At 42.6% G+C, this 144,179-nt stretch overlaps 4 protein-coding genes and 1 long non-coding RNA gene across 12 annotated transcripts in view; 2 read left to right on the forward strand and 3 right to left on the reverse strand.

Moving 5' to 3' along the window:
• The first annotated feature begins 9,601 nt into the window (after positions 1-9,601).
• Positions 9,602-45,917, forward strand: timm23a (translocase of inner mitochondrial membrane 23 homolog a (yeast)). Of its 2 annotated transcripts, none has more exons than XM_060854338.1 (8): positions 9,602-9,820; positions 11,173-11,231; positions 19,578-19,671; positions 20,732-20,816; positions 29,671-29,729; positions 31,062-31,172; positions 44,611-44,728; positions 45,742-45,917. In XM_060854338.1, exons 1-7 carry the CDS (start codon positions 9,715-9,717, stop codon positions 44,724-44,726), a joined length of 630 nt encoding a protein of 209 aa, XP_060710321.1. In that variant the 5' UTR covers positions 9,602-9,714; the 3' UTR covers positions 44,727-44,728; positions 45,742-45,917. The 2 variants fall into 2 exon arrangements, with proteins under 2 accessions (XP_060710321.1, XP_060710320.1); XM_060854337.1 differs by having other exon boundaries at positions 44,611-44,700.
• A 549-nt stretch (positions 45,918-46,466) lies between these two features.
• On the reverse strand, positions 46,467-83,600 carry ncoa4 (nuclear receptor coactivator 4). 6 transcript variants are annotated; one of them, XM_060854334.1, is made up of 12 exons: positions 83,527-83,600; positions 62,554-62,714; positions 62,254-62,394; positions 60,677-60,765; positions 59,515-59,623; positions 58,856-58,933; positions 58,331-58,441; positions 53,316-54,476; positions 51,824-51,904; positions 49,962-50,048; positions 49,462-49,548; positions 46,467-48,401 (listed from the first exon to the last, which is right to left on the reverse strand). In XM_060854334.1, the coding sequence occupies exons 2-11, from the start codon at positions 62,701-62,703 to the stop codon at positions 49,495-49,497; spliced, it is 2,061 nt and encodes a 686-aa protein (XP_060710317.1). In that variant the 5' UTR covers positions 62,704-62,714; positions 83,527-83,600; the 3' UTR covers positions 46,467-48,401; positions 49,462-49,494. The 6 variants fall into 6 exon arrangements, with proteins under 6 accessions (XP_060710317.1, XP_060710316.1, XP_060710319.1 ...); XM_060854333.1 differs by having other exon boundaries at positions 62,554-62,711; positions 83,527-83,583; XM_060854336.1 differs by lacking the exon at positions 83,527-83,600 and adding an exon at positions 70,248-70,376 and having other exon boundaries at positions 62,554-62,711.
• A 14,804-nt stretch (positions 83,601-98,404) lies between these two features.
• Positions 98,405-108,446, reverse strand: LOC132835056 (placenta-specific protein 9-like). Its single transcript, XM_060854317.1, has 4 exons — positions 108,263-108,446; positions 102,065-102,144; positions 101,280-101,397; positions 98,405-98,514 (listed from the first exon to the last, which is right to left on the reverse strand). Exons 1-4 carry the CDS (start codon positions 108,318-108,320, stop codon positions 98,504-98,506), a joined length of 267 nt encoding a protein of 88 aa, XP_060710300.1. The 5' UTR covers positions 108,321-108,446; the 3' UTR covers positions 98,405-98,503.
• The window catches only part of LOC132835055 (L-threonine ammonia-lyase), a 77,238-nt gene continuing 32,830 nt past the window's right edge, over positions 99,772-144,179 (forward strand). Inside the window, exons 1-4 of one of the 2 annotated variants that reach the window (XM_060854316.1) lie at positions 99,772-99,887; positions 104,012-104,160; positions 131,593-131,938; positions 134,973-135,089. In XM_060854316.1, coding sequence (XP_060710299.1) covers positions 104,096-104,160; positions 131,593-131,938; positions 134,973-135,089 — 528 coding nt within the window. In that variant the 5' untranslated portion in view covers positions 99,772-99,887; positions 104,012-104,095. Of the gene's footprint in view, positions 99,888-104,011; positions 104,161-122,366; positions 122,553-131,592; positions 131,939-134,972; positions 135,090-144,179 lie in introns of those variants that run through there. The other variant, XM_060854315.1, reaches the window with a different exon arrangement.
• Positions 120,009-144,179, reverse strand: part of LOC132835057 (uncharacterized) — a 48,381-nt gene continuing 24,210 nt past the window's right edge. The window contains exon 3 of the long non-coding RNA XR_009647273.1: positions 120,009-120,118. This is a non-coding gene — a long non-coding RNA (uncharacterized LOC132835057). The remainder of the gene's footprint in view (positions 120,119-144,179) is intronic.

Genomic DNA, 144,179 nt, shown 5'->3' on the forward strand with positions numbered 1-144,179 from the left:
GTCCTGGTAAATCTTTTCTGAATCCTCTTCGAAACCTCCACACCTTTCCTGTAAGGTAAGAATCGAACACAATTTTCTAAGGCCGAACCAAAGTCTTATAAAGCTGCCACATGACATCCTGACTCCTGTACTCAGTTCCCTGACCAATGAAGACAAGCATGCCACATGTCCTCTTTACCACCCTATCTGCTTGCGTGGCCACTTTCAGGGAGGTATGGACTTGAACCTCAAGATCCTTCTGTACGTTAATGCTGTTCAGGGTCCTGCTATTGACTGTATAAATTTCCTTAACATTTCATCTCCCAAAGTGCAGCACTTTACACTTATCTGGTTAAAATTCCATCTGCCATTCCATCGCCCAATTCAACAACTGATCTATATCCCGCTGTATCCTTTGACAACTTTCTACAACTCCACTGATCTTTGTATGGTGTGCAAACTTGCTAACCTACCCATCTATATTTTCATCCAAGCATTTATATATATAACAAACAGCAGAATCCCTGTACAGATCCTTGTGGAACACTGCTAGTCAGGGACCTCCAGCCTGAAAAACACCCTTCCACCACCATCCTCTGCCTTCTTTAGGCAAGCCAATTCTGAATGCACATGGCAAAGTCACCATGGATCCAATGCATCTTAATCTTCTGGATTAGCTTACCATGAGGGACCTTGTCGAAAGCCTTACTGAAATCCATGTAGACAACATCCCACTGCTTTGTCTTCATCGATTACCTCTGTCACCTCCTCCAAAAACTAAATCAAGTTAGTAAAACATGACCTGCCCCTCACAAAGTCATGCTGAATGTCCTTAATTAGGCCATGCTTTTCCAAACACTTGTAAATCCCAAACCTAAGATTTCTCTCCTTTAGCTTCCCAACCACCGATGTGAGATTCACCAGAGTTTCCGGGATTATCCCTATTTCCCATCTTGATCAGAGAAAAAAAACATTAGTTACTCACCAGTCCTCTGGGACTTCTCCAGTGGCTAGCAAAAAACACAAAGATCTTGGTCAAAGCCCCAGCAATCTCCTCTATTGTCTCTTGGTAACTGGGGTAGATACTATTGGGCCCGGGGGACTTATTCACCCTAATACTCTTCAAGAGATCCAACATTACTTTTTTCTTGATCTCAAAACACTCTAGCATTTTAATATTCTCCACACAAATCTCACTATACTCCATATCCTTCTCCTGGGTGAATATCAATTCAAAGTACTCATTTAGGATCTCGCCCATATCCTCTGACTCCAAGTACAAGTTCCCTCCTTTATTCTTGAATGGTCCTACTTTATCAAAACATTTGGTTTGAAACACAGCATTTTGGATGAAGACTCTAGGAGGTTGTCTGACCTGAGCTGAAAATGCTAATGTCCAGACAAAAGTACAGGGTTTCAGTCTAGATAATGGAAAAAATTGGCATAGGATTTGCAGTTTGCAATGAATCCTCACTGCTCAATGCAGTGCTATCTTACATGACTGCTATGGTCAGCCGTGCTACACATTCTCATCACTGGCTGCATAAATTATCAAGGAACATCGATGAATGTGGTGGCAAATGGAAGGAGCAACAGGAATAAAGAGTACTGGACTAATGGTAAGATTCTTGGTAGTGTAGATGAGCAGAGAGATCTTGCCGTCCATGTACATAGATCCCTCAAAGTTGCCACCCAGATTGATCGGGTTCTTAAGAAGTCATACAGTGTGTTAACTTTTATTGGAAGAGGGATTGAGTTTCGGAGCCACGAGGTCATACTGCAGCTGAACAAAGCTCTGGTGCGGCTGCACTTGGAGTACTGCATACAGCTCTGGTCACCACATTGTAGGAAGAATGTGGAAGCTTTGGAAAGGTTTCAGATGAGAGTTACTAGGATGTAGGAGGGAAGGTCTTATGAGGAAAGGGTGAGGGACTTGAAGCTGTTTTTGTTAGAAGAAGGTTGGGAGGTGACTTAATTGAGCTGAAAATGTGTTACTGGTTAAAGCACAGCAGGTCAGGCAGCATCCAAGGAACAGGAAATTCGACATTTCGGGCCAGAGCCCTTCATCAGGAATCTGAGGTGACTTAATTACTACTAGGTGACTTAATTGAGACATATAAGATAATCAGAGGGTTAGATCAGGTGGACAATGACAGCCTTTTTCCGCGATGGTGATGGCTAGCATGAGGGGACATAGCTTTAAATTGAGGGGTAATAGATATAGGACAGATGTCAGAGGTAGTTTCTTTACTCAGAGAATAGTGGGGTGTGGAATGCACTGCCTGCAACAGTAATAGACTTGTCAGCTTTAAGGGCATTTAAATGGTCATTGGATAGGCATATGGATGAAAATGGAATAGTGTAGGATGGATAGGCTTCAGATTGGTTTCACAGGTCGGTGCAACATCGAGGGCCGATGACATCAAGCATTTAGATTAGACTTACAGTGTGGAAACAGGCCCTTCGGCCCAACAAGTCCACACCGACCCGCCGAAGCGCAACCCACCCATACCCCTACATTTACCTCTTACCTAACACTACGGGCAATTTAGCTTGGTCAATTCACCTGACCCGCACATCTTTGTGACTGTGGGAGGAAACCGGAGCACCCGGAGGAAACCCACGCAGACCCGGGGAGAACGTGCAAACTCCACACAGTCAGTTGCCTGAGTCGGGAATTGAACCCGGGTCTGCAGGCGCTGTGAGGCAGCAGTGCTAACCACTGTGCCACCGTGCCGCCCATTTGAGTGTTGCGTCAAGGTGCCTTGGCAAAGCTGGTGTCAGTGGGATTCCAAAATCCTCCGGTGTCAGCAATAGTGTCCGGAGGTCTAATGTCCACAGGCAGTGTTCACACACAGAGAAAGAGAGATGTACTATGTCTAGAAATAGAGGGAACAATGCTTAGGGCAGTGCCCAGACACAGAGAGAATAATGTCCAGAAAGGGAAAGAGAAATATATGTTCAGAAAGAGATACACAATGTCTATAGACATTATCCAGAGAGATGCTAAATGAGGATAGAGGGAGGATACAATGTACAGAGGCTGTGTCCTTTGGGAAAAGAGTACACTGTCCAAAAACAGAGTCCTGTTATGAAGTTGAAGGTATGTACTAAACCTTTAAGAGAGAGTGAATGCAGATACCTGTCATGTGAGTGTACAGGAAAATTGCAAATATGTAACATTTGGCTGTGAAGTAAATACCTAACTTTTGGTTGCTATGTTTTCACAACAGTTCGAATTTAACCAATCAGTTTAAATTATACTCCAGGATACTAAAACCCACTCGAATTTGAATTTTACCATTTTGACAACATCGAACCAATGAAACAATCTGCTGTTTTGAATATAAAAGAAGCAAATACTTTGATATTCAGAGAGAGCACCAACTGCCGTTGAGAGACTGCCCCAAAAAACACTATCAGTGAAATGTACCTTTTGCAACAGAAGATTGAAGATGACCCAGGGGGCTCTACAAACAGAGGAAGACAGACATTGGAGATGACAGCTGCTGTCTGGTTTTGAAAATTAAGACAATGTAATTTTTAATAGGGGCTTTTATTAGATCAGTGCATTACTATAGAGTGTGAGGTAAATGGCAAACATTTAAGAGAAAGGAGGTGTGGAGTTGTATATGGTTGTTGTTCAATGTTCACTTTTAGAGTTAAAGGATAAAATTGATATTTTTTCTTTAAATAGTGGAATTTGGGTAGTTCTCTGTCACGCATTTTTTAACAGATTACAAGGTGAGGTGAACTTTTCTGTGTGTTTGGTTTAATTAGCAGAAGGCTGCCAGAGGAAGTGGTGGAGGCTGGTACAATTACAACATTTATAAGGCATTTGGATGGGTATATGAAGAGGAAGGGTTTGGAGGGATATGAGTGCTGGCAGGTGGGACTAGATTGGGTTGGGATAGCTGGTCGGCATGGACAGGTTGGACTAAAGGAAAACATGCTGTACATTTCTATGATTCGAAGGATTCGAAATGTTGTAAAAGTCCAGAGAGATATATAAGGTTGAGAGGTACTGTTTAAAGACAGAATGCAGAGAGAGACATGCAATGCCCGAGTGCAAAGAATAGAATATCCTTTATTGTCATGCATATTCCAGGAGTAAAGTGAAAACTTTTTACAATGGCTGCCTTTAATGGCACTATCCTAGATGTATACAAATGTTGGATGGAGTGTCCCAAGGTGGAAGATGAGGTGTTGTCCCTTCAGGCATCAGGTGGCTAGAATTTGGTGGTGGAGGAGGTCCAGGACTTGCATGTCCTTCACGGAGTGAGAGGGCAAGTTTGAAGTGTTCAGCCACAGGGTGGTGAGGTTGATTGGTGCATGCATCTTGAGATGTTATCTGAAACATCACCTCATCTTCTGTCTTGGGACCCTCCAACCATATGGGATCAATGTCGATTTCACCAGTTTCCTGATCTCCCCTTCCTGCTAGATCCTCAATTATCCTATATCCAACCCCCCAGCTCTGTAGCAGCCTCTTGAACTGTTCAACTTGACCAATTTCCTTCTCAGCTATCCGCTCCACCCTCCACACTGACCTATCACCTTCATCTACCTATTGCAATCCCAGCTACTTTCCCCTAGCTCCATCTATCTCCCATTTATCTCTCAGCCCCCTTAGGCCTCCGCCCTCATTCCTGATGAAGAGTGCATGCTTGAAATGTTGACTCTCATGCTTTTCCAGCACTACATTTTTTGACTCTGATTTCCAGTCCTTTCTCCTAGATACAATGATCAGACAGTGTCTGGAGACACAGAACACTGTCCAGAGACAACGACAGGCACAATGTCTGGAGATTGTGGACAGCGCCTGGAGAAAATGGACAATGTCTGGATGCAGCAGGTGTTTGGAGACAGTGGATAGGAACAATGTCTAGAGACAGTTGATTGAAGACACTGGGCAAAAATAATAGTTATTGTCTGGCTACAGTGGACAGAAACAATGGCCAGTGTCGGCAAACAGTGGTCAGTGGTCTGGAGACAATGACAAAGGCTGTGGGCAGTGTCTGGAAACAGTGAGCAGAAATAGTACTCAGAGACAGTGGGTAGACACATTGTGTGGTGTCCGGAGCCAGTGGGCAGAGTGCCCAGAGACAATGGGCAGGGGCATTGGGCAGTGTCCGGAGACACAGGGCAGTGTCTGGAGAGTGGCCAGAGGCATTGGGCAGTGTCCGGAGACACTGGGCAGGGGCATTGGGTGGTGTCCGGAGACACTGGGCAGGGGCATTGGGCAGTGTCCGGAGACACTGGGCAGGGGCATTGAGCGATGTCCGGAGACAGTGGGCAGGGGCATTGGGCAGTGACCGGAGACACTGGGCAGGGGCATTGGGCGGTGTCCGGAGACACTGGGCAGGGGCATTGGGTGGTGTCCGGAGACACTGGGCAGAGGCATTGGGCGGTGTCCGGATACACTGGGCGGTGTCCGGAGAGAGTGGACAGGAGCATTGGGCGGTGTCTGGACACACTGGGCAGGGGCAGTGCGCAGTGTCCAGAGACACTGGGCAGGGGCATTGGGCGATGTCTGGACACACTGGGCAGGGGCATTGGGCGATGTCCGGAGACACTCGGCAGGGGCATTGGGCGGTGTCCGGAGACACTGGGCAGGGACATTGGGCGGTGTCCGGAGAGACTGGGCAGGGGCATTGGGCACTGTCCGGAGAGACTGGGCAGGGGCATTGGGCGGTGACCGGAGACACTGGGCAGGGGCATTGGGCAGTGTCCGGAGACACTGGGCAGGGGCATTGGGCAGTGTCCGGAGACACTGGGCAGGGACATTGGGCGATGTCTGGCGACACTGGGCAGGGGCATTGGGCGATATCCCGAGACACTGGGCAGGGGCATTGGGCGGTGACCGGAGACACTGGGCAGAGGCATTGGCGGTGTCTGGAGACACTGGGCAGAGGCTTTGGGCGGTGTCCGGATACACTGGGCGGTGTCCGGAGACAGTGGGCAGAGGCATTGGGCGATGTCCGGAGACACTGGGCAGGGTCATTGGGTGATGGACCGGAGACACTGGGCAGGGGCATTGGGCGGTGTCCGGATACACTGGGCGGTGTCCGGAGACAGTGGGCAGAGGCATTGGGCGATGTCCAGAGACACTGGGCAGGGGCATTGGGCGGTGTCCGGAGACAGTGGACAGGAGCATTGGGCGGTGTCCGGACACACTGGGCAGGGGCATTGGGCGATGTCCGGAGACAGTCAGCAGGGGCATTGGGCAATGTCCGGAGACACTGGGCACGGGCATTGGGCGGTGTACGGAGAAACTGGGCAGGGGCATTGGGCGGTGTCCGGAGACACTGGGCAGAGGCATTGGGCGATGTCCGGTGACAGTGGGCAGAGGCATTGGGCGATGTCTGGAGACACTGGGCAGGGGCATTGGGCGGTGTACGGAGACACTGGGCAGGGGCATTGGGCGATGTCCGGTGACAGTGGGCAGAGGCATTGGGCGATGTCTGGAGACACTGGGCAGGGGCATTGAGCAGTGTCCGGAGACACTGGGCAGGAGCATTGGGCGATGTCCGGAGACACTGGGCAAGGGCATTGAACGGTGTCCGGAGACACTGGGCAAGGACATTGGGCGGTGTCCGGAGACACTGGGCAGGGACATTGGGCAATGTCCGGAGACACTGGGCAGAGGCATTGGGCGGTGTCCGGAGACACTGGGCAGGGGCATTGGGCGATGTCCGGAGACACTGGGCAGGGACACTGGGCAGGGGCATTGGGTGGTGTACGGAGACACTGGGCAGGGGCATTGAGCGGTGTCCGGAGACACTGGGCAGGGGCATTGGGCGATGTCCGGAGACACTGGGCAGGGGCATTGGGCGATGTCCGGAGACGCTGGGCAGGGGCAGTGGGCGGTGTCCGGAGACACTGGGCAGGGGCAGTGGGCGATGTCCGGAGACACTGGGCAGAGGCATTGGTCGGTGTCCGGAGACACTGGGCAGGGGCATTGGGCGATGTCCGGAGACACTGGGCAGGGACATTGGGCGGTGTCCGGAGACACTGGGCAGGGGCATTGGGCGGTGTACGGAGACACTGGGCAGGGGCATTGAGCGGTGTCCGGAGACACTGGGCAGGGGCATTAAGCAGTGTCCAGAGACACTGGGCAGGAGCATTGGGCGATGTCCGGAGACACTGGGCAGGCGCATTGGGCAATGTCCGGAGACGCTGGGCAGGGGCAGTGGGCGGTGTCCGGAGACACTGGGCAGAGGCATTGGACGGTGTCCGGAGACACTGGGCAGGGGCATTGGGCGATATCCCGAGACACTGGGCAGGGGCATTGGGCAGTGTCCGGAGACACTGGGCAGGGGCATTGAGCAGTGTCCGGAGACACTGGGCAGGAGCATTGGGCAATGTCCGGAGACACTGGGCAGGGGCATTGAACGGTGTCCGGAGACACTGGGCAAGGACATTGGGCGTTGTCCGGAGACACTGGGCAGGGACATTGGGCAATGTCCGGAGACACTGGGCAGGGGCATTGGGCGATGTCCGGAGACACTGGGCGGTGTCCGGAGACACTGGGCAGGGGCATTGGGCAGTGTATAGAGACACTGGGCAGGTGCATTGAGCGGTGTCCGGATACACTGGGCAGAGGCATTGGGCGGTGTCTGGAGACACTGGGCAGGGGCATTCGGCGGTGTCCGGAGACACTGGTCAGGGGCATTCGGCGGTGTCCGGATACACTGGGCGGTGTCCGGAGACACTGGGCAGGGGCATTGGGCAGTGTACGGAGACACTGGGCAGGGGCATTGAGCGGTGTCCGGATACACTGGGCAGAGGCATTGGGCGGTGTCTGGAGACACTGGTAAGGGGCATTCGGCGGTGTCCGGATACACTGGGCAGGGGCATTGGGCGGTGTCCGGAGACAGTGGGCAGGGGCATTGGGTGATGTCCGGAGACACTGGGCAGGGGCATTATGCGGTGTCCGGAGACACTGGGCAGGGGCATTGGGCGGTGTCCGGAGACACAGGGCAGGGGCATTGGGCAGTGTCCGGAGACACTGGGCAGGGGCATTGGGTGATGTCCGGCAACACTGGGCAGGGGCATTGGGCGGTGTCTGCAGACAGTAGGCAGGAGCATTGGGCAGTGTCCGGAGACAGTGGGCGGTGTCCGGAGACAGTGGGCAGGGGCATTGGGCGGTGTCCTGAGACACTGGGCAGGGGCATTGGGCAGTGTCCGGAGACACTGGGCAGGGGCATTGGGTGATGTCCGGCAACACTGGGCAGGGGCAATGGGCGGTGTCCGGAGACACTGGGCAGGGGCATTGGACGGTGTCTGGAGACAGTAGGCAGGAGCATTGGGCAGTGTCGGGAGACAGTAGGCGGTGTCCGGAGACACTGGGCAGGGGCATTGGGCGGTGTCCGGAGACACTGGGCAGGGACATTGGGCGGTGTCCTGAGACACTGGGCAGGGGCATTGGGCAGTGTCTGGAGACAGTAGGCAGGAGCATTGGGCAGTGTCGGGAGACAGTGGGCGGTGTCCGGATACACTGGGCAGTGTCCGGAGACAGTGGACAGGAGCATTGGGCGGTGTCCGGACACACTGGGCAGGGGCATTGGGCGGTGTCCGGATACACTGGGCAGGGGCATTGGGCGGTGTCCGGATACACTGGGCAGGGTCATTGGGTGATGTCCGGAGACACTGGGCAGGGGCATTGGGCGGTGTCCGGAGACACTGGGCAGAGGCATTGGGCGATGTCCGGAGGCACTGGGCAGGGGCATTATGCAGTGTCCGGAGACACTGGGCAGGGGCATTGGGCAGTGTCCGGAGACACTGGGCAGGGGCATTGGGTGATGTCCAGAGACACTGGGCAGGGGCATTAGGCGGTGTCCAGAGACACTGGGCAGGGGCATTGGGTGATGTCCGGAGACACTGGGCAGGGGCATTATGCGGTGTCCGGAGACACAGGGCAGGGGCATTGGGCAGTGTCCGGAGACACTGGGCACGGCATCGGGCGGTGTCCGGAGACAGTGGGCAGAGGCATTGGGCGATGTCCGGAGACACTGGGCAGGGTCATTGGGTGATGTCCAGAGACACTGGGCAGGGGCATTGGGCGGTGTCCGGAGACACTGGGCAGGGGCATTGGGCGGTGTCCGGAGACACTGGGCAGGGGCATTGGGCGGTGTCTGGAGACAGTAGGCAGGAGCATTGGGCAGTGTCCGGAGACACTGGGCAGGGGCATTGGGCGATGTCTGGAGACACTGGGCAGGGGCATTGGGCAGTGTCCGGAGACACTGGGCAGGGGCATTGGGCGATGTCCGGAGACACTGGGCAGGGGCATTGGGCGGTGTCCGGAGACACTGGGCAGGGGCATTGGGCGATGTCCGGATACACTGGGCGGTGTCCGGAGAGAGTGACCGTCTTCATTCCGCTGGTTGAGAATTTTGTCCTTGCCCGGAATCTGCTGCAGCAATGAGTTTGTGCTTGTCCAGCATGTTTAAAATGTCGGATAATATTCCCTGACACCGAAGGAGAATGAGCAGGAACGATAAACTGTCACTTCTCGCTGCGGGCCCGCTCAAGAACCACGTGCCCCATGTCCTCACCATCATGGCGCCTGCGACGCGACTATCACGTGATGGAGGGGGTGGATCGTAAAGTGAGGCGGCCGCGCTGCTGTAAAGTGTCGCGAGGTCGCTATGGTTTCCCGTGGTCGGTGAGTGTGCAATCGGCCGCGGTGACGGACGGATCCTTTTCAACCCGATCGTCTTCAGAAGGACGGCAATGGACAACTCGGGAACCGGAGGAGGTTTACGGGCCGGGTTCGGCCTTTTTGGCGCCGGCTCCTCGGTGCCAGATTACTCCCAGCCCGACCTTTCCCGTGTCCCCTGTGAGTAAGAGAGCGAAGCCTGCGGCACTAGGCCGCAACTCCCCAGCGCCTCATTACACTAACTCCGTCCGGATGTTCTTAACTTGTACAGCCGGCCGCTTTATATAGTTTTCTCAGGACTTAAAATAGATTGTCATGGGGAACAAATTTGGATTTGATAAAGTGCCACGCGAGGATTTAGTGACCACACTCGGGTCCTTATTCATGTTCAGATTGTCCTGCTTCCCACCCTTTCTCTTTTTGTCAAATATAACTTTGGCCGAGGCAAGATAAAATCTGCGTGAAATGCCATGCTTCCTACAAATAACCATCCTAATTGCACTGTGAGTGAAGTGGACCCCAGCTCTACCTGATGTCTCCAAGACCATCTTTTGGGGCATCAGCGGCTGATGGTCCCCTTTTAAATGATCGGTGGAATAGCGTTGCTCCCCCCTGTCCGGGCATCCAGCGGGAGATGTCAACACGCAGGCTTCACAACTTGAATTATCCGGTGTCCGGATACTTGCTGTTGGCTAGTCAACATCAATCTTTCGGATATTTTCTAATCAACTCGTATACCCCAATCAATCGTTTTCCGGTCACCTTGAATTTTGAAGAAGAGTTGTATTGGATTGGAAATGTTAACTGTGTTCCTGAATCCATAGATGTTGCCAGACCTGCAATTGCTACTTTAATTTTAGATCTCCAACAGTATTTTTTGCTTCATCCATGTTGAATGCCTCCATACCTTGAACCCCTGATATGGTAGGAGAAAGCAAGGACTGCAGATGCTGGAGATCAGAGCTGAAAAATGTATTGATGGAAAAGCGCAGTAGGTCAGGCAGCATCAAAAGAGCAGGAGAATCGACGTTTCGGGCATAAGCCCTTTGGCTTATGCCGGAAACGTCGATTCTCCTGCTCCTTTGCTGCCTGACCTGCTGCGCTTTTCCAGCAACGCATTTTTCAACCCCTATTGTGGTCCCAAATTAACTTTACACCTCCTTTACTAACCTTTTACACCTGTAGAATGGTTTTGGATTCCCCTTTACCTTTATGTAAGTCTCCTCTTGTTCTGTTACCATCTTCAATGAGAGAATCTAGACAATCCCTTCGATATTCAGTTGCAACATTCCTGAGTCATTGACCAGAAATTTAGCTGAACATGCCATGTAAATGTTCTAAACGGTGACACTACTGAGCCCATTGGTACCTAACTTCCCTTTTAGGTAAGCAGCTGTTGTGACAATCTGATTTAAGATGGGGAGCTGGAAATTGGTGTGAAAGAAAGAAACTAATGGTGCAAGGTGGTACTATAAGATAGAAAAAAGATAAAGGGCATTATTGGAGCTAACCTTCATCTTTGCTGTTTTCAGTAACTGGAATGAGCCCTTTGTCTCCGTATCTGAACCTTGATCCTCGATATTTGATCCAAGTAAGTAGAAAATGTTTTCCTTTTTAAGTATTTTGGGCTCCAATATACCTGTTTGAAAATCTTTCATGGGTGAAATGAAAGACTTTCTGATGTTTGTAATGTGGTGTGAAAAATCAGTTGTCATTCTATGCACTGTGACCTAAAATGGTTTGCAAGTCTGTGCTTCACTGTAGCAGTTGGTACTAACTTTCACTGTGTGTTTTTAGACTTGCATGTTGTGTCTATGCTTTGTCTTGTATTAGAATGTTGTATGTCCATGCTTTGCTATGTGGAGTTGTGCTGATACTTTATCAAAGTTTGCCCTCTTAGCATGAAGATGAAGTGACTTTCTCCAGTATATTAAGCCTGTATGTTCGGGTGATTCAGTAAGTTAGTGCAGGTAGGTTTAAAATAGGGTTCTACCAAACCAACTGTCAAAGCCCAGGTAATCCTATTCTGTTTCAGTTACAATTTCTTCTCTGAATGTGTGGTAGTTTGGAAAATAATTGTTCTGATTGCTGTTCCATATGAAGTTCTAATATAAATATCAAAATCTGTCGATGTTGGCATCTTGAAGTGTGCATGGATTTATATGTGGAGTGGCATTTAAACTTCACCCAAATTCTTTGAATAATTATCTATGTGATTCATGAAAGCATAAGATTGAACAATCCTAATTTGTGCATCTAGGACCTGATTTGAATGCATCAGTGTCTCTGGGTTTTGATATGAAGTGGTTTATGGAGCACCAGTGATCTGATTACTTGTCAGTCGCAAATTGTTCATCACTTTATGTTCAAAGAAGTTCTGTACTGCATTTCACTGTATTTTGCTGTATTATTCACAATTAATTAAGTTCAATTCAATTCTCTGGCGATGACTGAATATTGTTAAGGCTGGAAGGTTGAGTAAAGGATTCTGGAGTAGAGTGGTGCTGGAAAAGCACAGCAGTTCAGGCAGCATCTGAGGAGCAGTAAAATCGATGTTTCGGGCAAAAGCCCTTCAGAAATATAGGCAGAGTGCTTGAAGGGTGGAGAGATAAATGAGGGGGGTGGGGAGAAATTAGCATAGAGTACAATAGGTGAGTGGGGGGTGGGAATGAAGGTGATAGGTCAGAGAGGAGGGTGGAGTGGATAGGTGGAAAAGAAGATAGGTAGGACAGGTCATGGGGACAGTGCTGAGCTGGAAGTTTGGAACTGGGGTGAGGTGGGGGAAGGGGAAATGAGGAAACTGTTGAAGTCCACATTGATGCCCTAGGGTTGAAGTGTTCTGAGGCGGAAGATGAGGTGTTCTTCCTCCAGGCGTCGGGTGGTGAGGGAGCGGCGGTGAAGCTGGCCCAAGACCTCCATGTCCTCGGCTGAGTGGGAGGGGGAGTTGAAATGTTGGGCCACGGGGCAGTGTGGTTGATTGGTGCGGGTGCCCCAGAGATGTTCCCTAAAGCGCTGTGCTAGGAGGCATCCAGTCTCCCCATTGTAGGGGAGACCGCATTGGGAGCAACAGATACAATCGATGATATTGGTGGATGTGCAAATAAAACTTTGGATGTGGAAGGCTCCTTTTAGGTGATGGAAGTGAGGGAGGAGGTGTGGGCGCAGGGTTTTCAATTGCTGCAGTGGCAGTGGAAGGTGCCAGGACAGGAGGGTGGGTTGTTGGGGGGCATGGACCTGACCAGGTAGTCACGAAGGGAACGGTTTTTGCAGAAGGTAGAAAGAGGTGGGGAGGGAAATATATCCCTGGTGTTGGGGTTCGTTTGGAGGTGGCAGATGATTTGGTTTATGCGAAGGTTGGAGGGTGAGCACCAGGGGCGTTCTGTCCTTGTTACGGTTGGAGGGGTGGGGTCTGAGGGCGGAGGTGTGGGATGTGGATGAGATGCATTGGAGGGCATCTTTAAGGAAATTGCGGTCTCTAAAGAAGGAGGCCATCCGGTGTGTTCTGAGGTGGAACTTGTCCTCTGGAGCAGATACGGCGGAGGTGGAGGATATGGGAATACGGGATAGCATTTTTGCAGGAAGTAGGGTGGGAAGAGGTGTAATCCAGGTAGCTTTTTTTTCAGTCCACTCCAAGGCCCTAATTATTTTGTACTCCATTAAATCTCCCTCCACGTCCTCTTCTAAGAAAAATGACCTTAGTCTATCCAGTCTTTAAAATCCCAAAACAATCTTATAAGTATGTAAGTTAGCTCACCTGAGTTTGAGGGTTGAAGCGAGCTAACTTACTTATCAAACTGAGCTACAAATCTTCTCTAAGATTGCTAACATTCTTATAAATCTCCCATGTACACTGTAAAGAGCTAATTTGTCCTTCCCATAATGTGGTGACCAAACCTTACACACAACTCCAGCTGTGTCCTAACCAGTGTTGTATATTTTTCCAGCATTACATTCCTGCCCTCCTCCTTGCATTCAGTACCTTGCTTATTGAAGGAAAGCATCCTATATGCTTTCTTTACCATCTTATCTATCCTTATCTACCCATGCTGTCATCTTCAGGAACCTCTACACATATACTCCATGGACTCGAACTTTCTGTAACCCTCTCAGTAGCCTGCTGTTTATTGTGTATTTTCATGTTTTGTTGGCTCTTTACAAATGCATAATCTCGCACTTCTCAGATTGAATTCCGTTTACTGTTTTTCTGCTCACTCAGTCAAGCCATTGATACCTTTCTGCAGTCAACCGGCATCCTCTTCGCTATCAACTACCCAACCAATTTTTATGACCTCTGCAAGTTTCCAATCACGCCTCTGACATATAAGTCTAAGGGACCCGAATGGAGCCCGGTGTAATACCGCTGGAAACTGCTTTCTAATCGCAAAGATGTCCATTGACTATTGCCTTTTGTTTCTAGTCACTGAGCCAATTTTGGATCTAACTCACCACATTCCCTGCCTACAATATGTTGCTAAGTGCTTTACTGAAGTCTATATAGACAACATCCACAACACTTTTTATCAATCAAGTTATTCCTCAAATTCAATTTAAGTTAGAAAGAGTAAATTTTCCCATAAATATACTATGCTGACTAACTTTGATTTAATCCATGCCTCTCGAAGTAACAGCTAATCCCATTTCTCAATATTAATTGCAGTAATTCGCCCATCACTGCAGTCAGAGTGACAGGCCCAAAGTTATTTGGTTTGGGCCTGTTACCCTTTTTTGAATAATGGAATAACTTTCACAGATCTGCCATCCTGTAGTACCTCACCTGTATTTGGTGAGACTGTTATTTCAGCCCTGACTTCCTTTAACAACCTAGCTTCCAATATACCTGGTTGAGGTGACTTATTCGATTTCAAAGCAGTCAGTCCCTCTAATACTTCTCTTATTACACTTCTTTAATCTAATTGTTCATGTTCCTCCTTTTTTTGTAGCATGAATGGAATTGAATTAGCTTTATTGTTATGTACTCAAGGAAGGACAGTGAAAAGTTTATACGTCTCCACTTACAATGGCACATTAGGTGCAAAGATACCTTGATACAGTTTCTTCAGTTACAAGATCTTGGAAAATAGAGCAATCAACTGCATCAGCATTGTAGAAGTAAAAACCCAAACCAGCAGTCTTCCAACCCAAACCATGCTGGCACCCAGACTCCTGTCCACACCAGGCCTTGACTACAAATGTGCTGGCATCACCTTGAGCATGAGGCTGGGAGATTGTTCCGGTTATGGCATCAAGTCAGTCCTAGAGACCACATGTCATGCCGGGAGACTGCTATGTCAGGGTGGGAGACACTCCTCATCCTGTCTGTGTTGAGGCCAGGAGTTGAACCAAAAAGAAAGAAAAACACAGTGGGACAGAGAGAAGATAAAGAATAACGGGTGGAGCAGATTAGATGAGGCTGAAGTGTCCTTCTCTGCCTCCATCTTGGATAGTGTCCGGATAGGAATATTTGCATCATCCCTCCCCCCTGAAGATAAGGGCAAAGTACTCATTTAGAATGTTTCCATATCTTCTGCACCCACACACAAGTTAGATATGTGCATCTCGGGCCCAATTCTTTTGCTAATCATCCTCTTGCTCTTAATGTGCTGATAAAACATCTTTGGATTTTCCTTAGTTTTTCTTGCTAAGCAACTTTCCCCTTTCACTCAAACAGGCCTTCTGGACTCTAGGTCTATGAAAGTGTTACTCTTTAGACATTGTCACGAGTTCTATTTTTCTGCTTTACCTTACTGTGCTTCTGGATAATCAGGGAACTATAGATTTGACATTAATTACCACCTTTTCTTTCAACACTGCCTGTAGCATCTTGCTTTTGAATGTGTCTCTCTTTGGTTTACCACTGACTTTGTTTGAAAAAGCTATAACTAGTCTATTTTTGCTAGATCATCTGTCAGCTTTATAAAGCATTTCTTTCCCCCAATTTTGAACTTTGTCATGTTCTATCTTAGATTTAGCATTACTGAAAAGGTCAATTTGTATAATGATCACTGTCTTCAAAATGATTGCCCACTGCTTCTTCATCCACCTGCCCAGCTTTATTTCCTCAAAAAAAATCTACAATTCCACATTCTCTTTTCGGCTTGTTTGTTAACTAACAAGTTATCTGGAACGCAATTAAAGAATTTTGTACCTTTCATAGTCTATCCTTTTGATATTATTGTAATTAAAGTTCCTAATTTATTGCCTTTTTTGTACTTCTAATTCTGCTATTTGAGGGTCTGTATAGTTGTGCCTCTTTTAAAAGTGTATTCTATATCATCACAGCTGTGATTATTTTACCCAATAATGCTACACAGCCAACTAATTTATCCCATTGTTATCCTGCCTGAAAACAGTTGCTATTGAGTTGCTATTGTCTCCTTTCGGCCACGTTTCTGATTGTAGCAATGATATTATACACTCCGTTTGACTTTATTCAGTGTATTCCTTACTAGAACATGAATATCTTTTTAATACAGCTAATTTCTTTGTGCAGACCTTTCTTGATGTATGTTTCCTCTACCTTTTTAGAGTCAATTGTTAAGTTTCTGTCTCCTGTTCCCTGCTCTGAATTTGACCTCTAGTTCTCATGGAGAGAGTGAGAACTGCGGATGCTAGAGATCAGAGCTGAAAAATGTGTTGCTGGAAAAGCGCAGCAGGTCAGGCAGCATCCAAGGAGCAGGAGAATCGACGTTCTGGGCATAATTCCTGAAGAAGGACTTATGCCTGAAACGTCGATTCTCCTGCTCCTTGGATGCTGCCTGACCTGCGCTTTTCCAACAACACATTTTTCAGCTCTAGTTCTCATACCTTTGCAAATTTAGTTTTAAGCCCTGTATAACAGCTCCAGCAAATCTCCCTGCAAGATACTTATTCCAGTTCTGTAAAACAAAGAACTATGGATGTTGGAGATCTAAAACAAAAATGTAAATTGCTGGAGAAATTCAGCAGACCTGAGAGAGAACAGTTAATGTTTTGAGTCCAGTGACCCTTCAGATCTGAAGGATTGACACTGGACTCCATGTTAACTCTTTTTTCTTCACAGGTGGTGCCAGACCTGCTGAGTTTCTCCAGTAATTTCTATTATTTCATCCTGGTCCAGCACGGTGACTCAGTGATTAGTACTGCTGCCTCATAACACCAGAGACCTGGGTTTGTTTCCAGCCTTGGGTGACTCTGCAAGCTCCCTCTCTGTCTGCATGGGTTTCTGCCAGGTATTTCGGTTTCCTCCCACAGTGCAAAGGTATGAAGGTTAAGTAGTCCAGTGGCTACTGCTTTAGAGGTCCAGCCTTTCATCTCCTACCTAGTTCCCAAAAGTATGATTTTGTGATCTTATCCCCATTCCTACCTAAGTCGTTATTATTAACATGGACCATGACATCTGGCTGATCATCATCCTCCAGAAGCATGTCCTGCAGCTGCTCTGTAACATGGGAGGGTAAAAGGAATGCTAATGGTAGGGAAAGAGAAATAGAGAACTGAAGCATAGATGTAAATGACAGAAAAGTAGTTAACTCTGCTGAATTTGCAGAAGTGATACTGACTGTCCTGAAGGCTGTGAAGTGCCACAGCAGAAAAATGGTTTTACTCCTTAGCCTTGGAGAATTGCAGCAGGGCAGAAATGTTAGCATGAGAGCAAGAGATGGTGCAAGCAACTGGAGATCAGGGTCGTTCTTATTGAGTGGAGGGCAAAGCAGAACAAGGTAGAGGAGACTGTGTGTATTGTGATACAGTCGGCTGTGTTGAAAGAAATCCTGGAAGGGATGTCTGGAGTTTGGTGAGGAGGAAGATGGTAAAAGGACAGATGAATGAGGGTGATGGTTGAAGAAGTGTTAGGAGTAATGGATGAGTGAGCCTGGATGTGGTGTCATGAATAGTCCCTGCAGAATGCAGATGGAGGGAAGTTGTTTGTGCATTCTACTGGAGGTGATGGGAATGACAGAGAAAGATCCTTTTTAATGGAGAATCTGATGGAGTAGAAAGTGAGCACAAGGGGAGCCCTATTGTTTCTCTAAATAGGGTGGGGGGAAAAGAGCAAGGGCAGAGTACAGGAAATGGGTTGGACACAGCTGAGGGTGCTATCACTCATGGTCAGGGTTGTGGCTAGAGGAGGGAGTCCTCAGTTGAAAAGGAAGTTGCACTGGAAGTATCTCTATGGAATCATCAGAAGAGATATGACAGAAAAAAACTGGTTGAGTGGAGTATTTACAGGAAGCAAGGTGTGAGGGGGCATAATTCAGGAAACTGCAGGAGGTAGTGAGTTTCCAATGGAGACTGGAGGCACTCTATCCCTCACAAATGGAAATGCCGTCGAGGAAGGGAAGAATCCGAGAGACCAGTTGTGGTGAGGGAAGGTTGGAAATTAGAAACAAAATTTGAGTTTTCTTTTTCAATTCTGGACAAGAGCAATAAGCAGCACAATAGTTCAACAATGTCACAGAGAGAGTTGAGAGAGGCCCTAATTAGGACCGGAGCAAGGAATATTTCACATTACCTACAAAGAGACAGGCATACCTGGGACCCATGTGGGTATCCATAGTCGTATCCTTTACTTGAATAAAGTAAGGCAAGTTAAGAGAGAAATTGTTCACAGTTGAGACTGTCAGCCAAGAGATGAAAGGTGGTGACAGGGGGGACTGTTTAGGCCACATGACATGAATGAATAAAAGAAAATACCAGCTTGCTAAAGCTTGACTCCAAAGCAGGAGGTGAAGGACTGTGCCATCTGGTTCAGAAAATCCTGAGCTGCCCTTGTGTGTAGGAAGCTACACCAACATGTAAATCAGTTTATAAATCAATATTTTGATATCTGTAGGGGAAGATTGTGGACTATTCTGAGAAAGGTGCAACAGGAAATCCAGAGTTTACCAGGCAGTGACTGAGGAAGTTAAGTTATAAGGGCATATTATAAAAGTTAGGTACAGAATGGCAAGATGTGACATTATCTTTAATGTTTTCAAGAAGTTCAAAGGGCAAAAAATTCTGTCTGACAAGTGGGTCAAAAGTGTGGAGGTCATAAATTCTAAACTCCTTGTCTCTCTAGATTTTGTTCTAGATTTTTATTTCCACACTCCGTTGTTGAGATCTGGAATGCTTTACCTGGAAAGGTGGTTGTAGTTAATGCAGTCAATGTAGTCAAAAAGGAATTAATCATTACGAGAAAAAGAGATGAATTTGAACCAGAGTAGGCTGAAACAATAGGTCTGCCATGGCAGTCCCTGTTTGTTTATTTTGGGAAGAAGGTAATAGCAGGCTGGAGGGAGATCACTACAGTAGATGAGGTCAGTGACAGCCCTGGAACCATGTTCAGTGGTAAGGTAATGGTCCAGAGGGACATAGGAGAGGCTGATAGTTGGTGCTGAGAGTACGGGTCAGCACCCTCAACAAGAGATACCTAGACTGTGTACAAAAATATGATCTCCTCAGTACTGTATATTGTAAAGCCCTGGTTTACTTAACACCACTTCTTTATATTTAATCTTGCTCTGTGTAACAGCACTCCATTACCTTAAGTTGCTTTGACATCTGTTGCAGTTGATTTCAAGCCTCACCATGCTTTTCTTCAAAGTTTGTATCTTATTTTTATCACAAACTATGTGTAGTACTTATCTTTACCAGTATTCAGTCTCCTTTCCTATGTATCTGCATGTGGTAAGAACCAATATAAATCATTTCTTAAATGCATTTTCATACCTTTGTCTCTAATTGCCCTATTTTTGTATTGTCGGCCGAAATATTCAGTGAGCTTTCAATATCTTAAAGGCATAAAGAAGTTCTGGTATATTACAAGAGGAGCTGGAAAAAAAACGAGCTAAAGCCTGACATTTTTAATAGTTGTTATTCTGTAAGGTTTTGAGAATGGGGATTGTTTTTAATCCCGGATTTTAAAATTAATTCTGTTGTAAGATCCAAATTGTCACCTTTGCCTTGTTCTCTTTTTCAGGACACAGAGGAGTTTATATTACCAACAGGAGCTAATAAGACTCGAGGAAGATTTGAGCTGGCTTTTTTTACGATTGGTGGTTGCTGTATGACTGGTATGCCTGGCAATTTTGTTAGATCAGTCATAGCTACTGAATAAGCCACAATTTAAGAGCTCTCATATACTTAGTAACCAATACAGGGATGAATCCTGCCTGTAGGTTGTGATTAAATTAGATGAGTAACTTGGACGATGCAAACATGAGAGCTAGTTTTTAAAGATTCATGTTGAATTGGAGTGAAGACTTTTTGTATCAAATTTAGCATACATTGAGCATTTCATAGGAAAGTGTTGAGAACTTCAGCCTGCAGCAACCATGCATTATCCTCACCAGTGTATGGAATCTGCTGACTTTACCTTGTGTGTTGTCTCACCTAATCTTTATTATCTTGCTAGGGAAAAAAAGGCTGCTCCGTGGTAACGTGTGCAGATGCATATTTTACTACCACGCCTGCCTAAGTGGCATTTTGGCAGGAAAAGAAAGTCAGAGGAGTCCATGCAGTTATAGGTGGAAGCTAGGAAGTGACCTGCACTGTTAAGAACAAATCTAATTTCTTTCAAAAAAAGAAAGAAAATTCTAAAGTTCTGAATAACCATAAATTTGCTTAATCTTAGACTGGCTTCAGTGAGAGTAATGCGGAAAATGTGTTGCTGGAAAAGCGCAGCAGGTCAGGCAGCATCCAAGGAACAGGAAATTCGATGTTTCGGACATAAGCCCTTCATGATGAAGGGCTTTTGTCCGAAACGTCGAATTTCCTGTTCCTTGGATGCTGCCTGACCTGCTGCGCTTTTCCAGCAACACATTTTCAGCTCTGATCTTCAGCGTCTGCAGACCTCACTTTCTCCTCAGTGAGAGTAATGCCTTATTTCAGAATAGTTTCCGAAATGTTACTTTTTTGTAGGCTCACAAACAGAGCCCTTATGTAATTGGATGTTTAGTGATCCAGTCAAAGGTTCTCTTCACTGATTCTGATCATGTTTTAACTGACTGGGGAATACAGAATGTTTGCAGCTATGGTGATGTCACATCTCGCAGTAGCTCACTTTGGGCTTAGGTAATTTGATTTGCATTTGATGGAAGTCTGGTAGTTTAAAGCTTTTCTTTGTTTCATTAGGTGCTGCTATTGGTGCAGTAAACGGCCTGCGTCTAGGATTGAAAGAGACTCGAGATATGACTTGGTCAAAACCCAGGAATGTTCAGTGAGTATCCATTCCATTCATGACAGACAGCCTGCCGTCTTGTGATTTGTAATGGACAGTGAAGGCTGCAAGGCTGCAAGGCTGCATTTGTGGGAATAATTGATTTTGAAGATCAATGTAAAGCTGACTTTGGACGGGCTGAAGTTGTGATATGTAGCAGAGATTTGAAACCATCTTGTCTCTATCATGCTGAATGAAACTTTTGACAATCCTCACTACATTCAGAAATTGTTCTCCATGTCCTCAGGTCAGTTGCCTCCCTTTGTCTAATAGTTGGGATGATTTGAATACTTTGTGTACCTGCTTTCCCAACCTGTTTAATAACTTGGGCCATGCAACTTCGTTGACACAAGAAAAAAGCAATCCGCCTGATCTGAAATTAAAGTGGTGTCTGATTTGAAAAGTGCCATTTTGATGTCTAGTCTGATGTCTTTCAAGTGCTGAAGAGAGTGCTGGTTTTGAGATTTCTGGTAGCAGCTATAGAGTAAAGGATCCCCTTTGCAGCCTGTGGAGGAAAAAGCCTTGTATACTCAATTTTTCTCTTGGAAATTTAGACTACTTTTGGCAAAACAATTTCAGTTGTTGGGATGAAAGGGGTGGCGTGGCTGTTAAATTGCCTTCAGCCACAAGATGGTGATATAGATTTGATCAGCAAATGTGGACTCTATTGTAACAAGCTTTGTGCAGATGAAAAGTGTGTAAATTAAAAACTACTTGTGTTGACTGCAAAAACACATTCTATAAGCTGTGTGCAGTCATTTTGTTAATCTGAATGCTGCAGAGCAAAATTTTTGTTTATCTGGCTTTTGCTCACATAGCATGTTTCTCTTGATAAACATGACCATATGCGCACATTCCTCCTCCTCCTCCTCCTCCTCCTCCTCCTCTTTTCTGCCTCCACCTAGTAACTTTGCAAACTTAAATTGCACGAATAGTATTATGCTTAAAAAGACAGGGATCACATATCAACATTTTTTAAAAAACTTTGTATTCATGTTTTATTTGTAAATGTCTCAAATACAGCAGAGCTGTTGAATTACTTTGTTAATGTAATAACGACTTCATCCATAGCAAAATCCCTCAAACAACGAGGTAGTGGATGTTTAATATTTGTTAAAGGAGGAATGGTGGTTGGGGCAAAGGAAGGAGAATATTGTCTCTTCAAGAGTTGTATGTTGGCCATTGCTGAATATCTTTAACTGAAAGACACCAACTTCAGCGCAAAACCGTCATTAACGAATAGAATCACTGTAATGTGAGTGATGCAAATTAAGTTGAATCCACTTTTTTGACTCTGAGGCCCGAGTGTGGACTTGCAATAGATTTTATAATATTTAACAAATGGGTTCATAGTGGCTGGCTAGAATGGAATACTTTGCATCTGTCTTTACTGAGGGAGTAGATGTTACCCAGGACAGGGTGATAAAAAAGGTATTTTGCACACTGTCCTTCATCAGTCAGAGCATTGAGCACAAGAGTTGGCACATGTTACAGTTGTGCCAAACATTGGCAACGCCACATTTTAGAGTACTGCGTACAATTCTGGTCGCCCCGCTATAGGTGCGAGATTATTAAACTGGAAGGAGTGCAAAGAACAAAAACAAGGATGTTACCGAGACTGGAAGGTTTTGAGTTATAAGGAAAGACTGAATAGGCTTTGTAGTCATTGCAAGTCAACACTCGGGTCTCAGAGTCAAAACGTGGGTTCACCTCAATTTGTATCACTCACGTTACAGTGATTCTATTTGTTAATGACTGTTTTGCGCTGAAGTTGGTGTCTTTCAGTTAAAGATATTCAGCAATGGCCAACATACAACTCTTGAAGAGACAATATTCTCCTTCCTTTGCCCCAACCACCATTCCTCCTTCTTATCCCTGGAGTATAGGAGGCTGAGGGGTAATCTTATAAAGGTTTCTAAAATCACAAGGGGCATAGTTGAGGTGAATAGCCAAGATTGTTTTTCCCCAGGATAGGGGTCTAAAACTAGTGGGTTTAGGTTTAAGGTAAGAGGGGAAAGGCTTTGAGACCTGAAGGGCAATGTTTTCACACAGAAGCATTGTAATGGGATGAGTTGCCACAGGACATGGTAGAGGTGGGTACAATCAATGTTTAAAAGACATTTGGACAGGTGCGTGGATATGAAAATTTTTAAAGGAATATGAGACCGGTGCAGCAAATAGGAGTAGTTCAGTTTAGAAAATCTGGTCAGCATGGACATATTGGGCCAAAGGGCCTGTTTCTGTGTAGTGTGACTCTGACTCTAAGTCAGGAATGTGATGGGATGCTCCCCACTTGCCTGGATGGGTGCAGCTCCAACAACACTCAAGAAAAAAACTTGACACCATCCAGGAGAAAGCAGCTCACTTGATTGTAGTGAATCTACAAACATTCTGGTTTGCCACTGCCACTGATGCTCAGTACACATTGATGCTACAATCTACAAACACATTACAGAAGTTCACCAAAGATCCTTAGAAATAACCTTCCAAGCCCATGACCACTTCCGTCTAGGAGGACAAGGGCAGCAGATACATGGGAGATCATTAATTTCAAGTTCCCCTCCAAACCACTCACCATCCTGACTTGGAAATATATTGCTGTTCTTGACTGTTGCAGGGTCAAAAATCCTGGAATTCCCTCCCCAAGGGCTTAATGGGTCAACTTACAGCATGTGGACTGCAGCAGTTCGAGAAGGCAGCTCACCGCAACTTCTCAAGGGCACCTAGGGATGAGCAATAAATGCTGGCCAGCCAGTGACAACCACATCCCACGAATGAATTTGAAAAAGCAAGCAATGCAGCAAACGATTACTAGGAACTCCCGGCGGCTTCAACTGGTGCAATGGACAGACCCATGACTGAGAAGATGTAATGTGGAGAAGTGTGAAGTGCTGTGTTTTGCAAGAGAAAATGAAAAGAGGCAAAATAAACTAAATAGTATAATTTTAAATGGGGCTACAGGACCAATTGGTAAGACTGTTTAAAAATGCACTTTGCTCACAACAGGATCCTGGACTATATAAATTGAAGCACTAAGGCCACAAAGCAAAGGGTTTCAATCTCCAGTAAAGTATTTTGCCTAATTCTCATCACCACGATTTAGGGAACATTGTTTAAGGCAAAGAGAAGCTCCTCAGAATGGTACTGGAAATAAGCAGCCTGGCAGTATTGAACTTTCCTTTTTAAAGCAAAGTAGATTAATGCGAGAGTTAAAATTGTGCTCAAAGTTGAGAGTTTTGATATAGTAAATGGGAGAAAGTGTCTCCAGACAGAAGTCTCATTATATAAGATGGATGCACAATCTTGTTTGAAAATATGCATTTTTACTTGGAGAGTTATAATCTAGAATTTGCTGAAAGGCAGTTGAATGCAAATTGTGGTTATGCACTTGAAAAGGAGACTATTGAAGAGTAGGAGAGTGGAACTAATTGGTTAGCAGTTTCAAAGAGCTGGCTCAGACACAATGGACCCTCTGTGTGTTCTATTATTCTGTGATTCACTGGAGAACAAAGAATGGATGTGCTGCACTACCTAAATCCTGTCACTAACGGCCTAAGAAACTGGGACTGTACTGTACTGATGTGGATCTAGCATATCAATCTGAATAATTTGTACTTTCAGACTCTGACCTGGTGAGTTTCTAAAAAGCCTGTTAACAGTCTCTAAGGGCGTTTCTTTCCCAATAGCCATGAAATGTTAATAAGCTGCCAAGTAACTAGATCACAGATGATACACCCTAAAACTTCACTTTGAACAGCAGCCCTTTGTGAATTTTTAATACTTTGACATATTTCATGCTTAATTTGACATGGATTTGAGATTTGCCAGTTATAAATCAGTTGTTTTTATATATGTAATATATACATCCTGCAAATGCACTATTCTAAACTGCAGGAAGTGAGGACTGCAGATGCTGGAGATTAGAGTGGTGCTGGAAAAGTACAGCAGGTCAGGTAGCATCTGAGGAGCAGAAAAATCAACGTTTTGGGCAGGAACCCTTCATCAGCCATTCCTTATGAAGGGCTCCTACCTGAAACATCGATTTTCCTGCTCCTCGGATGCTGCCTGACCTGCTGTGCTTTTCCAGTACCAGTCTAATCTATTCTAAACTGCACCTAGTACAGCTCCTGGCTGTCCACAATTTTTTTTTTTGATGACAATAGGGTGTAATTGCAATGTTGAGGTACCAGTGGGTTGATTCACTGCCAACACACTTCCTGCCTAATCAGCAGGGCTAAAAGGCACTACTTCAAACAGCCAGAAAAAAAAACAGGAATGTTGCCTGGTTGTAAAATCCACCAAGAGAAAGTGAGGACTGCAGATGCTGGAGATCAGAGCCGAAAGGTGTGGTGCAGGAAAAGCACTGCGAGTCGGGCAGCATCCAAGGACCGAGTGAGTCGATGTTTTGAGCATGAGCTGTTCCAAATGAAGAATTCCTGCTCGAAATGTTGACTTTCCTACCCCTTGTTTGCTGCCTGACTGGCTGTGCTTTTCCAGCATCACACTTTTTGACACTGCTTGTAAAATCCACCCCCTTACTCCTCCAACCCCAACACCACGACACTCGAAGCAGTTGCATGAAAGTTGACCTTTGCATTCCTATTCTGAAGAATTGTTCAGGAGCAGCTGCACAATCTCCTTCCTGACTGGAGCTGTGCAGACTTGAGTGGCATCACTCATTTATTTATCTCTTTTTTTAACATGATTATGGTACCAATATGCTATACATGTATCAAAATGCCTCTTGGACCACCACTGGGAAATTGCTCCTACAGCCAAAACTTCAACCTCACTATGGAACTCTAGATTCTTTCCTTATTCTTCATTTTCTTCATCACTGAGGCCATAATTTGTTCCCAGTTGCCCTTGTGTGGAATGGCATGTTCAGCCAGGCAGAACTAGTTGACAGCCAGGTCTTTATGGTCAGATCAAATAAAAGATTTGGGGAACAGGAGTAGGCTATTTGGCTCCTCAAGCCCAGGCCTTGACCCCACTTTCTTGCCTCTCCACTAATATCATTTATCATTCCAGTTAGTCAAGAACATATTTAGTTCTGCCTTAAAATTATTCAGTGACCCCGCTCCTTTACACTCACTCACTCTCTCTCTCTCTCTCTCTCTCTCTCTCTCTCTCTCTCTCTCTCTTCCCCCCTCTCTCTCTCTCTCTCTCTCCCCCTCTCTCTCTCTCTCTCTCTCTCCCCCCTCTCTCTCTCTCCCCCTCTACGGTAATTATTAATCAATCCAATAAGAAATGCAAGAGACCTATCTTTAAACAGAGAGTACTTGCTTCCTCATGAAGTAGTTGAGGTGAGCAGCAGAGATTTATTTAAGGGGAAGCTGCATAAATAAATGCATGTGTAAGAAATAGGATTTCTTCTGAAGAAGAGTGCTATTGGACTCAACGTTAACTCTGTTTCTCTCTCCACAGATGCTGCTTCAGATCTTGAGTTTTTCCAATACATTTTTATTTCTGATTTCCAGACTGCAATATTTAGCACTTTATGGAAGGATGTGTTATTGGAGCATGAATGAGGTGTGATAGGAGGAGATGTGACTGGAGCATAAATGCAGATCAGTTGGACCCAATGACTCTTTGTATGTTCTGTGGTCTATTTCGTGCCTTCTCTGACTCACTGCGAGCATTGTCACAGTGGATCTGCTATTAATCAATCACAGGTCTTGTAGGTAGTGCATAGTTACTGTTGCACTTCGTATAAAGTTTTCTAAAAATGTTTATTTTTCCATTTTTAAAACACCCTTTTGGCTTAGTTAGGTGGAGTATAAGTAACAGCTCTATAATTTTAATGGTGTGTGTTAAGACCATGAGTATCAAAATGTGTTTGCACTGTTTTTCTTCAAACTTGAACATTTGTCTCTTGCTCAATGAGTCCAAATGTTGGTGCTTACACTTGTGCTCAATTCCTAGAATTTGTGAAAATTAGGAAGAAGTGTAGGTTTTTTTTTCAAAGGTAATTTGATCCTGTGTCAGAGGGTTATCAGTGTTTGTGCAGCTGTTTCAATAAATGCAGTGTTGCACATCACCAGTGAATGATGTACTAATGAGTGGACCCATTGAGCCAAATCCATTACTTCTGGATTGTAACTTCCCATTTTGATATGTTTATTCTCATCCCAACACTGTTTCCCTCCCACCCAGCTGCAAGGCTCATGAGATTAAACTCCATGCACATCGTTGCGTGGCTACTCCTGATTATCAATGTACTGGGGGAAAAGAAGATTTATAATAAACATCCTAGAGTTATGTACATCCAGGGTTGTTGTTGACTTGATAAAAATATCTTGGCCAAGTCTCAACAAACCTAACTGAGTTTTTAAAAAAATCTTTGAGCATTTTCCCATTTTTAAAAAAAAACAAATCCATGCTTCAGGTTTATGGTATTGTTGTTGCACCTGGGCTCTCAGTAATCCTAAATGAGCAAATCAAATGGGCATGAAAAGTCCTTTGGGAAGTGATGGTAGATGCTGAGCAAAGTGCTTGCTCTGACAAACATAAAAAGGCAACTCCCAGTTCCTTTTGGAGTTGTTAATTCTCACTAGAAACAACCACGATGGTTTGGCTTTGGGGATTCTGGAGTGGTTACTCAGAGCAGAATTTGCATTGTTTTCCATTTGTTTACTTGCATTTAACTAACTGCCATGAAAGATTTTGTTTACTGTAACTCCTGGTGACTGTACTTTCAAAAGTTATCAAGTTTCTTGCAAAACACAGTTAATTTCATGACTTTTGTTTAGCTAAGTATGCTTGATCATTTTCAGCATTTTTAACCATTATTCTGCAATAGGCACTTGCTGTGGGATTTGCTGTCGGTGATGGTAGGCAGTGGGATGTTATGGGTCATTCGCTTTGGAGAATGCCTTTAACATCAGCTGGTTGTCTTAATATCCTGTTCCTATTGAGCTGTGACTAGAATTGTTGATTGTAATCAAGAATGCAGGAAGTCGATCCCAACTAGCTTGTTCTTTTTGTGATCAAGCTGAACCAAGCTCCCCACCATATCCTTCCATCCCCAGACTCCTATTTAGCTGCCTCCTGAACCCAGTTTTACTGTTCTCTTAAATAATGTTCCTTGAGTGGCACATAAATAGAATGAGTATATTTACAAAATGTCTCCTTGAATACACCTAATTGTTGAAATAGTTCTTCACCTCTTAACGTGCTCGGTGTGTATCTGCTTTATTAAATGCTGTACCATATCTCCCACTGACTGTACAGAAGATTACCCTGGGTCACTTTGGAGTATCCAGCTTTATCATTGGCCAAAACACAGGCCAAACCAGTGTATGCTTTCAAGGAGTTGGATACATTTCTTGGGGCTAAAGAGGTCAAAGGTATAGGGAGAAAGTGGGAACAGGATCTTAACGAATGGTGGAGCAGGCTTGAAGGGCTAAATGGCCTTCTCGAATTTTCTATTTCTTATCAGGCTAATGGTTACTGGAAGTTTTGCAATTATATAAATGGTTTGGATGTGAACATAGAGATGTATAGTTAGTAAGTTTGCAGATGACACCAAAATTGTAATAGACAGCAAAAAAGGTTTCCTCAGTACAATGGGACCCTTGATCAGATGGGCTCATAGGCTGAGGAGTGGCAGATGGAGTTTAATTTAGATAATTGTGAGGTGTTGCCTTTTGGAAAGGCAAATCAGGGCAGGACTTATACATTTAATGTTAAGGTCCTTTAATGGTAATGGTAAGGGAGTGTTGCTGAAGAAAGAGACCTTAGAGTGCAGATTCATAGCTCCTTGAAAGTGGAGTCACAGGTAGATAGAATGATGAAGAATGTGTAGTATGCTTTCTTTTATTGGTCAGAGCATTGAATATAGGAGTTGGGAGGTCATATTGTGGCTGTACAGGACATTGGTTAGGCCACTTTTAGAATATTGCGTGCAATTCTGGTCTCCCTGCTATAGGAAAGATATTGTGAAACCTAAAAGGGTTCAGAAAAGATTTACAGGGATGTTGCCAGGGTTGGAGGGTTTGAGCTATAGGGAGTAGGCTGGGGTAGTTATCCCTGGAGCATTGGAGGCTGAGGGGTGACCTTGTAGGTGTATAAAATCATGAGGGGAGTTGTTCGGGTAAATAGGCAAGGTGTTTTTCCCTGGAGTGAGGGAATCCAGAACTGGAGGGCATAGGTTTAGGGCGAGAGGGGAAATATTTAAAATGGACCTGTGGGGAAAATCTTTCATGCAGAAGTCGGTGCGTGTATGGAATGAACTGCCAGAGGAAGTGACGGAGGCTAGTACGATTGTAACATTTAAAAGACATCTGGGTATATGAATTAGAAGGGTTTAGAGGGATATGGGCCAAGTGCTGGTAAATGGGACGAGTTGGATCAAAGGGTCTGTTTCCATGCCTAATGACTTTTTTGAACAGTTTTGAAATTTGTTTCAGAAACTTTGTAATATGTGACTGGTTTATCCATTTATGGATATAGACTGTTTCTTCAATGAACTGTGCTGCCAGGCTCCAGCCCCTCATCAAGCTCTGTTATGTGGCCTTGACCTCAACTGATGCCTCATGTTCCAGTATATCCCTAGCAAATTTTCACCCCTCCCTCCCTCCCTCCCTCAATTATCCTTCCTTTTTCTCCCCACTGTATGTTCTCCCTCAGTCTGGAAGCCATATCACTTTCAAGTTCTTACTTTCTCAAATCTGTGCCACAATTCCATATTTTTAGGAGCTACTAAAGCTAATGCTGGCTACACCTCCGTTACTTCCCTAAACCGTTCCCCTCAGCTCTGCCTGCCGTGTTATGGGTGATTTATATTTTTTTTCCAACTGAACTATAAAAGTGCACTTTTAAAGCCCTCAAAATAAAATGTTATCTTTTGCAGAATCCTGAATATGGTCACAAGACAAGGAGCTCTGTGGGCCAACACACTTGGTTCCTTGGGTAAGTGATTAGCTTTTTCAGACATTGTGTCAACTATTCTGAAAAGTGCTTTGTAATTCTTAATAATTCTATACACTGGGGTGCAAGATAAACAATGGCAAGGAAATACACAAATTTCAGATACTGTGAAGTGTAGAGAAGCAAAACGTTGGAGTTTATATCCTCCGATCCCTAAAGGTAGCAGGACAAGTAGATAACATGACAGAAATAATCTATTTTCCTTTTTATTGGAATAGGATATAAGAATACAGCACTGTGTGGAATATTGGGTTAAACTCCAACTTGAGTACATTGTCATTACTTTGTAAGAACAACATGATTGCATCAAAAAGAATTTTAAGAGGATGTTACTAGGAATGGAGAATTTTGACTGAGGAAAGATTGAGTAAACTGAGATTATTTCTTTGGAGCAGTGGAGTCTGTTTCATTTGAGATGTATATAAATTCAGAACTCTTGAGGATTCAATCTCCCTTCTTGGAGAGGTCCTCAATTAGAGGCCGTAGATTTGCGCTAATTGATTGAGAAAAGTTTTCACCCAAAGAATGGTGTGAGAGCTGATTTACTGTCAATCTAATTTTATTTAAAAAAAAAGAACTGCAGGTGCTTGAAAACCAGAAATTGGAGGAAAACCTCAGCAGGCCCTGTGAAGAGAAAGTAGAGTTAACGTTTTAGGTCCAGTGAGCCTTCACAACAGTTCTGTAGAAATGTCGCTGGACCTGAGAAGTTTACTCTCCTTTTCTCTCAACAGGTGTTGCCAGACCTCCTGAGATTTTCCAGTGACTTCTGACTTTTGTATCTGACTCTGTTGGATTCAGGACTTCAGAATTAATTCTCAGAATGGGCACCACCAGCAAGGTTAATATCTGTTGCACATTGAGAATGTAGTAGGACAGTCAAGAATGAACCACAGTAAAGGAGTTTGTCATATATCGGCCAGACCAGTTCAGACCACATTTCCTTTCCTACAGGACATTGGAGAATGAGTTCTATTGCTAAGGGCAATCTGGCAGCATTATGGCCACTTCCTGATTATTTTCTCATTCTCTGTTTTTTGTTTCAAGCTGAGCTTGAATTTTCAAATTGAAATTAGACCTCAGAGACTTTAATGTTATACTGTGTCCAAGAGTTATTTCTTTGAGATAATTACCAATCCAGTGGCCAGGACTAATTACCACCAATATTACTACACTGCGATACCTGCATAAAGTGTCTGCTTCATGTTTGCATGTGTGTATGTGCATTCATGACTTTACTGTGTGCTGGACTCAAAGGTGCATTGGCATCTTCACTTGTTAATGCTGTGACGCTTATACCTGACTGTTTTGCTGCAGCTCTCTTGTACAGCACATTTGGTGTTGTCATCGAAAAGGTTCGGGGTGCAGAGGATGATCTGAACACAGTAGCAGCAGGATCCTTGACCGGCCTACTCTATAAATCCACAGGTAAACAAGCTTGGATATCAAAGGGCTCACTAATCTGGGCTCAGCTTGCTGATCGGAGTTATTTTTGGTTAGCACCCCAAATCTATGACAGAATTAGAGCTAAGCTTCTATATGTTGGAAGAAAGGCAACACTTTGCTTGTTTGGAAGACAGCTACTTCCTAAATCTGATAAATGTTGCAATATTTTTGGTTTGAAAACTAACTTTATGCTATTTTAGAATTCTTATTTGTACAAAGAAATAATAAAATATTCTTAGCGAGTTTTGAGAAGACTTCTATGTCAGGTTGAGGTTCTAGATGTAGGTTTGATTGCTGAGCTGGAAGGTTTGTTTTCAGACGTTTCACCACCATACTTGGTAACATCTTCAGTGAGCCTCTGGATGAAGCACTAGTGGTGTAGCCTACACTTCCTATTTATATATTTGGGTTTCCTTGGATTGATGATGTCATTTCCTGTTCTTTTTCTCGGGTTGCTAATTGGGATCCAAGTCGATGTGTTTGTTGATGCAGTTCAGGTTGGAATGCCATGCTTCTAAGAATTCTTGTGCGTGTCTATGTTTGGCTTGTCATAGGATGGATGTGTTGTCCCAGTCGAAGTGGTGTCCTTCCTCATTCATATGTAAGGATGCTAGTGAGAGAGGGACGTGTCTTTTTGTGGCTAGTTGATGTTCATGTATCACGTATCTTGTACATGAACATCAACTAGTCACAAAAAGACATGACCCTCTCTCACTAGTATCCTTACATATGGATGAGGAAGGACACCACTTCGACTGGGACAACACATCCATCCTAGGACAAGCCAAACGGAGAGACATGAGAATTCCTAGAAGCATGGCATTCCAACCTGAACTGCATCATCAAACACATCGACTTGGATCCCATTTACCATCCCCTGAGAAAAAGCACAGGAAATGACACCATCAACTCTAGGAAACCTAAACGTGTAAAGCAGGCTTCATCCGGAGGCTCACTGAAGATGTTACCTAGTATGGTGATGAAATGTCTGAAAACAAACCTTCCAGCTCAGCGAGCAAACCTACATCCAGATCCATTATATCGTGTTGATTGCGGGAAGCTCTAAAATCATGTTGATTCCCATTGTACGCCCTTAAGCATGTATTAACATTCTGTATGTGTTGTGTAACATTTATCTGGTGATGCTGAGTTATTCTCCCTTAGGCAGCTGTTTTATAAAGAAGCAATAAAAATGTACATAATCATTAATCAGATAAACGTCATAGCCTTTTAGATTCCAAGAAATGTATTTGTTTTGCAGGATTCTTTTTCATGGGGAGCAATCTAGTTTTCATCTTTTGAACAAGGTACTTATTGAGATGGGGTATGGCAAAACCTCATCTCTGGTCCCATATAGGCATTTAGAACATAGAACACTACAGCACAGAACGGCCTTCGGCCCTTGATGTTGTGCTGTCCTTTAATCCTAGTCTAAGATCAAACTAACCTACATACTCTTCTTTTTACTTTTATCCATGTGCCTATCTAAGAGTGGCTTAAATGTCCCTAATGTATCTGACTCTGCTACCACTGCTGACAGTGCATTCCACGCACCCACCACTCTGTGTAAAGAACCTACTTCTGATATTTCCCCAAAACCTTCTTCCAATCTCCTTTTAACGTTATGCTCCCACCCCACCCCGTGATAGACATTTCCACCATGGGAAAAAGTCTCTGGCTATCCACTTGATCTATGCCTCTCATCTTGGACACCTCTCCTCCTTCTTTGCTCCAATCCTCAACCTTTCTTTATAATATGTGCCCTCCAGTCCAGGTAGCATCCTGGTAAATCTCTTCTGCACCCTTTCTAAAGCTTCCACACACTTCTTATAATGAGGCGACCAGAACTGAACGCAGTATTCCAATTGTGGTCAACCAGGGCTCTAAAGAGCTGCAGCATAACTGCACAGCTCTTTAAAATCATTCCCTCCTCTAGTGAAAGTCAACACACCATATACCACCTTAATAACCCTATCAACTAGGATGACAGCTTTGAGGGATCTATGGATGTGCATCTCAAGATCCCTCTGTTCCTACATGCTGCCAAGAACCCTGTCTTTAACCCTGTAAACTGCATTCAAATTTCACCTTCCAACATGAATCACTTCACATTTTTCTAGGTTGACCTCCATCTGCCACTTCTCAGCCCAGTTCTGCTTCCTGTCAATGTCCTGTTGCAATTTACAACAGCCCTCCACATTATCCAACACTCCACCAACCTTCGTGTCATTGACAAACTTACTGATCCACCCTTGCACATCCTCATCAAAGTCAGTTTATGAAAATCACAAAGAGCAGACGTCCCAAATCTGATCCCTGCAGAACACCCTGGTCACCGAGCTCCATCTACCACCCTCTGTTTCTTATGGGCAAGCCAATTCTGTATCCTGACAGTCAAATTTCCCCCTGTATCCCATGCCTCCTTCCTTTCTGAATGAGCCTACCATGGGGAACCTTATCAAACGCCATTTATACCACATCCACTGCTCTACCTTCCTCAGTGTGTTTTGTCCCATCCTTGAGGAATTCGATAAGGCTTGAGGTATGACCTGCCTCCCTTAAAGCCAATGCTGACTATCTTTAATTAAACTATGCTTTTCCAAGTAATCATAAATCCTATCTCTCAGAATTTTCTCTCATAATTTGCCCAACACCGACGTAAGACTGACTGGTCTGTAATTCCCAAGGTTACCCCTATTCCCTTTCTTGAACAAGGGACTAACATTTGCTACTGTCCAATCATCTGGTACTACCCCAATGGACAGTCGAAATGCGGGAAATTTTGAATCATCTGTCAGGTACTCAATCAGGTTCCTTATGGGGCTGCCTTCCAGCAGGTGGTTGTGACAAAGCTTTCTGATGCAATGAATAAAAACAATGAATTTTAGACAGTCTCTTCTTCAATATATGAAAGAATACTTAGTATTACATAAAGCTGGAGGAATACCTGAGTGTTTTCCTCGGCTCCCTAGTCATTTCATGTTATGACTGTTAAGCAAGACCAAGCGGGAAGTCAGCAGTTTTAGTGCTGTCTCTAGTCTCTGCTCGGTTGGCTGATCTCAGTGTGGCAAAGCAGTTGCTACAGTTCATTTGCATAATTTTGAGATCCATTGGAATGAGGTAGGGTTTCTGTTCCTGGTCAACCCCATTGTGGATTGTTTGTATGACTGTTGCGCAGAGCACTAAGTTTAAATGTGTTGTGCTCGTGTGGCCCTACCTAACAATGCTCAAATGTACTCCACTGTTCCTTATGGCGCAAGAATAATTGTTGTGTAATTTGACAGATATGTCACAGCTATCTCCACCCTGCAAGGCAAGCTGCTGGCCTTGCTAGCTGAGCTATCAACAGTGTGTCTATCTGCACACACACACAGGCTTATTTGTATCTGATTATATATCAGCATTTGGCAGAATGAGGGGGGCCAAAGTTGAGAATGTATTAGAACATAGAACAGCACAACATAGTACAGGCTCTTCAGCCCATGATGTTGTGCCAAGCATTTATCTTAATCCAAAGATCAACCTCACCTACACACCCCTCGGATTACTGCCATTAATGTGCTTGTCCAGTAGTTGTTTAAATGTACTGAATGTCCCTGACTTTACTTGCACTGCTGGCAGTCCATTCCACACCCCGCTCTCTACATCAAGAATCTACCTCTGCCTTCTTCCAGTCACCTTTAAAATTATGACCCCTTGTGACAGCCATTTCTGTCCTGGGGAAAAGTCTTTGGCTATCTACTTTATCTATGCCTCTCATTACCTTGTACACTCTGTCAACTCACATCTCTTATTTCTTCAAGCTCCCTCAACCTTCCAGTCCAGGCAGCACCCTGGTAAATCTCCACTGCACCCTCTGTAAAGCATCTACATCCTTCCTATAAGGAGGCAACCAGAACCGGACACAATATCCCAAGTGTGGTCTAACCAGGGTTTTACACAGCTGGTTAAACCTTGCAGCTCTCAATCCCCCTGTTTATGAGAGCCAAAACACCATACGGCATCTTAACAGCCCTATCCACTTGGGTGACAATTTTGAGGGATGTGGACCCCAAGTATGTTCCTCCACACTGCCAAGAATCCTGTCTTTAACCCTGTATTCAGCATTCAAATTCGACCTTCCAAACTGAATCACTTCACATTTATCCAGGTTGAACTCCATCTGTCGCTTCTCAACCCAGCTCTGCATCCTGTCGGTGTCATGTTGACCTTTTTATGTTGATCTTAAAATGTCTCAACCCGTTTGTTCCTGGAGCTTTATGGACAATGGTTTGGGTGCATTGAGTCGTAATATGAAGATATGATTAAGGCTACTAGCAGTTTGACAGCTGGAACTGAAACCATTGGATATGCTGAGCCAGGAACTGTGCTGTCCAGGGTCATTGCAGTTTGTTCCTGTTTGGTTTTTGCCCACATGCTGATAGGGGTATCAGTTCAGCGACTGTTGCTTTAGAATACAGAATGCTATTTACACAAAGTGAGAACATGCAACAGAAATCATTGATAATCACTTGGCTTGATCTTGTATGTGAGATCAATGTTACCATTAATTAGCAAACTGAAGAAGGATGAAAAATAGAATGGAATAGAAAAGCCACAGCTCAGAGGCCACTTGCCTATTGTGTGTCTCCGAGTTCTCTAAAAGCACTTTAAAAGAGGAAATGTAATTTTTTTCACTACATCCTCCATAACAATAAATCCTCTGTCTGCAAAATCACTAATCGTGAATTTGCTTATCTGTGCCAAAAAATAAGTAACAACAAAAATCAACATCCATGAGCAAAAAACGTTTAGCCTTTTTTAAGAAGCTCCACACTCTCTAATTTAATCATTCACAAGGATTCTTGGGCACGGAACCTTTTGCGGATACAGAGGAATGTATTTGCAAATAAAATGCTTTCACATTGAAGCAGTGACATGACCCTGGAAACCTGTTCTCAGCCAGTCAGTCTTGTGTTTATGTAAGACTGCTAAGGTACAATTTAAAGATTGGAGGGTTTCCACCCAGTTGAAATGGGGAGGCTCCCACTTACAGGATAGCACATCTAATCTCAGTCCATGTAAGATTATATAGATAAAAGAACCCCAGTGCTGGGTGCACCCTAAAGTTGTATGCGTAAAGTACATCCATGGAGTTCAGGCATAACATTGAGTCACTAGGGAGGAGTGCACAAAATAGGACAAAGATCCAGACCGCTACTGGCCATAAATAATTCACTGGGATGGTGAAGCTGTGTCTGACTTGTGCTGCTCACTGCAGTTTATTGTATAGTACTGAGCTCATGGCAGAAGTATCCCTATCTCCAAAGTACACAATGATGTAAACAGCCCAGTCCAAGGAAATCGCTGTCCTACTCAGACGAGCAGGAAGGAACTTTGATGTCATGGGTGACCTGTGACAGGCTAGATCCAAAAAGGATGGCACTGGAAAAGCACAGCATCCGAGGAGCAGAAGAGTTGAGCCCTTCAGGAATGTGAAGGGGGAAAAGGGGGTGAGAGATAAATAGAAGGATGAGGCTGTGGGGAAGTAAGGTGGGAAGGTGATAGGTCGGTGGGGAGAGTGGAGCGGATAGATGGGAAAGCTGGATTCCCTACTTGATAAATGATCTATATAAAGACACCATCTGCTGTGTCCGTAGTACCTGCTGCACTCCACCCAACTAAAAATATTCATAAATATCTTGTGGCACACCCAAGATTCCTCCTCCTGTGGAACAAGCAAAAGCTATCATCGAAACCAGCACCACTTCAGAATCTGATTCACAGAACCTGTGCGATAAAGTTCTCTCATTCTCATAGTGCCCTGAAGGCTTTTTCAGAGGTACAGTGGATAATGTAGACCAGTATATCTAATCTTACCATTGAATAGTGGCTCAGTTGGTGGATATTGAGAGTGTTTGGTATTGGTGTTGTGAGTTGTTAGAACAGTCTCTTTCCAGTTTGAAGTTACTGTAATTGTTAGTTCTGTTGGTGCAGAGTTGAATATGATACTGTTGTTCAGTGAAGGTACCGTTGACCTTTTGGGCAATATGTAATATTTGCTGTTCAGAGTATGAGACTGTACCTGCCAGATTCTCTCCTTGGGGAGGTGAAATAGCTGAAATGATATTATAATTTCTATTTCATATACTTGTTTGCTTGTCTTTAAATTGTTCAGAAATGGTTGCCATCTTGCGTGTGCTGGCAGTGTATATATTTTTGTTGAAAGCAAATTACTGCGGATGCTGGAATTTGAAACCAAAAGAGAAAATGCTGGAAAATCTCTGCAGGTCCGGCAGCATGTGTAAGGAGAGAAAAGAGCCAACGTTTCAAGTCTAAATGACCCTTTTGTCAAAGCTGTGACCTTGCCTGCTGAGATTTTCCAGCACTTCTCTTTTGGTTATATATTTTAGCTGCTGGTACTTGTGCAGCAACTGAGGGTTGCACAGCATTTAGGTTGCGACTGGGTTGATCCATGCAAGGTCCTTATTATGTATTGTGTAATTCTCACTGGTTCTGCATTTCTCAACGCTTTGATAATTTGAACAGTTTTGGAAGTGAGTTTGGTCCCACAATTTCATCTAGCCTGTCGTGGAGCCTTATTGGACAAGTTCCCACTGGACTAGTTAGTGGCCATGAGATGGCTATGTATCTCGAAGAATACTGATGGTAGAGCAGTCTCAGCTGTAGAACTGAATTTGATTCTGTTCCTGCTTTTTTTTTTATAAAACCTCATTAGAAGATCAGAAATCGAATGTGATCTCCACTTCCTTTTTCAAGTTGAAATATGTATTTTACAGCTATCAGACGGATTAACCCCATGTCCGTCTCCACCAATCTTTTGACTCCCCTTGCCCCCCCCCCCCCCCCCCCCCCCCCCTCAACTCCTGCCAGGTGCAAGATGAAGTAAAAGTGCAGCATTCTTGCCCCAGTTCCTGTTATATGTTAGAGAAAGCTGAAAGGTCTGAAAGTGGATAAATCATCCGGACCAGTTGGACTGTGTCCTAGGTCTCTGAAGGAGATGGCTGAGGAGATTGTGGAGGCATTAGTAACTTTTCAGGAATCACTGGATTCGGGTAGGGTCCCAGGGCATGGGAAAATGGCTCATGTAACACCCTGTTTAAGAAGGGAGAAAAGCAGAAGAGGGGAAATTATAGGCAGGTTGGCCTGACCTTGGTAAGATTTGAAAGTCCATTACTCGAGTTCAGGCAGCGGGAGCAGAGCGCGGAAGAAGCTGAGCCTGGTGGGAAGGTTAGTGATTTGGTTTTTAAGTGGGTGCGATGTAAACCTGAGATCCTACACCGTAGAGCCTCCCTCCCCTAACCTTAATAAAAGTCTGTAGAGTCGATCAGTTTTTCAGGTTTGTTTTCTTGCTCTCTCCCTTGTTTAGAACTATATGGGCTTTTAGAATAGCGGGGTATGGATAGTAGGCCAGTCGCATGTTCCTCCTGCGGAATGTGGCTGGTGAGGCACGATATGTCTCCGCTGGCCACATTTATGGGACGTTCACCCAACTCGGCTCCTCGAAAACGGGGAACTGGAGCTGGATGAACTGCGGATCATTCGGGAGGCTGAGGAGGAAATAGATAGGATGTACAGGAAGGTGCTTAATCCTCAGGTATAGAATAAGGACATCCACGTTACAATCAGGGGGCAGAAAGGGAACTGACAGAGCGGGGATCTCCTGTGGCCGTTTCCCTCAGCAGTAAGTATGCCATTTTGGATACTGCTGGTGGCAACAGTCTACCAGGGAAAGGCCATAGTTGTCAGCTCTCTGGCACTGTGGCTCAGAAAGGAAGAGGGGGGGAAGAATAGAAAAGCGCTAATGATAGGGAATTTGATCGTTAGATGGATTGACCGGAGATTTTGTGGTCAGGAACGGGACTCCCGGCAGGTATGTTTCCTCCTCGGTGCCAGGGTCCAGGATGTCGCCAATCAGATTTATAAGATTCTGAAGGGGGAGGGTGAGTATCCAGAAATCATGGTACATATTGGCACCAATGACGTAGCCAGGAAAGGGATTGAGGATCTGAAAAGTGACTACAGAGAGTTAGGATGGAAGCTGAAAAGCAGGCCAGGTCACGTTCTCAGGTTTGCTGCTGGTGCTACGAGACAGTGAGGTGGGGGAACAGTAAGCAACTACAGCTTAACATGTGACTACGTGTCTGGTGCAGGAGTGAGGGTTTCAGATACTTAGACCATTGGGATGCCTCCTGGGGAAGATGGGGTCTGTACTGGAGGGGCACAAATGTCCTGGGTGGGAGATTTGCCTGAGGGAGGGGTTAAACTAGTTTGGCGGGGGGAGGGTAGGAACAGCGCTACACACCTTGTGGAGGAGGGTAGTTGTAGATGAAGCAGTGACAGGATCTGTCGAAGGTTGTTTTTTTACATGATGGAACACCGACCAGTTAAAGTGTGTCTGCTTTAATGCAAGGAGTGTCAGAAATAAGAGTGATGAACTTAGAGCGTGGATCAGTCATTGGGGCTATGATGTTGTGGCCATAACACAGACGTGGGTTTCACCGGGGCAGGAATGGTTGCTAGATGTTATAGGATTTAGAACATTTTAAAAAGAACCAGGAAGGGGGAAAAGAGGAGGGAGTGTAGCATTGCTAATCAGAGTGCATCACAGCTACAGAAACGAAGGTTGTTGAGGAAATTTTGTCTACTGAGTCAGTATGGATGGAAGTTAGGAACAAGAAGAGAGTAGCCACCTCATTGGGGGTTTTCTACAGACCCCCTAATAGCAGTAGGGAGATTGAGGAACTCATAGACTGGCAGATGTTTGGAAAAGCGCAGACGTAGCAGGGTTGATGTTACGGTGACTTCAAATTTCCCAATATCCACTGGAACCTCCTTAGTGCAGATGGTATGGATGGAGCCCTTTTTGTCAGGTGTGTTTAGGAGGGTTCCCTTATTTCGTATGTAGACAGGCCAATGAGAGGGGAGGCCATTTTGGATTTGGTGCTTGGCAATGAGCCAGGACAGGTGTCAAATCTTGTGATGGGAGAACACTTTTTGGTTACAGTGACTACAACTGCCTCACATTTTTCATAGCCTTGGAGAGGGAAAGGAGCAGTTACCATGGGAAAATATTTAATTGGGCAAAAGGAAATTATGACTATCTGACAGGAGTTGGGAAGTACGAATTAGGAGCAATTGTTCTACAGAAGGAGTACTACAGCTGTTTAAGGAGCAGTTGTTGCGAGTGACGCATAAATTTGTTCCTCTGAGACAGGCAAGAAGGGGTAAGATTACTGGGCCTTGGATGACAGGAACAGAGGAATTCTCATCAAACAGAAGAAGGCAACTTATGTCAGGTGGAGGAAGCAAAGGTCTAGCACAGCTTTAGAGGATTACAGGCTTAGCAGAAAGGATTAGGGAGAACCCAACGGCATTTTACTCATACATGGGGACGAAGAGAATAATCAGGAATAGCGCAGGGAACTTGTGTGTGGACCTGCACGTATAGGGGAAGCCCTGAATGAGTTTTTTGCTTCGGTTTTCACGAAGGAAAGGGACCTTGTGAATGAAAACTTTTAAGGAGTGAGGAAAACAGGCTTGAACAGATCGAGATTGAGGAAGTTGATGTGCAGGAAATTTTGGCGAACAGTAAGATTGATAAGTTCTCAGGACCAGACCAGATTTATCCTAGGTCGCTCTGGGAAGCGAGAAATGAGGTTGCTAAGCCACTGGCAAAGATCTTTGCTTCCTCACACTCCATGGAGGTCGGACCAGAAGATTGGAGGGAGGCGCTTGTTGTTCCTCTTTTCAAGAAGAGGAATAGGGAAATCCCTAGCAATTACAGACCAGTCAGTCTGTCTTCCGTCTGTGGTCAGCAAGGTTTTGGAAATAATTCTGAGGAATAGGATCCATGACTATTTGGAAAAGCATAGCGTGATTCAAGGCACTCAGCATGGTTTTGTGAGGGGCAGGTCATGCCTCCGAAATCTTATTGAGTTCTTTTGAGGAAGTGACGAGACAGGTTGATTTAAGGTCAAGCAGTGGATGTGGTGTACGTGGACTTCAGCAAGGCATTTGATAATATTCCCCACAGTAGACCCATTCATAAAGTAAGGAATACAGGGAAACTTGGCTATCTAGATTCACAATTAATTGGCTGATAGAAGACAGTGAGTGGTTGTAGATGGAAAGCAGTCTGCCTGGAGGTCCGAGTTGAGTGGCGTTCCGCAGGGCTCTATTCTTAGGCCTCTGCTCTTTGTAGTTTTTATAAATGACTTGAATGAGGAGGTAGAGGGGTAGGTTAGTAAGGTTGGAGGTGCAATTGATAGTATTGAGGGCTATTGCAAGCTGCAGTGTGACATTGACAGTATGCAGAGCTGGGCTGAGCAATGGCAGATGGATAAGTGCCAAGTGATGCTTTTAGAAGGTCAAACTTGAATGCTGGATTATAGACATAGGATTAAAGACAGGATTCTTGGAAGTGTGGAGGAACAGCGGGATCCAAGTGTTCATGTGCATAGATCCCTCAAAGTTGCCACCCAAGTGGATAGGGTTGTTAAGAAAGCATATGGTGTTTTGGCTTTCATTAACAGGGAGATCAGGTTTAAGAGCCATGAGGTTTTGCTGCAGCCACATTTGGAATATTGTGTCCAGTTCTGGTCACCCTATTATAGGAAAGATGTGGAGGCTTTGGAGAGGATGCAAAGGAGGTTTACCAGGATGTTGCCTGGACTGGAGGACTTGTCTTACAAGAAGAGGTTGACTTAATTCAGACTTTTTTCTGGAGAGGAGGAGGAAGAGAGGTGACCTGATCGAGGTGTACAAGATAATGAGCGGCATGGATAGAGTAGATAGCCAGAGACATTTCCCCAGGGCAGGATTGACTGCCACGAGAGGTCATAATTTTAAGGTGTTAGGAGGAGGGTATAGAGGAGACGTCAGAGGTAGGCTGTTTATGCAGACAGTTGTGAGCACGTGCAATGCATTGTCCAGTGTTAGTGGTGGGAGCAGAGTCATTTGGGACATTTATGCGACTGCTAGACATGTTCTATTCTATTTATATTTCTATGTTCTATTATTAAGGATGAGGTTGTGGATTACTTGGAAGTACAGTGTAAAACAGAGCTGAGTCAGTAAGACTTCTTCAAGGGAAAGTCATGCCTGACAAGGCTGTTAAAATTCTTTGAGGAAGTAATGAGTAAATTTGACAAAGGAGAACCAGTGGATCTATTGGGATTTCCAGTAGGAATTTGATAAGGTGCTGCATAGAAGGCTACTAAATAAAACCCATGGTGTTAGGGACAAGGTACTGGCATGTATAGAGGATTAGCTGACTAGCAGAAGGCAGAGAGTGAAGATAAAGGGACCTTTTTCAGGATGGCAGCTGAAGATTTGCAAGGGTTAGTATTGAGACCACAGCTATTCATGTTATACATTTACGATCTGAATGAAGGAAATGAGAACATGTTGCCACGTTTGCAGATGGCATGGACAGGTGGAGGACAGAATATTGAGGAGATAGGGAGGTTGCAGAAGGACTTGGAAAGGCTAAGTGAATGGGCAAAGAAGTGACAGATGGAATGCAGTGTGAGGTTCTTCACTTTGGGAAGAATGGAGGCATAAGACTATTTTCTAAATGGTGAAAGTCATTGGAAATCTGAAGCTCGAAGGGATTTGATTTGAGTTCAGGATTCTCAAGGTTAACATTAAGTTTAAATTGAGTTAGGAAGGCAAATGCGATGTTAGCATTCATTTTAAGAGGGCTAAATACTAGACCAGGGATATGGTGCTAAGATTTGATTAGGCTGTGGTTTGACTTTATTTGGAATACTGAGTAATGTTTGGTCACAAACTTCCTGAGAAGCAAGTGCTGGCCTTGGAGTGGATCCAGAGGGGGATTACAAGAATGATGCTGGGGAGGGGGGGGACTTGTCATTTGAGGAGCAGTCAAGGACTCTGGATCTGTACTGAATGGAGTTTAGAAGAATGAGGCAAGGAGTCTCATTGAAATTTAGAGACTTGGGTAGATTGGACATGGAGGTGTGTTTCCATTAGTAGGAGAAACTAGGACCCGAAGGCACGGCCTCTGTGAAGAGACCAGATTTAGAACTGAGATGAGGAGGAATTTCTTCAGCCAGAGGGTATTGAATCTGTGGAACTCATTACTGCCAGAGGCAAAGTCATTGAGCATCTTTCAGACAGAGATACATCCTTCATTAGTAAGGGGAGTAATCGAATGGCAGGGCAGACTTGAGCCAAATGACCTAATTTTGCTCCTGTACCTTTTATAGTCTATGGCTCCTCAATATGTTTCACTAATCTCCTTTACGAAAGGAATCTGTCATCCTTACCAATCTGGCCTACCTGTGACTCCAGACCACAGCAACGTGGTTGGCTTAATTGCCCTGTGTGCAACTTAGGGATGGACAATAAACGCTGGCGTGACCAGCAATGCCCTCATCCTGTGAATGATTTTTTAAAAAATACTGTCCCTAATTTAGCGCACAATAATCTCTGATACTGATGTTTGAGCCATATTGTCAGGCTGATTTCAGATTGTCAGGCTGGTAGGTGGGAATGTTTTCTTTTATCTGATTATTCAGTGCAATAATCCAAATTAATTTGAAGTTTTATAATCATGTTTGAATGGTCCACGAAGATCTTCAGTTTACACAGATCCAATTGCAAGTCATATAATGTTTTGTTAAATCGGTGTAGTCTAGGATTGTCCTGATCTAAACAAATCAGTAAGTCTATTTGAGAATGAAGAAATCTTGAAGATATTTGGATTAACAAGAGCAAAGTCCAATGGCTTAAAATAATTCATGGCAAAACTGGCCTAATAGGCTGAACATCCTACTCTGGTCTGCAATTATTCACTGTACTTTAGAACTTTGATTATCAAAAAAGATATGACAATCTCCAAAGTGTAGAACAAAAGACCAGCTGGTGTATCAAACCCTAGTCTCAACCAAAGGGAACAGTAATTATTATAAATATGGGCATTTCTTCTGGATACAATTTTAAGGTTTGGCATTTCATGAATTATTCTGTAGTGTGTAAACATTGATTTGAAGTCCATTCTTTACAGTTAATACTTGCTGAAGGAGGGATATTCAGTGACATTCTCTGCCCAAAAATGGATCTTTGAATTATGACAAAGTGCAGTGATTTCTTTACTGAGGGGAGGGGAGGGGAGACAGTCTGCCTCGTCCAGAATGAGGATCAAACTCCTTGCTGTTGGCATCAATGTAGCATGGTGGCAAAATGTCTGAAAACAAACCTTCCAGCTCAACAAGCAAATTTTACATTCACGTCCATCAACCTAATCTCATTAGTTGTTTTGCCAGTTGATCTAACAGGTTTCAGATTGGTGAAATGATTGACATGTACTGGAGTTCTATTAAAGAAAGCAATGTGACTTAACAGTAAGATACCCTTTGCCTTCAGTGTAACTTTGTTTACTCTTTGCCTTCAGCTGGACTTCGTGGGGCAGCACGTGGAGGATTTGCTGGTTTTGTTCTGACTGGACTGTATGCTGTCTACAACAACTGGGACCATTTAAAGGGTGTGTCAGTTTGGCATTCCCTATGAAGGTGCAGTGTGGGAAGAACTATCAGCAGCATTTAAGTGCGTTATACAGTGAATGAGACATGAACCCAGGGTGCAACTGAATTAAAGATCTTTAACTATCACTTTTAACCATAAATTTGATGATTTGAAGGACACTTGCAGATATTCATGGATGGCAATCAATTGCAGTGCTGGCTGATACCAGTCTTACTGAGACATGGTCCTACATAAGCAGTGTCAGCAGAGGTGAGAAATGCTATTGGTTGCAGGTCTGAGACCAGCATTCTAATTCTGAATAACCAGTCCACAATAATATGTTAGAGCATTAAGTGGAGTAATGCAGTCAAAGTTTGAATTGGATTCCATGGACCACTTCTACAAAAGTTTGGCTAATTTTGTTCTGTTCTGCATATCTAAGCTCAGAGTGATAATGTTTGCTGGGCTGTTCTTGCTTATATGAAATTCCACAGTGGACTGAACAAATGTTTTCTCCTCCACACCAAGACACTCTCTGAATTGGACAAAGTTACTCACTCATTGTCCTTCTGGTCTCTAATGAAGCAAATAACTGTGACAAAGTAATTGATCAGATTCACTGAATGGCTCCTTCTCATTCCCTGTATTCTGTAGCACTTGCTGAAAATTAAATGGTTAACCTTGTGATTTGTACAATAAAATCCAGCACTTACCCTAGATTGTTTTATACAATGGTCAGTGTTTATAATTGAGGGTGGGTAAGGAAGGGTGAAGTTGCTGGTCCCAACCTGCTTGTTTAATTTGCGATCATCAATTGTCACCATAATCATTTTTTTCCGAGTGAAAAATTTCAAGCTGCCAACTGTTTTATGTACATTCTTCCCTTAGAGCTGTTATGAATTGTGAAAAGTAATTATGTACATGTGGACGTGCATTGAAGATAAACCTGTGAACGGAGGTTTGAGAACCAAAATAGAGCTGAGAATAGGAAAATTACTAGGTTAATGCAGATGAAACCTTCCACAGCTGACCTGAGTTATGAGTGTTTTTCACATTACAGGAACCGTGGATACGGAAAGAACACTGCTCTGAATATGACCTGTTAGGCAAAATCATACAACCATTTAACTGTGTCCTGTTTTTATGAAGTCTCATTTTTAAGTTTTGAGGAATATGGTTAAACTATATGGACAAGCACAGCACAAAATAAAGAAATGCTATTTATTGTTTGACAAACTGATGTTCTGTTGTGTTTTTTTTTTGCAAGCATTTGAACAAGCCTCATTTGCAGGGTTCAAAAATCACATAAGCAATGTTAATCTCAGCATGTTTTAATGGTGACCATAACATTTGTAGAAAAATGGTAGATATTGTCAGCAGGATTGCACTTCTCAGCATGCCACAAAATCCTCAATTTTATTGCGGATACTGAGAGAATGTTAGAATGGAATGAATTGTATTTTTGAAAGTTAAGTCTGCCTATTTATATGTACTCTTTGGTATTAAGTTCAGGAGGAGGAACATTTTAAAGTAGGCATCAGCATTGTAGCAGCTTTAACTTTCTAGCTAGAATGGAAACTTTTGGCTTATGCACAATTAGTCTATTATGCTTCAAATTTGTTCACAGCTAGACTTATTGTTTAAAGTATATGCTCCCAACATATGCATGGCCAAGAGCAAGAATTAAAGACAGGACAATAGTTTGTCTGTGAGCAATAGTGTATAGTTTTGTGAATAAGCTGCATCATTTGAAATTTTCAGTGTATCTAAACATTACAAACAACATTTCAGTTTTGCTGCAATTTATTGATGATTACATACTTTAAAGATCACTCAAAAACAATATCCATAAATTAGGATAATCAAGGAAGCAATGTCTTATGATTTAAAAACTAAGGAAGAAAAATATAATTTAGATCAGTCACTTCCATTTACTTTTGATTACAAAACAGAAGGACTGGTGGCTACGTCAATGAAACAGATTGTAACAAAGTTTATAGAGGCTCATGTTGCACCAGCAGGACTGCATAACCCTGTGTGCACATACCACCATATTGAGACTTGGTTATTTATTAATCACAATTGTTAACAGATTTAAATCCTCAAATGACAATTTGACCAAAACAGGACCAAAGGACAAAATGCTAATTTGAATTGAGAAATAATTTAATTGTAGATGTCAAAAAATATTGAATGGTCTACACTAAGGACATGCACTCACTGATGAGAGAGAAGTGGCTGCAACCCCTACAAAGTGACAGGATAGTAATCTCATCATCTTTCCATATATCCTTCAGCTCTACAGGCTGTTGGCATTACAACCACAGCATTTTCACTCCAATAACTGAAAAGCACCAAGACAAGACTGAAGAGGTCATAAATTGAGCTGGTGTTGTCAACTGCAGCTGAATGACCCATCAGTGGTGAGTTTATTGCCACCTTTCACATTCAGTGAAAGTGACCAGAGAACATTGCAACTGGCAGCTTTCCAACATGAACTTCACATGACTAGATTCACTCCTCCTTCCCATGGTCAGTTATTTGAAACCAAAACAAATGAACATATCTAAAAAATTAATTACTGGAATAAAATTTTAGTAATTTATATATTTCAATTGCTACATTAAAACAGCCAACATCTTTAATCATCATCCCATTTGGGTCAATAATCAGAATTAAATAAACAATAAAATGAGATGGGTTATCAAACACCCCAACGGGAAAAGGAGTTTTGGGTTCAATTAATCACTTCTCTTGTACACAATATTAAAACTTTGGATAACTGTTGCTGTAGCCCCTTTTGAAATTCAATTTCTTTTGGCAAGGAAATCAAATTCTGAAACATGTAATATGAAGTTTCCACATACCAAGAGTTACAAAATTTAAATCTCTTCCAAACTATAACACATAGTTTGGCACATCAGTACAAGGTCAATAGGTAAACCAGTGAAGGGGAATGTCAATTATCTCCAACCTGCCAACTCTGGCAGGGTGTGAATACTTGCAGCTTCAGCATAAGCATTCCAAGATTCAGAATAGTCTACTCACTTGCTCTGAAATATGGGTTTTTATCACAGCCCATTGAGTCTTAATCAAAGTGTTTGACTTTATGGCAGGCTAAGAGATAATTTTGTACTTGGCCGGTCATCAAAGACTGTTATGCTCCCATAAACACTTACTGTATCTACTCAAATGCCTAGTACTATAGCAAGGCCATCACATATACTCTTCCAAGTATTACACAATAGTCAATATTACAAGGCAGTCAGGAGTAGATCATTAATACACCAGTTTCATCCTCTTGCATTCTAGACTCCTTGCACCAAATAAAATTAACATTACTGCCAATCAGATTCACAACAGAGTCCTGAATACAAAGTTAATTAATGCAGTAGGCTAGACAATATAACCTAACAGCATCACGGACTATGCCCCATGCGTGTCAGCTCTAGGATGAGCTACATATCACCAAAGATGAAAAAGGCCACTTTTCTAAATGCGACAGGAGAGAGAGGAGGAATAGAGAAAAACACTGATCGGATTACGTTGACTTTCCCATTGTGCTGTCGACACCCAGTTTCACATGAGAACTTAAACACAGCAGTCCAAGGCAGAAGCAAGAATTTGAGCAGAATCGCCAGGGGAGTAAGGTGAGAGTCTGATGTGGTTCCAAAGGTAAGTCAGCCAGCCAAATTTATTTTTAAAATTGGTGGTTCAAACCTACAAGAGAAAGAAAAGATACATTTAATATCGAAGGCAAAATATTATCTTCATCAGATGCAAGGTCTGTGGGTACTTCAGGGAATACCATTTAGCACCTTTGCTTCATAAGAACAGCTCTAAACCCCAATGGAAACTTTGAGTATGTGCTCAATTCAAGCAAAGTTACCATAGTAACTGACATTAACAAGGCAAGCAGAGGCAGAGGAGAAACTTGTTGGGTGGGGTGGTGTAGCTTGAAAATTAGATGCCACACCTATGCAGAAGAATTCCTGTGTAGAACTGATTACGGGTTCAAGATTAAAGCAAACTTGGTGACTGTCGATTCCTGAAGAAGGGCTCACGCCCGAAACGTCAATTCTCCTGCTCCTTGGATGCTGCCTGACTGCTGTGCTTTTCCAGCAACACATTTTCAGGACTGTCAATTAACCCACAGAATGCCAGATTATTCCTTCCGAGGAAGAAATATCTCAGTGGAGTAGGTGGAGAACAAACAAAAGCATAAAGACAGCAAGTCAAATTAGCTTAGCGAAACAAAAATGCTACAAGTCAGATTTACTGATTGCCTCCCATCTCTTGACGCTGGCTGTAAAGCTAGGGAAATGTGCAGTGGGTGGACATAAATGTGACTAATTTACAACCTTAACTGGAAGATGAGCATTTACTGATAGGGATGTGCTGTTTAGGTATACAACTAGAGAAGGATTTTTAAGCAGCACACAGTTGACCCCAGCATTTTTCATTTATTTACATGCTTGTCACCCCACTTCAGAGGAGTGTTCAATTTAATAGACAGGTCTGCAATTTCTGTACTGGCTGTTATGAAGTGAGTGAACAATACTACATGAAAACAACCTCCTGGCAACACAGAATTGTGTATCTTGCCACAAAATATCCCAAAGTCAGGGGAAAGAAAAACAAAAAATTTATAACATGGTCAAAGTGTGCAGAACCTCTACCTTCCATTTCAATACAGAAACAAAGCATGACTCAAATTGCAAAGATGCAAAAGACTAACAAGTCACGAACATGTATTACTGAAAAATGTTATGTTACTAACCTAATTTGAGGGCTCTTGTTCAATCACTTCTGATCAACAGACTCCGCTGATCTTTGGGATGTAGACTCCCTGTGGTCCTTGTTCAATCTACATTAATAGACACAAGTCATTGGACAGTGGACTAGGTACAGACATACATTATTCAAGCTCTCAAACCACCCTACCAGTCAGGTAGTTTGTGATTATAACTCTCAACTGATTTACTCAACCTTACTTTATAACCCTTCAAATTCTCAAAAAAAACAAAAATCTTAAACTGCACAGTTGAGATATTTTTTCTCTAGATTGGGTGTTCTTGATGTTACTTGCAGTCAATGCATAAACTCAACTGTGACCAACTCCAGTTTCCTTGGGCCATTCCCAACCAGACAATACATCAGGATATCAAATTCTGTATGATGATGATATTCCTGGGCACATAGGTGAATGCTTTCATACTTGTGGTCAACATATCACCGAAGCACTCCCTCCCCTCTCTGTTCAAATCTCAATATACTGACCCGACGTGGACCTTTGTATAGCCAATTCTCTGGGTCAAATGGTTCCTTAAAGTGAGCAAACAGGTTGCCAAATGAGATGGATTGCTCCTATATGAGTGGGATAGAAAATAATGGATCAGAGATTTGACAACAGCTGTAGTGAAGTTATAAACAAACAGCATTTACATTAATAAGACTTTATCCCAATTCCTTAAAGACGACAGTGTTAACTGCATCACATTCCCAATTGTTCCCCTCTTTTCACAATAAGGGGCTGGATCTTGACTACATAGGTCAGATTTAGGATATAAAATCTCATTTTCCTTCAAAGAAATCAATCCAAATGTCCTCTTCTCCCAATATTCAATCAAGCAGCTGGTTTCTAACAAAATTAAAACAGCAGATGCCAACAGGTTTCCTAGCCACATAGGGTGGCACAGTGGCTCAGTCATTAGCACTGCTGCCTCACAGCACGAGGGAACCTGATTCAATTCCACCCTTGGGTGACTGTGTGGAGTTTGCACGTTCTCCCTATCTGCATGAGTTTCCACTGGATGCTCCAGTTTCCTCGCACAGTTCAATGATGTGTAAGATAGGTAGATTGGCCACACTAAATTGCCCATAGTGTTCATATGTAGGTTAGGTGCATTAGCTATGGGAAATGTAGGGTTACAGGGAAAGGGCAGGGAGATAGGTCTGGGTGGGATGGTCTTCAGAAGGTCGGTGTGGACTTGTTGGGCCAAATGGCCTGCTTCCACACTACATGGACTGTATTCTATGCAAATGGAGGGGGGTGGGGGCATTACTCAACTTGTTATCCTGTGGTTTACCAATCTGCAGGCACAGATTCCATTCCAAATATGGTAGCTTTTTGACTGAAGTATGGAACTGAAAACTACAGAGTTGATTTGCCCTCATTCAGACATTTCTGTCCTGGACCTGCTGCTGTGTCAGTGCTGTCCAATGCAATCTAGAGGAACACTGCCTCAACTTCCAAGTAGGCACTTTACAGTCTGCTGGAAGCAACTGAAGACCATCACTGCTGCCCTCCATTTTAGACACTTCCCAGTCCTGCATCTGTAACTTATCATATTAATGGTAACTTTATACTGCTATTAATACCTCCTCTGGAGCAACACTTTGCTTTTTTCCTCCAACTATTACCACTCTCTTTACCCTTTGTCAACCTATTCCCTGACCACCTTCTATTCAACTCACTGCTCCTCTCTTTTTTCAACAGTATAAAATCTCTCAACTTTCCACCAGTTCTGAAGAGTCATATTGGAACACTAATTCTGGTTTCTGTCTCCACAGATGCCATCTGACCTGCTGAATTTCTCCAGCACGTCCTGGTTGTTATTCAGACCTCCATCAGTGTTTTCTTTTTCAAAATCAAATCTGGTGTCGTCTTATTTTGGTCTGAAGTCAGGTTGATCATTATAAATTCTCACTTGAAAGCATAACAAATTAATTTCCCTCAGCAAGCAGCTCTGTACCCCCAATTACAATAATTTGTTACAACAGAGATGGTGAAAATGTGTTCTAAAATTGGAATGAAAGATGAACATCAGCTCATCAAGTCGTAAACTGCACATGTTTTGTTACTGTTCCCAATTACAAACACTTTGCAATGTTCATGTATCACTCTGAAGTAATTACTTTCAAAGTTCATGCACTGCTACCAGTGATTGTATAGGTTTCAAAATGACAAAAATGTCAGTTTAGACCTGCAAACGGGTATGACAGTGGAAAACAGAAAAGGTGTAATTGGAACTACTCATTGGACGTTGATGGCCAGGATCCTTCAGTGGGAGATGTACTCGACTGTACACAGCTTCAGCATGCACTACAGAGTCAAAGTCTCACAATGCCCAGATACTGACCTTTGTAGGAAGCTTCTCTCGGTTGACAGCAAGATTCAGATTAGACAACAGACTGGATACTTCGGGAATACCATTCAGGTCCTATGCACAAACATAGACAGTTCAATGTTTTGGGAACACCCAAGGATTTGAGGCTGTTAAATGCAAAAGGTTGAAAATTCCTACTGTCACTCATGCTGCATTGCAGTTGTCTCAAGCTTGGCTTAGTACAGAGAAGAATAGGCAGTGGACATACGGGTTGTGCTGATTTACTAACCCAAAATTGCTCACAAAACTGATGCTGCAAAAAGGCAGAAAAATTAGCAACACCCATAATATTAGATATCTTATGGAGAGTCACACCCAAGACCAACCCCACAAAGTAAATATAGCAGACCGCTAATAAATGCCACATGGCTGTCAGAATTTACATCAATGCATTCAATTTTCAAGAATCCAATTCAAGGAATCGTAAGTGAACACAGTTTCAGAGTTGTCAATAAAGAAATGCATCTTCCTTAGAGGTAAGTGTGACAAGAACTCACACGTTTCATCATGACCCATAAGTAGACTCAATTCAGCTCCATATGTACTTTTGTCCTATGCTATTTTCTTACTTTCAGGGGAGGTGAATTTGAACAGTAAGTTCTTAAACTACATTTTTAAAAATCTCCAAAACCAGTCAAATTGCTCTTTTAAACTTCAAAAACTACTCCCTGATGTCATTGGTAAACATCTAACTGGGGTTCATTTCCCTTTGAGCTATGCATAACCTGTTTGAGCGACATCAATACCTATCCTCAAAGTGCTGTGCAGAACTTAGGCAGTTTTAAATTTGAGTTTAAAAGATGGAAGTCAGAGGTAAATGTTATCCAATGGCATAACAGAATCAGTACCTCAGGAGTTCACAAAGCTGACCTTCATTTCTGGCAATTAGCTTGGAAAAGGCTCATTGAAGTGAAAGTCTAGCTTTCTAATCACTCCACTAATAAAACAGGGACCTTTGGAATTGTTATTCAAGATCTAATTACAGATTTAATGATTTTAAAGCAATATCCATCGACCTATGAGCTAAAAATCCTTTGTACTTCTCACTAAGCAGTATATGAATACAACAGTCATCACAAAATCACACCCATGAACCTTACTGGTCATTGTTTCAGGCCGGTTTGATTTCAGTTGCTTGGAAAGCAAAGATGTAGGGGTTGCAAAATATTAGAAGTTTGTTTACATGCCTTTCAACTACTCAGCAGGGGCACGTATAGCTATAGCTGATATTCCTAGTCCTTTGAAACTCTCACTCTTGCTATGAATTGAGGAGAACAGAGTATGGCCAACTTTAGAGGAGAATGCCAGTGATCTAACTGGCTAGTGATTTTCCCATCCATCTGGTAGATGGAATTTGTTCATTATTTGCCCATGTTGTCAACTGATACTTTAATAAGACCAACAATCTACCTAGCTTAAGAGATAAAACATGCTAAATTTCAGTGAAAGGGGTGGAGATTCTTACGTGTGCTTTTTTGCGCAACAAGAATTTATTCTCTATTTCATGCTCATCTCCCTTCTCGGTATCCTTGGGTACAGTGTTGACTGGAGCCTTTGACTTCATGGCTTCAGACGATTTCACAGGATTGAGAGAGAATTCAGATTCTTTTGTGACTTTTGACTGGGGGTGCAGCCACTGGTCTAACTCGGTCTTCTGCTGCTCGGTACTGCATTTGTTCGGCTGCTCTATCTGCACACCATTCTTGTCTCTTCCTGCTTGCTTAAGTAGCCATTCATTGACCGCCTCCTTTTCACAACTCCGGCCACACACACACTCCGAGAAGCTGCTGCACTGCTCATTGGCTTTACACACGTCTGCCACTCGGATTGGCAACAGCGGCTGAAGATGGCGGGCACTGTTTGGTGGAGCTGGCGAAGGTTTCTTGGTACTATGGTGCTCACTCAGGCACTTCAGCTTGCCAAGGTTTTCTATCTCTACTGCTTTTGTCTGAACACCACAGCAGCTACCACAAGATTCAGACTTGCTAGGTTTCAAAAGCCATTCATTGGTGGTAAACTTCTCTCTGAAAGGCTGAGTTACGGATTTCCACTTGTCTTCGGTGATGTTGCCATGAGAACGTGTGCTCTTCACATCAGTGACAATCAGTGATCCAGAAGTTGGGCTCACCTCTTCTGATTCTTGATCTGAAACCTCCATATCAAATTCCTCTATCAGTTCAAAGGTGGAAGAACTCTCAGATGACTCACTGTGCTGACGTGGAGGGGTATTCTTGGGACAACTGGATTTCTGTTTCTCAGGAAGTAGCCAATGCTCAAGGCCCTGTCGATGACCCCAGGCTTGCAATCTATAGTAACCCAAATCGACTGCCTTTTCATTACTGGAACTGGGGCGTTGTTTGACAGTGATCTTCTCAACTGCGTCAACATTCTGCTTGCTTGGAAGAAGCCAGTGCTCAAGCCCTTGCCGATGACCCCAAGCCTGCATCCTGTAGTAGCCTGGGTCTTTTGGGCCCAGGTTACAGCTGGGGGTGGGAGTTTGGGTGTGTTGTTGAGCAGCAATATTCTCAGCTAGATGACTCTTTTGCTGGTTGGGAAGCAGCCAGTTCTCAAGGCCCTGCTGATGTCCCCAGGCTGGCAATTTAGAAGGGTCTGAATCCATTGCAACCTACAGAAAAATTAAACCCATGGTTAATTCCTGACGCCTGCAATGCACTGTGCTCTAAACATCACCAGGGAAACAATTTTAATTCACGGGTAGAAACCAAGCACAGAATTCCAAATATATCTGTTCATGAATACATAGTCTGTGAACTGACTTCTGCTTGACTTACAGTGCAGCCTTCAAATATAGGCACATTGTCCCAAGCAGCCAGAGCTCATTGCAGGTGCATATGAATAATTACTCAGCTCTGGGAAATTCCACAATCAGAACCAAACGTGGTAAAAATAACTTGGTAATAACAAGTAAAGTTACTATGACACTGCAGAATGGATTCTACAGTAACTTTACATTTTATTACCAGACTATTCAACAGGAGCTAAGCATTGTACAGACATCTCCATTTAAAAGTCAGCAAGGACTAACTATTGTAGAACTGAAAGAACTTGTACACAGGAACCTTGATTAGCTGGCATGTGACTAACAGAATTTTGGATTATCCGAACAAGACCTCAAGGTCCTGGTGCTTGGCTAACAGTGTTATCTGGCACTCGATTAACCGAACTAAATACTCCCTGCCCACGTCCTTCGGATCACCAAGGTTCCTCTGTATTTGTAATTGCACCTTGATGGTCAGGAAACATTCCAAGGCCAAGAACATCAAACAAAATGCAACATTGAGCCACTCAAAATAATAGTGGGATAAATGGCAAAAACATTTTGAAGAGGTAGGCTAAAGTAGTGTCTTAAGACAGGAAAGCAAGCTCAGGAGGCAGTGAATTGCAAGAGTAACTGCAGAAACAGCCAAAAAAAATGGCACAATTAAAATCAGGGATGGTCACGAGGCCACGTTACACAAGTGCAGACTTTGAAGGATTGTTTCATTGGATGAGATGACAGATATGTAAAGACAAAGCCATGGAGAGGGTTTGAAAACAAAGATAAGAACTTTGGCAACTTTCAAGATGTGCTGCACAGTTTTAATGTACAACAGTGAGAACAGAATGAACAGGAATGAGTCGACAGAGGGTAGAATGATGTCAATCTGAAATGCATCAGATTGCCAGCTCCAGGGCAACAAAAGCCATATATAAAGGTTTCAAAAAATGAGCTGAAGCAATTAGAAGATGGTACAGAGTTGAAAGTATATGGTCTTTTTTATGCAGATGTAAGGTTGAGAGTTCATCTCAGGGCCAAATCTGTTTCTTTCCATCCTTGTTCAGAATGATCCAATAAAGAGTACTACAGGTTGACAAAATGTCCTGATATTAATTATACAGCAACAAAAACAGACCCTTCAGGCCAACTCATCCAAGCTGACCAGATATCCTAAACTGATCTAGTCCCAATTGCCAGCATTTAACCCATAAGCCTAAATCATTTGTATTCATGCACCCATCTTAGATGCCTTTTAAGTTTTGTAATTGGACCCATCTCCACTACTTTCTCTGGAAACTCATTCCAAATAAGACCACCACTTTTGCATGAAAAGTTGCCTCTCAGATTCCTTTTAAGTCTTTCCCCTCTCACCGTAAATCTATGACCTCTAGTTTTGGACACCCCTACCCTGACAAAAGACATTGGATACTCACTTATCCATGCCTCTCATGGTTTTACAAATCTCTATAAAGTCAGCCTCCAGTGCTTCAGGGAAAATAACCCCAGCCTATTCAGACTCTCCCTATAGCTCAAAATCAGTCCCAGCAACATCTTTGGAAATTTTTTTAGTTTTAGATTTTATGGTCACGTGGACTTAAGTACAGGAGTACAGTTAAAAGTACTGTCATTGCATACAGTATCATTTTAGGTACAAAGTAGTAAAAGAGAGAAACAAAGTTAGAAAGTTTAACACTGAAGACCATCATAGCATAAATAGAAAAATAAAGAAACATGATAACAGTTAACATTAAAGTCCTTAAGAAATAAAGAATTTCTGAATGCTTTCAAATTTAACATCTTTGCTATAGCAAGGAGAATTGAATGCAGTGTTCCAAAGGTAGTCTCAATATCCTGTACAGCCACAAAACAACTTTCCAGCTTCTACACTCAATGCACTGACCAATTAAAGGCAAGCAAACCAAATACTTTCTTCACTACCCTGACCACCTGCGACTCTACTTCCAACGTTATCATGAACCTGCACTCCCCTAAGTCTTTGTACGACAACACTCCCCAGGACCCTACCATTACGTGTATAAATCCTGCCTTGATTTGCCTCATTAAAATACAACACCTCGCATTGATCTAAATTAATAGTCACCTGCCACTCCTTGGCCCACTGGCCCATCTGATCAAGGTCCTGTTGTACTCAGGAGGTAAACTTCTTCGCTATCCACTGCACCAATTTTGGTGTCATCTCCAAATTTACTAACTATACCTCCTATATTCACATCCAAATCATTTACATAAATGACAAAAGCAGCGGACCCAGCACCTAACCTTGCGGCATACTGCTGGTCACAGGCCTCCAATCCGAAAAACAACTTTCCACCGTACTGTCCCCTACCTTTAGCCAATTTTGTATCCAATTGACTAGCTCCCCCGAGATTCCATGGGTTCTAACTTCACTAACCAGTTGACCACATGGAACCTTACCAAACACCTTGCTGAAGCCCATATAGATAACGTCTATCGCTCTACCCTCAATCCTCTTTGTTATTTCTTCAAAAATAAAAATCACAATCAAGTTAATGAGATATGCACAAAGCCACGTTGACTATCTTAATCAGTCCTTGTCATTCCAAATACATGTAAATCCTGTCCTTCAGAATCCCCTCCAGCAACTTACGCATCACTGCCATCAGGCTCACTGGTCTATCATTACTTGGCTTTTCCTTCCCACCTTTTTAAAATAACGGCACCACATTAGCCATCCTCAGGTCTTCCGACATCTCACCAGTGGCTATCGATGGTACAAATATCTCAGCAAGAGATCGAGCAATCTCTTCCCTATCATCCCACAAAGTTCTGGGATACACCTAATCAGGTCCCAACGTGTTATCCACCTTTAGTGTGTTTTAAGATGCCCAGCATCCCACCTTCTGTAATATGGACACTTTAGGACATCACTATTTATGTCCCCAAGTTCTTTAGCTTCCATGTCCTTCTTCACACTAAATATTGATGCAAAATACTAATTTAGTATCTCACCCATCTTCTGTGGTTCTATGTATAGACTGCCTTGTTGATCTTTAAAGGGCCCTATTCTCTTCCTAGGTACTCTTTTGCCCTTGAGTACTGGTAGAATTTCTTTGGATTAATGATGAGATGACCAAGGTTCAAACATTAGTCTCTTATCAGCACTTAATGAAAACCTTTAAGTAATCAAATGCATTTACATAACATACTCTAAAACCTTCTCTATCACATTGTTTTAATAGTAAAATTTTGAAAAAGGAAGCAGGCCATATAAATCAAAGCTAATTGAGCTTGAGACTCAAGTACCCACACTAAACAAAAAAGACATTAGGTAAATGGTCTTGAGCAAACAGCTATGATTTTGATTTTAAGCCAGTCAGCTTTTAAAGTTTCTCTTGGCTCAGAAGCATTGATCAGAAACACTTATCTCAGCCTCAAACAACAGCATCTTCATATTTTAAGTACACCTCATCAAATGTGGGATATACCAAAAGCTTGGAGAACTGATCAAGAGTCGTAAACGGTACATTCACTGGAGCATTGCAATAGCCCAGCAGAAAATCCACAGTTGGACAGAAATATATAAATCTTTTCACTGAGGCTTTGCTGTCTTTAAATAAAAAAAAGTGACAGAATCAGAACTGCATTGTCAAAAGGATTAAATTAGTTCACTATCACTATGCAATAAAACTTAGAGCTTCAGGCAGTCCATCAATACTCACCTGACCAGACTGCTTCAGCAGACAATCCTGCAGGTTTAAGACTGGCATCCGTGTAGGAGGACTACGCAGCCAGTCAGCAAGTGGGCATTCCTTTCCACTGGGGAATGATTTCTGTAGGAAGAAAGTCAAAATTGGTGCTATGGCATCAAGTTAACCCAAGTTAAAAGTTAGCCGGCAGTGGATGATATAAGACATGGTCTGAAACATTGTTGGCATCACATTTTCACAAATGCAGAGAGGGGAAAAAAAAACATTCCCACACCACGCTGAATGGACTTCAAGATCACTGGTCATTCCAACGAGGGAAGCAAAACAGAGGCTCACTACTTTTCTCAGGCTGAGCATTATGCTTTGTGTGGATTTTATGCAGCATTTGAGCATTGTGAACTCTGTATATATATCGTAAATCGTAAAACAGTACAGCTCTTAAATAAATGACAGTACAGAAAAGCTCAACAAAATCAATTCACTTTGAACTGCAAGGGATAGAACCAGCCACATTTACAGAGAAAATAAAAGGTTTACCTTTGTCAGCAGTGGTACGAAGCAGTAATCCAGGTCAGCTGCCATGGGGCAAGGACTCTTGTACTCAGAATCTGAAACCTATAGCACAGCAGAAAATAATTCTCATGACTCCTGTAGTCATGTAGTAAACATTCATAAAGAATCATAGTTCTGACAGATAAATGTGCTGTCAAGCCAAGTTGTGCTGTCAAACCTAGCAAACAGACCTTTTGGTCACCAATACTGCTTTTCTGTGGCATGGATTATACACTCAGCTATATTATTGAAGTAGCAGAGTTAAGAATAATTTTCTACTGAAACAAATCTTCTCAAGAACTCTAGAAACATTTAGTCATGGAGGAGAGTAGAACAAAGCTTTTGCAGGAATATTAGAACAGAACCACATAACCTAGTCAAAAAAGTTGAAATGCTGGCTACTCTAAGTCTAAATTACATCTAACCCCCATCTGAACACAGGGAATATTTGGTCAATGCGGAGTAGTGCAATACTCCAAACGAAACATGGTTAATAGTTCCGCACAACATTGGTGGGCTGCCAATAAGGGTTATTTTCTTACTGCAGTACAAGGTTTCCACCTATAATTAAAAACTTCAAATGTTCTACACCATAACAATTCTTATGACAAAAATAAAATTTATTTGAACCAACAAACTCTTACCAATGTTTTAATAGTCCCAAAGTTTGTAATGGCTTGGCGGAGCGAAGGGACATCAGCCTCAAAGTTCAGGGTGGGAGATTCTTCAGGTTTCAAAGTCAGGTCCTTCAATCTGCAGTGTGTGAAATAAGTGAGAGGCTGCTTTATTTATTTTTTAAACACTTGTTAATACTAAAGAAAATTGCCAAAGCAACACAACCAATCCATTTCACAACATAATTAGATTGAGGAGATGAACTGTACAGAAAATGCTGGTAATAAATGAGGAAGTGGCTGTTGACTGAGAGACTGAGTTAACGTGAAAAAGGCGATAACCTTTTGTAAAAACTGAAACAGTAATAAAGTAGTGGGTTTGAAACAGGTGGCAGACAAAAGCAGGGAAAGGTAACTGTTGTTGGGAAAGGAAAGAACAAAGATCAAAACATCTGTGATGGATGTGGAAAGGAGGAGAGATTAAATGATTAAAAAGTGCAAGGTGAAAAGGAGATGTTAACGGGACAAAACAAAAAAAAAAGGAGGCATAACTAGGAACAGCAGAATTATTATAAATTGTTGCTGCCTGGGGGAAAAAGAAAAATGGTAGTTGTGACCTGACATTAAATTCAATAATACCATAACACTTTCTCCACAGATGTTGCGAGACATGCTGAGTTTCCGCAGCATTTTCCATATTTGTTTTAAATTCAACAATATTGAGCCCAGGAAATTGAAATTAAAAGGTGAGGCATTGTACCAGGCTCCTGTTGAGCTTCTGGCTACTCTACATATTCCTTACTTCTCAGTCCAATGACAGGCTTTTGCTCACATGAAGGCTACTGCAGGTTAGGATAGTAGTGCAAAGCAAGAACTCAGCTTCCATATGTAACCCAGTTTCATCAATGCTGCTGCACTTTCAAACACTGATTAGAACCGAACTCAAAATGCTTTGAAAACAAATTGGGCATTTGACACAGTGAAGCTGAATCAGTCACAAAATCCCACATGTTTCCTAATCAGATATACCGAACAAAGCTGGTCTAACAACAACCAAAAGCCACTCATTACATTAAAAGCTCAAAAGGATCTGTATTGCTCAACTGATAATTCTGTAACTGAATTCTGATTTTAAATTCACAAAATAAAGATATCAACAACATTTTTCTTTATAAAGTATGGCAACTCTCACCTCTCTAGGCAGGTTTTAATTTGCTCAGCTGGAAGATTACTTTGTGGATGTTCCAATTGATGAACAAGACAGTTGAACTGACCCAGCAGCTGATGGAAAAGAAAAAGTACACATTTACTTGAATCATGTTAACAAACAAAATTCTTTATCCAAAACAATTATTCTCAGAGTACTGACACACTTTGGGGAAAAAAGGGAAAAAGCAAAATCAGAGACCAGAAATGTATAAAGGGATAGGGATTTACTGGATCATGGATGGATTTGAAAATAACCTGCAGTAATCAAATTTATGTTTGGGGGAATTGGGAGTTGGTGTAGGTCAATGATGATGAGCAAATGGGAGCTACTGCAAGTCAGGAGATAGACAGCTCCTCTAGGTGACTGTGCAGCATAATACAAAATTCAAATCTATAAATTAAAATGCCAAAATAACAAAGGGGCAGACATGAAGAGCTAGGTTGGAGGCAGGCACAATGGGAAAATAGAATACACAGTGAAGACAAATACTTGTTGCACACATCTTCAAATTTTATGTTGATTAAGAAACTGTATTCAAACCCAATTAATATAAACAGTCAATTATCATACACATAATTTGGTATCTTAAGGCTTATCACTTACAAACAAGCCTAGCATCATCCTTTTCATGCAATGCATACTCAGGAGATCCTAACCTCCTGAGTGTTGGGGCAGCACAGCAGTTAGCATTGCTGCCTCACAGCACAATAGACCCGGGTTCGATTCCAGCCTTGGGCGACTGTCTGTGTGAAGTTTGCACACTCTCCCCATGTGTGTGGGTTTCCTCCAGGTGCTCCGGTTTCCTCCCACAATCCAAAGATGTGTAGGTCAGGTGAATTGGCCATGCTAAATTGCCCATTGTGTTCAGTGATGTGTAGAGTAGATGCATTAGTCAGGAGTAAATGTAGAGTGATGGGGAATGGACTTGGGTGGGATACTCTTCGGAGGGTTGGCATGGCCTTGTTGTACCAAAGGGCCTATTTTCACACTGTAGGGATTCTATGGAATAACCTGTTGCTTTTCAAATTCAATAGTCCAACCTTTAGAGTTCTTTCTTTAATGGTGCATCAATAGAACAGAGTTTCAAAAAGCCTTTGACTGTCAATAATAAGGAAATGAGCCTTTAAAAAAGCAGTGAGATCGGTGAAAGCCTATAAACAGATAAGGCAAGAAATCTGAATCAACGGGTGAAAGATTCTGGGTAATCCAAGATGAAGGGCGGGAAAAAATTGTGGCTCTAAGAGCTGCTCTTTTTTGAGGTATTTTAGGTGTTGGAGGTGATTTTCTCGAATTCCAGGAGCAGCAATTACTGTTCTATATGCTGTTGTATTGTTTTGGAACTTTGGAGCTGCCAGAGGAAATAGTGGAGGCTGGTACAAATACAGAATTTAAAAGGCATCTAGACGGTTATATGAATAGGAAGGGTGTAGAGGGATATAGGCCAAGTGCTGACAAATGGGACTAGATTAGGTTAGGATATTTGGTCAGTATGGACGAGTTGGGCTGAGGGGTCTGTTTCTGTGCGGTACATCTCTATGACTCCATAAAAGTTGCCTTACCCAATAAAGTTGCTGAATCTGTTGCTGCAGGGCTTCCTCCTTTAGCTGCTCCACAAGGTCGATTTGTTCCAATAGATAAACCTCCCTACTCCTCAAGCACTCCAAGTGACGGCTGATGCAACTGTGGATTTGAAATTTTACCTACAAAAGACCAAGAAACAAAGCAATGTCATTCCTCATCCAAGAAATATAATTTAGCAGTTTCTATAACAAAATAATCTACAAGGTGTAGCAGTAAAAAAAAACGCTTTACTTAAAGTCAGTTAATGGATGCAAACACTTAACATAAGCTAGACTTACTTCCTTACTGTTTGCTTTAATCTCCTGTTCGGCCTTAATGATACTGCCAATGGCCATCTCCAAATCTCGCTTGGCCTGCAAACAATTAGTGAACAAATCCTTGGATTGGAAGCTGGCATTTTCCCCACCCTGGTTGTGTGTTGGATTCATCTTGGTCTCTGCTGAAAGAAGTGGTCATTAAGATAAACTCAGCCACAGACATGAGCATGCAAGATTAGCAGGGCGGTCACATGCTCAACGCCCATTATGTGCCACTAACTTAAAAACAGTTCAATGTGAAAAACACTAAATATGTACTTCAATTTTTGCTGCCTAAGTTCACTTATCAAGCAGACATCGCTCCCAAACATATCAGTTCATATTCGTATCCTGAAGGTATTTGTACAATTTTACTTTAACGTTTCTCTAGTATTTCTCATGCTGTCAAGATTTTACACTAGGAAGGATACTGAAACCTCCTAAAAAATAACAAATATACTTCATTTAATATATTTAAGCAAAAATCAACTGGTATGGTTAAAGCTTTTTTTCTAAAACTTAACTACAGCACAACTGTCCCAGGAAGGTAACTACTCCATTATAGTCAGTCACAAAACTATTCACATTGTTTTTCAGGAAATTTTCAAGTGGATCTGAAATGTATAGTCAAGTGAGCTTAATATTGTATTGTTTCTCTTTCTCAACAGATGCCGTCAGACCTGAGTTTCTCTACTTTTCTTTGCAGATTTCCTAAATTGGCAGAGTTTTGCTCACTATAAATTTGTCTGTTATTCAATTAGTAGGTCAGCTTACAGAAAGGAAGATGGCTGTCCTCACATGATTTGATTCATGGCCTCAATGTTTACCCATCTGCTTCCCTTTCATATCCAATTTGCAGACCTCCTGTTACCTCAGCTATATTTTCATTGTAATTTCATAAATCAATCTAGTTAACTAATAACATGCAAAAGAAATGTGAATGGCATGCAAAGACAGAGACTAATACAAGGGATTATGTATATACACAAACCCTCACACGGCACTATTCAGAGTGAGGCTGAGAATACACCACTTTATAACAGTAGAGTCATTATTAACAAAGGATTGCTGAAAGTGCAACATTTCCAAAACGTGTGCACTGTATTCAGAATGTATATCATTCTCAAAAGTTTTAAATTAGCCAAGTAAAACAGTGTCTTCAATATAATAAAAAAAAGCCAAATAATGTGCAAAGACAAAAAAAGGCAGCTTGATACTTTTAAATGGAGACAAGACGATGCCTTAGGGACCCTTAAAATAAGTATATAAGGTACTTAAAAACACATGAATCCAAAATGACATGTTTCAACTGCAGTAAAGAATATATTCAACCATTTCCTGTTTAAAGAATCAGATTACAGTCTCTCTCACTGAGAATGGGGTTAACATTAAAACATGGAAGTGCAGAGTTACTGTGACAACATTTACACCCACACAGAATATATTCAAGCATTTCCTTGTTTGACAAGTTTGTCTCAAATTGACAGATGACTTACTTGAAGTATTTTTTTAAAGAAAGATGTTTAAACCGAACATGTAAATTTGACATTAAATATAATCTGGATAAATATATTTGAGTTTCTTCAAAAAGAAATAATCTATTGACATTTTTCAGAAAGTAAGTAAAATTAAACACTAAAATTGTCAAGGAATTAGAGGATTTGAGAGGAACTACAAACTCTCCAATGGAGAAGTTCACATAAAATGTGTTTTAAAGTCTTCGAGGATCACAGCACAATCAAAATCTGGCATATTAAGGTCACTTCTAGAGGAGGGAAAGCAAGCACACAACATACTCCCTTAAACAGACTGAGTCATACAGCATGGAACCTTTGTTCCATCTTGACCAGGTTTCCTGAACAGAACCAGTTGCCTGCACTTGGCACATATCCCCCTAAACTTTCCTACTCAAGCTTATGCTCAAAACATCGACTCTCCTGCTCCTCTAATGCTACCTGACCGACTGTGCTTTTCCAGCGCCACACTTTTTGACTCTGATCTACAGTATCTGCAGTCCTCACTTTCTCCTACTCATAGCGCTGTCTAAAATCGATTTTCAGTTTGTAACTGTATCTGCTTCCATCACTTCTGCTGGCAGCACTTTCCATATATACACTACCCTCTGAGTGAAAACATTGCCCCTTAGGTCTCTTTTAAATCTTTCCGCCGTCATCTTAAACCTATGCCCTCTAGTTTTGGACTCTCCTCATGATTTCATTAACCTGTATAAGGTCACCTCTCAGCCTCCTATGGTCCAGGGTGAAAAGTCCCAGACTATCCAGCCTCTCCTTATAACTGAAACTTTCCAGTCTTGGTAACATCCTTGTAAATATTTTTTACACCTTTTCCAGGTTAATAACATCCTTCCTACAACACAGCGATCAGAACTGTAACATGATACTCCAACCCCTGTATTCAAAACTCAACCAATAAAGGCAAGTGTGCCAAATGCTGCCATCTGTTACACTACTTTCAAGGAATATGCACCTGCACTCCTAGGTTTGTCTGTTCCACAACACTCCCTGACCCTACCATCAACTGTGTAACTCCTGCCCTGGTTTGTCTTACCAACATGCAACATCTTGCATTTACCTCATTAAACTCCATCCGCCATTCCTCAACCTCTGGCCCAGTATAAGATCTCATTATACGTTCAACCTTCTTCACTGACCACTATATCACTGATTTGAGTGTCACCCGCAAAACCATGCCTCCAAAATTCTTATCCAAACTGTTTACATTAGTGACACCCTCCGCCCACCCATTGAGTTAATGTTAGGCCTGTACACCACAGTTTGGAATGTTAACAGAACATAGTGCTGAAAAACTGCAAAGCCCTCTTATGCTGAACATAGGACTTACAAAACAGTTAAGAGGTTTAGCCACGGCTGTGCAAAATGGATTGCCTAGAAATGAATATGTTCTTGGGCTGTAGTATGCAGGGTCTGATCCACCTCACATCCCTTGTTGATCTCTTGGCCCATTCATTGCCACCCACACTGTCCAGAGATTCATTTGATGAAGAGCTCCAAAATTCTGTTCAACTTCGATTTGAATTGTTCCTATAAAAAAGCCTCCAAAAGGGAAGAAACCTGCATTCTTCCATACGTCAAATCGGGTTCACACCTGTCATAATCAGAAGGATATTCTGTCACCCATAGTGCAGCATAACTTCCTTTTAATAGGTTGCATCTTGCTTTCACTATTTTCCATCAGCTTCAAAATTTCCCTTCAGTGGTCTGAAAGCTCAATATTGATAAGAAGGGAATCTGGTACTATTGCTTGTCTGTCGGGAATGTGAAAATGAGTTACCAACATAAACAACGCTCGGGCGTACAGCCATCAGGGAATTATGAGCTCTGGCTCATCTAATTCAACTGATCCTGCATTATTTCCAAAATTTAAAATCACAACAATCCCGAAATAATAATCACCAGGTTACAGTCAATATTAACAAAGCCAGATACAGGTTGGGTCCAAGAGGTAGATGGGCTCCCACATTCTGCACTCACTCTACCCTGCAAACGCATAAAATGGAACAATATTTAAAATTTTAACAAGACCGAAGGATAGATGGTGCAAAAATCAAGGTTTAAGGAGAATGCATCCTTCCCAGTCTCTCCTTACTCTGCCCTTAGCACAGGCCTAGCGGCCATTACTGCAACTGCTCTCCAACGTCTCTCTTCAATGACCCTCAGCTTACACAAGCGAGAATAATTATAACAACTATTTAGCACGCACACTACAGGAATTGATGCCACTGACTGTACCTGTGTGGCGGATGCCGGTGAGACGCTGCCAAAGCTGTTAGTTAAAACGATCACTGTCACACCACCTTCCCATCCGCCAGCCTGGGACTGCCGGGGACCCAACTCCCCAACCCTTTATATAGACCCAGCCACGTCACGGAACCGACCCTGCGTGACGCGTCACGCACGCGGCACAGCTGCCTTCACGTCAGCAGTCCGCCACGAGCAGCTCAGCCAGCTGCACGTACACAGGGGCCTCCAGGAGGGGGGTGTGCAACGGCCCATCGCTGCAGCAATCTGTACCCAGACAGGGGCTCCGCCTGGGGAATGATCAACATCCACTGCTGCAACATTTAATAAGGGGGATTGGGGTGGTGAAGACAGCTTAGAACCTTTACAATCTTCACGACAAATAATTCAGATTTTTGTTTCAAAGACTAGCTGGAGAGAATCAGAATTACATGGTTGGTTTTAAAATAATTATGAAGTGATAATTATAAATTTCAATAAGCTTTCAACAAAGCAAACAACTCAAAACATGGGACCTCCCACCAGGTTTGGAAGAGGCCTGACTAAAAATAGCAACTTATGATGTGTCAAATTGTTACTCACTTGGTGTTACAAAGTTATTTTATAACTGTTTACATTTTGTGTTAGTTCTGCAGACTTAAAGAAAGCATATTTATATTTTCAAATTACTGGGGTCACATTTCATTGCAAATTCACAACATAGACTGAATCAAACCCACCAAGCAGTTTGATGCAGCAGTCATGCAAAACAATACAGACGGGTTTTTGGATGAGGACTCATGAAGGTTACCAGTTGCTGTATACCAAAAATTATAAATCCCTTTCTCCTGCCACACTGCCAAAGCCTTTTAACCAAACAGGCAATGAACAGAATTACAAGTGGCTAATAAGAATTTCTGAAGGTGATGTTAGCCACATGATCTTTGGCTGTAAATCTAGGTCAAAGGTGCCACTCTATTTTAAACAAAGCAACCCAGTTACTGATAACTTTTGTCCTTGGGACATTTAGACGAGAAGGTGATCATTTAACACTATACTGATTGAAACTATGCTGCAATACAGCTCCCAACTGGAGTATCTCAAGATTCTTTGCTTTCTTGCTGTCATGATTGGTCAGCTCAAACATTTTTTTTTATTTAGCATGCTGGTAAAGCACAAAGAAATGGTGGCAATCTTGGCATAAAAGAGTATGTTAATTATGAGGAAAATCAAAGTTAAAAACCACACAACACCAGGTTATAGTGCAACAGGTTATTTGGTAACCCAGCCTTTCGGAGCACTGCTTCTTTATCAGCCAAGGAGGAGTGGTCCGAAAGCTAGTGCTTCCAAATAAACCTGTTGGAGTACAACCTGGTATTGAGAGATTTTTAACTTTGTCCACCCCAGTCCAACACCGATTCCGTCACATCAGAGGTAAATCAAAGATTTCTATGAATTGGTGGGTTGGTAAAAGGACAAGATTTACTACTGCAGGAAAAAGTCTAATAGAAATGGAAACAAAATTCATAATTTTTTAAAGGATAGTTTAATGACATAAATTGAAAAGGCTGGAGGAAAGGGCAGGGAGATTTAAAATTATTGAACAGCTCCTCCTTCCAAAATATTTACCTCAAATCAATAACAGAATTTTTTATGACAGTTGCAATTTGTGGGAGCATGCAACGCAAAAATTGACTGAAATTCCTTACTTTTAACATACACAATAATTGAAAAGAACTTCACAGCAAGGCTTTAGAATGGCCTGACATTCTGAATGGTACAGTATAAATACAAAAAGTGCAATTCTGGTCTCCTTCCGATCGGAAAGATATTGTGAAACATGAAAGGGTTCAGAAAAGATTTACAAGGATGTTGCCAGGGTTGGAGGATTTGAGCTATAGAGAGAGACTGAACAGGCTGGAGCTGTTTTCCCTTGAACATCAGAGGCTGAGGGGTGACCTTATAGAGGTTTACAAAATTATGAGGGGCATGGATAGGATAAATAGGCAAAGTCTTTTCCCTGGGGTTGGGGAGTCCAGAACTAGAGGACATACATAGGTGTAGGGTGAGAGGGGAAAGACATAAAAGGGGCAACCTTTTCACACAGAGTGGTACGTGCATGGAATGAGCTGCCAAACGAAGTGGCGGAGGCTAGTACAATTGCAACATACAAAAGGCATTTGGAAGGGTTTGGAAGAATATGGGCCGGGTGCTGGCAGGTGGGACTAGATTGGGCTGGGATATCTGGTTGGCATAGATGGGTTGTACCGAAGGGTCTGTTTCATTGCTGTAAATCTCTATGACTCTAATTCCTTCTGTGAGGAAAACAAATTTGAAAAATCTGAAATAATAAAATATCCCAAGGTGCTTCACAGGAACATTAATATAACAAAGAGATGTTCAGGTTGATTAGGAGATCTGTGGACAGACAGTTTTAAAAATAAAGAGGTGTGTTTACACAGCATCTTGGGGAGAGGAGACAGGTAGAATCACAGAATCCATTCAACCTATAACGTCTCACTAACCCTTCGAAGAACATCCCATCCTTTTAACTCCGCATGGGATTTTACCACGAATAACTCACCTAACCTGCACATGACTGGACACTACAGGCAATTTTTAGCATGGTAAATCCACCTAATATTTTGCACAATGGGAGGAAACCGGAGCACCTGGAGGAAATCCACACAGACACAGGGAGAACACGCAACCCTACAGATAGTCGCCCAACACTGGAATCGAACCCAGGTCCCTGGCACTGAGAGACAGCTGTGCTTAACCACAGTGCCACTATGCCGCACTAAATAAATAACCTTAGGTAGGGAGGATACGGAATATCTTTCCAGAGTTAAGGCCTAGGCAGCTGAAGCCAGGGTCATCAATAGTGGATAGATGAAAGCTGAAGATGACAGGACACCAAGATGCCCACACTGTGTAACGGCAGCATTGGCTTTCATCAGGTGTTCTTGTAGTCCAAAAAAAATTTTTTTAAACAGTTCAAATGCTGACGTTTTTAACTTCCCCCTTTTTGTTAACTATAAACTGAACCAAGAGGAGAAATCTCTGAAATGTGACCTATTTTCTATCAAAAACCCATAACATTGAAATGCAGTGCATACAGCGGACCTACATGACAGCTCTCCCTTTGACGTTGTTAGGACTTTTGCCATCTCTTCCATGTAGCATTAACAACCCCATTGTTGTTTTAGAAGATCTAAAGGAAGAACACTGCAATCTCTGGCTGGACATATTCTGACAGATATCATCACATGACACCCCACTCAGACTCTTGCTATTGGTCACCCAACATGTTGTCAACCACCATGGAGCTCCACCTTCCCACATCTTACTACATGCCCCAGTTTTGACTTTTTAAAACCTGGTCTTTAAGAGAATGAAGTGTAGGGAGCAGTCAAGCAGCTAGTTTTTTTTTTAATTCGACAAATTATCCTACTTTTCTAGAAGTATTTTAAAAATATGCACTCTAACTTACTCTTTTATGCCATTTTTTGCTCTTTGGAATTTATGATTATAGTCAGTTTTTGAGCAGCCATTTGGAGGGCAATCATAAGTAATGTTATACATATACCAAAGCGAAGTCACATTCACTCATCACCTGCACTACACTGGCTCCTTTCCACATTTGTGCTGTGTGGTGGTTTTCCTCATACCAAATTATCTGACATCACAAATGTCAGTACTCCCAATCATGTCTTCATGTAAGGAAATGATTCAAATGAAAATCAAAACACACCACGCCAAACATTACGATTCCTCTTATTTCAATCATATAACTTCTGGATTGGTTGAAACCCATTCAGGCAGTCTCTGTCTCTCTCTCTCTCTCTCCTTCCCCCCCACCCCATCATTATCACTATTTTTAACCCTGCATCTCTCAAAGAACCTTTGCATATATACCTGCAATAATTATATCAGATGTTTACAGCATAGAAACAGGCCAGAAAAGGTCCAGTGCCATAGTAGAAATTTCCCTGTCTCTGGGATACAGGTCAGGTTTCAAGTGCCACCTCGGGATAGTCGTCGGAGTGCATCTGGGAAAATTAACAAACAGTGAAATTCACTATTGACCTTGGAGGAACTGTTGGGTGAAGTTTACAGCATAGAATCAGATCAGTTAATCATTGTTTTAAGTGTGGCCAACAGAGAATCTGCAGTAGTGAGTAGAGTGGGTTCTTTCTTGATTATATATTTTTGGAGATATATCTCTTGATTAAACTTAAAATATAAGCCATAACTATTAATTTAACCTGGGGCAATGTTTGTAGAGGAATAAGATGGTGTTACTTTCTGGGTCTGTAGATTATGAAGGAGCAAAAAATGGACTTTAATAGAGTGATATGTACTTCTTGTCAGATGTGGAAGTTTAAAAGAGTTTAAGGGTTACTGCAGATTATATATGCCGTAAATGCTGTTGGCTATGAATCTTATCAGATCGAATGGATTGGTGGAAGAGACAGTTAAAAACAATGAGGAATTTGCAACAGCAATATTATATAATGGGTGGCAGTTATAGAAAGGGGGGTAAGTCTCAGATACAGTCACATAGATGGGTTAACTCCAGGAAGGGTGAGAGAGATTGGCACCTAGGGCAAGAGTCTTTTGTGGATATACCCATTTCAACAGGTATGCTGTTTTGGAAAATGTAGGGGGTGATGGATTCTCAGAGGAACGTAGCATGAACAGCCAAGTTTCTGGTACTAAGACTTGCTCTAATGCAACGAGGGGTACGTCGGGTATCAAGAGACCAATTGTGTTAGGGGATTCCCTAAGTCCGAGGTACAGACAGACGTTTCTGTGGCCATCAGTGAAAAATCAGAATGGTGTGTTGCTTCCCTGGTGCCAGGATCAAGGATGTCTCAGAGAGGGTGCAGAATGTTCTCACAGGGGAGAGGGGCCAGCAAAAGATCATTGTCCACATTGGAACCAATGACATAGGAAGGGAAAAGGTTGAGATTCTGAAGGGAGATTACAGAGAGTGAGGCAGAAATTTAAAAAGCAGGTCCTCGAGAGTAGTAATATCTGGATAATTCCCACTGCTATGAGCTAGTGAGGGCAGCAGTAGGAGGATTGAGCAGATGAATGCATGGCTGAGGAGCTGGTGTATGGGAGAAGGATTCACATTTTTGGATCATTGGAATCTCTTTTGGGGAAGAAGTGACCTATACAAGAAGGACGGAATGCACCAAAATTGGAAGGGGTCTAATATACTGGCAGGGAAATTTGCTCGAGCTGCTAAAGAGGATTTAAACTAATAAGGTGGGGGTGGGACCCAGGGAGATAGTGAGGAAAGAGACCAATCTGAGACTGATACAGTTGAGAACAGAAGTGAGTCAAACAGCCAGGGCAGGCAGCAACAAGGTAGGACTAATAAATTAAACTGCGGTTATTTCAATGCAAGGAAGGCAGATAAACTCAGGGCATGGTTAGGTACATGGGACTGGGATACCATAGCAAATACAGAAACATGGCTCAGGGATGGGCAGGACTGGCAGCTTAATGTTCCAGGATATAAATGCTACAGGAAGGATAGAAAGGAAGGCAAGAGAGGAGAGGGAGTGGCATTTTTGATAAGGGATAGCATTACAGCTGTGCTGAGGGAAGATATTCCCGGAAATACATCCAGTGAAGTTATTTGGGTGGAATTGAGAAATAAGAAAGGGATGAGAACCTTATTGAGATTGTATTATAGACCCCCTAATAGTCAGAGGGAAATTGAGAAACAAACTTGAAAGGAGATCTTAGCTATCTGTAAGAAAAATAGGGTGGTTATGGTAGGGGATTTTAACTTTTCAAACATTGACTGGGACTGCCATAGTGTTAAAGGTTTAGATGGAGAGGAATTTGTTAAGTGTGTACAAGACAATTTTCTGATTCAGTATGTGGATGTACCTACTAGAGAAGGTGCAAAACTTGACCTAATCTTGGGAAATAAGGCAGGGCAGGTGACTGAGGTGTCAGTGGGGGAGAACTTAGGGGCCAGCGACCAGAATTCTATTAGATTTAAAATAATGATGGAAAGGGATATACCAGATCTAAAAGTTGAAGTTCTAAATTGGAAAAAGGCCAATTTTGACGGTATTAAGCAAGAACTTTCGAAAGCTGATTGGGGGCAGATAAGGATATGGACCAGATGAGCCAGTGGGCTGAGAAGTAGCAGATGGAGTTTAATTCAGATAAATGCGAGGTGCTGCATTTTGGGAAAGCAAATCTTAGCAGGACTTATACACTTAATGGTAAGGTCCTAGGGAGTGTTGCTGAACAAAGAGACCTTGGAATGCAGGTTCATAGCTCCTTGAAAGTGAAGTTGCAGGTAGATAGGATAGTGAAGAAGGTGTTTGGTATGCTTTTCTTTATTGGTCAGAGTACTGAGGACAGGAGTTGGGAGGTCATGTTGTGGCTGTACAGGACATTAGTTAGGCCACTGTTGGAATATTGCCTGCAAATCTGGTCTCCTTCTTATCGGAAAGATGTCGTGATACTTGAAAGGGTTCAGAAAAGACTTACAAGGATGTTGCCAGCGTTGGAGGACTTGAGCTATACGGAGAGGCTGAACAAGCTGGGGCTGTTTTCCCTGGCGCGTTGGAGGCTGAGGGGTGACCTTATAGAAGTTTACAAAATTATAGCGGCATGGACAGGGTAAATAGGCAAAGTCTTTTCCCTGGGGTCAGGAAGTCCAGAACTAGAGGGCATAGGTTTAAGGTGAGAGGGGAAAGATATAAAAGAGACCTACGGGGCAACTTTTTCACGCAGAGGGTGGTACGTGTATGGAATGAGCTGCCAGAGGAAGTGGTGGAGGCTGATACAATTGCAACATTCAAGAGGCATTTGGATGAGTATATGAATAGGAAGGGTTTGGAAGGATATGGGCCGGGTGCTGGTAGTTGGGACTAGATTGGGTTGGGATATCTGGTCGGCAAGAAGGTTCTGTTTCCATGCTGTACATCTCTGACTCTATAAAGGGACGGCTGGAAATGGGAAGCCTTCAGAAATGAGATAACGAGAATCCAGAGAAAGTGTATTCCCGTTAGGGTGAAAGGAAAGGCTGGTAGGTATGCTGAATGACTAATGAAATTGAGGGTTTGGTTAAGAAAAGGAAGGAAGCATATGTCAGATATAGACAGGATAGATCGAATGAATCCTTAGAAGAGTATAAAGGAAGTATGAGTATGCTTAAGAGGGAAATCAAGAGGGCAAAAAGGGAACACGAGATAGCTTTGGCAAATAGAATTAAGGAGAATCCAAAGAGTTTTTACAAATACATTAAGGAAAAAAGGGTAACTAGGGAGAGAATAAGACCCCTCAAAGATCAGCAGAAAATGGGGGAAGATACTAAATGAGTATTTTGCATCAGTATTTACTGTGGAAAAGGATATGGAAGATATAGACTGTAGGGAAATAAATGGTGACATCTTGCAAAATGTTCATATTGCAGAAGAGGAAGTGCTAGATGTCTTGAAACGGGTAAAGGTGGATAAATCCCCAGGACCTGATCAGGTGTACCCTAGAACTCTGTGGGAAGCTAGAGAAGTGATTGCTGGGCCTCTTGCTGAGATATTTTTATCATCGATAGTCACAGGTGAGGTGCAGGAAGACTGGTGGTTGGCTAACGTGGTGACACTGTTTAAGAAAGGTGGTAAGGACAAGCCAGCGAACTATAGACCGGTGAGCCTGATGTCGGTGGTGGACAAGTTGTTGGAGGGAATCCTGAGGGACAGGATGTACAAGTATTCGGAAAGGCAAGGACTGATTCGGGATAGTCAACATGGCTTTGTGCGTGGGAAATCATGTCTCACAAACTTGATTGAGTTTTTTAAAGAAGTAACAAAGAGGATTGACGAGGGCAGAGCAGTAAATGTGATCTATATGGATTTCAGCAAGGCATTCAACAAGGTTCCCCATGGGAGACTGGTTAGCAAGGTTAGGTCTCAGAATACAGAGAGAACTATCTATTTGGATACAGAACTGGCTCAAAGGTAGAAGACAGAGGGTGGTGGTGGAGGGTTGTTTTTCAGACTGGCGGCCTGTGACCAGTGGAGTGCCACAAGGATCGTTGCTGGATCTTCTACTTTTTGTCATTTACCTAAATGATGTGGATGCGAGCATAAGACGTACACTTAGTAAGTTTGCAGATGACACCAAAATTGGAGGTATAGTGGACAGTGAAGAAGGTTACCTCAGTTTACAACAGGAGCTTAATCAGATGGGCCAATGAGCAGGGAAGTGGCAGATGGCGTTTAATTCAGATAAATGCAAGATGCTGCATTTTGGAAAAGCAAATCTTAGCAGGACTTATACACTTAATGGTAAAGGTCCTAGGGAGTATTGCTGAATAAAGAAAGTGGAGTCACATGTAGATAGGATAGTGAAGGTGGCGTTTGGTATGCTTTTCTTTATTGGCCAGAGTATTGAGTACAGGAGTTGGGAGGTCATGCTGTGGCTGTACAGGACATTGGTTAGGCCACTGTTGGAATATCGCTTGCAATTCTGGTCTCCTTCTTTTCCGAAAGATGTTGTGAAACTTGAAAGGGTTCAGAAAAGATTTACAAGGATGTTGCCAAGGTTGGGGGATTTGAGCTAGAGGGAGAGGCTGAACAGGCTGAGGCCGTTTTCCCTGGAGCGTCGGAGGCTGAGGATGATCTTATAGAGGTTTACAAAATTATGAAGGGCAAGGATAGGGTAAATAGGCAAAGGCTTTTCCCTGGGGTCAGGGAGTCCAGAACTAGAGAGCATAGGTTTAGGGTGAGAGGGGAAAGATATAAAAGAGACCTACGGGGCAACATTTTCACACAGTGGGTGGTACGCATGTGGAATGAGCTGCCAGAGGAAGTGGTGGAGGCTGGTACAATTGCAACATTTAAGAGGCATTTGGATGGATATATGAATAGGAAGGGTTTGGAGGGATATGGGCCAGGTGCTGCAGGTGGGACTAGATTGGGTTGAGACACCTGGTCAGCATAGACGAGTTGGACCGAAGGGTCTGTTTCCATGCTGTATATCTCTATGACTCTACTTGTTCAACCACAGTTTATGGTCCATATGAGCCGTTTCCTACTCACATGATCAGAATATCCTTCGGTTGTTTTCTCCCTTGAATCCTTAACTGGCTTCCTCTTAAAATATTTTAATGCTATTCACATCAACACTCCAAGTAGAAGCATGCTCCACACTATAGGATTTCAAATTGGGTTTACTAGTAAATATCTTATATTTATTAGCAATCCTATCAAGGACCTTCATATATTTAAATATGTCTATTAAATCACATCTCTGCTGTTCTAGAAAACAAAGCACCACTTCTTCAGTTTTTCATGACTTACTTTAACAACTTTTGTTATATCTTAGGATAGGCAATCCTCTTTGGCATCCAACCTTGCTTTTCAAGGAGATACACCACTTACCCTTCCCAAATGTTTATTCTCTCAGCCTTAAACTGTAACTTTGCTGTTAAATATTTCAATCATAGTCTTACAACAAGGAAACAGACCCTTTGGTTCAACCAGTCCATCCTGAACATAATCGCAAACTAAACTGTCTGCTCCTATCCTTTATCCCTCCAAACCTTTCCTATTCATGTACCCGTCAGAATGTCTTTTAAACATTGTAACTGTACCCACATTCTCCACTTCCTCAGGATCCATATGATAAATATTTTATCAGTCCTGACCCTTCACCTTTATTTCTCAACTAAAACCACTAACACAACATTAATTCAATAAACATCACGAGGTACACAGCACTTTAGACCCACCTACCAAGACTAAAGGTTTCTTTCAAAAAGCTAACCTCAGCACACTGGTTGTATTTTGGCCTCAAGTCATCAATCTCCATTCGGTTAAAAGTTAATCTTCTACAAAACAAGCATGGTTGCTGACAACATATTTTAATCTTTGCAAATAAATGCATCAACACAAATGATCATTTTCAAAGTTTGCTCAAAAAACAAAGACATGGAAAATCATATGATCTTATGTCAATAAATTGTGGATCATATTCCTGGTAATTCTAAATTTGTATCCACACAAACTATGCAATAATTTTCATTTCACAATATAAATAAGATTGCTGAAAAATTATATTTATCAGCTAATTAAACAAACTTTGAATTAAGATTGGATAAACAGACATACCAAGAATATTCACTGAACTAGGAAAAGCACATGTAGTACCAAAGAGTTAAATGGCATTGCACCTCTGCTGAAGCAACACTAAATATACCAGGACATTTTGACTGTAGTAATGATAAGTTGGTAAAACCTCAATGTTGGAGGAGAAAGTGAGGACTGCAGATGCTGGAGAACAGAGCTGAAAATGTGTTGCTGGAAAAGCGCAGCAGGTCAGGCAGCATCCAAGGAACAGGAAATTCGACATTTCGGGCATAAGTCCTGATGAAGGGCTTATGCCTGAAACGTCGAATTTCCTGTTCCTTGGATGCTGCCTGACCTGCTGCGCTTTTCCAGCAACACATTTTCAGCCAAAACCTCAATGTTTCCACAGACACCATACCTTGGCTGTACAATGTTATATACTTTCTTGAAACAGAAACTTGATGCAATTAACTAAGGTAAGCTGACCAATTAATTAATTCACTTTTATCAAAGAGAGATTAAGCAGGAGGAAATGCTTAATATCAGGACATTGAGTCCACCATCAAGTTCCACACAAAGCTATTTAAACTGCCACTGACTCAACATTTAGCTCCCGTTTCCTCAAATGCCAAGCTAAGTTATTTCAGTGAAATTAACTCTTCACATGCCAGAACAGACTTCTAGATTTGCCATAATTTCAAAGCCCAAACTGGATATTCCACTTTTGAAATACAACTAATGTGAACTTTCTAGAAACCCATGTTTCAGCAAGTATCAATGATCCCCAATCCTGTTTGTCCAAGCAGCAAAAGCATAACGAGAACATGACCACACTCTCACTCTCATGCTCCCCCTTACACTCAGTAAGGTTCCTAAGGCCAAATGTACAACGAACTGAAAAAAAACACTCAACGTTTGGGAGAAGATTTGTAGCTCGGGTGCTCGTTGTTGTGGTTCTGTTCGCCGAGCTGGGAATTCATGTTGCAGACGTTTGTCCTCCGTCTAGGTGACATCCTCAGTGCTTGGGAGCCTCCTGTGAAGCGCTTCTGTGATCTGTCCTCCAGCATTTGTAGTGGTTTGAATCTGCCGCTTCCGGTTGTCAGTTCCAGCTGTCCATTGCAGTGGTCGGTATATTGGGTCCAGGTCGATGTGCTTATTGATTGAATCTGTCGATGAGATCCACTCACAGCAGAGTTTAGTCTTCTGAATCTAATCTCTTCCGAATTACAGGGAATTAGGGTAATCACAAAAGAGAGAAATCTAACACTTTCAAGAGATGCCAGTTGAATAACTGATACTATAAAATAACTATCAAAAAACCACTGCAGGATTTTCATGTGACTTTTTCTTAATATACAAAATATTACTAGGCATGGTCAATAAATGGTCAGCCAGCGAATAAATTTTTAAAAGAAATTACATTTCCTCTTTTGATTGAGATAAATATTGGCCAGGACATCAGGAAAAACTCACCTGTAATTCTACAAAGTACCATCACAGTATTTTGTTACATCCTACTGATACAGAATGATGTTTGCTGCAGCTCATCTTCTACTAGGTCCGTAACACTTACCGCTTTCCATTGGCATTCTAGGTTCAAACGTTGGATTTCAAAATCCTGTTAGAAATCCCCACTGCCTTCTTTTACCATCCCTCCACAACCAGTAATAGTTCCCTATTCAGCTCTGACCATCTGCTCTCATTGTTTGATTTGTTCTAAAACACCTAATTCATCCATCACTCCATTTTTAAAAGTTCCCAACCTTGTGTCAATTCAACCAGTGCCATACATTAAGATATTCCACTTGCAATAAAGCTGTAGTAACAACTCATACACGTTAATTGTTAGGCACAAAGATGGAAGTGAGGACCTCTTGTTCCAGAAAGTAACAAATTCCAAGCTCAAAGACGGCAGGCAAGAAGGGTTATACCTTGCAAAAAGATGACTGAGCTTACTGGAGGCCAGTCATTTAAACCATATTCCAGAACACTGACTTTGACTGGATTGGCAGTAAGAGCAAAGTTGAATGGCAGACAATATATAAGAGCCATCTCTACTGTTCTTCTGTGGAAATCTTGTTTAAATCCAAAAAGCACCCATGACACATAATCTGTTAATGCTGTTCAGCAAGTTAATCTTGCTAGTCAAAGTAGACATTTGGGAGATGCGCAGACATTTTGTAAATTTACAAATTACCTTACATGAGGAAGTTACTTTGTCAAAAACGTGGGAATTCTGATATTGCTGAACATGAACCCAAAGGAGTTGATCATCAAAACTAAGCTCAATAAGATTACAGAATGGCTACTTCTAATTTTCACTCAGTTAAGTATCAAATATTCTCTCAGACCTAACTGCAGCTAGAGTAGAATCATGCTTAAGTTAGATCATATCTCCTGGACAACCTCCAATGTGGTTGTCCAATTCCCAGCAGGAAGAATGACTGATGCATACAGCTAAACAAGATGTTTAGATGGTCATTAGAGACACGGAAACTTTTCAATGCATTAAATGGTCCGTAAAAGGAAAACCTCAAGTACTCACGCCACAACTGGAATTTTAAAAGCACTAAAGTTTCACAAACAACACACACACTTTTCTAAACAGCAAAGGTTCACTCCAACTCACAAACAATGGATAGCAAATTAAGCTGACAAACTCTTCAAAGCGAGACAAATTCAGAATTTTATCCAAGCTATTAGGCAAATATCCAATTTATCCAAGCAACTGTCAATAATTCTACATTCCTCAGGATCAAAAACATCAAGAAATTCATCAGCCAGACTGTTCAGTGTTAGTGGTGACAAAAAAAACTGATTTCATAATTACCATAATTTGTTTTTAAGATAACTCAGTTAATGACAGTAGTGGCTAGCGTAAATGTAAGCCATCAATCATAGATAAAAAGCGTGTTTAAATAAACAGAAGGAGCTGGTACTCACTACTGAAATCAAATTCAAATAACACAAATCAAACTAGATTACAAGGGAACATTACATGGAATGAAGACAATTTTTCTGTAAGTAGACAATATTCTTTGATAGGAGAAAGTGAGGACTGCAGATGCTGGAGATCAGAGCTGAAAATGTGTTGCTGGAAAAGCGCAGCAGGTCAGGTCTGGATTCCTGAAGAAGGGCTCATGCCTGAAATGTCGATTCTCCTGCTCCTTGGATGCTGCCTGACCTGCTGCACTTTTCCAGCAACACATCTTCAGCAATATTCTTTGATAAGTGGCTAATCATTTAGGATGAGATGAGGAGAAATTACTTCACAGAAAAGCAATGACAAAGCAGTAATACACTAGTAATCCAGAGATCCAGGCTAATGTCCTGGGATGTGGATTTGAATCCCATCCTGAGAAATGGCGAGATTTCAGAGAATCACAATTGTTATGGCACAGGAGGCCATTCATCCCATTGTGCTAATGCCTTTTCCCCACATTACTGCATACTATTTCTATCCAAGTAATTATCCAATGCCCTCTTGAACATTCAATTGAACCTGCCTCCATCACATTTTCAGATAGTGCACTCCATACTACAAGTATTTGACATATGAAGAAGCTATTTCCCACATTATATGCGCTATCATGTAATACATTTCAAAGTTGGAATAGACAAATTTCTGATGTCTCAAAGAATGGAAGACAGGAAAGTGAAGTTTAAGCCCAAGTTCAACCAGGATCAAGGTGATGGTTTCCTGTACTTTTAGAAAAAGATATTAATTTGCACCTTTTTAAAAAAGCACTCAGAATTTTCACTTCAAACCAGAGACTTCCACAGAAGCATAACAAGACCTCAGTACACAGCTACAAGGTGAGATTATGGTCTCAAGCTCCTTCAACTGAATTCCGAACCAAATTAAATGCAAAGCACAAAATAAAAACTGCACTACATCAACTGTAGACCTCACTGACACCAATACAGTTTTATGTCCTTGCAGAGGTAATGATCTCCTTATTGTGGTCAGTGACATAACCTGACCTATGGCTCATGGTGTCAACAAATTGTCTTAGAGATAGAACAGTCTAGACTATAAAGAGACTTTGTTCCTCACAAGGATAAAATTGGCTCATACCACAGTAGGTAATGTCTTCACAATAAGAATGAAGAAAAGCATACCATAATTCAAATAACCAGGCGGCAACTCCAGCGTGAATTGTCTGGGTTCAAGATTATTACATAGAATGTAAAATTAAAACAGGTCATTCAGCCTCTCTCCAACTTCCTCACATGTTATTACGATGTTTTTAAATTAAACAAAATGTCTGATACAAAATTAGGTCTTTGGTGGGATTTGTGGACATTCAGGTCCTTGAACAGTCGTTTTATAGTAGCTGATGAAAATCACCATTTTAGCCAAGACCTAGGACTGGGAGCATGTGCGCTAAATAATTAGTTCTTATGTGTAACCATTACAACATGGTGTCTATTTGAAGAGATTCACAGGTCCCAGGCATACAGTATCTTTCTCCTTAAGAAACATCCACGGGATTTCAACTGCACCAATATTATTGTCATTGCTTCCTTACAGCCAAAGTCACTCATTTAAATTTCTTCGAAATGTCCTAAGTAAATGAAACCTTTTACAGAAATGCAATCTAGTTATTTCTGCCATAGTAGATCTATAGCTATATCACAAAGGCCAAAGCAATTGCAATGTCTTGCTGTCTGATGTAGTGACTGCTCTTAACTGTCGAAATGGAACATAAATAAAATAACAAGCAGTCCCTTGGTGCTTATAATATACAATTCAAGCTGGGTGGGTGGTTAATTATTTCAGTAATGGTTTGCAGTCTAAACAAGTCGAAAATTCTGCATGGCACTTAAAGTGCTTGATTACTGATGCAAAAACTAAAACCAAAAAAGGCAAAGGTAAAAATAGAGATATTTCTGTTGATATATATAGTCATGTTTGCCCTACAATCTATTCATAAAGTTGTACTCAATTGTTCAGTAAAAAAGCTTATTAACAAGAATCTGCAAACTGCGTATTTCTAAATCAGTAAAAATATTTGGGCTCTGTTTGAGAGTAACATACAGACAAATGAATTAGGAGCAAAAATAGGCTATTCATCACCACTCTCCCAAGGCTGCCCTGGGCACTCAATAGGACACAGCCAATCTGAAACAAAAATAGAGATGACTGGAGAAACTCGACAGTATCTGGGTAGAGAAAGCAGAGTTGATGTTTACTTTTTTTTAGCACTTACTCTAGCTAGGAAAAGGTGATATATATGAGGATAGTGCAGTGGAGAAGTGGACCAAGGTGCCGTGGAAGGAATGGTTCCTGCAGAAAGCCGACAGATATGGGGAATGTGCATCCAGTGATGGCATCCCACTGGAGATGGCAGCTTAAGATCTTTTGGATGTGGATGATAGTGGAATGGAAAGTAAGGACCAGGGCACCCGGTAGGTGTTATGGGAAGAAAGGCTTGAGGGCAGAAGACTGATAAATGAGTCAGACATAGCTGAAGATCCTGTCAACCCCAGTGGTTACATCAGTTGAGGAAAAAGGTGGACATTTCTGAGGCTTCTGTTTGGAAGTGTCATCATCAGAACAAGTGAAATGGAGACAGAGAAACTAGGAAAATGGAATAGTCTTTACAGAAAGAAAGTAGGGTGAGAGGATACACGGCCCAGGGAACTATGGAAGTCAGTGGGTTTAAAGTGGACATCGATGGCGAGTCTATTCCCAGAAATGGAAAGAGATGTCGAGGAAGGAAAGTGAGGAGTCAGAAATGGATTAGGTGAAGGTGAAAACAGGATGGAAACTGAAAATAAATTTTTCCAATTCCAGACAAGGGGGGAAGCGACATTAAAGATGTCATCGATGTACCAGAGAAAGAGCTGTGGGAAGGATCCTGAGTAGGATGACAACAACAAATCCCATAAAGAAACAGGATAACTGGGGCCGATGTGGGTAGCTAAGGTCACATCTTTGATCTGACTAAAGTGAGGGGACCGAGGGAAAAATTGTTCAATGTGAAGACGAGCTTAGCCACGATGGAGGTATGTGATGGTGGATGGGGACAGTTTAAGCCCTTTTTTCCAGGAAGAAGAAGAGTGCCCCAAGACCTTCCTGTTGGGAGATGGACATGTCAAGGGATTGTACATCCATGGTGAACGGGGGGAGGGGGCGACTGGCACCCATGAGGTGGAAATTCTGCAACTGATAAAGTATCAGAAGAATCATGGATGTAAGCGGAAAGGGACAGAACGAGGGGAGAAAAAAAAATTGAGTTCAGGTAGGAAGAGATTAGTTCTGTTGGACAGGAGCAGGCAAAAAGAATGGCTCTGCGCTGGCAGTCCTGTTCGTGGATTTTGGAAAGGAGATAGAAGTGAGCTGGGCAGGGTTTGGGAACTATTGGCTTGGAAGCTGTGACGTTTCCGTGGCCATTCTATTTGTGGTCTGAATTCCACATTCTATCTGTCCCCAATGACCCTGAACTTCTAAGGCTGACAAGGATCTGGCCCGAAACGTCGAATTTCCTGTTCCTTGGATGCTGCCTGACCTGCTGCGCTTTAACCAGCAACACATTTTCAGCCTGGGATCTGTGTATACAGACATTTAAAAAAACTGCAGATGCTGGAATCCAAATAGACAATCAAGAGGCTGGAGGAACACAACCAGGCAACATCAGGAGGTGAAGTAGTCTACGTTTCGGGTGTTTCCGTCCTGAAGGGTTACACCCGAAGCAGCAACTTCTCCACCTCCTGATGCTGCCTGACCTGCTGCGTTCTTCCAGCCTCCTGCCTGTCTACTAAGGATCTATGTATGTCTGAATACTTTAAAGCAGAATTCCAAAGCCTCTGGGGTTTATATTCAAGGCTGAGGTAGACAAATAGTTAATCATTACGAAAAGCAAGGATTGTGGGGAATGACAGAAAAGTGAAGTCCGGGATCTCAGATGGGGCTGAGCATGCTCGATGGGCTGAATGGCCTACTTTTGCTCCAGTGTCTCTGATATTATTCCCCATCCCCGGCCCCAGCTCTCGCGTTCTCTCTCGCCGGTGGATCGGGTCCCCCTTTTTATCTCTCTCCTCTCTTCTTCCCTCCCTTCTCGGTCGCTCTCGAACCCCACTCTCACCGGCCGCTCCCGCCTCTGCCGGCTCCGCTTCACCTTCAGCCTCGCGCCCTCTCCAACTCCCGCGAGCAGAGGGAGCAGCCGCGGACTTTCCCACTCGCACCGTCGGCGCGTGGAGGGGAGTCCTTGACCACTCTCACTGCTGTGATTCTCTACACGTCCGTAAAATCAAACATACAAATCACCACTTTAACTAATATATAATTATTTTTGTCATAATTCAGTTGTAACTATGTTATTCTCAAAGTTAGTCACTGGTTTTAAATTGAATCAATCCGAATAACCCCTCTATTTGCCGGATAGTTTGATCCAGGTCACCCACAGTAAAGCCGCTCTGGACGCGTCCATTTGTGGCGACGATGGGGGTGCACGAGGGACGAGAGGCGCGTCCATTTGCAGCGAGGGGGAGTCTGTGAGCTGTCGTTGCCCGGGCTCGCCCTGTGTGTGGAGGCTACATCATGGAAAGTACATGACAACCAGGACAGGTTATTGATAAAGATCGGTTTGTTAAGGCACTTTGGAATTTTTCAACATAGAGTTGGGGGTGGGAGAAGAAGGAGTGAAGGGAGGAGGGGATGGAGTGAGTGAGAATGGAAAAAAAGCACTTTTAAGAAGGCCCATCACCACCACCTCTTGGGGCAACAATTGATGGGCAATAAATCCTGGTCTTGCCGATGTAAAAATATAAAATGAACTTATAATCAACTAGAGTTAAGGTACAGTAAGTTGGTAATGTGATAGGATAGTCTGTGAACCTCCATGGAGTTCTTGTATCACCGTGGTAGTGCCCCTACTCTGAGCCAGAAGGCTTAGGTTCAAGTCTCACTTTCTCCTAGAGATGTGTCACAACATACCTAAACCTTAATGTGCCACCTTTCTGATGAAGGGCTTATGCCCGAAACGTCGAATTTCCTGTTCCTTGGATGCTGCCTGACCTGCTGCGCTTTTCCAGCAACACATTTTCAGCTCTGATACTCCAGCATCTGCAGACCTCGCTTTCTCCTCACCTTTATTTCCCAGGCTTTGAGAGAAAGGCATCTATGTGCACCGAACTTCTGCAAGAGTTGAAGATTATACTGTAAATTGAAACAATCAGCCATTAGAACACAGGCCAAATCCCACTAGTTCTGGCAAACTTGAATTAAACACAAAGAGTCACTGAATCTAATAGTTTTAGATGGGATATCTCAAATTTTAAAAACTATGGTGGATAATGGAGATATTGTCAGTCAGTTTTTTTATCCCCCATGAAGGACTGGGGACTTTGGTTCATTTGGAAAAAAAACAAAGTAGAAAAGAGGAACTGCCAATATTTCTAGACACATTTTCTGAACTCATTCATTGTTATCTGCAGTAATATTTCCTGCAAATGTGTAGAAGAAATGTCAGATTGATATGAGAGGAATCCCTGGGTTTGTACAGTACAGTAGGAGACTATTTAGCCATCACGCATGTACTGTTTGTCTCATTCTTCTACAGACTCTTTTAGTTTGGTTCTTACATAATAGACAGTGGAAAACTGTTGCTATTGTTGGAAGCATCGAGAATCTCAGGGGATTTAGATTTAAGTTAACTAATGAAAGAAACAATGGCAACATGAGGAAAAAGCTTTTCATACAGCAAGTGATTAGAACCTGGAATGTACTGCCTAAGTATATAATGGAGGCAAGCTCAGTTAGGCATTCGGGAGGATTTGGAGCACAAACTGAAAAGGAAAAATATGTAGAGTATGGGGAAAAAGAGGGGTAATGGCACTAGGTAAATTCTCAGTTTGGCAAACTAGTACAGACACAGGAGCAACATATCTTCCTGTGCTGTAATCGTTCTGTCATTAACTTCTTTTTCAATGACGTATTCACTTCAATTTCCTTTTTGACATTTGCGAAATACTGTGTTTCCATCATTCTCTGGCAAGGCATTTCATGTTTTAATAAGTCTTTGGGTTAAGAAAAGCTTCTAACCTCTTCTTATGCCATGTGTTCAGCTCTTCCCAGTTAGACTGCAATGTCAAATTAAATATGATGTGGAGGAGCCAGTGTTGGACTGGGGTGGACAAAGTTAAAAATCAGGAGAAAGTGAGGACTGCAGATGCTGGGATCAGAGTCAAGAGTGTGGTGATGGAAAAGCACAGCAGATCAGGCAGCATCTGAGAAGCAGGAGAATCGACGTTTCGGGCAAGAGCCCTTCATTAGGAATGAGGCTTGTAGCCAAGGGGGTGGAGAGATAAGTGGGATGGGGTTGGGACTGGGGGGGGAGGTAGCTGAGAGTGTGATGGGTAGCTGGAGGTGGGGGTAATGGTCATAGATCGGAGAAGAGGATGGAGCAGATAGATGGGAAGAAGATAAACAGGCAGGACTGGTCATGAGGGCGATACTGAGTTGGAAGGTTGTAACTGGGATAAGGTGGGGGGAGGGAAATGAGGAAACTGGTTAAGTTCATATTGATGCAGTGTGGTTGGAGGGTCCCAAGGCAGATGATGAGGCATTCTTCCTCCAGGCATTGTGTGGTGAGGGTGTAGCGATGGACGAGACCCAGGACCTGCTTGTCCTTGGCGGAATAGGAGGGGGAGTTGAAATGTTCGGCCAGTGGGGCATTGGGGTTGGTTGGTGTGAGTATCCAGGAGATGTTCTCTGAAGCGCTCTGCAAGTAGGCATCCTGTCTCCCCAAGGTAGAGGCGACCGCATCGGGAGCAACGAATATAATAACTGATGTGCGGAAGTGCAGGTAAAACTCTGATGGATGTGGAAAGCTCATTTGAGGCCTTAGACGAAGATGAGGGGGAGGTGTCGATGGAGGTTTTGCAATTTCTGCGGTGGCAGGGGAAGGTGCTGAATGGGGAGGGTGGGTTGGTGTGGGGGGGGGCGTGGACCTGACAGATTCGCAGAGGGAATGGTCTTTATGGAAAGTGGATAGGGATGGGGAGGGAAATATATCTCTGGTGGCAGGATCCATTTGTAGGTGACGGAAATGGCAGAGGATGGTGTGATGTATACAGAGGTTGGTGGGGTGGAAAGTGAGGACTGGGGAGTTCTCTCCTTGTTGCGGTTGGAAGGATGGGGTTCGAGGGAGAATGTGCGGGAAGAGGGTGAGATGAGACCAAAATAAAAGATCACACAACACCAGGTTATAGTCTAACAGGACACCACGCAACAATCACCAAATGGGGTGTTCCCTTCCATTCAGGGAACACTACAGAGGTCAAGGACATTCGGTCTCGGATGTTTGGGTGACCATCCTCCAAGGCAGACTTCGGGATAGGTAACAACACAGAGTGACCAAGTAAATGCTGTTAGCCAAGTTTGGTACCCATGAGGATGGCCACTCTCTCACAGGCTTATACTCCATTACACCCACCAACACACACACTTGATGCAAACACATGCAAATACATACTCTCTAACGTGCACTCACATGTACACTCTCTCTCATGCACACGCACAGACATATAAGTCTATTGGTGAATTTGTATTTGCAGAATTATATTTGCAGATACATTCTTGTGTGGAGCCACAGAAAATGGGGGAAGATACTAAACAAGTATATTACATCAGTATTTACTGTGGAAGTGGATATGGAAGATATAGAAAGTAGCAAAATAGATGGTGACACCTTTCAAAATGTCCATGTTACAGAGGAGGAAGTGCTGAATGTCTTAAAATGCAGAAATGTGGATAAATCCCCAGGACCTGATCAGGTGTACCCTAGAACTCTGTGGGAAGCTAGAGAAGTGATTGCTGGGCCTCTTGCTGAGCTATTTGTATCATCGATAGTCACTGGTGAGGTGCTGGAAAACTGGAGGTTGGCTAACGTGTTGCCACTGTTTAAGAAGGGTGATAAGGACAAGTCAGGGAACTATAGACCAGTGAGCCTGACGTTGGCGGTGGGCAAGTTGTTGAAGGGAATCCTGAGGGGCAGGATGTACATGTATTTGGAAAGGCAGGGACTGATTGGGAATAGTCAAAATGGCTTTGTGCGTAGGAAATCTTGTCTCACAAACTTGATTTGAGTTTTTTGAAAAGTAACAAAGGGGATTGATTGATGAGGGCAGAGCGGTAGATGTGATCTATGTAAGGTGTTCAACAAGGTTCCCCATAGGAGACTGTTTAGCAAGGTTAGATCTCATGGAATAAAGGGAGAACTAGCCATTTGGATACAGAACTGGCTCAAAGATAGAAGACAGAGGGTGGTGGTGGAGGGTTGTTTTTCAGACTGGAGGCCTGCGACCAGTGGAGTGTCACAAGGATCGGTGCTGGGTCCTCTTCTTTTTGTCATTTACTTAATGGTTTGGATGCGAGCATAAGAGGTACAGATAGTACGTTTGCAGATGACTCCAAATTTGGAGGTATAGTGGACAGTGAAGAAGGTTACCTCAGATTACAACAGGATCTTGATCAGATGAGCCAATGAGCCGAGAAGTGGCAGATGGAGTTTAATTCAGATAAATGCAAGATGCTGCATTTTGGGAAAGCAAATCTTAGCAGGACTTATACACTTAATGGTAAGGTCCTAGAGAGTGTTGCTGAACAAAGAGACCTTGGAGTGCAGGTTCATAGTTCCTTGAAAGTGGAGTCGCAGATAGATAGGATAGTGAAGAAGGCGTTTGGTATGCTTTCTTTTATTGGTCAGAGTATTGAGTACAGAAGTTGGGAGGTCATGTTGCAGCTGTACAGGACATTGGATAGGCCACTGTTGGAATATTGCGTGCAATTCTGGCTCCCTTCCTATTGGAAAGATGTTGTGAAACTTGAAAGGGTTCAGAAAAGATTTACAAGAATGTTGCCAGGGTTGGAGGATTTGAGCTATAGGGAGAGGCTGAATAGGCTGGGGCTGTTTTCCCTGGAGCTTCGGTGGCTGAGGAGTGACTTTATACAGGTTTGCAAAATTATGAGAGGCATGGATAGGATAAATAGTCAAAGTGTTTTCCCTGGGGTAGGGGAGTCCAGAGCTAGAGGGCATTGGTTTAGGGTGAGAAGGGAAAGATATAAAAGGGACCTAAGGGGCAACTTTTTCACGCAGAGGGTGGTACGCGTATGGAATGAGCTGCCAGAGGAAGTGGTGGAGGCTGGTACAATTGCAACATTTAAAAGGCATTTGGATGGGTATATGAATAGGAAGGGTTTGGAGGGATATGGGCTGGATGCTGGTAGTTGGGACTAGATTGGGTTGGGATTTCTGGTCAGCATAGACGGGTTGGACCGAAGGGTCTGTTTCCATGCTGTACATCTCTATGATTCTATGACTCTATATTGCTCAGAAAATGCACAATCTGCAGGTAGTCAATACATGTAATATTTTGTAAATTCCAGTTTGGAAATAGAACTAGTCTGACTCCAGATTGGGATACAGACAGACTCTAACCTCACATCGTTAATGCATTGTCTGAGCTGAGATGTAACCTTTTGTTATAAAACCTTAAGTTATCTCGAGAAGGTGACTTAAAAGAAGTTCTGGGATTTACATATTAATGAACCGAAACCTGCAACCCATTCTAAGAGATGGAAGACTTAACAACAATCCAGGTTTGTTCAATATATCATTTCATTTGCATGCACTGTAATCCTTTACTATAAATTCTGTGTCTTATGATTATATACTCCATAACAACCTAATGAAAGAGCAGCGCTCCAAAAGCTAGTGCTTCCAAATAAACCAATTGGACTATAAACTGGTGCTGTGTGGCTTTTAAAGTTAATTATGGTAATTTGTCAACTAGCATCAGATAATTAACGACAAATATTATAGGATTGGATGAAATGTTAAAACAAAGTCCTATATACCCTCCCTAATGCGAATAAAAAATGCCAATAATTTCTATTGTTACAACACAGGTAAGCCCTTCTGCTAATTTAAATCAGCCACACAGAAAAAAATTCACCTCACGCTGTAATCTGTTAAAATTTGAGAGGCAAAGAACTATCGCAGAGGTCACTATTTAACGTAAAAATTAACAATTTTATTATTTAAGTCCAACAGAGAATATTAAAACCAAAGACTATTTACAACTCCTTTCTCTTAAACCTATCTTTTGCAATACTGATCTGATAAAAAAAATCCCGATTAAGATTTACCACAAAAAATCATGTTTCAAAAACCAGTCAGATTGTCCAATCTCCTTTGTCGATTTTCCTCTGTAGATTTTCTCCAGGTCGATTTCGATGTTCTGCTGCACAAACTTCTTATAGATAGGTACCTTTAAAGAGTTGTTCAATTGGCAGTGTACATTTGTGGATGTCATTGGCAGTTCTTTTTCTAACTGTTCAACATGTCTGGTTTTATACCCCAAAACATCAGATCGTTTCATTAATTTTAATATTATCAAACTACTAAATTCAAATTTGATTGGATTTTGGTATCTTGGGACATAATTTAAACTGATTGGCTGAATTTGAATTTATCTTTGTTTCATGGCAACTCAGCTGCAGTTATTTGTTTCAACCAAGTGTTACATTTTTACTTTGTTCAGGACTCTGTGAGCTTTGTTAGTCCTAGTTAGGTTTTCAAGGTACAGTACACCTCTACACCTTCATAACACCATCTCCTTTTTCATCTGGGGAGCTCTGAAGTTACTAGTCCTACCTTTTGCTTTTGAGCAAATATACTGCATCTTAACCATCTCTTCTTTGAAGGTAGACCATTGCTCAGTTGCAGTTTTTCCTGCCACCCTTTCATTCCATTCTACCTTGCCCAGCTTTGTTCTTGCCCATAGAGTCATAGAAATATACTCCACAGAAACAGACCCTTCAGTCCAACTGATCCATGCCAACCAGATATCCCAAATTAATCTAATCCCATTTGCCATTACTTTGCCCATATCCTTCTAAACCCTTCTTATTCATTTACCCATTCAGATGCCTTATAAATATTTTAATTGTACCAAACTCCACCACTTCCTCTGGCAGCTCATTCCAGACATGCACCTCCTTTGCATGAAAACGTTGCCCCTTAGGTCACTTATAAATTATTCCCCTCTCACTCTAAACTTATGCCCTCTAGTTCTGGATTTGCCCAACCTAGGGAAAATACCTTGTCTATTTACCCTATCCACACCCCTCATGATTTTCTAGACCTCTATAAAGTCATCCCTCAGCCTCCGACCCTCCAGTAAAACAGCCCCAGCCTATTCAGCCTCTTCCTATAGCTCAAATCTCCAACCCTGGCAACATCCTTGTAAATCTTTTCTGAACTCTTTCAATTTTTACAACATTCTTCTGAAAGGAGGGAGATCCCTAAATTGCACACAATATTCCAAAAGTTGTCTAACCAATGTCCTGTACAGCCGCAACATGACCTTCCAACTCTTATACTAATGCTCTGACCAATAAAGGAAAGCATACTAAATGCCTTCTTCACTATTCTATCTACCCGTGACTTCACTTTCAAGGAGCTAACCTGCACTCCAAGGTCTCCTTGTTCAGCAATATTCCCCAGGACCTTATCATTAAGTGTATAAGTCCTGCCCTGATTTGCCTTTCCAAAATGCAACAACCCTCATTTATCTAAATTAAAGTCTATCTGCCACTCAGCCCATTGGCCCATCTAACCAAGGTAACCTTCTTTGCTGTCCACTACATCTCCAATTTTGTTGTCATCTGCAAATGTACTAACTAAATCTTCCATGTTCACATTCAAATCATTTATATACAGTAAATGATGAAAAGCAGTGGACCCAGCACCAATCTTTGTGGCACTCCACTGGTCACAGGCCTTCAGTCTGAAAAGCAACCCTCCACCATCACCCTGTGTCTTCCACCTTTGAACCAGTTGTATACCCAAATGGCTAGTTCTCCCTGTATTCCACGTGATCTGCCCAGTTGAAGTTAGTTTCCTGCCAGTTGATTAATCTTACTCTGGATTGACCATTATCATTTCCCACCATCACCCTGAACCTTAGGATCCAACAATCACTGACTTCTAAATGTTTTTGCAAGGACACCTGATCCATTTGTTTTCATTTCCAAGAACCAGATCCAACAATGCATCCTTTCTTGTTGGATACATATTACTGTCAGAAATTCTCCTGAATACAAGCTAGAAATATTCTCCCCTTTTGCAGTCCCTTCCTCTACCAGAATCTGAGCCTATACTTGGGTAATTTAAGTCCCCCATTATAAATAATCTACAATGTTGGTATGTCTGTAATTTCTTTGCAGAGTTATTTCATTACATCCTTCCATCTAGTTTGTGGTCTATTGTTCACACTCAACAGTGGAATTTAATCTAATATTTGTTTTTCAGCTCTTTGTCCTTGAACCCTCTTTGACATCCTTTTTCTCTCACATGACATTGCCCTCCTTAACTAATACCTCCACCACTCCTCATTTTCTTATCGTTTCTTAGTACCTTGTACCCAAGAATATTTAATATACAGTCCTGACTTTCTTTACCTTCCTTGGATTAACACCAAAACATCATATTTTCACATAGCAATCTGCACCTATAACTCCCTGATCTTATTTACTATATGCCTTGCATTCAGTACAGTAACCTTAATTGAGACTTCATCACTCTCTTAATCTTTCACCAATAATTTACTATTCTTTATGCTAAAGCTTTCTGTCTTTGTGAGCCATGGTATTCTTCTCTAATAATCTCCCTTGGCTCCCACACCCCTGCTAAGGTAGTTTAAAGCCCATCCAATAGCAGGAGCAAAATAACCCCACAAGGTGTTCAGTCCCAGCTCTGTTTAGGTGCATATTGTACAGGTGCCATCTTTGCCAGAGGCAGTTCCAGTGCCCAGGAATCTAAAGCCCACCTAAAGTCTGCACAGTCCTTGTACTCATCTCCGTATCCTCCTTTTCCTATACTTACTTGCACATGCTATTGGGAACAATGCAGGATCTACAATAAGAGCATAAGAGAATAAGAGAACAAAGTAGGCAAAATTGGGCAAAAAGGGCAGTGAGGCACATCGTAATGTCGTAATTATCTTACACCATCTCTTATGTTTTTCTCAATCAGCAATGGCGAGATTCTCACTCGGCAGTGATGACATGCCAACTGATGGTCATTATTGCTGGTTAAGTGCCCTGTTCACAGCACAAATTGTCTCACTAAGATTCAGATTCCTATCTTACCAATCTTGCCAAACAAGCTCAATATCAGGAAAACTCAACAAGAAACCAGAGCAAGCGGATTCAGATTTTTGCTTACTCAAACAACGTTCATGTTGGAAGTTGGGCACTGACATCACAGATCACACTTCATGGCCATACATTCGCAACATCCATGGACATTACCATCCAACGTGTGCCAACCTGTAACAACCTTCCTGGCATATCTCCGATTAACTTTCACATTTCAGTGGTGATCTAGGGACAGCAGCAACAGCTATCATTCCAGCAAGAAGACCATGCAGTGAGGAACAAGACCCACCTCATGATCCGCTTCTCATTACGAGTGAGGAACTGAAATCAGGTAGCACAATACCCATCCTAAATTTTACTGCACTACTGGGGCTAGTTTCCTCCTGAACTAAGAGAAAGGCACTTATTACAGGAGCTGGAAGTGAGTGGCACAGCTGTTACTTTTGATGCCGGTGTCCCAAGTGAGTGAGCAGGGAGCACAGATGGATGGTGTAGGGGGTTATGATGGGTAAGAGTGAATGGGGAAGATGTTGCAAGCAATGGTGAGAGTGGTAAAGTATGTGTCCTGGTTTGAGGTGGGTGTAGTAGCAGAGATATTGAGTTTGAGAAATTGGAGAGAAGATGGCGGATCTTACGCTGGCAAGGATGTTGACTTCCCTATATTGCTGGACATTCCTCTTCTAGCCTGCTGTAACCTGCATGGCAACCTTGGACGAGGGTAGCAGAGTCTTGTGTTGTAGCCTTCACTCCTGGTACGTGGGAAGAGGAAGGCTTATCTCTGCCCCATTCTGTCCAGCCGGACCTATAGGACCCTGGTGCTGATTTCCTCCTGTTTGCCATGTCTGGGACAAATTTCAAGAACCGTGCAGGACAGCTCCAGAGTAACTCTGCATGTCTGGGTGCACAATGGGCATTTTACAATGGAGTGCTGGTGCAAATGATCCTGGTGAATTCTGGGTAGTTAGCTGTTGTGGGAACGTCGCATGCTAAGATGGGGTAGAAATCGAACGTGAGGGATGATATAGGAGCATAGGTAATTAATGAGGCACAACACATTAGGCCTTGGGGAAACAAACTTTCTCAAATCCCAATGCATCTTCGACTCAGCCAACAAATTCATAAGATTTAGTCAAATATTTTCAATGTAGGGTAATATCTGTGGATACATATAGCCTGTTAAGCCTGACCTCTTCAGTATCATTCTATATCGAAATATTTGGAACACTTTCTTTTGTAAAGTCATAGAGATGTCCAGCACAGAAACAGACTCTTTGGTCCAACTCATCCATGCAGACCAGATATTCTAACTTAATCTAGTCCCATTTGCCAGCCCTTGGCCCATTTCCCTCTGAACCCTTCCTATTCATATACCCATTCAGATGCCTTTAAAATGTTGCAGTTGTACCAGCCTCCACCACTTCCTCTGGCAGCTCATCCCAAACATGTACCACCCTCTGCATGGAAAAGTTGCTCCTTTGTTCACTTTTAAATTATTTTGGAATGTGATAAATTTCAAAAGGATGAAGTAACAGCTGATTTTCTTAATGAACTGGAATCTGCTGAATAATTTTAATTTTCAGTATAGTGGAAGATTCAATCATATCTCATCTTGAAGGCAATATTTGACCTTATTTCTTCACCTCTGATGCTGTGTTTTATTTCAAATTAATAAGAAAGTTTTCTTTTATTCAATAGATATCAGGTCAAGAATTCCCAAGCTCATATCATTTAAGAACTTTACAGTGAGAGAGCAAAACAAATTTTACTCACATCAGATCAGACCACATTCAAAGCCAAATGGCTTAAGTTGCCTTGCATTCTCAGTAAAGGTATACAGGTTGGATTCTGAGGTATAAGTAACTATATGCTAGGGCAAGAGTGTGGTGCTGGAAAAGCACAGCAGGTCAGGTAGCATCTGAGGAGCAGGAAAGTCGACATTTCGGGCAGAAGCCCTTCATCAGGAATGAAGCTGGGAGCCTTTGGGGTGGAGAGATAAATGGGCGGGGGGTGGGGCTGGGGGGAAGGTAGCTGAGAGGGCACTGGATGGATGGTGTTGGGGGTAAAGGTGATAGGTCAGAGAGGAGGGTGGAGCAGATAGGTGGGAAGGAAGATGGACAGGTGGAGCAGGTCATGAGGACAGTGCTGAGCTGGAAGGTTGGACCTGGGGTGGGGGGGAAGAGGGGGGAGTTGGGGGGGGGAGGGGTAATGAGGAAACTGGTGAAATCCATGATGCCGTGGGATTGGAGGGTCCTGAGGCGGAAGATGAGGTGTTCTTCCTCCAGGCGTTGGTTTGGAAGGGAGAAATGTACCTCAGACATATATTTCCCTCCCCACCCCTATCGACTTTCTGTAAAGACTGTTCCCTCTGCAACTACCACGTCAGGTCCATGCCCCCTAACAACCACCCTCCCATCCTGGCACCTTCCCCTGCCACTTCAGGAATTGCAAAACCTGCGCCCACACCTTCCCCCTCACCTCCATCCAAGACCCCAAAGGACCCTTCCACGTACAGCAAAGTTTTACCTGCACTTCCACATGTCATTTACTGTATCTGATGTGGTCCCAATGTGGTCTCCTCTACGTTGGGTGGACAGGACACCTACTCGCAGAGCACTTCAGAGAACATCTCCGGGTCACCAGCACCCGCTCCGTGGCTGGACACTTCAACTCCTTCTCCCACTCTGCCGAGGACATTCAGGGCCTGGGTCTCCTCCATCGCCACTCCCTTACCACCTGACATCTAGAGGAAGAACACCTCATCTTCCGCCTCAGGACCCTCCAACCCGATGGCATCAATATGGATCTCACCAGTTTCCTCATTTCCCCTCCCCCCCCCAAACCTTACCCCGTTCCAACCTTTCAGCTCAGCACCGTCCTCATGACCTGTCCCATCTGTCCATCTTCTTTCCCATCTATCTGGTCCACCCTCCACTCTGACCTATCGCCTTTGCCTCCACCTACATCTGTCTATTGCACTCTCAGCTACCTTGCCTCCATCCCACCCCCCTCCCCTTTATCTCTCCACCCCTGAGGCTCCCAGCCTCATTCCATGAAGGGCTTTTGCCTGAAATGTCAATATCCCTGCTCTTTGAATGCTGCCTGACCTGCTGTGCTTTTCCAGCATTACATTTTTGACTCTGATCTCCAGCATCTGCAGTATTCATTTTCATCTATATGCTAGGTCCCAGTGCTGATATGATCAAATCCAGTTCTATTGCATGTGGAAAAAAGAAATATGGTCCAGTATTCACATTTTGGGACATACTGCTCTTGGAATTCTCTACAATAGAGTGCTGCGAAGGCTCAGTAATTGAGTACGTTCAAGACAGAAATTGATAGATCACTAGATATTAAAAGTTTTGGGCGGCATGGTGGTTGGCACAGCTGCCTCAGTGCCAGAGACCCAGGTTCTATTCCAGTCTCGGGCAAGTGTGTGTGTGTGTGTGTGTGTGTGGAGTTTGCGTGTTCTCCCTGGGTTTGCTCCAGCTTCCTCCCACAGTCCAAAGATGTGCAGGTTAGGTGAATTGGCTATGCTAAATTGCCCATAATGTTCAGAGATGGCTAGGCCAGGTGCATTAGTCGGGGAAATGTAGAATAATAGTGGTAGAGGAATGGCTTTGGGTGGGATACTCTTCGGAGGGTCATTTGTGGACTTGCTGGGCCAGATGGCATGTTTCCAAACTGTAGGGTCTCTATGTGTTAAGAGAAACAGGGATAATGCAAGATGACTTTTTTTATTCATCCATGGCTAGGCCCCACATATATTGCCCATCCTTAATTGCCCAGAGGGCAGATATGAATCAAACACTTTACTGGGTCTGGAGTCACATGTAGGCCAGACCAGGTGAGGATGGCAGTTTCCTTTCCTAAAGGATATTAGTGAACCAAATGGGTTTTTCTAACAATTGACAATGGATTCATGGCCATCATTAAACTCTTAACTCTACATATTTATTGAATTTATATTCCACCATCCACAGTGTCAGGATTCGAACTTGGGTCCCCAGAACATTATCTGGGTCTCTGATTTAACAGTCCAGCAATAATACCATTAGGCCATTGCCTCCCCCCTCAATGGTGTCAAGTTTCTTGAGTGTTGCTGGAGCAGCACTCATCCCCACTTGTGCCTTGTAGATGGTGGACAGGTGTCAGGGAGAGGTAAGTTACTCACTGCAACATTCTTAGCCTCTGATCTGCTCTCCCCACACCCCAACTCCCAACACATTCCTAATGAAGGACTTATGCCCGAAATATTGATTCTCCTGCACCTCGGATGCTGCCTGCCCTGCTGTGCTATTCCAGCACCACACCTTTTGGTATTTATGTGGCTAGTCCATTTCAGTTTCCACTTCGGTAACCCATAGTGGGGGGGGGGGGGGCGGGTTTGGAAGTTATAATGAGTGGCAAAGGGCCATAGTTAGTTTCTCCCTTGTCATTGCCTGTCATTTGTGTGGCATAAATGTTACTTACCATTTGTCAACCTAAGCATGGATATTGTTCAGATCTTGTTGCACATGAACATTAACTGCATCGGTATCTGAGAAGTCACAAATGATGATGAACATGGTATAAATCAGCAAACATGCCCACTCTGACTTTATGATAGATGGAAGGTCATTGAGGAAGCAATAGAAGACAGTTAGACCTGGGATATTATATTGCAGAATTATTTAAAGATCTCTTTTTCACTCTGCTTTTGACGTTCAGTCCGCTGGCGATATTGACATGGGAGGGGCTAGGTGATCTGTCTGGTGTTCAGTCAACATGTGATACCAACATTCAATTAGTGTAATTGCTGGTGCAATTCAGTTTGTAGTTCTTTTCCTTTAATAAACTTCTTCACATAAAAAAGGTTTGTAAAAATGGAGAGTGAACCAGTCTAGACAACGAACACTACTAACTTAACCTTTGATTCCAGATAGGGTTGCAAATGCTAAAGCTCCTTATTATCCTGATGGCAGATGCAATCTTAGAAGAAGGACAGAATTAGCCTGAAATAACTTTATGATGATGAAGGGTGGGTTAACAAGAAACCTTTGACAAAGAAAAGACTTATAGCATTCTATTTTGTTATACTCTTTTCATCATGTACCTCAGGAACCTGGAAAATATTTGGAAAAAAAAGAGGGCTAGCGAGTTTTGAGAAGATTTATAGCTCAGGTTGAGGTTCTAGATGTAGGTTTGTTCACTGAACTGGAAGGTTCATTTTCAGGTCTGGAGGCTCACTGATGATGTTACCTAGTATGGTGACGAAACATCATTTTCAGATGTTTCATCACCATACTAGGTAACATCATCAGTGAGCCTCCAGACCTGAAAATGAACCTTCCAGCTCAGCGAGCAACCCTACATCCAAAAAAGAGGGATTTCAATCCTGGATCTAAGAAGTGTGCTAAAAATTCCATATACAGACCAGAAGAAAAATGAAGAGGTGCTTAAAACTGCAGGAGTAAAACGAACTTTAACAAAGGACATCCTGAAAAGAAAATGTCAGTGTTTGGGCCATTTGATCAGAGCTGAAAAGCCTCTTCTCGAGGGTAAATGGCAGCTGAAAGAGGGGTCAACCTCAACACTGTTAGAAGATGGAAGTCACAGAGCAGTTACAGATGAGCGACAGTGAATGTGAGGATGTCGCAAGACAGACAAATGTGACAAACTGTGATAGCAGATCTCCCAGCAAAAGCACCTAAAACCTACCCTGGTTACAGATATATGATGAATGTTAGCAGGTTTCTCAATATAATCCCATGAGAGGAACAGGTTGCAGAATTCATTAATGTAAGAAATAACTGTAGGCACTGATGACAGATGTTTTTTAATCCCATCTTGCTGATTAGTTTCTTGATGTATGTGTCCATTCATGACTGCCTTTCAACTTGCAACTGGCATCATAACATTCAGTGCAAACCTGGTGAATGGAAAAATAATGGAATTTAGACAGGAGATAATCACAAAGTTCTTTTTGTACCATCCCCACCCCCAAACCTACTAATTACAAAGTAGGGGCTGTTGTTGCACGGTGGCAGCATCTTGATTAGAATCTTTAGATTTGAGTCTCACATCAGGATTTGTTGGCCAGAAAAGGTGCACAGATAACCTCAAAATTGGAGGACTGTCAGTCTGTAGGTCCTTCTAATCTACCTGAGGACAGGAGGTAACAGCAAGAGAGTTTCCTGGTCAGCCATCCTGCAGAAGACAGTGCCAAACCATGCAGTGCCTTGTACATAAATTTGGACCAATCTAGTGGAACTCTTTGTTCCAAACCTCAGAAATGAGAACAGGAGAAAAGGCATATCTTCAAAGGAACAAATAAATCTGGGGTTCAGCATGACCTCAACCCTTCACCCTGACATGTGAGCTCCATGAGAACTGTCTGGCCACTTAACCATAAGGACATCACTTGGTTTTGTCCTGGCAAATTATTCCAGTCTGATCTGGTTCTTGAGTAAAAAGTGAGGTCTGCAGATGGGACCATTCCTGATGAAGGGCTCTGGCCCGAAACGTCGAATTTCCTGTTCCTTGGATGCTGCCTAACCAGCTGTGCTTTAACCAGCAACACATTTTCAGCTCTGATCTAGTTCTTGTCCAACATCTAAAAGTTGTGCATATGTGCATTCACACATACATAGGAGCATCTACATGTGCATGTACAGATTCACAAAATTGCATGCACCACACTTGAAGGCAAAAGTTGCTTTAGCCCTCGTGAAAAGGTCAGCTAACTCAGGATAGATTTTCTAGAACCACACCATATGATGCCTTTCCTAAGTAAGCACTCAATAAACTTTTTACAAAGAAAAGGGATTTTGTTTTCTCTTTAAATGCTTCCCCACCCTCCCTTACCAACAGCCTCCCCAACAAAACTCCTGCTTCTTTCCCAAGAATAGGAACTCCTTGCTCAGAATAATTTCACAGATGCCAGTTTCCCTCCAAATGTGGCCTTTCACTCCCATAAGCTAGGAGGGTGAACTTTAGGATAGGGGAAGGATATTGGTTTCTGGAAAAAAATCAAACATTCTGAAGCCAGCAATAGAGTACATGAACTCCAAATACAATTAAACCTTGAATTTACTCTCCACATCCCTACTTTCACTGATAACAGAGGAACCTCAATTATCCAAATATTGTTTATCTGAACTTCAGGTTATCCGAAGAAGTTTTCAAGGTCTGCAAAAACGTTACATCAAAGAGGCAAGTGTATTTGACTTACCTGTATTAAAGAAGATATGAAAACGCTGGCAAAAACAAAGAAACACAAGCAGCTCAAGCATCAGTGACTAGGTAAGGTTGTTACACAGCCCTTTGCAAAAGTAAGTGTTTCACATTACTATCCAGGTATTCCCGTCACCTTTACCAGCCTTCATTAAAAAAAAATGGCCAAGAACATAAACACATGTGCAAGTCAGTGCTTCTATCTTCCTAAAGCGAGACTGCGTTCCTGGAAACTGACACATGCTGCTGCGATCGTAGAAGCTGTTCGGGAGCTTGTTTAATGCTGTCTTCACCACCTTTTGCCAAGTGGTAACTACTGCTGCATTTTTTAAAAGTTCTCTCCTGTTATCATTGCTTTATTTTGTTCATCATGTGAAATCTGTGTCCTCTTACACTCAATACATCAAAATTATAGATTTAAATAATTCTCCAGTAGAGCACAGCATTAGATCAGCATGGCTTCCCTTGTTTAAGATAAAATCAATAATGTGAATAATCAATTATCCAAACAAAATAGTGCCCGCCCATCTCGTTTGGATAATCAAGGTTCCTCTGTTTGTAAAAACAAATTGGGTAGGAGTAATTGATCAGGTAGAAGGCTTGAAAGGACTATCTCTGAATATACTAGTGTCACACTTTTTCCATTTCACTCACTAATCAATCTTCTCCTTTCAATGGTGCCAAATCAGAGTCAGATTTGCATCTTGTGCCCATGACCACTGATATGTGGTTGAGAATTATTGAATCTACAGTAAAACTTGCCAGGAAATAGTAGTGGCAGTAAATCGAAAATGCTGGTTAATGAGGAGTTTAATTATTCCAAAGGAATAACCCTCAGTGCATGCTTGAAACTCAAAGTATTTTCATACTGAGCAAATAGATGAAACAGAAGGTTTCCTGATGGCTATGGCAATGATTCCGAGAGACTGGGAATGTCACGGTTTCAATCATCAGTTCGTCAAAAAGGAAGTCAAGTGATGGGAACAGAAATACACAAACCAACATTATTTACGCTAAATGTGTAAAAACACAGCTTCCCAAAGTGGAAGTTGAGACCCCGAATGAGTGTGGACATTCCTGTTGGTTCAACAGTCAGTTGTTACTATTTTGAACATGAATTTCACTGTGTTGTATGTATATACACAAGCTGATATCTTAATCATTCCTAGGAAGAATGGCCTCAAAGTACAAACACGGTACGGGTCATGAGTATATCTAGTGGGTGAATTGAAGGTATGTGACTCGAGTACACTTCTGAAGTTTAGAAGCAAATTTATCAGGACAGAGTAGAGGGTTCTAGATTCAGTGTTAAACCAGTCCTACACATGACCTGTTATGCTGATTGTTAGTCCTGGAAGTGGGAATCTGACTGATCTCCCAGTACTGACAGTCCTGCAGTTCAACAAATGCACAATTCATCACTAACAAAGGAAAGGGAGTTACTCCACAAAATGGACTCACCATTCTCAAAAATGTCCATGGTTGGAGCTGCCAGCTGAAGTGGGGGGTTTGAGGTCTCAATGACGCTGAGCAAGGCAGATATTTCAGCCTCCAAGTGATTGACCGTTCGTTCTATATTCTGAAGTAAATGAGAGAGAAGGACAGAAAGAAAAGAAAGCAAAAATCAATAATTAAAGGCTGGTATGATTAAAAAAAAGTGACATTCCACATTCTCGAGATCTGCCAAAATACTTTGCGGCCAATGCAAAACGTTTGAAATGTAGGAATCATGGAGTCAGTTCCTCCTTATTGATCAGATGTCTGACCCATTGCATTTTTCTTCATATTCAATTTCTTTCTATCTTCCATCTTGTGACAGACCATACCTTTCATTCCTTCCTATCCTTTCACTGCCTAAAACCCCTAACTATTATCTAGTTCTACTAAAAGGCCATCGAACTGCGATATTAATTCTAATTCTTTCTCCACTGATGCTGTGTGACCCATAGCTATCTGTTATCTTAGATGATTAAGAAATGCAGTATCCTGGCCTCATTTCACATCACTATAACAGATCACCATGTCATTATCACAAAAGCAAAATACTGTGAATGCTGGATATTGAAACTAAAACAGAAAACATTGGCAAACAGGTCAGACTATATCAGCTGGAAGAGAAAAGCAGAGTTCACATGTCCATCAACGTTACTACAATTTAAAATCTCTGCAATCATTCATGATAATATAACCAATGCATATTGTAACCTAGAGTTGCTGTACTTAAAATAGAAAATGGGTTTTGTTACCTTTTCTACAATATCCAACCGTTTGTGGAGAGCTTTGTCATGTTCACACCAGTCTCTGGCATCTCTTTGGGGGTATCCTCCTAGAACAAGCAGTGTTATTGAATCAAAACACTCTTCTTTCTCCACTGCGCAACTTCTCTCAGCACGGTGGCTCAGTGGTTAATACTGCTGCCTCACAGCGCCAGAGACCTGGGTTCAATTCCAGCCTAGGGCAACTGGCTGTGTGGAGTTTGCACGTTCTCCCTGTGTCTGCGTGGATTTCTTCTGGGTGCAGGTTAGGGGAATCGGCCATGCTAAAATTGCCCATAGTATTCAGGGATGTGTAGGTTAATGCATTAGTCAGGGGTAAATATAGGAAAATAGGGTACAGGAATGGATTTGTGTGGGTTACTCTTCGGAGGGTCAGTGTTGACTTGTTGGGTCGAAGGGCCTGATTCCACACTGTAGGGATTCTAACTCACTCTTTTTTCTCTTTCCAGAAGTTTGGTTAGTAAACATCTATACCAGATTTAACTCAATAAAAGAAATGTTTTTTTTTGTTAAAGTTAATATTCCACTGCATTTTAAGTGCTGTGCTATATCATTGTTATTTATCATAACAAAATGTTTCTTCAGGGACAAAAATGAATGTTTGGAAAATTCTAAATGTGAATGAAAAACTGCTGACAGGTATTATTTGTTACTGCTGACAGCATTTGACTTTGTCCTGTATTGTTATTTAGCTATCTTACCAATAGGAATTGGCAAATTACTATATTAATACTGTGGTAAGTAGAAGCTTATCCAGTTGAGGTAGTTCCCAGTCCCACTCAGTCAGCAGGGATCCAAGTTTACATAGAGCAAAAGATTGGCCTTATTAATACAAAATTTCCAATTAACAGGAACTACTTGTTGCATCACTGATAGGGATTTTTTTTTAAATAAGCCAGACAAATTGAATGAACACTTGGAGTATGGGTTAATCAATGAAAAGCAGCAGCACAGATATGTTAAAGGTTACAAGTTAATTGTGTATTTCACTAACTTGATTTAATTATTTGATATGGTGACAGGGTCTGCTAATGAAGATCATTTGATGGATGTGTGCAAGGACTTTTTCACAGGACACTTAGTAAAGTACTGCCTCATAAGCCTGTTAGCAAAATTGAAGTGTAGGAGTGTAAAGGGACAGTAGCTACATAATTGGCGAAGGATCAGAAAGCAGATTAATGGAGAACAGTTTATTTTTAATGCTGTCTATCAAAGTTAGTATTAGGACCATTGCTCTTTTAGATATATATTAACAAAAGGAAAAAAAGACTTGCATTTATGTCATGCCTTTCAGGACCGCAGACTGTTGCAAAGCTCTGTACAGGCCCCTGAAGTACTTTTTGAAATGCGAGTTAGGAAACACAGGCATCAATTCACACAGAACAAACTCTCACAATATGAAAATGATAAGATAATCTGTTTTGCGATGTCAACTGACGTGTAAATATTGGAAATAACTTCCTTTCTCCTTCAAAATATCTTTTTTTATTTGTGAGTAGCACAAGGCCAGCATTTATAATCCACCCCTAAATGAATTGAGACATGGTAAAATAGTAACATGAGGTCTTCTACATCCATGGTTTCATTTGGTTCATTGTCTCTTCCAAAGATGCTTCCTAGGTACTGGGCTGCAGTGTCCTCCTTGATTTTTGTGCTCAAGATCCTGAATGGTACTTGGACCTACAACTTCCATGACTCAGAGGCAAAAATGCCACTAACTTGAGCTTAAACCTTACGCCAGAAAGGGCAGAAAAAGCCCAGTACATCTGGCAGCATCTGTGGAGAGAGGATCAGAGTTAATATCGAGTTCATCATGATTCATCTTTGGATGTACACATAACATTAGCTCTGATGCATTCTCCACAGATGCTGCTGGACCTACTGAGTTTCTAAGGCTAATTTCTGTTTTTATTTCAGATTTCCAGCATCCACAACAATAGCTTTTGTGGCAGCCACATGACCTTGGGTTGAACTTACAGGGAATCCTTTTGAAGTTTACAGATGATACAAAACTCAGAAATATGGAAAACCGTGAAGAGCACAATAACAGGAAGCAGGCATGGCAGGTAAAATAGACGGACATATGGCAGATAAAGTTTAATGAAGAGAAATATGAAGTGATTCATTGTAGGAGGAAGAATGAGGTGCAGCAATATAAACTATGAAGGGACGGAGGAACAGAGGGAATTGGGAATGTCAAGTCTTTGAAGGTGGCAGAACAAATTGAGAAGGCTGCTAAAAAGATAAATGAACACATCTTTATATACAGAGGAATGTAGTGCAAGAACAAGAAAGTTATGCTAAACCTTTACAAAAGATTAGGAGAAAGTGAGGACTGCAGATGCTGGAGATCAGAGTCAAAACACTAGAAAAGCACAGTCCGTCAGGCAGCATCCGAGGAGCAGAAGAGTCGAAGTTTTGGGCATCACATTCCTGAGAGCTTATGCATGAAACATTGACTCTCTTGCTACTCAGATGATGCCTGACCTGATGTGCTTTTCCAGCACCACACTTCTTGACTCTTCACAAAATATTAGTTAGGTCCCAGTTGGAGTATTGTGGATAATTCTGGGTACTACGATGCAAGAAAGTTGTCAAGGTTATAGAGAAGCTGCAAACTTTGCTGGAAAAGTACCATGGATGAAAGGCTTCAAATATCTGGAGAAACTCAAATTATTCTCCTGAAGGCAGATCGGGTTGAGAAGAGTTTTCAAAGAGCTGTTCAAAGTTTTGAAATGGTTTCTATAGATTATATAAGGACAAACTGCTTCCAGTAGCAGAATGATCGCTAATCAGAAGACAAAGATTTATGGCAATTCACAACAAAAACAAACATAAACAAGTAAAATATTTTATATACAGCAAGTTGTTGTGATCAGGAGTGCAACAGATTTAATAATTAGTTCTAAAAGAGCCTTGGATAAACAATTGAAGAAGAAATATTTGCAAACAATGAGGAAGGAGCAGCAGAGTGGGACTAATTGGACATTTCGTTCAAAGAGTTGACACAAGAACAATTGGCTGAATGGTTTCCTTCTGTGCTGTGTCATTGTATAACCCTATTGTCTTATAATTGTATCATTATCTTAACACTGGGAATTAGATGATTATTATTTATCATATTAAATAGAATTGCACTATTTGTTGTGGTTTGAGATCTAGGTTAGTCATGATTATACATGCAGCAATTTTGTGTGGGTGTCCCAACTGTATCTTAACGATAATCTACAGGCCTCACAACAAAAAGCCTAACAAAATTGCCGTATTCCAATTCTGAATTCCAATATAAATGACAGCAAAGACTCCAAAAACACTTAGAATCCAGGTGGTACTGCACTGTGCCAGTCCCTATAAAACCCAGCAATAAAATTATTTCTGAAAATGTATTTTTGCCATTTTCAGATTTAATTTTACAGCAATCCTTCCTCTCTGAGATTTCCCAGTCCCTTAATGAGTTAATTCGTTAGATGAATGATACTGCACCAGGTAAATTCCAACATAGATCCTTGCTAGGCTAAGCAACAAAGTCTGATTATGCTTTTAAAATCAATTGAAGAAACAAAATGCATACATTAATATCAACAGTAACCCTTAAAAGTTTCCACTTGGACAGGTCAGGAAAGATCCTTTGTGCAGTGCAATACACTGATGTTAACACCAGACGGCTCCTTCCACCACAGTAAACAAGACTCAGCCAAAAACCAACCATAGGAACTCAAACTAAAATTAGGGTTTGCCACTGAGACTTGTAAACCAAAGCAATTTCTTTACTGGATCTGAATAGCAAGAATGCTTAAAATACAAACAACAGGACTGTCAAAAGACATTATATTTAGCACAGATCCAAAATCTATCCAAGTTATAAAAAAACAAAAGAACTGTGGATGCTGGAAGTCAGACACAAAAACAGAAATTGCTGGAAATTCTGGCAGCATCTGTGCAGAGAAGTCAAAGTTAACGTGTCGGGCCAAGTGACTCTTCCTCAGAACTTCCTCAGTAGCTGGGAAAATGTATTTCTTTTATGCAGAAGATAGGGTAGGGGGAAGCAGTAAGGAGTAAACGATACGTGGAGATATCTGGATTGTTAGACCTGAAATGTTAACTCTGATATCTCTCCACAGATACTGCCAGACCTGCTGAGCTTTTGCAGCAATTTCTGTTTTTGTTTCAATCCATTAGGAGTTACCCTGCATAATGCAACAAAAGCAATTTAATCAAAATAGAAGCATATTTGCAAGTGAAGAGATTGTAATGGTGAAGCATAACAAGAAAAAAATAATAAAAGTATGTTGTAATTGGGGAGCTTACAGAAATGATGATTATAATGTAATCCTTTAATAATTGGGATTTTTAATAGATGTGTAGTTAGGAAACACAAGTTACACAGAAGGAGAGAGATAATAATGATTATCCATTGTAATGAAGATGCTCAAATAGGAACCATCTTGACTTCCTTTCCATGGGACAGCAACTATTACCCATCCATAATTGTCCTAGAATTTAGGGCGGCACGGTGGTTAGCACTGCTGCCTCACAGCGCCAGAGACCCAGGTTCAATTCCCACCTCAAGCGACTCTCTGTGTGGAGTTTGCACATTCTCCCCGTGTCTGCTTGGGTTTCCTCTGGCTGCTCTGGTTTCCCCCCACAGTCCAAAAATGTGCAGGTTAGGTGATTTGGGCATGCCAAATTGCCCGTAGTGTTAGGCGAAGGGGTAAATGTAGGGGAATGGGTCTGGGTGGGTTACGCTTCGGCGGCTCAGTGTGGACTTGTTGGGCCGAAGGGCCTGTTTCTACACTGTGAGTAATATAATCTAAAAACTTATTGGCATACATGTACTAGGCTATTTCAAAGTCTTGTCACATTTCGACAAGACCAAATAGAGCAGGATAAAAGGTCGGCACAACATTGAGGGCTGAAGGGCCTGTACTGTGCTTTACTGTTCTATGTTCAGTAAAGATGGCAGATTTTCGTTCCTAAATGAGATAATTGAACTAGGTGGGTATTTACAATACTTGGTATTGGTTAGGTATGGTTGCCATTAGTTTAGCTTTTAAATTTCATTTTGTTAAATTTAAACGTCATCTAGCATGGTGGGATTTAAAACTATGCCCCACAGCATTAGTGTAGAACTGGGGATTACTACTGCAGTGACATTATCACAATACCACTGTCTCCCACCACCCCCAAGCACTGTAATGAAGATTCAGGACTCAGAAACTAGCTTTGGTTGGGCTGACCTGGTCTACATTTGACATTTAGAATTCTCTGTTTCTCTTCCATCAGCATACGTAGATATTTGCTTGTCCTCTCCCTTTAATTTGCCCTGATGTGTTTTGGGGACTGAGACCTGTGACTCTCAGGTCAACCCTGAGGAACTAAGGACCATGGTCTCTCTGTCCTGGGACACAATGAACGTTGAAACCACTATCTCCCAGGGTAACTCCCTGAACATTGTATGGAAAAAAAATGGGAGCATAGTTATCCTTGGGATACACTGAGGAACTGATGTGGACACTGTCTCCCATAGTGCAGAGTGCAGCACACTGTGGACTGAGTTCACTATCTCCTGTAATCATCCCTGGGTGCTCTGCAAACTAAGAACATTGCTTTTCATACTCACTCATATTAAGGAACTGGGATGGGGAGGTGCATTTTTACCTAGTCCCAGCTGGGATACAGGTTCAATGCCATATTGACGTCTCAGGTACACACTAAGCTGTAGTGCCATGTACTTATACCTCCCTCGGCTATTGGAAAAACATTGAAACCCTTCAATAATGGATTCGCCCTGGCGCTTTTCTCCCCAGCCCCAACCCTCACGCACATTCCTTTTACACAAAATCTGATTTCTCCCCGTTGCAGTTTTTAAAACCCATAATCCCAATTTTGAACATTGCTGCTGGTTTCTCATCTGACACTTTTCCGTTCTTTTCCCTTTAATTCCTCCCTTTACCCTGTACCAAACATTTCTCCTGTTCCTCAAAGATTTGAAACCAACACAAAAAAGTAGTAAATCCAACCTAAGGCAATGTAGAAAACAAATACCGTGTGGCGAGTGGGGGTGATGTAATGTTTACTTTAACCCTGGGGTGGTTAGATAAATAAATGGTCCCAAAATGTTGAAAGAGCCGAACAATTCACCGAGTGATTCCCGTGACCGTCACCTACCAGTCGTGGCCAGACCCAAGAGGAGCAAAGCTGCAGACAAAACCCACACACCCCTCATGTCGTGCAGTAAATCCTTCTTTCTCCTTGTCTTCGCGATCCTAGCCCCGACACGATGAAACTGGCAGGGAGAGAGAGAGCGAGAGAGATTTCTGCTGGATATCCTCCAAAGTTCCAACCCCAAACTGCGCCCTTCCGTTTGTATTGCTCACTGTGGTGATGTAAATCTTTTAACCTCTCCTTCCCTAGGAGCAGTACCCGCTGCTCACATCTTTTAATTTTTTTTATTAGTAGTTCTGGAAACTGTATTGCTAATAGCTCACGTGAGATTGATTTTTCCTGGTATTTGCCAAAACAAAAGTCCGTAGACTCTCAAGGATAAGGAAGGGACGTGTGTTAATTTTTGGTTTCACTGTGCGGGGGCGCAAAATTACATTTCCCTCACAGGTGGATCTTCCATTCAAAGAAAAACAAACGAGATCCCTCTCATCTCCTGGCTCATATTTACCCCTCAACCGAAGACTCAAAACGAATTAAATTGTCACGATCTAATTGCTGTTTGTGGAAACCTGCTAAGCACAAGTCTGCTGTATTACAACAATATTATCTGACCAGTGAGTATTGCCCTTCACTGTCAGTGGAGAATCATGGAACTTCCTTCTCGACAACACAGTGGGTATACCTAACCACAGGCCTGCCGCTGTTTAAGGTAGCTACCAACACCCTCTCAAAGACAGTTAGTGACATGCCTAGCCAATGTTGCACCCCGGCCAATGAAAGAATCAATTAATAGTCCCACCAAGGTAGGTGCAGAGTGGCCATGAGATACTGGGAAATGCTGCTCGATTTTTCGTTTCCCTATACTTCGAATATAATTTATCCCTCCCCCCCCCTCATCTGTTGTCATTCCTGGAAGAAGCACGTAACTTTGACAGAGTGGTGCTGGAAAAGCACAACAAATCAGGGAGCATCTGAGGAGCAGGAAAATCAACGTTTCAGGCAAAAGCCCTTCATCAGGGATAAGAATCAGGCTCTCCTGCTCCTCAGATGCTGCCTGACCTGATGTGCTTTTCCAGCACCACTCTAATTTTGACACTAATCTTCAGCATCTGCAGTACCCACTTCTGCCTACATAACTTTGGTAGTTGATGTATTGGTTTTCATTTTCCAAAAGTCATTAGATTTGAGGAAGGTTCCTTCAGATTGAAAAATAGCTCCTTTATTCAAGAAGGGAGAGTGGCAGAAAGCAGGAAATCACAGGCCAGTTAGCTTCTACACTTTCCCGATGACAGATGTTAATCTATTATTTTAAAAGTTATAACATGACAGAGTAAACATGGTTTTGTCAAAGGGAAATCATGTTTAAAGAGTTTATTGGAGTTTTTAAGAGGTAACATGAGCCATTGATAAACAGGAACTCGTGGATGTATTTGACTTAGATTTCCAGAAGGCATTTGATAAAGTGCCACATCAAAGATTATTGCAGAAAATAAAAGTTAGGGTAACATTTTGGCATGGATAGAAAATTGGTTGGCTAACACGAAGCAAATTTTGGGAATAAATGGGTCTTTTTTCAGCCTGGCAGGCTGTTATGAGTGGCGTCCCGAGGAATTGGTGCTGAGACCTCAAATCTTCACAATTTATATGTGATTTAGATGAAGGCACAGAAAGTATGCTAGCTAAATTTGCTACTGACACAAAGATAGTAGGAATGTGAGTTGTGAAGATGACGTAAGGAACCCACAAAGTGATATAAATAGGTGAAGCTCAGTACTGGCCACTCTACTTATGGAAGGATGCTAATGCATTAGAAGCAGTTCAGAGAAGGTTTACTAGACTTGGAATGAACAGATTGGCTTATGAGGAAAGGTGAGACAGGCTGGGTCTGTATACAGTACACTGGCGTTTGGAAGAGTTTTTCTTAAAATTCATTTGTGGACGTCGCTGGCTGAGCTAGCATTTATTTCTATACCCTGTTGTCCAACAGAAGGTGGTAGTAAGCTGCCATCTTTAACCACTACAGTCCACCCACTGTGCGTTGATCCACAATGTCATTAGAGAGGGAATTAGGGAGGTGATTTAATTGAAACATATAAGATTCTAGACTGGGTAGGTGTAGAAAGCCTATTTCCTCATGTGGGAGAACTAAGGATCATAGTTTAAAAATAAGGGGTCGCCACTTATTTAGGACAGCATGGTGGCTCAATGGTTAGCACTGCAGCCTCATAGCTCCAGGGACATGGGTTCAATTCCAGCCTCAAGTGACTGACTGTGTGGAGTTTGCACATTCTCCCCGCGTCTGTGTGGGTTTCCTCCGGGTGCTCCTGTTTCCTCTCACAGTCCAAAGATGTGCAGGTCAGGTTGAATTAGCCATGCTAAATTGCCCATTGTGTTAGGTGCATTAGTCAAAGAGAAATGGGTCTGGGTGGGTTACTCTTTGGAGGGTCAATGTGGACTGGTTGGGCTGAAGGGCCTGTTTCCACACTGTAGAGAATCTAACCTAATCATTTAAGACAGCAATGAGAAAAACATTCTCACAGAGGGTTGTGAATTTTTGGAATTCCCATTCTCACAGGACAGTGAATCATTAAATATTTGTATGGCACAGATAAATGGATTTTTGATTACCATGGAGATGAAAGATTACCGGATATGCAGAAAGGTAGAGTGGCGGTTAAAATCTGATCAGCCATAATCTTATGAATGGTAGAGCAGACTTGAAGAATCTCTTAATGGTTATTGAGATATTCATACATTATCCTTCCAAAGTACTAAATAGGCTGCCAACACTCAGGAGGTCCTAAGGTCATGACAGCATTATATAAATATAAGCCTTTCTTTCTGCTATTAAACAGAACAAAACATTCAAGTTGACACTGAATCATATGAATTAGAACCAGAAATAGGCCATCTGGTCTTTCCAGCTTCTCTGTCATTCAGTAAGATCATGGCTCATCAGTTTGTGTTCCAAAGAGCACATTCCTATCTAATCCTGATAATCTTTGACTCTCTTAAAAATGCCTCAAAGCATTTCATGACCCTGCATTCATTGCCTTCTGAGGCACAGAGTTCCAAATCCTCTAAAAGAACAAAAAAATACCGCATAGCTCTGTCCAAAATAGCAACTCTTAATTTTAAATCAGTGTCCCCAGGTTCTGGACTCTCCCACAACAGTTAGCATTTTTTTCCACATTCACTTTATCAAGACCATTCAGAATCTTCTAAACAGCAGCCAAATTAATCCTCACAAGCTCAGCATGCCCAATCCTTGCCCACGTGACAACATGCTCATACCAGCTGTTAATCAAGTATTGTGGACAGCTAGGGAAGTGATTGCTGGGCCCCTTGCTGAGATATTTGTATCATCAATAGTCACAGTGAGGTGCTGGAAGACTGGAGGTTGGCTAACGTGGTGCCACTACTTAAAGAAAGGTGGTAAGGACAAGCCAAGGAACTATAGACCGGTGAGCCTGACATCAATGGTGAACAAATTGTTGGAGGGAATCCTGAGGGACAGGATTTATATGTACTTGGAAAGGCAAGTACTGATTAGGGATAGTCAACATGGCTTTTTGCGTGGGAAATAATGTCTCACAAACTTAATTGAGTTTTTTGAAGAAGTAACACAAAGGGAATTGATGAGGGCAGGGTGATAGACATGATCTACCTGTATATAGACTTCAGTAAGGTGTTCAACAAGGTTCCTCATGGTAGACTGGTTAGCAAGGTTAGATTACACAGAAAACAGGGAGAACTGACCATTTGGATACAGAATTGACTCAAAGGTAGAAGACAGTGGATGGTGATGGAGGGTCGTCTTTCAGACTGGAGGGCTGTGACCAGTGGTGTGCCACAAGCATTGGTGTTGAGTCCACTGCTTTTTGTCATTTATATTAATGGTTTGGATGGGAAGATAGGAGCTGTAGTTAGTAAGTTTTCAGATGACACCAAAATTGGAGGTGTAGCGGACAGCAAAGAAGGTTACCTCAGAGTACAACAGGAATTTGATCAGATGGGTAAATGGGCCAAGGAGTGGCAGATGGAGTTTAATTGAGATAAATGTGAGGTTGCTGCAGTTTGGAAGGCAAATCAGAGCAGTTGGGAGGTCATGTTGTGGCTATACAGGATATTAGTTAGGCCACCTTTGGAATATTGTGTGCAATTCTGGTCTCCCTCCTATAGGAAGGACGTTGTGAAACTTGAAAGGGTTCAGAAAAGATTTACGAGGATGTTGCCAGAGTTGGAGGATGTGAGCTACAGGGAAAGGCTGAACAGGCTGTGGCTGTTTTCCCTGGAGTGTTGGAGGCTGAGGGGTAACCTTATACAGGTAAATAAAACCACGAGGGGGATAGGATAAATAGCCAAGGTCTTTTCCCTGGGTTGAGGGAGTCCAGAACTCTATAACTCTATAACTCTATAAACCTGTTCTGGACCACTTCCAAATGCAGACACAATTCAAGATATGGTCACACCAATGCCCTGTACCATCCTAACCTTTATGTTCAATTCCTCTCCTCATAAAGGATTGCATTCCATTGGCCTTGCTGTAATTGCATATTAACTTTAGTGACTCATGCACTAATTCAGTTTGATTTCTCTACACTTAAGAATTCTGCAGTCATACTCTGTGCTTTTTATTTTTCCTGCCAAAATGAATAACTATCTCACGTACCATTCTGTCCTCTGCAAATTTAGCTTTTTAGCCTTTGATCCCCTTATCTAAGTCATTGATATAAAAAGTTGAATTCCCAGCGCTTAAGGGACTCCATTCATTCGATCCTGCCAATCTGAAAATGATGGTTTTGCACATGCTCTGTTCTCTGCCAGTTAGGAAATCTGTCCATGCTAGCATGTTACTCCATCCACTATAAGCTCTACTGAGCACAATAATTTTTATGTGAAATCTTGTGAAATGATTTCTTGAAATCCAAGTACAGAACATCAGTGAGCTTCCCTTTATGTACAGGACATGTTATCCCTTTAAAGAATTCCAATCAATTGGTTAAACACAATTTCCCTTTCACAAAACCATATTGACTCTTTCCAAATACTGAGTTTTTCCGGTTATAACAAAGGAACATGAGAAATAGGGGCAGGAGTATGTTATTTGTCCCTTCAAGCTTACCTCACCATTCAATAAAAATATGACTGATCTGCCCCAAGTCTCAAGTCTTCTTTCATGACAGCTCCTCATAGCCCTCAACTCCCATCAACTACAATGTTTTGAAAATCTATCTACCTCCCCTTTAAATACTTTCACTCACCTAGCCTCCACAACTCTCTGGGGATAAAATTCCAAACATTCACCTGCTTCTGAAAGAAGAAATGTGTTTGTATCTCAGTTTTAATTGATTGTCCTTTTATTCTGCAACCATGTCCACCATTTCAAGATTCCCGACTAATGCAAATCTCTTCCCAACATCTCAGCGCCAATTACCTAGTGATTATAAACCAAGTTTATCTCTTCACTCAACTTTCTGATTTACAACGGTTACTGGGTGTTTTTTTTTAACAGCCTCCAATGTCAAGACTGAAACAAAATGTTTATTAATTACCACCACCACTTCCTTATTATCTAATATTAACTTTCCATTCTCAGCTGTTAGAGAATCCATTTCCCCAGACTATTAGCCTGGGACTAGCATGATGCTGTTACTGCTATGCCACTCCCATTAGGGTATGGGCATGGTGCAGTAAGGTAGAAGGTCAGCCATGATCTAGTTAAATGATGGAGCAGTCTTGTGGGGCTGAATGATGGAGCAATCTTGTGGCATACTCCATCTCCCATTTCCCATATACCTAAGAAATATTGACTTTTGCCCTGTACAGATGCTCCACAAACAGCAATTTAATTTGACCAGATTATCTCATTTGGTGATATTTGGTTGTGGGATAAATGTTGGTCTGGAAACCAGGGAATATTCCCTGTTCTTCTTTAAACATTGCCTTTTACATTTGCCTGAAAGAGCAGACAGAGCCTCCTTTCAGTGCTAAAATAGGATAAAAATTGTGAATGCCAGGAATTGTTTTTATTCATTCATCAGACGTGGGTGTCGCTGGCTGGCCAGCATTTATTGCCTGTCCCTGGATGGCCTCAAGAAGGTTGTGGTGAGCTGCCTTCCTGAACAATTGCAGTTCATGTGCTAAAGTAAAAAGAACGTGATAGAAATACTCAGCTGGTTTAGCAGCATCTATGTAGAGAGAAACAGAGCTAATGTTTTGAGTTAAACATGATCCTTCTTTGGAACTGAAGAGAGGTAGATGGGTGTTCTGGAGTTGCAAAAAAGCAAAAGTAGGCCAGAAAACAAATGAAGGATAGATTGGAGGGCAGGAGAGTTAAACAACAATGATATCATGGAACAAAAGGCAAATGGAATGGTAATGGTTGTTTTAAAGAATCAAAACATTAATCCAGAGTACGTTAATGGCAGAATAGAGAACAGATAGGTGTAACACTGAAAGACAGGCACATGGAAAGTATAAAAAAAAAACCAAAATAGAGTCATTCATTCATGAGCAATCCCTCGCAGATGAGAATGATTCTCTTCCACCCTCAGGGTGAGTGTACAGACCGATGTGGCTATCGCAGGCTCTTTCCACGTGGTGGGCACGGAAAGGGGTGGGTGGAGTGTTGCTGTGGCAATGAGCTCCTGTTGCTTCCTTCGCCTGGCTTCTACTTTTTCCCGACAGCAGGTCTCAAGGTGCTCGACGCCTTTAAGGATGCTCCTCTTCCACCTTCGACAGTCTTGGGTCAATGGTACTCAGGTGTCTGTGCGAATACCGCACTTACCCAATGAGGAGAAGGTGAGGACTGCAGATGCTGGAGATCAGAGTCGAAGAGTGTGGTGCTGGAACAACACAGCAGGGTCAGGCAGCATCTGAGGAGCAGGACAGTCAACGTTTCGGGCATAGGCCCTTCATCAGGAATGAGGCTTGTGGGCCAATGGGGCTGAGAGATAAATGGGAGGGGTGTGGGACTGAGGAGAAGGTAGCTGGGAATGCCACAGGTAGATGAAGGTGGGGGTGAAAATGATAGGTTGGAGTGGATAGGTGGGAGGGAAGATGGACAGGTAGGACAGTTCAAGGGGGCGGTGCTGACCTGGGAGGTTGGGACTGATATAAGGTGGGGGGAGGGGAATTGAGGAAACTGGTGAAATCCACATTGATCCTGTGTAGTTGAAGTGTCCCAAGGCGGAAATTGAGACGTTCTTCCTCCAGGCGCCGAGTGGTTATGATTTGGCGATGGAGGAGGCCAAGGACTTACATGTCTTTGGTGGAGTGGGAGGGGGTGTTGAAATGTTCAGCCACAGGGCGGTGGGGTGGGTTGGTGCAGGTGTCCTAGAGATGTTGTCTGAAATGATTTGCAAGTTGGTGTCCTGTCTCCCCAGTATAGAGGAGATCATATTGGGTGCAACTGATGCAGTAGATGATGTGTGTGGAAGTACAGGTAAATCTCTGTTAGCTGTGGAAGGATCCTGTGAAGCCTTGGACGGAGGTGAGGGGGGAGGTGTGGCCACAAGTTTTACACTTCCTGTGATGGCAGGTGCGGGAGTGAAGTGTGGGTTGATGGGGGGCAGTGACCTGACGAGGGAGTTGCGGTGAGAATGGTCTCTCCGAAACACAGCTATGTGGAGGGAAATATATCTCTGGTGGTGGGGTCTGTTTGTAGGTGGCGGAAATGGCAGAGGATGATGTAGTGTATCTGGAAGTTGGTGAGGTGTAAGGTGACAGCCAGGCTGAACCCCACCCCTCCAACCGCAACAAGGATAGAGGCCCCGGTCCACACATTCCACACCACCAACCTCCGAATACACCACATCATCCTCTGCCATTTCCGCCACCTACAAACAGACCCCACCACCAGAGAAATATTTCCCTCCCCATATCTGTGTTTCAGAGAGACCATCCTCTCCACGACTCCCTTGTCAGGTCCACGCCCCCACCAACCCACACCTCACCCCCACCAGCTTCCCCTGTCTTTGTAGGAAGTGCAAAACTTGTGCCCACACCTCCCCCCTCACCTCCAACCAAGGACACCAAGGATCCGACAGAGGTTTACCTGTACTTCATAGAACATAGAACATAGTGGGTGGCATGGTGGCACAGTGGGCAGCACTACTGCCTCAAATCCCCTCTTAGCCTTCTTCTTTGCAATGAGAACAAACCCAAGTCTCTCAGCCTTTCCTAAGACCTTCCCTCTAGATCAGGCAACATCCTCGTAAATCTCCTCTGCACCTTTTCCAATGCTTCCTCATCCTTCCTGAAATATGGCGACCAGGACTGTACACAATATTCCAAGTGTGGCCGCACCAGCGTTTTGTACAGTTGCCACATAATATTGCGGCTCCGGAACTCAATCCCTCTACAAATGAAACCTAACACACCGTATGCCTTCTTAACAGCACTATCAACCTGGGTGGCAACTTTCAGGGATCTATATACATGGACTCCAAGATCCCTCTGCACATCCACACTACCAAGAATCTTTCCATTGACCCAGTACTCTGCCTTCCTGTTATTCTTCCTAAAGTGCATCACCTTCACATTTAGCTGCATTGAACTTTATTTGCCACCTCTCAGCCCAATCCTGCAGTTTATCTAAGTCCCCCTGCAATCTGTAACATTTTTCCAAACTGTCCAATACTCCACCGACTTTAGTGTCATCTGCAAATTTAGTAATCCATCCACCTATGCCTACATCTAAGTCATTTATAGAAATGACAAACAACAGTGGTCCCGAAACAGATCCTTGTGGCACACCACTAATAACCAGGCTCCAGGCTGAATATTTTCCATCAAGCCAGTTTCTAATCCAAACTGCTAAATTACCCTCAATCCCACGCCTCTGCATTTTCTCCAATAGCCTACAATGTGGAACTTTATCAAAGGCTTTACTGAAGTCCACTGCCCTACTTTCATCTACATGCTTGGTCACCTTCTCAAGAAACTCAATGAGGTTTGTGAGACACAACCTGCCCTTGACGAAACCATGTTGACTATCTGAAATCAAATTGTTGCTTCCTAGACGATTATAAATTTCATCTCTTATAATCCTTTCCAAAACCTATCCTACAACAGAAGTAAGGCTCACTGGTCTATAATTACTTGGGTCATCTTCACTGCCCTTCTTGAACAAGGGCACAACATTTGCAATCCTCCATTCCTCTGCTACTAAACCTGTAGACAACGATGACTCAAATATCAAAGCCAAAGGCTCGGCTATCTCATCCCTAGCTTCCCAGAGAATCCTTGGGTAGATCCCATCCGGCCCAAGGGACTTGTCTACTTTCACTCCTTCTAGAATTGATAACACCTGTTCGTAACTAACCTAGATCTTTTCTAGTCTAATATCTCGTACCTCATTCTTCTCCTCTAAAATATTTTCCTTTTCCTGACTGAAAACCGATGAGAAATGTTCATTTAACACCTCTCCGATCTCCACAGGGTCCACACTCAACTTCCCACTTCTATCTTTGACTGGCCCTATTCCTATCCAAGTCATCCTCTTATTCCTTACATACCTACAGAAAGCTTTAGGGTTCTCCTTTATTCTATTTGCTAAAGACTGCTCATGTCCTCTCTTTGCTCTTCTTAACTTTCTCTTTAAATCCTTCCTCGCTGATCTGTAACTCTCTATTGCCTCAACTGAACCATCTTGCCTCATCAACACATAAGCCTTGTTCTTCTGCTTAACAAGAGATGCAATTTCTATAGTAAACCACGGTTCCCTTATCTTATTGCTTCCTCCCAGCCTGACAGGGACATACCTATCAAGGACACATAATATCTGTTCCTTAAACCAGATTTTCTGCTCCACATTTCCATTGTCTGCACCCCTCCCCTGTTTTGCCACCCCATTCTCTGCATCCTAATTCTTGCCTAATGGCATTATAATTGCCCTTGCCCTTGCCCCATCGGTAACTCTTGACCTGTGGCATGTACCTATCCCTTTCCATTGCTAAACTAACGTAACTGAATTATGGTCACTTTCTCCAAAGTGCTCACCTACAACTAAATCAAATATCTGGCCTGGTTCATTACCAAGAACCAGATCCAGTGTGGCCTCCCCTCTTGTCAGCCCTTCCACATTGGACAAAAACTGATCCATCCAACATTCTAGAGTTATAATATTTCCAGTCAATGTTGGGGAAGTTAAAGTCCCCCATAATGAGCACCCTGTTCCTTTCCTACCCAGAATAATTTTGCCAATCCTCTCTTCTGGAACTCTGTGGAGGCCTATAAAGTAGGCCTCTCCTCTCCTGTTTCTAACCTCAGCCCACGCTACCTCAATAGACGAGTCCTCATCAAAAGTTCTCTTAACCACCATTATACTATCCTTGACTAACAAGGCCACGCCTCCCCCTCTTTTACCGTCTTGCCTGTTCTTAATGAAAGATCTAAACCCTGGATCCTGCAACATCCATTCCTCACCCTGTTCTCTTCATGTCTCCGAAATGGCCACAACATCGAAGTTCCCAGGTACCTATCCATGCTTCAAGCTCACCTACTTTATTTCAGATACTTCGGGCATTGAAGTAGACACACTTCAAACCAGCTTGCTGTCTACCAGCACATTCCTGTGACCCTGAAATCCTGTCCCTGTCCTCCCTATTCTCATCCCCCTCTGCACTGCAAATACACCTCAGGTTCCCATCTCCCTGCTGAGCTAGTTTAAACCCACCCAAATAGCACCAGCAAATTTCCCACCTAGAATATTAGTACCGCTCTGGGTTCAAGTGAAGACTGTCCTGTTTGTACAGGTCCCACTTTCCCAAGAATGAGCCCCAATTGTCCAAGAACCTGAAACCCTCCCTCCTGCACCATCCTTGCAGCCACATGTTCAGCTGATATCTCTCCCTATTCCTTGCCTCGCTATCACGTGGCATGGGTAACAAACCAGAGATAACAACTCTGTTTGCTCTAGCTCTCAACTTTCACCCTAGCTCCTGAAATCCTGCCTTACATCCCTATCCCTCTTTCTACCTATGTCATTGGTACCTGCATGGACCATGACGTGAGGCTGGTCACCCTCCCCCTTCAGGACCCCACAAATATGATCCAAGACATCATGGACCCTGGCACCTGGGAGGCAACACACCACCATGAGTCTCATCCCAGCAAACCTTTTATCTGACCCTCTAACTATTGAGTCCCCAATGACTAACACTCTCCTCTTGCCCTTCTGTGCAACAGGGACAGGGTCTGTGCCAGAGACCTGGGCCCCACTGCATACCCCTGGTAAGTTGTCCCCCTCAACAGTATCCAAAACGGTATACATGGGGCGGGGGGGGAAACGACCACAGGGGATCCCTCCATTGGCTGTTTTCTCCCCTTTTGAACAGTCACCCAGCTTTCTTCATGCCTCGGAGTAACTACTTCCCTGTAACTCTTATCTATCACAGCCTCTGCCTCCTGAATGATCCAAAGTTCATCCAGTTCCAGCTCCAGTTCCCTAATATGGTCTTGGAGGAGTAAGAGTTGGGTGTACTTCCTGCAGATGTACTTTGGATGGGACACGAATGGTGTCCCTCACCTCAAACATTATGCAGGAGGAACATCGCTCTCCCTGCACTGCCATCCCTGCTAGTCCCCTTATCACAAAGTAAAAAAGAAGAGACGCTTACCTGATATGTCCCTGGTCTTTAAGGTTAGAGGAGGTGGTTGGGTGGAAGGCCCTACAAAGGTAGGGTCTCGGGTTTAGGACACACTGACTTATATGGCTGGATGGAAATAAAAAGAAGTCCCTCCTTTTCCAGAAACCTCTGGTCTCTGATTTTAAATATAAAAGCTCAAATCAGTGACTCACTGCTCACAACAGGCCCCTGGTCCAAGCTCCTGCCCTTCGAGTTGCTGCTGTCGCTGAAAAACAGAAATGGAGGAGTCCTGCATTCGAGGTAAGTTTTTAAAGGTTCAGATCAGTGACTTACCACTCTCAGCAGGCCCCTGGCTCAAGCTCCCGCCTTTCAAGATGCTGCTGCTGCTGAAAAACAGACGTCATCTACTGCATCGGTTGCACCCTATATGGTTTCCTCTACGTCGAAGAAACAGGACACCAACTTGTGGATTATTTCAGAGAACATCTCTGGACACCCGCACTAACCAACCCTATCGCCCTGTCGCTGAACACTTTAACTCCCCCTCCCACTCCACCAAGGACATGCAGGTCCTGGGCCTCCTCCATCGCCAAGCCCTAACCACCCGATGCCTGGAGGAAGAACTCCTCATCTTCCGTCTTGGGACACTTCAACCACATGGCAGCAATGTGGATTTCGCCAGTTTCCTCATTTCCCCTCCCTCCACCTTATTCCCAGTCCCAACCTCCCAACTTGATCCTGCCCTATTGAACAGTCCTACCTCTCCATTCTCCTTCTGACCTATCTGCTCCACCTTCCTCTCAGACCTATCACCTTCTCCCTCACCTTCATCTACCTATTGCATTCTCAGCTACTTTCCCCCCAGCCCCATCCCCTCCCATTTATCTCTCAGCCCCCTTGGCCCACAAGCCACATTCCTGATGACGGCCAAATGCCTGAAACGTTGACTCTTCCGCTCCTCGGATGCTGCCTGACCAGCTGTGTCTTCCAGCACCACACTCTTCGACTTCCTCAGTGAGGCCTTGAGGGTATCACTAAAGCACCTCCTCTGTCCACCTGGGGCTTACCTGCCATTTTAAAGCTGGGGAGTCTCATGTAGGCCATGCAGACAACGTGCGCAGCCCATTGTAGCCAATCAATGGCCTCGATGCTGGGGATGTTTGCCTGGTTGTTTTGGACTCAAAAGGTAATTCTGTTTCTCTCTCCACAGATGCTGCCAGACCTGTTGAGTTTTTCCAGCATGTTCTGTTTTTATTTTAGATTTCCAGAATCCACAGTGGAAGAATTCTGTTCTGTTCTGTTCTAATTCACAAGTATTTTGCTTTAAAACTTACTGTACATGGATTCTTGCTGTACATAATTTCCAACAGTTACTTCACAGGTACTTAATTGATTGTGGGCCATTTACTGCTGGATTAAGTCATTAGTGTAATGGAAGAGCTCACATCTGTGTGTGCCTATTTTAAACTGGATTCATGTTTTACAGTTTTACCTGGATTGCTTGAAGGGCAAGATGAACTTGATGCTGAATTTATCCTTTTGGACTTACTAACCCTTTCGTACCCACTAGAGCAGATTACTACTACTTGTCAGCTCCGAGGCAAAGTAGATTGCTCCTTAACAGTGTTGCAAGCAAGTGAGATTGATGGATAAAATGCATTCCAGTTTTATTTCTCCACTGTCACCCAATAAAAGTAAGTGGAGGAGGGGGTGGTAGAGGATTTCAAAACCGCAGCATTAGATTGGATTAAATTCCCTACAGTGTGGAAACAGGTCCTTCCACCCAACAAGTCCACACCAACCCTCCGAATAGTAACCCACCCAGACTCATTTCCCTCTGACTAAAGAACCTAATACTATGAGCAATTTAGAATTGGGCTTTTGCCCGAAACATCGATGTTCCTGCTCCTCGGATGCTGCCTGACCTGCTGTGCTTTTCCAGCACCACTCTAATCGTGACTCAAATCTCCAGCATCTGCAGTACCCGCTTCCATTTACTAAACAATGTAACCCCTTTCTCCTAAGTATTACGAATAATGTAATCCATTTCATCCAAATGTGAATGACAATGTAACCCAAATTTTGAGGCCCATAGTAGCCTTTTCCTCTCTCATATGCTACCTTGTCCAAAATTGTAGTCCAGATAAGCCCGTGGGATATTAGAATTGATCAAAGTTTAAATATTGTTTCTTTAATATGACTATGGTATTCTTGCTGGGTGATGCGTATATAAGCAAGTACATTAGAACTGCTTCTTCAAGCAGCTCCTCCTGTTGAGAGATGGTAAATCTTGAAAGCTTTGATGGTGTTATTCAGTGTGGAAGTCAGTCATAACTAATCTTAGTATTTCCTAAATTGATAGAGACAGCTTGGTGTGAACTAATCTCTTTAAACACCGCCTCCAGCAGTCTCACCCTCAGTAGCTGCTGAGTGAACAAGAAGAACTCTTCATCTCAGGAAAGGTCGATAGTTTTAAATTAGAATTCAATTCAAGCGCAACTCTGTTGTTTCAGAAACTGCTTTAAGGGAACAAGAATATTCTGAAATCCAGCTCTACTGCTGCATGAAACTGCTGCTATCATCATCAAACAGGAAAACATGCACCTTGCTGCCCAGCTTCTGTTTTCAAGATCCGTGAGCAACAAATCTCCCAAGAAGATCTCTTCAGAAGATGAGGAATATGATCCCTTTTGGAGAAGGTTGGGATTCAGTTCTAGTTTCTAGCAATAGCCTGCCTGTCAAGGCCCTTCTCTGCCCTTGTGGCTCATTCAGAGCAGTTTTGTGTTATGACCATGGCGTGTTGCAGATTGACGTCAATAAAATGAGGAGCTGGAAAGGCACAGCAGGTCAGGCAGCATCAGAAGAGCAAGAAAGTCAACGTTTCGGGTTGGGACCCTTCATCAGTCCTGCCAGCCCGAAACATTGTCTCTCCTGCTCCTCTGGTGCTGCCTGACCTGCTGTGCCTTTCCAGTTCCACAATTTATTGACTCTGACCTCCAGCAGCAGCAGTGCTTACCATCTCCATGTTGCAGATTGAATTTGTCTCAAGGCTTCTTTCTCCTCCTCCCCCTCTCTTTCCAACTGTGGTACTGTTGAAATCCTTTTATGCCTTTTTGTTTTTGCTGTTGGCCAATTAATTGAGTAATCATTCTGATTATTTAGAATGATTTAATGGGGTCTCCAATAATTTCAGGGTCCCAGAAAAACAGTAAATAGATATAAAATTAAGTGAAAGCGATTTAACACAGGCAGCTGTAGGAATTTCTTACACAAAAAGTTGTATGCTTGTGGAATTCACTACTCGAATTATCACTTTAATTTAAAGATTAAATAGGCAGGTTAAGGAGGAAGGGATAAAAGGATAAAGGAGTAGGGTGAAAAGGGATTAGGATACAGTTGGAGATAAACACCAATGTGGACTGAGTGACCTATTGCCTTGCTGTAATCTCTGTGTAATTTTAGAGGCATTCAAAATAACTTCAGGGACCAACTTTGGACTGCCAATGACTTTAACCAGAGCTTGACTTGGCTTAAAAGTCTCCGAAGATCTTCTTGGTGGAGTTTTCGTGCATTTGTAGTAGATTAAAGAGGCTGCAAAAGCTTCTAATGACAAATGGTGCATTGTTACAGGAGGATTACAAAGTGAAAAGGACTATTTCCTTGAGAGAATTTTAGTAGGCTTGACAAATGATGGGAAACTGTTAAGATTAGAGTGGGGCTGAAAATGTGTTGCTGGAAAAGCGCAGCAGGTCAGGCAGCATCCAAGGAGCAGGAGAATTGACGTTTCGGGCATGAGCCCTTCTTCAGGAATGAGAGTCTCATTCCTGAAGAAGGGCTCATGCCTGAAACGTCGATTCTCCTCCTCCTTGGATGCTGCCTGATCTGCTGCGCTTTTCCAGCAACACATTTTCAGCTCTGATCTCCAGCATCTGCAGTTCTCACTTTCTCCTATAAGATTAGAGTGGTGCTGGAAAAGCACAGCAGGTCAGGCAGCATCCGAGGAGCGGGAAAATTGGTGTTTCGGGCAAAAGCCCTTCATCAGGAATTTCTGATGAAGGGCTTTTATCTGAAACATCAATTTTCCTGCTCCTCGGATGCTGCCTGACCTGCTGTGCTTTTTCAGTATCACTCTAATGTAAACTTTAATCTCCAGCATCTGCAGTACCCACTTCTGACTAAATGATGGGAAACTGCAAATTATGATTTTCAGTTTAGAACTCCTACATCTATTCTCTCCCCATTTTCTCACCTTTTTTGTTGGTATCTTCAATATCTTTTCATCATTAGAATCTCAGAATTGTTATGGTGCAAAAGGAGGCCATTCAGCTTATTGTGTCTGTGTCTGAAGGAGCATCGCACTTAGATCTATTTTCCTGCCTTCTCCCAGAACCCTGCACAGTGTTCTGTTTGCATGCCTTACAGAACCTGCCTCTATCACATCCACAGACAGTGCATTCCAAACCCTAACCACTCGTTGCATGAAGAAGGTTTCTCCTCATATCACCGTTGCTAATTTTATTGAAATATGCTTTCTTTTACCCTAAATCTGAATCCTCTCGATCTTAATCTGGTTGTGAAATGACTCCACAGAGGCCAGTATCCCATTACCAAGTCACCCTGTATTTATACATGAACAGTTCTTGACTATAGTACTGCCTCATAACAGAGTCAGGCACCAGAGTATCTCTGACACCCTTTTTAATCATCAGCCAGGGATCCCTCATGGGACCAGATTAACAGCCCTAATCAGGGATCTCACATTCTATGATACCCACTGGCTACCCTCGTTAGAATCATGGTAATATGTGTGCATGGTGATATTTTCTGCTCTTATTTTGTCCTGCTGTCTTGTAATTTTGAATGCTTCAATTTGATCTCCTCTCAGCTTCGTGAATATTCTCATTATCTGCTGTTCTTTCAGTTTCTATCAATTGCTTCCATTGACAAAAAAATCTTTTATATCATTTAGGGTTTTTATTTTAGCAGTTTTCAGTCGATTTGATCCATTAATTTTCTGGTGCAATTGCAGTATCTCTTATTTCCTGCCTTCTACATTACTAAAATCTGATGGTAGGTTTATGCCTCAAATCTTTTCCTCTTGACAGCAAATTATGATTTGATTTTTATTTAATGGTTTTATGATTTTTAATAGAATGTCAAAAGGTGGGTGGCAAGCATGGAAATATCATGTGGAAAACCACTTGTTAATTTTCTGCATGCATGCCGTGAATTTATCGTCCACATTCTGACAGGAGGTTGGAAATACTTCAGAGAAATCAAGGTCTGGAGATGTTTGGATTAGTAAAGCAAAATAAGAACACTTTTTAAAAGGGAGCCAATCATGATAGGATTTATACTGATGTGTTCAGAGGAAAGGTAGGTGACCTAATTTTAATTCACTCAAAATATTTTTTCTACATGAAGTTAAAATTGGCTGATTAATTGTTTCTCTCTCCACCCCTGCTGTCAGAGTTGAGTATTTCCAGTATTTTCTGCATTCATTTGGATATTCTGTATCTGAAGTATGTTGTTTCAATTTAATATTCCCTTATTTTAATATTTTAAAGGTAATATTCCCTTTACAACTTTCTTTTACCCATCAATGGCCAGACTTCTTCTGTTGAGGTTCTAAACTCCAGAATTTCCTCCATAAATCTCTGTCTCCCTTTATTCCATTAAGGTACTTATCAATACCTACCCACTTTGATTAAGCTTCTAGTCACCCATCCCAATTTCTCCGTATGTGGCTAAGCATCAAATCTTGTTTAATAATGCTTCTGTAAAATTCTTTGAAGGCCTACTCACTGAAAGTACTATCTAAATGCATGCTGCTGTTGCAAGAGGACTTGCTCATGTAATTTCTCCACAGCAGCACTTGGTACTGCAATACACTTCCATAGGATCCTGAATCTTGCCAGGACTTTAATCAAGGGCATCCTCTTTGTGTGGGAACTGCAAGGGGCAGTCTGTTGGGATCATAATACTCCTTCTGATTCTGATGTGGAACAATGCACTGAGCTAATGGTCATCCTGTCCAGGTATGAGTACCCTGCTGGTTGTCAACATAGAGTTTAGAGTCTAGATTAGACTCGGCTTTTGCCTGAAATGTCGATTTTCCTGCACCCCGGATGCTGCCTGACCTGTTGTGCTTTTCCAGCACAACTCTAATCTGGACTCTTGATTTCCAGCATCTGCAGTCCTCACTTTTGCCAACAGAGAGTTTTGAGGCCATGGACTTCAGGAGAGGGAAAAAGAAGTCAGAACTATTTTCAGGTCTTAATCCTGCCTGCGGGTAAACAGCCACTCAATTCCCAGTCAGTTTCCCATAGGGTGGCCAATGAGTGGCCAATTTATGGAATGCAAGCCCTTTTAAAGCTGGCATCAAATCAGAGGCTTTTCAGCATTAACCTGCAGTGGAAGGCGAGTAAGAGAAAGGATGCTTCATGATAGAGGTACTTTCTCTTCAATTCTTTGAAATTTCTAATTAAAACTTAGCTGCAGCAGCTAGGTTGTGGCTCTGTAAGATTAGGAGGAGGGATGTGAAAACCCTCTAAAGGGTGGCCTAAGGTTTTATCCACTACCAGGCTGTACCGAAGGGTTCTTAGAGGCTTGCTTGGAGTGCTGCTGCTCCACCTCCAACAGGCCTGCTGACAGGCACCTACGCTGTCACTGAACACAACCCTCCACATGGTTATTTTTAGCTCCAACTCACTTGTTGGAGAATAAATCTCCTGAGTTTATCTAGTCCAGGTGACTATTCCTGATGTTTGATTAGAGTCTTTGGAACTCCTTGCCACAGATAGATAGATTCTTGATCAGTAGGGGAAATAAGGATTATGGTGAAAGAGCATAAAAGTAGACATGAGGAATGTTGGATCAGCCATGACCCAATTGAATGTTGAGTCAGGGTGGAGGGGCAGAACAGCCTACACCTGTTCCTATTTCATTGGGTCTCAATATGGATTTACTTGTTCTGGTGCTGTCTAGAATGAAGCTTAATCTCTTCACCTTCTGACTCAAAGGTTGGAACAATACTATTGTAGCAAAGGGAAATGACTCACTTTCAGCATGAACCTATTCTGTATTCTGTAGAGTATTTCTCAGCAACTGTTCAGTACCTGCTGCTTATTGCTAACATAGAAGATGAGAAAGGATAATTCATTTACAGGATATACATCATGATATCTCATAAACTCCGTCTAATTTATGGACAGTAAATTACGTCAGTAATTGTTCAATACAGTCCCTCTGTCCTAAGTTCAACTTCTAATTGGCTTTATTTATTTGCAGCTTTGTGTGAGTGCATCTGTGGAGACAAGTAGGCTCTTAAAGAGATTAATCTGTTTATTTTATTCAAACTTGTTAAAGGTCAAATGACAAGGTTGACAGTTTTCATCACCAATGTATCTGGGCCCAGCAACTCCCCTATATTTTTTCTGCTTTTCCATTTGGGTGTACATGGATGTACCATTCCTCATGTTTGACAATAGTTTTGGTCAATGGGAACATCAGATGCAAATCAAAACAAACCCTTAACGAACATTTGGATGTACATCACAGCCTCAGAGCACCACCATTATTGCTGTCTGTGTAGAAAATTATCCTAGGGGACTATACAAGAGTGTGACTGAATAAAGATCGACATAGATCTGAAGTAGGAGTTCTTAGGATGGGTGATTAAAAGCTTGGTCAAGGAGGAGACAATCAAAAGAGGAGAAAGAGACAATTGGGAATTGAACGATACGAAGATTGGTGGATTGCAGACGATATGAAGATTGGTGGAGTTGTGGATAGTGAGGAGGGCTGTTGTCAGCTGCAAAGGGACTTAGATATGATGCAGAGCTGGGCTGAGGAGTGGCAGGTGGAGTTCAACCCTGTTAAGTGTGAGGTTGTCCATTTTGGAAGGACAAATAAGAATGCGGAATACAGGGTTAATGGTAGGGTTCTTAGTAAGGTGGAGGAGTAAAGGGATTTTGGGGTCTATGTTCATAGCTCTTTGAAAGTTGCCACTCAGATGGATAGAGCTTGTAAGAAGGCCTATGGTGTATTAGCGTTCATTAGCAGAGGAGTTGAATTCAAGAGTCGTGAGGTAATGTTGCAGCTGTACAGGACCTTGGTAAGGTCACATTTGGAGTACCGAGTGCAGTTCTGGTCGCCTCACTTTAGGAAAGATGTGGAAGCTTTGGAGAGGGTGCAGAGGAGATTTACCAGGATGTTGCCTGGAATGGAGAATAGGTCGTACGAGGATAGGTTGAGAGTGCTAGGCCTTTTCTCATTGGAACGGCGAAGGATGAGGGGTGACTTGATAGAGGTTTATAAGATGATCAGGGGAATAGATAGGGTAGACAGTCAGAGACTTTTTCCCCGGGTACAACAGAATGTTACAAGGGGACATAAATTTAAGGTGAAGGGTGGAAGGTATGGGGGGATGTCAGGGGTAGGTTCTTTACCTAGAGAGTGGTGGGGGCATGGAATGCGCTGCCTATGGGAGTGGCAGAGTCAGAATCATTGGTGACCTTTAAGTGGCAATTGGATAGGTACATGGATAGATGCTTAAGCTAGGACAAATGTTTGGCACGACATCGTGGGCCGAAGGGCCTGTTCTGTGCTGTATTGTTCTATGTGCTATGTTCTATGAACCTAGAATCTTCCTGTCTGTGTGCGCAGTTCCAAACACAGGCCTGTATTTATAAACTTTCACTTGGAGAGCCTAAGCTATTTAATTCGTATCAGAGCCAAGTTTTCCGAAAAGTTAAAATCAGAGTTAGCTGTGAAGCAATGGCCTGGAAAATATTTTCAAACACAGAATACAACGTAAGTCATATGGAATATCAAATAAAATCAAAATACTGCCAATGCTGGAGATCTGCAATAAAAACAAAAGATGCTGGGGAAGCTCAGCAAATGTGTCAGCATCTCTGGAGAGAAAACAGGAACAATGTTTTGAGTCCAATATGACTCTTTGCAGTATATGATTGGAGAACTTAAAGCAATTTGTGATTACTATTAAAAAATTTAAGATCAATGGCAGGCACATTACTGGAAAACTTCATTCATAGGCTTTATTAGGAATCCAGAGTGTGGTGCTGGAAAAGCACAGCAGGTCAGACAGCATCTGAGGAGCAGGAGAATTGACGTTTCAGGAATTCCTGATGAAGGGCTTATGCCCGAAATGTTGATTCTCCTGCTCCTCAGATGCTACCCGACCTGCTGTTCTTTTCCAGCACCACACTCTCAACTCTGATCTGCAATCCTCGCTTTCTCCTTCCTTTATTAGGAATTTTCCAAGTTGGTTTCTGAACATCACAGGAAATGACTTTTCTTGTCACTACATGTTCATCTGGCAAATTTCCTCAGGGTTGTGTAGCTAGAAAAATTAAGCAAGGAGTTGTGGATTGAAGCAATATTCCAGTGACTTGAGCCCTTCATCCAGGCTGTACATCAGTGCTAAGGGGGAGCCATCTTTTGATGAAGACTTTAAACAATTCAGTTTGATGTGAAAAAGCAGCCCAGGGCACTATTTGAACAAGAGCAGAAGAACTCTCACTGTAGCTTGGCCAATATTTTTCTTTCCGCAAATGTCAGTGAAACAGGTTATCTGGTCATAACCACATTGCTGCTGCTTTTGGGATCTCATTGTGTGTGATTTGGTTGTTGTATTTGCCTTCAAAACATTACCTATCTTTCAAAAATGCTTAATTTTGAAGTTGTGTGGGATGTGCTGGGGATGTGTCAAGTAAGCTATATAAATGCAACTTGCTGTTTTCTCACTGATGTATAAGGCACAACCACAGATGGTTTGTGTGAAGAGATGGTGGTGCAGTTGTAATGTCACTGGACTAGCAATCCAAAGGCTAGGCTACTATTCTGAGGATATAGGTTCAAAACCCACCACCGCAGCTGAATTTAAATTCAGTTAATAAATCTGAAATGTAAAGCTAGTTTCTAAAAACATCAATTGTCATAAACATCCACTTCGTTCCTAGAAGTCCTTTAGGGAATATAATCTGCCAGCTTTGCCTCTTCTGACCTACATGTGTCTTTCTGGAATACAAATGTGGTACGGACTCTTAAGTGCGCTCTGAAATGACCTAGCAAGCTACTCGGTTCAAGGGAAAATTAAGAACAGCGAATAAACATTGGCCTTGCCAGGAAATTAAGATTCTAGTCTACTTCATGACATCCAAATCTTGTGAATGAATTGAGAAAAGCACATAGCCACAAAACAAAGCCTCCCTCAGCAATCTCTCTGGTTATTTTTAGTATGAGAAACGTTGTGACTTGGTCTTGGTATAGCTGCAATGAAGACTAACTTAATATTCATTAAAAAAAAGATGATGGTACATTGGGAGTGTGTGACTGGATCCAAAGTGTGAGTGTGGTTAACACTAACTGCAGAACAGAACATGAACATATAAAATTGTTTTAGTTGGTTCAAATTGTGAATAAATATAATTCAAGGAAGAGTTACACAATCAGTGTTTTGTGAGTGCCACTATCAATCTAATTGCGACACACGTATTCTGGATCCTGGTGCATGCAACAGATCTTCCAAACGGTGCGTGTTGAGACCCCAGATACACATTTCCCCCAAACATTGCTGAATAATGATGAAGATAGAAACCCTGACAGTTTGCCATTCCCTCCCAACTCATTCATCCCTCTCCTGTTAGTCTGACTGAGTTTCATGAGTTAGCACTGACAGAGGATCAAGCCAGAGACCTTCTCTAAGCTGAAACCGCTCATTAATCCTCTTATTACCTGTCCATATCTTTACCTCTCTCTCCTAAGATATTCCTGAAGATTTAAAGCAAACATTTTGTCACTTGCCCTTGTGTCTCTTTTAGATGCTCACTGTCGAATTTAGTTTGAATATATTCAAATGAAGCACTATTTTGCTATATTCATAAACATTAAATAAATGCAAGTTGTTGTTGCATGGTCCACCTGACGATTCAACCTCACTGAGACAAGGAGCTAGCAACGAAGGCAGGCAGCACTTTGCTCAATCCTGTTTTATCATTTGCAAGAGGGCGCAGTCTTTTTAATTATTCATTCTCAGTATGTGGCCAGTATTGCAGAGAATAGAACAGAATTCTTCCAGTGTGGAAAAAGGCCCTTCGGCCCAACAAATCCACACCGACCCTCTGAAGAGTAACCCATCCAGACGCAGCCCCCTACTCTATTACTCTACACTTTCCCTGACTAATGCACCTAACTTACACACATCTCCGAACACTACAGGCAATTTAGCATGGCTCATTCACCTAACCTGCCCATCTTTGGGCTGTGGGAGGAAACCGGAGCACACCCACACAGACTTGGGGAGAACGTCACACAGACATCACACAGACAATCACCCGAGGCTGGAATCGAACCTGGCTCCCTGGCACTGAGAGGAAGCAGTGTTAACTACTGAGCCACCGTGCCGCCCCAAAGTTTGTATTTATTGCCCATCCCATGTTACCCTTATGGCAACCCGCAGTGGTCTGCTGGTGGTGAAGGTATGGTGCTGATATTGCATGGAAAGGATATATTTTGACCCAAGGATTACGATTATATATTTGCAAATCAGGATGGTGTGTGATTTGGAGGAGAATTTGGAGTTATTGGTTTTACTGGTCGTCTGCTGTTTGTTCTTCTAAGTGATGTAGGTGCCTTTGCCACACTTACACCCAAGGGAAGGAAGCCTAGCATTACTATTCAATCACAATATTTCTTTATTTGTATTTTGTACAGTTCTGAAAATGGGGGACAGCAGGTTCACCAGTGTCCATCCGCAGGCAGTGATTCCTGTCACCAAGGGGATGGCCAAATTGGGAATGGGTGCCCCTTGCTCCAGCCCAGAGCGATTAACCCGGAGAGGCTCAAGGACTTTGGGGAGGATGAGTACCTAGAAAAAGATGTGAAGACTTGTGAAGTAACCATTACAGGCCGCACAGAAACACAGCTCGGCAATGCCCTGAACATGACAGAGCACAAGACAAACCAGATCCTCGGGATGTGCAGCGGGCAAATCCAATTTGAGGACATCAGTGTAGCAGCCTTTAAAATCTCGAATGGAATCCAGAAAACCCCCTGCACAGTAAGTTGATAGCTTCCTTTCCCAATGTGAGTTCGTTTTGTGAGTGGCAGGCTCACATTCACTGAGTCTAAGGTGGAGAGTTGGCATCTCCATACTCCAGCAGTATTTGTAGAGGCAAAAACAGAAAGACACATTATATGGTGCCTTCAGCAATTTCAGAGTATTCCAGAGTGCTTCACAACCTGGGAGTTACTACTAAAGTATAATCACTGTTCTAATGTAGGTAATACAGCAGCAGATGTGTGCAATGCAAGCTTTCTCATACTGCAACATGATTAATGACAATGATAAAGTTTTTTTTTAGATTAGATTAGATTTGTTACAGTGTGGAAACAGGCCCTTCAGCCCAACAAGCCCATACTGACCCTCCGAAGAGCAACCCACCCAGATCCATTCCCGTACATTTACCCCTTCACCTAACACTATGGGCAATTTAGCATGGCCAATTCACCTAACCTGCACATTCTTGGACTGAGTTTAATGATATTGATTGAAGGATAACTAGGTGGGACTCTCTTTGAACTAGCACCATGGGATCTTTCACATCTATCTGAGAGTGCAGAGGAGCCTTTGGTTTAATACTTCACCCCAAATCAAGGCACCTCTACCAGTGCAGAATGGCCTCAACACCACACTGGAGTTAACCTGCATTTTTCTGCTTGAACTCACAACCCTCTTGACTCAGAGGAGTAAGTGGTAGCCACTGAGCCACATCGCTATCAGTGCACCTCCACTCTCACAAACCCCTACCCTGTCAATTCAATTACTTCCAAATAATGTGTACCCCAGATTAGATTGCACAGGAAAGACCCTATTACTTACCTTCAGCAATGGGACTAAACACTTCCTTCAACACAGCCCACTCCACCTGTGTGTCAGCTTCCATTTAGAACATGAACACTTCAATGGTTTCTCATTTCAAGCTCTCTGAACTCTTTCAAATCTATACAGCCCTAATTCTGCCACTTCACCACCAATATCTTGTCCCCAATTTCTGAAAAGTAACACCCACACCCCCCCCCCCCCAAGGCACACATCCAAAATGACTTTCCCTTTCCACCTTCAAGACTCCACATGAAACCCAACTCTGACAAAGATTTTGATCACGTTATTATTTTCCTTTATACTTTCATGAGTTGTGAGCATTACTGGCAAGGTCAAGATCGGTTGCCCAACCCTAATTATCCTAGAACAGACATTTCAGAATTAAGTATTGATCACGTTGCTATGGGTCTGGAACCTCATATAGGCTAGACCAGGTAGAATGACAGATTCCCTTCCCTAAAGGACAGTAGTGAATAGCAGGTGGTTTTTTTTACAATCAATGACATTTTTACTTGCAACCATCATTGCAATTAGCTTCTAATCCTAGATTCACCCACAAGAGGAAACATCCTTTCATCTTTCAGGCTTTTTAAATATCTGCTCAATATTTGGAATTACCTTCCCTAATGCATGGTTTGCTAATGGATCAATGTGTTATTTCTCTAACCCTTTCTCCCAGTTCTTCCAAAAACAACTCTTGTTATATACCATCTTTAACATAAAGTGTTCAATGCATTTCACAGGAGTGTTAGAAACAAGACCTTGGCATTAAACAAATAAAGAGATATTACTGCAAAATCTAGAACAAACGTAGTACTAGTTTCAGTAATGGTGACCATGAAATTATCGTTTACTAATATTCTTCAGGGAAGAAATTCTGTTGTCTGCACCAGACTCCAAACCAACAGCAATGTGGTTGACTTGAACAAGCCATTTAATTCAAGGGACTCTTAGGAATGGGTAACAAATATTGGTCTTTCCAGTAGCATATATATCCATGATAGAATAAAAATAATTAAAGACCAAAATTTGTTCAGAGTTGTATTCTAAGTAATGTATATAAAGAGATATTGCTAGTTTCAGAAAGAAATTCTATGTTTGAGATCAGCAGCTGAAGACATGGCAACCAATGGTGGAGCAACTGAAGTAGGGGCGTGCAAGAAGCCATCAGCTGAGATATCTCAGGGGAGTTATGGGAGTGGAGGAGATCACGCCATAGTTAGATTTTAGATGAGGGTTGGTAACATTTCAACTTCTATCTCATGTAGGGATCCAGTGAGCACATTTCAGAAAGGTGGGTTTTACCACAACAGTAAACATGAGTTTTGGGGAAAATAAAACATTCCAAAGCAACAAATGTTCATTTAGTGAGCCGGAGCAGGGATGATGGGCTGAATGGCCTCCTTCTGCACAATCGCACTTCTGTGATTCATTGAAATTGATCATTTAAATATTTAATCAATAAAAATGATTTGCTAAAATGTGCCTAGCAATGGAGTTTACTAATGAAACATTTTCTTTACTCCTTTGGTTAAGCAGCAAAGCAAGTGAACTGTTACGTTTCACTGTCAGTATACCTTTCAGATGCATGTTTATGATATCATCGGTATATCTATGCATTTGACCTGAAGGCCTAAAGGTCTCATATGCCATCTCACCTTGGATCACTTGAAGCATGACACTCAACAAAAGCTGCTCTTTGTTATAATCCAATAGTTTAATGTTAGCCCATACACTTATGTGCCTATGAGTGTAACATTTGTACATAACAGTTACCTGTACTTAAATGCCTGTTAGCTTCTTCAAATCTCCCACTCCCCTGACCATAAGACTGTCATTCCCTTCCAAGATCACTAGTGAACCTTTCGGCAAAAAAACAGCCACTGATTGGTGGAACAGCTCCTCATAAAGTCCTCCACCTATACTTGTATTTTGAACAAAAACCCAAGGGTCACGTATTGATGATGTGCCAAAATCTCTACAGTGGTCCCAGTGAGCACATGACCTCCTGACACTGAAAGATGCTACTCAAACTTGACAATCTTTTTCCTACTGCTCTCCGACTCAAAACTGAGGCTGTATTTCACAGACTGAAATAAGTGTTTGCTAGGATTTTGATGGATATTTATAACTTTTCAACAACTTGACAACAGCCAATAAACCTTGGCCTCAGTTACTCAGAATATATACTCTTTTTGTTTATTCCCAGTATTCCAGACTCTCTAAGCAATATGGGATGGATCTGTACTTGAAGAAGGAATATCTGCACTACACTGGCACTGTGAAAGAGCGAGGGGTATGGTACTTGCTAACGTCACTATCAAAGGTACAGAAAGTAAAATTGGCTAGTCATCCTTCCTAAGAGAAAGATAACTTAGTACTGTAAATACACGAATCTCAACAGGATAAAAGATAATTGAGAATATATCAGTATCTCTCAGTATCTATAAAGAAATAAATTATTAATTAATAATGGGTGTAGAAAGGTTGAAAACAAAAAATGCTGAAGATCAGACCGGATCAGGCAGCATCCATGAGAAAAAAAAGCCTGATCTGCTGTGACCCCCAGCATTTTTTGTTTTAAGTTCAGATTCCAGCATCTACAGTAATTTGCTCCTGATCTGAAAGATTGTTTCAGAACATGTGGATTAAGTTAGTTGGTTAAATCAGTGATTTTTAAACCTTTCCATTTATGACAACTAAGGCGAGGAGAAAGACCTTTTTGAGCAGCTGTTGGTTTTACCTCACTTTATTTTACATGCTGCTGCAAAACCAACTCATCAGATTAAATGGAAACTTCTGAAAACAAGGAACATTTTGTTGATTTTTTTTTCAATATTGAGTAAGAATTGTATAGTTTTGGGAGTACAGAATAGAACATTGCTGAAAAATGTATAAATTTTGTTGAAGCTTATCATTTTGCATTCATCAGGATACTTGCAAGAATACCAATCTTAAAGGGGACAATATTTTGCACTATATGAGAAGACAGTGTTGATTGATTGGCAAGAACACTATAGTGTATTGGAAGCTACAGAATATTAATATACATTGCTCCTTACTGACAGGAAATCAATGTACACACATTACACTTTGATTTTAACTTATCAAAATAGGTAACTGCCAGTATCTCGTTCCTTAGCGAAATGCCTTGACCAATCAATGCCAACTTGTTGATTTAAATTTAAACAAAGCTTGGCAGTTAGCCATCAATCATCATCTAACTGATTAATTCTATATGGTAATACTTACACCAAACAGAGTCCGCTTGTCAATTAATCAACACTCTTCTCATACAGTAAAAAATGATGTGCCATTTACATTGGTATTCTTGCAGATATCCTGATGAGTGTAATACAGAAAACTTCTGCAGGAAGTGTTGTTCCTCAGAAATGCTCGAGGAATAAATGGATGCACATTTAAGATTAAATATCAAAAGTATATTTTAATTTCTTTGAGAAACAAAAGCATAGATTTTTCTGTATTATAATTATATAAGTTTATTTGGAAACATTCTATTGTGGTATAAAATCAGGACTGTAATCTTCTTTTCAGAATCTAATACTTTTCTGACATCCATATTAATCAAACAAAACAACAGTGACCTATATCTTGTTTTAAAACACAATATTGTGACAACTTGAGCTATGCATGTAGGGGCCGGATTGGTTGTGTGACATCACAGAAGAAGTAGAGAAGAAAGTTTTGTTTTCTTCTCTCATCTGAGCTTGATTTTGCAGTATTAAACATCAGTGGCTCCTATGCATCTGTGTATTCACTGGATGATGCATGTTCTAGATGACTGGATTATCTCAGAACAATGCATTAGTGACTGTGGGAAACAAAGCTCATTCACTTCGATAATTTCAGTCCGAGACAAGATCTGAAGCAATCAGTATGTTTATTATATGCTTGCAAGCGTGGTGCCTGAAGTAAGGCACCCAGAGTTTAGCAAGTACATATCTTATATAGGATTCACTACTCCCAACCCAGTGCCCATTACTATTGTTTATCTGTTGCCTTATCCGGCCTTGTGCATAACAAAGTACAACTTTTACTCGGCCATTCATCACATCCTGCTGTGGCCCATTGTTAGGTATATCCTTCTTCACTATTATCTACTTCCTCCACTTGTGATATTTCCTCCCTTTCCCCAACCATATTGATCGTTATGACCTTTTAATTGGGGTTTGTTTTTGTGTTTTTGCAAAAGTGGGAAACAGATGCTTATAACGACTGCTTGTACAAGCATATCTGGCTTAACCTACATCCTCACAGCACCTTATCTATTTGTCTGTAACATCTACCATTGTTTGCAGGCACGTTTCATTCTTGTATGCACATTTTAGCTAATACAAAAACAATTATATATTTCCTCCACATAGTTTTCATTCTTGTTGACTCAGTTCTTGGTTGAAACAATTATATGCTGGTGTGAGTGCATTTACCTTGCATTAGTAATTATAATTGCACAAGTAACACTACTTTACCTATATCCCACAATTTCCCCCTTTTTCGTTAATTACCATTTGTTATCTTCTGCATTTTTCTTTTAAGCATCGCCTCCAAAATTCGCAAGCATCATTCTGGAGATTTCATCCATCTTGGTCTCACTCATCCCATCATTATTTAATCGATAAAGTTCCTCTGCCTGATTCCCTTTTAAGGGCATCTGTTTCATTAAGGCTGTCTCAATCAGCCCTTGGGTGAGCCCTCATATACAAGGTATGATACAACAGCCAATGGCCACCAATACCCCGACTACTACTATCAAGGAAATAAGGATGGAAACCACCACCCCTTTCCATTTTCCAAATCAGGATTCAAGCCATCCCGTGAGAGATGTGTCTACTCCTGAATTCTCAGTCAGTTCCTTTGCTAAGGTAGTCAATCCCCATCAGGCGCAGTGTTATTAGGAATAAAAGTACAACAGCCTCCTCCTAACATCACACAAACACCCCCTTTTTCCGTTAAAATCATATCAACGGCCATTCTGTTTTCCCATGCCATCCTACTTGTCACATCAAGCTGTTCTGATATCCCTTTAACCGCATCTCTTGTATAATTTATAAATCACTGTTGATTGTAGAAAATGTAATATATCCAATCTACATTTTTATTAATTGTTACCCACCAAAAGAGAGCTGACTCTTAGCCTGCTGTAATCTGGTTACGAGCCTTGAACTCATCAGGTACCCCCCAGGGACTCCTACAGAATCGAGATAAATCCTGTCATCGAAAGAAGTGTCTAACAGTGATCTCTTACTCCTTCTCTTTTTCCCTACTATCTTTTCCTTCTCAAATGCCAGGGTAAATGGAATTGCCAATTGTACAATTGCACATATCCCTCTCCAATCTGGAGGGAGGGTGGGTCTCAGTATTTTGCTAGGCAGTATTTTGCCTCCACAGTACCATCACAGATCTGCTCGGGGAACCTTTAGTGCTGAGTAGTTCCCTCCCTTGTCTGTTTCGGTGACATTCTTAATCTCTACATAATTTCAGCTCCCCCAAATCTCTAGACCAGTTTGTACCTCGTCTACGCGCACACGGCGTGTGATTTTTGACTGCGGCTGAAAACGTGGGGTGGGGAGGGGTAGCTTTTGAATCTTTCTTCTCCAAGGGAGGGAACATCAGAGATAGGGAGGTACAGTTGCTATCATTCCATGCAGTCTCATCCTAATACAGGGCTATCATTCATTTCATGCCCTTCCTGTCTCGCTTCACTGAGCGGAAAGGGAACCACCTGGGCCACTGGCCTACCGGGGGCACATGCATAGCAATTGCTCTTGTTCAGACTTTTTACAGTATCCTTTACCCATTCAACACAGGCATTTGCATCCCCGTACCCAGTTTCTATTTCAGTGGTCTGTTTTAAGTCCTTTACCTCTATAATTTTTACTACTTTAAGGTCATTGGGAGAGGTGAAAGGTTGTACCTTTTTATCCAGTAGTTCTGCCCGTTTTCCCTGTCCCCCTCCCCCCCCCAACCCCCTCCCCAGAATTGCTTCGTGCCATGTGGTTTTCTTTATCGTTAAGTATATTGGGTTACACTTTTTACCAGGACAATTGAGAGCTGGTCAGAAGGGGCCCGGTGTACTGTGATGAGACCATTATACCAAGTACCATCCCCAAGGACTTAAGATGTATCTCTGAGCTGTGGTACTGTCTCTGATTATCTACATCCCCACAATTTACTAAGCTGCATGCATCAGCGTCTATTACTTGTGGATTATCGACTCAGGAACTGTTAATAACACGTATGAAAATGATATTTGACAAAATCCTGATACTAAGAGGGCTAGCATCATAACTCTAAGCATCCCCAGCATTCTAAAAAATGTGCTGAAGCACAAAAAGACTTAATATACAATCCTACAGAAATGATCCTGTGCTCGCGTCGCCACTGTATAATCAGTTACTCAAAGTCTCTTTAGCCTGAGTTTCAGCGGGTCTTGCATTGATTCGGCTGTCCAGACTTCTTCCTCAACTGGAGATTCCACTGGCCCTTTGATCCGAGTGTAGTGAGTCCAGCCTTTCTCCGCTGTCCTTATTGCCGTTTCGGGAGTCAAAAGAGCCTGATACGGCCCTTCCCAGTCCGGCTGCAATTTAGTCTCTGTCTATGATTTTACTAAGACCCAATCTCCCGGCCAGATGGGATGAACAGTGAATTCAAGGGGTGGAGTCTGTGCCAATGAACCCTGAGGAAAGACAAAGAGGAGGACAAGCCCAGTATATACTTCTTTAAGAACAAGTCTTCAGTTTCGGGAATTGGCAATTCTCCATTCATTCCCAAATAAGGTAATCCAAATAAGATTTCATAGGGGGAATAGTCCCAAATCTTCCCTTGGAGCTGTTCATACTCACAAGAGAGCTATAGGTAAACATTTGGTCCAAGGGAGTCTGGTTTCTATTATCAATTTAGAGAGCTGTCGTTTGAGTGTTTGGTTCATTCTCTCAATCCTTCTTGATGATGGCGGGTGCCATGGAGTATGGAACTCCCAGGAAATTCCCAACCCTTTCAATACCCCCTGTAACACTTTAGAGGTAAAATGAGTTCCTTGGTCAAAGTTTATATGGTTCACTAGCCCATATCGGGGAATTATGTGCTCTAATATTGTTTTAGACACCCCACTCGCAGTGGCAGTAGGTAGGGGGTATGCCTCAAACCAACCAGATAGATGATCTACTATGACCAGCATATATTTTAGTCTTCCTACTCTGGGTAGTTCAGTATAATTTTCTTGTATACTCTGGAAGGGTCTCAATCCCAGGTCTCTTCCTCCTGGGGTCTGTTTTCTCAAGACTTTCTTATTTACCTTTCTGCATATTATACATCCCTCACATATTTGTTTAGCACTTGTATATTCCTTTACATCCATATTCCCTAAGAACTAAATCACACATTGCTTGTACTCCCCAATGGCTGCCTTGATGTAGGACAGCCATAATTTCTCACATCATCATTTTGTTTAACATTTCCCTTCCATCAGGTAACATTCAATGCCTGTCTGCTGTTTTTGCAGCCCCTAAATCTTGCAATTCTTTTTCCTCTTTTTCAGTACATGTAGGAACTTCCTGAGGATCTGGGACAGTAGGTATTTGGGAATGAATCACCACTTCTTGTGGGTTCAGGGCTGCTTCCTTAGCCACTTCACCGGCTAGTCTATTCCCCCTAACGTCTGGTTCATTTCCTTTCTGATGGCCATTTACATGCACTACTGCTATTTCTCAGGGGAGTAACAGGGACTCCAAGACCCGTTTAATCAACTCCTCATGTGCTAATTCCTTCGCCCAGCTATTGATCAATCCTCTTTCCTGCCATATCTTTCTGAAAGTGTGCACAACACCAAATGAATATTTAGAGTCAGTGTATACTGTTCCCTCTTTATTTTCTAACGCCCTAAGGGCTCTTTCCAGTGCATAGAGTTTGCAGGTCTGAGCTGACCACCCATTTGGCAACCTTTCTGCCTCTACCACACTACCTTTCATCCCGTCTACGAATGCATACCCATTATGTCTTTTCCCTTCAATCACCCGGGATGATCGTCTATAAAAGGTCGGGCTCCTGCATGAAGTGGAACATCTCTCAGGTCCATGTGGACCTTAGTTTGGTATTCTATAATGTCAAAGCAGTCGTGCTCTGGATTCTGAGGAGATTCTCCTTCCCCTTTCCAAAGAAAGGCAGCTGGATTTAAACAATTGTCCGTGACCAATACTAGATCATCCTTTTCTATTAATATTGCCTCATATTTCAGAATCCGCGAGTCCGTCAACCATCGCCCAGCTTTTTGGTTTAGGATCGTTCTCACTTGGTGTGGGGTGCTTACTATTAGGGCTCCCCCAAATGTAAGCTTTCTGCTTTCCTCCACCGACAGTGCAGTGGCAGCCACAGCCTGCACACACTCAGGCCACCCCCGGGATAGTGGATCCAATAGCTTCGAAAGATATGCTACTGGTTGTTTCATTCCTCCCCACCTCTGGGTTAATACTCCCAAACACACTCCCTTATCCACGGTAGCAAAGAGGTGGAAAGGTTTATCAAGAGAAGGTAAGGCTAACACGAGGGCGTGGATCAGATCTCTTTTGAGTTCCTCAACTAGTTCTTTTTCCTCATCATCCCAAATTAGATACTTTGGTTCCTCCTCTAATAGTTTGAGATATAATTTCTTAGTCTTTTGAGCATAAGAATCAATCCACAATCTGCAATATCCTGTTAGACCCAAAAATTTACGTAACTCCCGTTTAGTCCTGGGCAGCGGCATCCCCAATATTCCCTCTATCTGTTCCAGGCTTATCTTTCGCATTCCCTCACTAACTAAATGTCCCAAGTATTTCACTTCTCGCTCCACATATTGTAGTTTGTTTTTAGATACTCGCAGTCCCTGCTGACCCAGGAAATTCAATAATTTGTTAGTGGCTTCTACTACCCTTTCTCTTCTTTTTCCTGTTACTAAGAGGTCGCCTACATACTGCAACAGGGTAGTTCCCTTGGGGCTGCTAAATTTCTCCAATATTTGTTCTAGCATCTGTCCAAATAAATTCGGGGATTCCGTAAACACCTGGGGGAGCATGGTCCACCGGTATTGCTGTTTCCGTCCTGTCTTGAGATCTTCCCATTCAAAAGCAAACAAATTCCTACTTTCCTCCACCAAGGGACAAGCCCAAAAAGCATCCTTTAAATCTATCACACTAAACCATTTGTGGTCATGAGGGATCTTACTTAATAACGTATAGGGATTTGGCACCACTGGGTGCCTGATCTGTACTATTTAATTCAAGGTTCTCAAATCCTGCACCAATCGATAAGTTCCACTGGATTTCCGTTCTCGTAAGATTGGGGTATTATAAGGAGACATACATGGCTCCAACAGTCCATCTCTAATCAGTCCCTCAATTACTGGCTGCAGTCCTTGTTTACCTTCTATGGAAATGGGATATTGTCGCTCACAGACAATGTCCCCTTTCCTTTTTAAACCTATTTCTAGGGGAGGGATCTGTATTTTTCCGCGATTCCCTTCTTTAGCCCATACAATAGGGTCTATCTCTCTCTCTCTCCATATCCTCTGTCAACATTGCCATTTGTACAACTAATTCTTTTTCCTGAATTCCAATCTCCAGTCCAAAGAGGATAATTAAGTAAGTTACTTCCTATGTCAGGGATATACAACAGTTCCCCTGTGACTGTATCCTTAGGACCTTCTATCATCATAGGTTCAAATACTGAAACAGTAAATCCTTCCCCTTTTACCCCAGAAACAGTTTTTGACCGTGTTGACATTCCTACTTTCTTTGGTTAAAAATTCAGTGATGACCGTGCTTCCCCCGTAACTACTAGGAAGACTACCTCTTCCCTACAGGGTCCCACCTTCAAGTTTATCAAGGGTTCCTGGTGGGTCCCGGGGGCAGGAACCCCTGACACCCCTATTCTTCATCAAAATTCATAAGCAGAATTGCTCTTTCTTCCCTTTGTAGATCAGGACACTCCCGCTTAAAATGCCCTATCTTTCCGCAATAATAGCATCCTGCCTGTGGAGACTTCCATCTCTGCCCCTGCTGCCTGAACCCTCTATCAAATGCTCCCCCTTGTCCTCTCCCTCTCCCCTTTCCTCTCTGTCCTTCATGCTGCCACCCGCCGCTCCGGTTGCTCACTATTGGTTCCATTCTTTTCTTAACTACCTCACCAACTGTAGCTACCATCATTTTTGCCTTCTGTTTTTGTCTCTCATCCTCTCTCTTTACAAACACTTTCTGTGCCTCTCTTAACAATGCAGCTAATGGTTTTTCGCTCGACCCTTCTATCTTCTGTATCTTTCTCTGTATGTCTGGCCATACCTTTGTCACAAAATGTACTTTCAAAAGACCCTGTGCCACTGGGTCCTCAGGGTTCATTCCAGAGTATTTCCACATTGAGTCTCTTAATCTTTGCAAGAAAGCTGAGGGAGTCTCATCTTTCTCCTGTCTAACTTCAAAGGCTTTAGTCAAATTCTGCGACTTCGGAACTGCCTCTCTTATTCCTTTTTGAATCAGGTCTTTCAATTCCCTCATTTCTTCCCTATGCTCCAGGTTTTGATTTTCCCACTGGGGGTCTCTGAGGGGAAACTTTGTCTCTCCCTGGCCAGCATCCCCATCTCCAATGGGATGTTCCTATCCCATATTTTAATGGCTGCTCCTCATATAAGTCCCCTTTCTTCCCCAGTAAATAGTATATTCAAAATAGACATTAACTCAGTCCACGTATACAGACTGGGCCCAAGAATTGATCAATTTGTTCAGACAACCCTATCGGATCCTCAACCAAGACCTGCATCTCCCTTTTAAATGTTCTGACCTCCCCACTGGTGAGGGGGGCACTTACAAATCAAATCTCTTTGTCCCCTATTGGTACCTCCCAAAGGGGATAAGTCTTTACATTCTTCTCCTTTTTTTGTTTTTGTTTTTCCCCCTTAGGCTTTGGTTTAGATACTCCGGAGGCCTCCTCTACGTCTACTTTATCTTCCCTTTCTTTTGTTGAGGATTGAGGGTCGGGAACAACAACATCCCCGTCCACCGCCCCTTTGTCCTCCTCTTGTGGGTCATCAGTTCCCTGCCCTAGTCTGTCTGTCTCTCCTCCTCCCCCATTTTCACCTAATCTGATTCTATGGTACCGGGGGTGGGGACAAGCAACCAAGAGGATCCCAGGGACTGGGTGGGGCAGAGGGGGAATACTTTGTCTTCACTACCATCATTCCCTAACTGCCCTTCCTCATACTCCGCCTCGTCTTGACTAAAAGGTTGTTTTTTATTCACATACAAATCTAAATACTGACATATCCAATCCTCGTCCAAATCATACTTTGGCCAGAAGACAGCTGAGCAAAGGATTGGTTCTTTGGTCAATACTAACAACAATATTTAATCATTTTCTTTTTACCTTTTGC

This window comes from Hemiscyllium ocellatum, chromosome 43, assembly GCF_020745735.1.
Source record: "Hemiscyllium ocellatum isolate sHemOce1 chromosome 43, sHemOce1.pat.X.cur, whole genome shotgun sequence".
NCBI classification, from domain to species: Eukaryota; Metazoa; Chordata; class Chondrichthyes; order Orectolobiformes; family Hemiscylliidae; genus Hemiscyllium; species Hemiscyllium ocellatum.

Coding starts and splice junctions, on each gene's coding strand:
- ncoa4 (XM_060854334.1), bottom strand. CDS start 62,703: ATGAATCCAACACACAACCAGGGTGGGGAAAATGCCAGCTTCCAATCC. Junction 62,395..62,553: donor TTAAAGCAAACAGTAAGGAA/GTAAGTCTAGCT, acceptor GGTCTTTTGTAG/GTAAAATTTCAAATCCACAG. Junction 49,549..49,961: donor TATACAAAGGTCCACGTCGG/GTCAGTATATTG, acceptor CTATTAATGTAG/ATTGAACAAGGACCACAGGG.
- LOC132835056 (XM_060854317.1), bottom strand. CDS start 108,320: ATGAGGGGTGTGTGGGTTTTGTCTGCAGCTTTGCTCCTCTTGGGTCTG. Junction 102,145..108,262: donor CTTGGGTCTGGCCACGACTG/GTAGGTGACGGT, acceptor TGCTTGTTCTAG/GAGGATACCCCCAAAGAGAT. Junction 101,398..102,064: donor GGTTGGATATTGTAGAAAAG/GTAACAAAACCC, acceptor CATTTACTTCAG/AATATAGAACGAACGGTCAA.
- timm23a (XM_060854337.1), top strand. CDS start 9,715: ATGGACAACTCGGGAACCGGAGGAGGTTTACGGGCCGGGTTCGGCCTT. Junction 29,730..31,061: donor CAACACACTTGGTTCCTTGG/GTAAGTGATTAG, acceptor GTTTTGCTGCAG/CTCTCTTGTACAGCACATTT. Junction 44,701..45,741: donor CAACTGGGACCATTTAAAGG/GTGTGTCAGTTT, acceptor TTCACATTACAG/GAACCGTGGATACGGAAAGA.